The sequence below is a fragment of the Notamacropus eugenii genome, chromosome 5 (genome assembly GCF_028372415.1).
Source record: "Notamacropus eugenii isolate mMacEug1 chromosome 5, mMacEug1.pri_v2, whole genome shotgun sequence".
Lineage (NCBI taxonomy): Eukaryota > Metazoa > Chordata > Mammalia > Diprotodontia > Macropodidae > Notamacropus > Notamacropus eugenii.
In genome coordinates this window covers 8,466,398-8,582,827 of record NC_092876.1, presented here as the reverse complement: position 1 = coordinate 8,582,827, position 116,430 = coordinate 8,466,398, and the positions used below count along the sequence as shown (strand labels likewise).

At 41.7% G+C, this 116,430-nt stretch overlaps 3 protein-coding genes and 1 long non-coding RNA gene across 7 annotated transcripts; 1 reads left to right on the top strand and 3 right to left on the bottom strand.

Moving 5' to 3' along the window:
• The first annotated feature begins 14,875 nt into the window (after positions 1-14,875).
• LOC140503266 (uncharacterized) lies at positions 14,876-16,497 on the top strand. Its single transcript, XR_011966761.1, has 2 exons — positions 14,876-15,943; positions 16,429-16,497. It is a non-coding gene; the product is annotated as an uncharacterized lncRNA (long non-coding RNA).
• A 1,974-nt stretch (positions 16,498-18,471) lies between these two features.
• On the bottom strand, positions 18,472-38,020 carry LOC140503260 (uncharacterized). Its single transcript, XM_072607062.1, is given in 6 exon segments — positions 18,472-19,335; positions 19,338-21,734; positions 22,724-22,819; positions 23,596-23,722; positions 34,198-34,288; positions 37,913-38,020. Coding segments are annotated over 6 exon segments (2,859 nt in total). The 5' UTR covers position 38,020; the 3' UTR covers positions 18,472-19,294.
• A 38-nt stretch (positions 38,021-38,058) lies between these two features.
• Positions 38,059-72,095, bottom strand: LOC140503265 (zinc finger protein 558-like). 2 transcript variants are annotated; one of them, XM_072607072.1, is made up of 5 exons: positions 72,014-72,095; positions 70,053-70,109; positions 48,188-48,278; positions 42,583-42,709; positions 38,059-38,234 (listed from the first exon to the last, which is right to left on the bottom strand). In XM_072607072.1, coding segments are annotated over exons 1-5 (453 nt in total). In that variant the 5' UTR covers positions 72,016-72,095. The 2 variants fall into 2 exon arrangements, with proteins under 2 accessions (XP_072463173.1, XP_072463174.1); XM_072607073.1 differs by lacking the exon at positions 38,059-38,234 and adding an exon at positions 39,901-42,357.
• LOC140503261 (uncharacterized) lies at positions 72,020-108,333 on the bottom strand. 3 transcript variants are annotated; one of them, XM_072607065.1, is made up of 7 exons: positions 108,235-108,333; positions 101,669-102,087; positions 98,750-98,841; positions 82,155-82,281; positions 80,285-80,383; positions 74,864-77,329; positions 72,020-72,166 (listed from the first exon to the last, which is right to left on the bottom strand). In XM_072607065.1, coding segments are annotated over exons 2-7 (2,817 nt in total). In that variant the 5' UTR covers positions 101,700-102,087; positions 108,235-108,333; the 3' UTR covers positions 72,020-72,164. The 3 variants fall into 3 exon arrangements, with proteins under 3 accessions (XP_072463166.1, XP_072463164.1, XP_072463165.1); XM_072607063.1 differs by lacking the exon at positions 72,020-72,166 and having other exon boundaries at positions 73,301-77,329; XM_072607064.1 differs by lacking the exons at positions 72,020-72,166; positions 108,235-108,333 and adding an exon at positions 108,060-108,191 and having other exon boundaries at positions 73,301-77,329.
• Between the last annotated feature and the right edge of the window lie 8,097 nt (positions 108,334-116,430).

Below are 116,430 nucleotides of genomic sequence, written 5' to 3'. Positions count from 1 at the left end.
TAGGAATGTATTTAGGAATGTACGTAGGTAAAACTATAAATGTATGTGCTTTAGAGGAATAAAACGGAGTCTTCACCACCTTTGTCTCCCGCCCCATTTCATTACTCACGAGATCAAGGCCTCTTGCTGGCCAAGAGCCTTGGGTCAGGGTTAGGGGTTCCCGTAAGTGGTCTAGGGGACCCCAACAGAATGGGACCATTTGTGCATAAGGAAGGGTTTGCCTTGGCAAGGAGAATGGCCAACTCTTCATGTAAGACAGAGGAGGAAGAGATAATGGCAGAAGGCATCTAAATGATGTAATGTGAGGTGAGAAAAAATTCCTGATGAATGGCCTCTGTTTCTTCAATGAAATACGAGACAAAGTTCTCAGAGGAGAGCATGGAAGGCTTGAGCAGAGATAAAAATATTTGGAAAAGATGCTGTCATAAATGAGGTAATGAGTCAATTAAGGAGTATAAAAAGCTTGTATGAAAAGAGGACATTATGGAATTGAACTGGTTCACCAAGGGACCAAGATATTTAAGAGTGTAGTTAGTGCAGGGGTGATGGTCTAGGAAAGAACTGAAAAGAGAGGTTTGGAAGTTGTGGTGAGGATGATAATAGGGTTTGGGGGTGCAAGATAGAGTGAGAAGTGAAATGACAAAAAATTCTGATTGATGAAGAAACTTCAGAATTTACAAACATGGAAATGGTACATTTGTGGTTCATGGTAAGATTAGGGGTATGAATTTTTTGTACCTGTGGTCATGAGAAATGAGTACGTTGAAGAATTGGAAGATTGGGATATTTGAGAGAATATACAGATATATGTTGATGTCCCCAAATAAGATGGCAGGAGGAGCTAGGGAAACTGAGGCAGGCACTGAACTCATTGAAAAAGGAAGAGTGTTCTGGAGATTGGTGGAAAATAGCTCCCTAAATTTTGACTAGGTGATAAATGTGGATTGAGTGATCCGCAAAATGTTACTGAATGTGAGTGGCAGCAGGCGAGTCTAGAAGGGCATCAGGGAAGCAGTAAGGAGCAACTTCCTTGCAAGACCAGTGAGTCAGGGATTATGAGTTAAAGTGTCCTAGACAGGGGAGACCATGGAAGCCTGGGATAAAGCCAGGCCTCCCACTGAGTGTAAGAATATGGAAGGAAGAAGAAAGCTAAAGTTTTCAGATGAAAGCTCATTTGTTTCCTGTGGAACAGGCATTTCAGAAAGCATAGTGGAAAGTTTAGGGAGCCCTAGAGTGAGAGGTTGAGGAGGGCATGGGTTGAGGAGGGTTAGGGAGCAGGAGTGTGAAGGTCGAGGCCGAGGAGGGGCCAGAGCTGCCATGCTCTGGGAAACCGCTTCCCTGAAGCCTCAGCGGCACTGCTGAGAACTGAGCCCTTTGGGTGGTTTGAAATAGAAATGAACCCATGTGGAGACAACCATGAAATAGCGGCGTTTATTTTGTAGAGCTAAATGGGAGCTTCCAAGGACATGTGTGCATGTAGATAGAGAGACCATGGGTGTCCTAAGGCTTGTTTTCATGCAGATAACATGAGTAGTAACTTCTGTAGGTCTGTACAAATAACACCAATGGCAGCTGGGTTGCCCAGCAGATAAAGCACCAGGCCTGGAGTCAGGAGGATCTGTCCTTCCGTTGTGTCTTTGCCTTTGAGCCTGATGCCTGTCTGACAAGAACTGGGTGCCTTCTTCAGTACTCTCTTTCCCCCACTGGAAAAGAAAACTCCGAAGACTTTCAATAGTTCCCCAAACTCAGCCCTTTCCCTACATCCTCTCCAACAAGGGAAGTCCTAGGTCCTTCACAAAGGCTAATACACTAACAGCACAGAGGGTAGTCTTTTCTTTGACCTGGTCCAAACAGCTCTGCTACAGGTGTTTGAACATGTGAATGTGACCCAGAAGTCAACTTAACCTGATTTCTTGAGTTCTCATATTTTTCAGAAACACTGGACCAGAGTACTCAGGAGGCCAGGATCCCAAACCCCCAACCCCAGTTCCTAGTATTAATTCCTTTCAGCCCTCACTGCCCTCTCAGTTTGCCCTTGAGAGTCAAACTAGCTACAGGACAGGAGGGGTCATTGTGCACCAGACAGATACACTGTTGTTCAGGTGGGACCCTAGAGGAGAAGCTGAGGACCCTGTCTTCCAGGACTGGCAGGGAGAACTTGGTCAAAGAAGCAAAGGGGAGGGGAGCAGTTCTATGGATGGGGAGAGGGGTGCTAGGCGTGAATAAAGGGAGCAGGTCCCAAAAGGGCAGAGTTTTTCTCTTTTCCTTCAGGACAGGAGGCTGGGCTGGGACCTGCATGGTTCTCTTTGAAAAATGGAAGGACAAATACAAACAAATAACATGCACAATGCAACTCTTTCTCAGAGCTTATTTCAATGCAACTGTTTCTCAGAACTGTCATCCCTTTATTTCTTAGTTGCTAAGTTTCTTGTGACCTCAGTGCATCAATAACTTTGGCTTTACCAAATTTGGCATAGCAGTCTACTTAGGTTTGGTGCCTTTGTGTGCACTTGTCTCTTGTTGGGAATTACAGAAAACGACTCTTCATGACCCGATTTGGGGTTTTCTTGGCAGAGATACTAGAGTAGTTTGGCATTTCCTTCTCTAGCTCATTTTACAGATGAGGAAACTGAGGCAAACAAGTGGTCAAGTGACTTGACTGAAGTCACACAGCTAGTGTGAGGTAAAATTTGAACTCAGGTTTTCCTTACTCCAAGCCTAGCATGGTGCCACCTAGCTGGTCTCCCTTAACATTATACCATGTTACCATTTAGCTTTCTGAGACTCTGGTGTGTTGCATTTTAACCTTCACTTATCCTTACAGCTGTAGGCTCCAGGAGACAGAGGTAGAAACAGAAGGGCATGGAAGTGTGTGGGATGGCTCGGATCCCTACTTAAATTAATTACTCAAAGGCCTCTCAAAGTGATGACAGAAAGATCTATTTACTAGATTCTCGAGAATCAGGCAATTCCTGTACCAGTTCACCTGGAGCAGGAAAAAGCTGAAGACAAAGAAAAGGCAGTGATTTATATAGACCCTAATGCAAGTCCCTCCCCACCACTGACCATTATTCTCATTAGCTGAGAATATGATCTTACATTCTAGACATGAAATCTAACCAGTCCCTTTTGAAATGAAAACATTGAAGAATTATGTAAGTTTTATCCAATCACTGAGACCCTAATGTGCTACACAGTTTTATATCCTTATATGGAATTATTCCACTCTAAAAATATTGTAACCTTGAGCCTCTTGGTCTTACCTCACCCCTGGGAGAAGAATTACAATCTGAGAAGTCTTCACTAAACCTATTCCACTCAGAATGACTTAGGAAGGATGTGTTTGTCCTTCCTTTTCAAAGAGGATCATGCCATCAGGGAAATGATGACATGAGTTGCAGTTGACTTTGATTTGAGTGAGGGAGGGCTGTGCAAGGTCACTAGCCTCACTTTTTCCTCCTGAGTCATCTGGATCCAGTGACCAGATATTAATCAGGATGACTGGAGGTGGCCCACGATGCAATGGGAACCCTGGCCCTTTTAGGCTAAGGATAGGCCAGTCAGTCAGTCTCTGAAAGACATTTCTGATAGATGAGAGTGCCCAGGAAGCTCCCCACCCAAAGAATTTAATCTAGATGAATTCTAGCCCTAAAGCATTATGCTCATACCCTTGAAACCCCCCTATTGTAGTCTGGGTGGAGATAGATTCCTTTGTCCTGATGGCAGGAGGGAGGGGAGTCTCATCATCAGGTCATATTCTCAGCAATAGAAGCTGAAGACTTTTAGCCTACCTCCTCATTAATATGTCTGCCCCCTAATCACAGAACTGATTTTCACCTGTCAGGGGCACCTACTTTTCCAAAGGTATTTAAGCATTCAATGATCTCCATAGTTATGTCTTTGGTGAGAGAGAGAGAGACAGAGAGAGAGAGACAGACAGACAGACAGACAGAGACAGAGACAGAGAGACAGAGAGAGAGAAAGAGAGAGAGCACTGACTATCAATTTATTGACTATTTGCTAGCCTAATTAATTATTAATTACCCAGAAATTCTGTTTTACAGGCTTTTCATCATATATATATATATATATATATATATATAGTGTTTCATCCAATGGCATGTAAGCTCTTTGAGGACAGGGATTTCTGGCCAGCACTTAGTACAGTGCATAGTATAAATGCCTATAAATTGGCAGATGCATGGAAGAAGGAAAGGCAGTGCTTCATCCTACTGGGATGGGGCAAAAAGGAGAGCTATCCTCCTGGACCACCTGAATTAGACTGCTTGGTCATTATCCTGAGTCTCATACATACATACATACATACATACATACATAGCTGTACACACCTATCTATCTATATGCATCTAGACACATATGTGTGTGCACACGTGTATATAGTCAGCTATGAGTCACACTTTTGCACCTCTCTTAAAGGGTGGACTGTGGGAGGCTCACCCTTAAAGCAATCACTGGCCAGGACCCAGCTTGCAACTGTTCCGGTTCCGAAACTCCATTTCATCATTTAAGCCAGGAAAGAATCAGGCTTTCTAGAGCAGGCATTCTTAACCTGGGGTCTATGAACTTGTGATTTAAAACAAACCTATAACTATTTCAACATAATTGGTTTCCTTTGTAATTCTCTGAATTTATCTTATGCATTTAAAAACTTTGTCCTGCATAGTTCATTGGTCTCAGCAGACCACTGGAAAGATCCTTCTCATAAAAAAAAAGTTAAAAACACTTGCTTTTCAGAATGGATGGACACTAACCATATTTCAAGAGATAAGATTGTTAATTATGGTAGCTTTATATGGTCTAATCCAGGTCTGAATATCTGGATAGGGAAATCTGTCCTAGTAGGTAGGCTATGTGAGGACAATCCAAAAGAATGCTTAAGAAAATATCATTAGTTGAATTTTCAAGCTAGATTAGGCTGATTAATTACTTACTGACATATTTGTCAATCAATACTTAGACTCATTGAGCACCTATTATGTGCCATTCAGAGTGCACAAGTACATAGAAAGAAATGATTCCTACTTGCAATGAGCTTACATTCAAATCAAGGAGGAAACAAATACAGTATAAGCATAAGGTCAGTAAATACAAAGTAGATAAATACAAGATTGTTAGAGAGGGTATTAGAATTGGGCTGATCAGAAAAGATTTTGTGCTTGATGGTACTCGGTGCTTCTTAAAGGAAGAGACATTAGGACTCTCTGAAATGCAAGTACGGAAAGAATGCCCTGCTGGCATGAGGGGTATTCAGTTCAAAGAGTGATGGGATCTGGAGAGCTGTCACAAATAACATTAAGGTCGACTGGGGCACAAAGTTCTTGAGGCACAAAATTTGGAAGGTTAATGGATTCCTCATGGAGCCCAAAGACCTTGAAGAAGAGTGGCAGCCCCTTTTTTATAAGCATAGAACAAAGAACAAAAGTTGGTAGGTTGGGAAGACAATAAGATTGGTTAAGGGACTGACAGCATCATGGGGGCAGGGACAACATGATTAATTGAAAGTCTAGAATGTGAGCTGGTAACAACCCCTCTTTCCATCTAGACAATGTTGATTGATATTGTCCAGTAGATCTTGCTTAAATAACTAATGCTAGGTAACAAATTTCCTCTAATTGTACAAAACCAGCTAGACATGATGTATTTCCTGAAATGATATTATCCTGGCTGACAGTGTTAACAACAGATGTCCTGGAATTGAACCAGAATAGTTGATGGTATAGAAGACAACAAGTTTTCTTGAAATAAAATAATTTGTAGGTGGTACTGAATTAACAATTCCCTTTGAATCAAAGGGGCAGCCAGACAACTTAGTGACTAGTGCTCTAGGCCTTGAGTCAGGAAGACCAGAAGTCAGACCTAGCATCAGACATGTACTAGCTGTGTGACCCTGGGCAAGTCATTTAATCCTGTTTGCCTCAGTTTCCTCATCTATAAAATAAGTTAGAGAAGGAAAGAACAACCACTCCAGCATCTTTGCCAGAAAAACCTTAAATGGTGTTAGAGACACGCTTGACACTAATAAGTTATCAAAGAAAATTTATTGCATCAGAGTTCAGAGGATTTGAACAACTTTGACCAAAAGCGGACTCAACCCTGCCTTAGGAGGGAAGAGCATTGGATACAGAAGCAAGATGAGCTATATACCGTTAGTTCAGGACAGATCCTCTCACCAGGAGATGGATTGGTCTGTTCTCCATTAGGTCACTATCTTCTCTGCATGCCCATTCTGTAATCACCATTGGTGTGATTCCCCCCTCCCAAACATGTTTTAACAAAGGACCCATGATCAAAAAATTGAGGCATAATTTTATGTGGGGTGTATCTGCTTACATGCATGAGGTTCATTAAGCAAATGCAATTCTGAAGGAAAGCTTTCTCCAGGTTATTCTTGGTCATGTTTCCTGACTGGTTCAGACCAGTTTTGGGCCTGGACCTTCTTATAAAAAATTTTGAAAATTTCTGAAGGCCATTGTCTATCTCCTGATTGGTTGAGTTCACCTGCAGTCTGCTGGCTTTCTTATTTTCTGACTTATTCTCAATGACTTCATCAACTAATAATTTCTGTGGAAACTGAACTTTTTGTTGTCTCTCATAATGGGGACATAACAAGTTTGACAAGACTCACATGACTGAACAACCACAAAAAGCATTTTAGGAGAGCATCAAACTTTAAAATTAGCTCAGAGTTTTTCTTCCATTAAGTAATCAACTTTTTTTATTTACTAAGAGTTTTTCTTTCATTAAAAGTGATTGAACAGGAAAACTAAACTTTTGCATTTGAATGAGAGGAAGACTGAACTCTTGAGCTCATGAACTTCTTCAGAGACAGAAAAAGGGCTCAGGTTATAGAATAGAATCAGTTACAAAACAGAATCAATTGTAAAAATGATACAGAGCTAATTTGTTTTTTCTGTGTCCTGGTTGAGGAATAGAAAGGAAGCTAGTATGGCTGGATAACAGAATATGAGAATCAGTAATATACATTGGGGCTAGAAAGATAGGTTAGGCCAGGTTGTGTAGGGCTTCAAGAGTTGAACTTAAGAGTTTATATTTCACCCTAGAAGGCAATAGGAAGTGGAGTTAGATGAGATGGGGAATCACAAGGTAAGATTTATATTTAAAGAAAATTACTTTGTCTGTGGTGTGTCAGATGTACAAGAGGGATGAGAAACCTGAGGCAGGGAGACCAATTAAGAAGTTTTTGCAATAATCAAGGTGAGATATGGAGAATTTGAATTAAAGTGATAGTTGTATGAGTCAAGAGAAGGGATTCAGATGGAAGAGATGTTGTGAAGGTAGAAACAGCAAGTTTTGACAAGTTGGATATGTTGGGTTAGAGATAGGGGAGAGTCCAGGAGAGTACTTAGATTATGAACCTGGAAGATTGGAAGAATAGTGGTACATTCAGTTAAGATAAGATTTTAAATTTAAAATGTCTCCAGGACATCCATTTTGAAATGCCAAATAGGCAATTGATGATACAGACTGAAGCTCAGGGTAGAGACTGAGGCTGAATATATAAATCTGTGAGTTACTTGCAGAGACGTCATAGCTAAACCTATGGAAACTCATAAGTTCATCAGGAGAAAATTGTTATTGTTCACCCTTCATTCATGAAGAGGACCAATGACATCATGAGGGTAATGTCTTGATTTGCACATAAATTGGATTTGTGAGGCAGAGCTGCACAAAATCGTCAGCGTCACTCTCTCCTCCAGTGCCAAGACAAAAGTCAAAACAACTGGCCACAGTCCTGAAAGCAGTGTGTGAACTAGGCCTTTCTAAATAAACGTCTTTCCCAGGTCTCAGCTTCTCTGAGGTCATGCCTATTCAATGACTAACCGCTAGGTAAGAATTGAGACTAAAGATGTCCCCGTTTGCTGTCACAGAGATGTCAATCTGGGAGGGGAATCCCCTCAGAGTATTGTGTCAGAACAGAAAAGAATTGCTATTTACACTCATGCTAAGCCATAAAAACCTAAACAGTGAACCAAAGAAGTCATTCAATAAGAGTCAAAGTGATTTTAGTTTAAAGGTATAATTGAGTAACTCCATTTAAAACACAGCAGGCTGTTTTAAATCCTGTTTTTTCAGAGCTATATTGTAATAAATCATGAATAAAACCTGCACAGGACAAAAATCAAGTTATCAAAAATAAATTTTTGAGAAAAAAATAAAGAGGAAAAGGGGGGGGGGGGGAAAGGAGAAGAAGTAGAAAAAGATGATGGTGGTAATGATGATAATGATACAAAACATTCTCCTAAAAACCTGATTCACTCCTTTCTACAGATACATGCAGAATCCATGAAAAGAGTAAGCTTAAACCACTTAAATCTCACAAAAACCATGTAAAGTAGGTACTGCCGGAACTCACCCATTTAACAAATGAGCCAACTAAGAGTCATTAATGACAAGCCCATGATCACATGGCTCATGTGTTGGACATGAGACTTGAGCCCAGCTATTCCTCAATATAAGTCCAGTACCCTTTCTGCTATATAGAGAAAAGTGACATTAGGGAGTTTTTTAGGGAGCACTGTGGGGAAAGTTCTATATTTGGGATCATAACACCTAGGTTTGAACCTCAGTTCTTCCATTTAATACTTGTGTAACCACTGGCAAGTCATTTCACCTCCCTAGGACTCAGCTTCCTCAACTTAAAAAATTAGAAGTTTGGATTATAGGAAAATATGATCCTATATTTTATAGAGAAGAGGGATACCTAAGCACTAACAAGGGCTTTGCTCCAAAATCTGGAATTTGCATCTTCCATGACCTTGATATCTCTGGGTCATTAAGACCAATGCATTGAGAATTTAAAATCTCTCTGAGTCCATTAAGTATCAGAGCTGGTTGCCCTTTCATGTCAAAGTCTAGTAAGGCTATTTGCAATCATGTTGAAAGCCAATTGTATAATTAATCCTCTGATGGTTGTTGGTGAAGGATTCTACACACATACATTTATGACACAAACCATAAATCTATTTCTTTCAACCTATGTTTTATTTTTAAGAGTCAGCTCTCCCCAAAGTGTCTACACTTTATCTCTTCATGGGTTGATTTCTCCCAGGATTTCCCATGTGCCTTTGCATAAACAGAGAACTATTTAAATAGAATTCTATTCTTGCTCTCTTTACCCTGCCCTACACTCTTTACCACAAATAGTGCAGCAGGATTGGATTATTTTTAAGGGCCCTTCTACCAGTGACACTCTACTGTTCTGTCCCAGGCCAAAATAAAGAGTATGTACAAATTGGACCCATTCACATTTTAGGATCAACTAATACACATCTCAGAGAAACTTCCAGTTCAGAAGATTTCATACGCAATTTTGATATGTCAAGCAAAAAATCATCTAGGACAATTTCTCCAGTATCTTTCAGTTCTTTATTCTAAAGGGATTCAATTTTTTAAAATGTTCCTAAATAACATATTAATATTTTCATTAGAGAGATTGTTTTGGAATCTTTGTAGTTTAAGCATTAGTGTGGAATTCAGACCAACACACTTGCTGCACTAACACAGTTACCCCTACCCTGTTGGTAGTTAATGGGATAAGTGAAAAGAAAGTTATTTTGATTTCTTAAAGCCTGTGGTGACAAACTGAAATATTGACTTTTCAGTACTTGACAATGAGAAGTCTTCTTCATGCCTTTTCTATATCATTATGTCCCCTCAATTAATGCCCAACATGAAGTTTCTGATGTCTGAAGAGTTTTGAAGCACATGCCAACATTTTATTAGTCAGCTCAAATATAAAGATTTCTATTCAACTTTCATTTTCCAACAAATAATAACAAGCCTTTGATAAATATTTTAAGATTTAGAAAAATGTTTACAAGGATGTTTCCTAAGTGTTGACCTAGTAAACAAGGCTTCAGATAAAGGTCTTTCTAAAGTGTGTGTTCTCTTCTTATCCCTAAAAACTGAACTGCCCTTGAGTTGGTATGGGATTATAAAAATTACCTCATTTATTACAATACCATTCTCCTCCCAGTATGAATTCTCTGAAGTTCATTAAGATCCCTGTATTCCACTCTTTCACTCCTGTTTAAGGTTTTCCCACATTCATCTGTAGGGTTTCATTCAAGTATGAATTTTCTGGTGCTTCTTGAAGATTGAGATGTAAGTAACTGAAGACTTTTCCACATTCATTACAGATATAGGGTTTCCTCACCAGTATGAATTCTCATGTTCAGTAAGATGGCCCCTCAGGTTGAATGCTTTATTACGTTCATTAAAGTGACATGGCTTTCCTCTGTGAGTTCTCTGATGTTTCCTAAGGAGTGAGTTGTTGGTGAAGGATTTCCCATGTTCATTACATTTATATCATCCCTCTGCAATATAAATTACTGATGAAGAGTATGATGCTCCTTCTGTCAGAAAGTTTTCACATTCATTACACTTATATGGTCTTTCTCCAATATGATGCTTTGATGTAGAGCAAAGTACACCATATAACTAAAAGCTTTTCCACATTCAGGGTACACACAACAAGATTTTCTGTTGTATGTATTTTCTGATGTTGAATAAATTGTTTTGTCTAGCTGAAGGTTTTCCCACATTCACTGCATTTGTAGGGTTTCTCTTCAGTATGAATTCTTAATGTTTTCAATGTATTGAGGCATTGCTGAAGGCTTTCCCACATTCATGACAGATAGATTATTTCTAGACAGTTCAACAAGGATTGCTCTGAGGGCAAAGGCTTTTCCACATTGAGGATATTCAAAGGGCTTCTCTCCAGTATGAATTCTCTGGTGTACATTAAGATAGTGCCACTGCTTGAAGGCTTTGCCACATTCTTTACATTTTGAATCTTTTTTTAACAGTATTAATTTTCTGATGATGATCAGAAGAGCCCCTCAGGTTGAAAGCTTTGCCACGTTCCTTACACTCAAAGTTTTTTACTCCATACTCTAAATGTTTTTCTCTAGTATGGATTCTCTCATGATCCCTGAGTTGTAACTTATTCATGAAGCATTTTCCACATTCATTACATTTATAACATTTTTTTGAGGATGACTTCTTTAATATAAAGCAAGATGTTTTCTACAGCTGAAAACTTTCCCATATTCAGGACATTTATGTAATTTTTTTCCAGTATGAATTTTCTGATGTATAGTAAGCAAGGTCCTATGACTGAGAGCTTTCCCACAATTCAGCACATCTGAAGGGTTCTTTTTCCAATATGAAGGCTGTAATGTATATTAAAAGAGTTTCTCTGCTTGAAGGTTTTGCCACAGTATTTACATTCAAAGGGTTTTTCTCCAGTATGTATTCTCTCATGATCCCTGAGGCCTGAATTTCTTGTGAAGATTTTGCCACAGTCATTACATGGTTTCTCTTGAGCACCAACACTCTAATGATGAAAAAGAGAACCCCTTAGCTTATAGGTTTTACCACATTCCTTACACTCACAGGGTTTTTCTCCAGTATATATTCTTTGATGATCCCTGAACACTGAATTACTCAGTAATGTTTTTCCACATTCATTATACTTAAAGTGCTTCTTTTCACTATGAATTCTCTGATGTTGATGAAGAAAGACCCTCACTTTGAAGACTTTGCCACATTCCTCACTTTCAAAGGGTTTTTGTCTAGTATGTACTCTCTTAAGTTCCCTGAAGCACTGAGCTCTTTATGAAGGCCTTTCCAATTTCATTATATTCAAAGTAGTTTTGTCCAGGATGAATTCACTGATGTAGAGTAAGATATGGCTGAAAGTTTTCCTACATTCCATACATTTAAAAGGTTTTTCTCTAGTGTGAATTCTCTGATGCCCATTAAGATGGACCTTCTAGTTGAAAGTTTTCCCATATTCATTACATTTATAAGATTTTTCTTCAGTATGAATTGTCTGATGTTCATAAATATAGAGCTTCAACTTAAAGGCTTTACCATATTCATTATACTTATAAGATTTCTCTCTGATGTGGATTCTCAGGTGGTTTCTAAGGACTGTTGTTGATGAAGGATTTCCCACATTCATGACATTCATATGGTCTCTCTGCACTAGATATTCTATGAATATGAATAAGATCTGAGTGGGTAAGTGAATGGTTTCATGCATTTACTATACTTACAAAGAAGAGAGGGAATTCTAGTATCTTTATTTAGGTCTGAAAACTCTTTGAAGTTCTTATCAAGAGTATCATATTTCTGGAGAATTTTTCCTATTGGAAATCTCTGTGATGGAACAATGACTGACACTAGACTAAATCTCCTCCCTACTGTATTACATTCAACATCTCATTAGTTTTTCTGTGAATTCTTGTCACTTCCTTGGATTGTCTATTCAAGTTGCCCTTCTGCTTCTCTTATCTAACATCACATTCCCATGTTACATCTAATTTGGAAGCAAAAGGATCATTCTCGGTGATTATCTCCTTAGCAGACTCTCCCACAGAACTGATCTACTTTGGGAGGCCAATCCAAATTTTCACACTTTGTCTTCAGAAGAATGGAATGTGGGGAGGAAAGGCATCAAAATCCACTGTTCTCTGTGTTGTACGAAAATGCTTATATTAAATTCTTAATTTTGCCTCTTCATGAATAAAAATGATTATCAACCTGAAAAAAATAATAAACACTGCTAAGAGTGAACTGAACTCCAAGACATGTGAGGGGCTAGGAAAAGATTTGAGAATTTGTGGATGCATTTAGAGAACAACTGATAGTAATTTGGGGGAAATGTTTAAAAAGGAGAAATAAGCAGATTCTAGAAACTCTAGACTATTAAGCAAAATGCTAATCTATGCCAAAATTCAGGAATCTTTTATTAGTACTTTGGGAGATCTAAGAAAAAAGAGTTGATTGCTAAGACTCAATAAAAGTTGGATATGAGCAAATTTCTTAGGATATCAATTGGACAGGGACATGATCTGTGATTTGATTCATAGAGGGAGCTCCTGTGTGAAGGAATGGTTACTAATTCAAGTCAGCCCCGGCATTGTGAGGTTAACTGACTTGTCCAGAGTCACCCAATCAGTATGTTTGAAAGGTACACTGAGAGAGAGCAAATTTTATCATTTATTCATAAGATTCCTGGTTTAGTGAGGAATAAACATATCTAGCAGCTGACATTTATGGATATAACAACAATGAAATGAAAGATAATAATCTTGATTAACCCTCTATATTTCCTTTTCTCAGAAGTCCCATTTGCTTTCAAGGAATGCTTTGTTTTCCTCTCTTAAAATATTTCAGTGCAGTACATCTCTTCTCCTACTTTGGACACAGGGGAAAATGTTGCATTCTGGCTGCTAAAGGGAAAAAAATAGGTGTCATTGCTGTTTTGGGAGAAAAGGCATGGCTTTTAAGAATCACTTAATAAAGACTTAAAATATAGAGAAAACAAATAAAGAGTGAACTCAATGAGCAGATCTGATTTAGGGGTGTGTATTAAAGATAAAAAGAGAAGCCAGGAGAAATGTGATGGGAGAGTGTGATGGAGTAGAAAAGGAGAAATATTAGAGGATGAACAGGGATTAGTGAAAGCAATCTGGATTCAAGATCTACGCCTTCATCATTCCATTGTTGTGCAGTCATTTGTCATATCTAGTTCTTCATACAACCATTATGGGGTTTTCTTGGCAAAGATAGTAGAGAGGTTTGTCATTTCCTTCTCCAGCTTATTTTACATATGAGGAAACTGAAACAGGGTTAAGTGACTTGCCCATAGTCACACAGCTAGTAGGTGTCTGAGGCCAGATTTAAACTCATGAAGATGACTCCTCCTGATTCCAAGCTTAGTGCTCTATCCACTGTACCACCATACCAAATTACTAAAACAAGACCTCAGTGGTTAACCTTGCCCACATCTAGCACTCTGCACACAGTTTACTCTGCATACATTTCTATGACATTAATTTCATCATAGCATTCATTTTCCTGCTGGAAAATGACTTCTTCTCAATGGGCTCCAAACTACAGAATGCCAGAATTACTCTGGGAGTCATTCAAAAGTTCCCATAATCAGACCCTATTCTGGGGAATACTTTTTAATTTGCTGAAATAAAATAATGCAAGCATATGAGAGACTTTGCTTATGCATGGTAGCCTATACCCTTTCTTTCCCACCAACCTAGGGTCCTGTGGAGAAGAGATCCTGTCCCTTTCAAAGGTGCTCTACTCTGCAGCTCAATTGTTGTTTGGAATGACTCCCATCTGCCTGGTATTCACTTACACAGCTGAACAGATGACTTGTTGGACTTCTGTCTCTGATGTCCACAATCTTTCTCCTCACTCCAGCTGGGATATCACATCTGGTTTAAAAACTAGAAGCCCTGATCATGTGAAAAGACATGGAAATTGTTAGAAACACAGACGGGGTTTAGAATTCCGAGCGCCACAGACTCAGAGTTGGAAAGGACCAGAGAGACCATCTAAGCTAAATCATCCCCCAAATGCAGGATAACATAACATAACATAATGCTACTAAGTATCTGAGGGCAGATTTGAACCCAGGAAGTCCAGCCTTCATGATTCCAAGGTCAGGACTACACCACGATAGATTCAGATAGAGAAATCTATAAAGATACGTATATTCTTAGAGGTATGTACGGACATTGATACGGAGATGTCCAGCAGTCACACAGGGGTCATCTCCCCCCAGCCAGGGCTGACCTCTTCACCAAGGTGGACGCACTCTGCACGCCTTAAAGCGCTACAGAAAGGCTCGCTATTCTTCCCTAGAAAAGGAGGGGCTGGATCTCACTGGAAGCCCACCACAAAGCCCTGGGGGAGGCCAGGGGCGGGGGAGGCGGCTCCGCGAGTCGGGACCCAGCAAACGCTAGCTCCGACCCGGCACGTGACTTGGCCAGGACCGCGGACAGCGACAGTGCTCGAGTCAGAGCATGCGCACAGGCTCTCCACGCACGTTCCCAGGGTGGACACACCCCCTCGTAGGGAGAGACAGAGATTGGCGGGGCAGCTCAGACACCCGCCCTGCTGCTGCTGCGAGCGGAGGCTCCGTGAAAACCCACACTTCAACTTCCGCCTCTCCCCTGGGCAGCAGAGCGGGACACGAACCGAGGCGGGAAAGGGGAGAACTTCCGGCCTCCCCTTGAAACGCGCATGCGCACGGCGACGCCGAAACGACTCTAAGGCCATTGGAGCCTGAGTGCGGTCTCTGTGTATTCTGGGAAATGGAGTCTTCTCTATCGTTGCGCCCGACGGGGAGCAGGAGCCGCCCGCTCCCCAGACGCCATTTCCCAGAAGGCTCAGCGGCGCTGAGTGTTTAGAGCGGGCCATTCTCCCAGGAGCAGGGTGGCGGGTGTCCTTTAGGTTCCAGCCCGAAGAGTGTGAATTAGAATGTGACCGAGGGAAACAAGAGGAGGAAGACCCGAGATGTAGGGAAAGAGAGGCTCACTTTCCTCCTCCGCCTGGGGCCGGGGCACCCCACCGCCCCTGTGCCCCGAGGCCCGTGGGGACAGGCCCACGTTCCCCGGCGGTTCGTTCCCACGGCCGCCCCGAGGCCCGCTGTGGGGACGGGAGGGCAGGCGGGCCCCCGACGGCTCCGACCCCCGGGGGTGGGGGATGCAGTGAGGGAACGCCCGTCCAGCGCCGGGCAAACGCTGCCCACGGGCGGGATGAAGGCGGGCTCCCCGTCGGGCCCCTTCCCGCCCCTGCAGCCTCTACCTCGGTGTATGCTGGACCCACCTGAGCATGATTTTAGAAAGTAAAACCGCTTACGAATAGCTAAAAAGAGTAGCTACCTCATACAAAGGAGCGAGAGGAGCCGACAGCGGAGTCAGATGGGGGAGCAGCACTGGTAGTTCTGGAAACCTCCTTTCAAGAGGGAACAATACACATATGTCCAGAAGAATACAAGTCTTCTAAATTCAGAAAGAAAGAAAACGCTGAGAGGAGACGGAGCGGGGAGACAAGGAAGGGATCCTTAAAGGAGAGGGAGAAGGAATAGGTAAACGTGGGGTACAGGATGAATGGGAATGGGAGGATAAAGGGGGGAATCCTTGGAGGGGTAGGCTAGGTAATAGCGGGGCAAGGGAGCAGGTAGAAGGAAAGGAGTCAGAAGGGATAGAAAAGAACAGATACAGACAAAGATCAGGAGCAGAATTTGTTAGGGAAAAAGGAGCAGGGGTGGTAATCATGATTTCCAACAAAGTTAAGGCTAAAATAGATTTAATCAAAAGAGAAAAACAGGGAAACTGTTGCCAGCCATAATTAGCAACTTTGTTTTGAACTATTTAAAACTAGACATTATAAGGTGGGAATATTGCTGTGACGTAGGAAATGAATTGGTGGACTTGGAAAAATATGGAAAGACTTGGACTTACGAAGAGGCTATCCGCCCTCAGAGAATAACTGATGACGGTATGATCTTACATAGATGCATATGAATGTATGTTTATATGACTATGTGTGTATATCCATGTTTAATTGTAGCCCGGAGAAGGGGAAAGAAGTGGGTGAAAGAACAAAGCAGAAAGTGCACAGCAGAGGACACAAGAAAACTTAAAGGAAGCAAAGAAAAGATGGACATCTCTCAGCACAATAGAGTATCGTACAGGCTTTCTAGGAATGGAAATTTATTGCTGCATATTTTGAATCCTCTCTCCCGTCCTGCTGTGTATATGGCAATATTTTTCTTTCTTATTTAGCATTATTTTACTTTTAGTATTTTTTTCTTGTTTTGTATTTGTTTTTAAAAATACATGCAATATTACAGGGTGGGTTGATGTATCTTTTTCTCCAACCCCTCTAACCAGCCAATACAAGGTTAACAGAAAGAAAAGGAATGGTCCGATTTAAAAAAAAAAAAAAAAATAAGCTCCTCTTCAAAATACAAAGAGGTAAAAGCAATGGATGGGAACCAGAATTCCTATCTTGGATGGCTGCTCCATATATAATGCCTGCATTGCAAAGGAGAGGAGAAATGTTGAAGATGTGATCTCAGAGACTATCAGTGATATCTTGGAAAAACTTGGACATCTGGGATAGCTTTTTGAAGATTTGTGGAAGAAAGAAGGCAGGAGGTCAAGGCTTCCAGGCAGTAGTTGCAGTTTGCTATGGAGTACCAGTTGACACGGGGAGTACATCTTCCATCTTGGAACTATCAGGGTAGAAGTAGAAGCTAGCTGTCTCACTTGGTTCCCAGCTTTTCCCTCCTGAGTACCTGACACCATCAACTCTACTGCTGTCCCTGCCAGTGGGGGTATTGCTATGCTGGTTTAATAGAATGATGGGGGAAAAGAGGACAAAGACAAATGGGATATTAACAAGATTGGAGAACTCTTAATTAGTGAGGCATCCTAATTACCCTCTTGGAAAGAGGCTTCCCACCTTCTGTACCCTCAAATTAGGGAATGAAGCAACCCTCTCACTGCCCAACTTCTCCAAAGTGGCTTCTTCCTCATTCCAGGAATGAGAAAGGACTTTAAAGCAGAAGAGTACTTTCTACTCCTGAAGACAGTACTGTTGGCCAGGCTGTTTTATAACCAATGACCTGTACTCACTCCACTTTGGCATTTTGTTATCTAGCTGCTAATCATAGCAGAACTAGATAAAGCATTTCATGTTTACTATATTTCAGGAATTATGCCACAGACTGGGAGTACTAATACATTTTTTTAAAAAGCCATAGTCTTTGTCCTCTGGGGTCTTAAATTCGAATGTACAAAGACGATCGATAAGAGAGAGAAGGAAAGGGTGGGGTGGCTTCCAAGCACAAGGCAGACTAGTCAGAAGAATAAAAAGTAGAGAAGAGACTCTGTGACCATGCTATATCCTGGTCACCTCCCTAAATAATAGTTCTAGGCAGAACCTAACCAATCAGAAGGGGTAGTTTCAGGGATGGAGGCTTCTCACCAGTGTGAGAAGGCTTCTGGGTAGGAGAGAAACCTCCCTTTTCAGGCTGACATGTAGGGAAGGTGGAGGAGACAGTGGCTTCTAATGGAGGTCATGCAAGCATTGGAGGTACATTAAGAGAGTACTTCCAAGCCACTAAAAATTTATACAGAAAAGAGATTTTACACTGAGATTGGTAATACAAAATGAATTTTAAAATGTCTAGGCCCAGTATATGTAAGAAAAGGCCAAGAACCCAGAAAGGAATATTAAGATATCCTGCAGATCTGGTGGGTCTCCTCTGGGATTCTTTGTTACCGTTTCTATGTGCTTGTTAGCCAAGATACTTTCACCTGGCTCTTACCAACTTTTACTTGAGACTGGAGATTTCCCTGAGTGAGTCACCTGGACTTGAAGTATTAAAACTTGTTATAGCCTCATAGTCTTCAGCCAAGTAATCCTCTAAGTTTACCAATCACTCTCTAGTACCTGTGAATGGAATACATCTTTGGATGGCTATACTTTATTTTAAAAGTTAGAAAATGGGTAAAAGAGGGCTGGGAGGGCAGTATTACATATAAAAAGCTATGTCAATTCAGGAAGTTGTCCCCACCGTAATTTCACAAAAGGGTAAACAAAGGCCATTTTTCAAGCAATATGATTTATTAATAGGTTGCAGAACATATTAACAAAGGAGTCGCTGGCCTGATAGAATCGGTCTAACCCTAACCCTAAATACCTCCGATTCTAACCCTAACCCAAATTCTGATTAGGAAAACCAAGGACACAAGAGTCACCTCCTGAGGAGAGTCTTAGCTCAAGCTGGTTTCTGTTTAAGGGGTAAACAAAAGCAAGGGTCCCAGTCCAGGTTGGTTAATGAGCAGATGTCCTGGAAGCCAGGAATATTCTCCTTCAAACAAGCCTTTCAGAAACTGCCAGTCTTTGAAAAATGGGGTCTGTCAAAATCAGCCAAAGGATGGATCACGTAGATCACATTGTTATTCACAATATTAATTTCCCTCAAAGTAGAAGGGTAAAAATGGTGCTTATTTAGTTACAGTGCAGTGGAAGGTAAAACAATTTTTATCATCTGAATGTATGAGAGTCCACCTAGAAAGAAAAAGTAAAGCAATAAGATGGCACCTCCAACTGAAGGCTTTCCCACATTCATTTAGGAGGGATTCTCTCAATTATGAATTTTCTGATGCTTCTCAAAGACCAAAACAAAACTACGGATACTTTTACCATATCAATTACCATTACTGGGTTCCCCTCTCTGAATTAGCTGGTATTTCCTAAGGATTGAGCTGTTGGTGAAGGATTTCTCATGTTAATTACATTTAGATGGTTCCTCTGCAATATGAGCTCTGGAGAATGACATTACCTCTGACAGTTATTTTTTTTTACCATATTCATTACATTTATACAGTTTTGATGCAATATGAATCCTCTGAAATAGAGCAAATTACATCCCATGATTGAAAGCTTTCCCACACTCAGGACACAAAAAGTTTTTTCTACTTTGTGAATTTTCTGATGTTAAATTCTCCTATTTGAAGGTTTTCCACATTCAGTACATCTGAAGGGTTTCTTTTCAGTATGAACATTCTAATGTCTCCACCGTAGTAAGGTATTGCTAAAGGCATGTTCGTGACATATAAAGAGTTTCTATCCAGTATGAGTTTTCTGATGTACAGTAAGGTTTCCTTTGAGCGTATAGGCTTTCCCACACTGAGTACATTCAAAAGGCTTCTCTCCAGTATGAATTCTATGATGTATACTAAGAGACCTCCTTTGGCGGAATGCTTTCCCACAATGAATACATTTAAAAGGTTTCTCTCCACTATGAATTCCCTTATGTATAACAAGATTTGAACGGTGGCAGAAAGCTTTCCCACACTGAGTACATTCAAAAGGTTTCTCTCCAGTATGAATTCTCTGATGTACAACAAGGTATCTCCTGAGGGCAAAGGCCTTCCCACATTGAGTGCATTCGAAAGGTTTCTCTCCAGTATGAATTGTCTGATGTCGAATAAGAGATGAACTTAGACTGAAAGCTTTTGCGCATCCTGTACACTTAAAAGGTTTCTCACCAGTATGAGTTTTTTTATGCCGACTAAAAGCTGCCTTATGGCTGAAAAATTTCTTACACTGTGTACATTCTAAAGGTTTCTCTCCAGTGTGAATCATCTGGTGAACAGTAAGATGGCTGCTGTGCCTGAACAGTTTGCCACACTCCTTAGACTCTAAATCTTTTTCATCAGTATCATTTGTCTCATGTAGAGTAAGAAATTTATTATAGCAGAATGCTTCCCGACATTTAGGATGTTCTAAAGGCTTCTTTTTAATATGAATCTTCTCATGATTATTAAGACTGGACCTCTTAATAAAGCTTTTACCACATTCATTACAACTAAAGGGTTTTACACTACTATGAATTCTCTGGTGTTTGCTAAGTATCCCCCTACTGGCAAAAGCTTTACCACATTCAGGACATTTAAAAGGCTTCTCTCCACTATGAATTCTCTGATGTTCATTAAATGCTCCCCTGTAGAAAAAGGCTTTCCCACAGTCAGTACATTTGTATGGTTTTTCTCCAGTATGAATCTTCCGATGCATAATAAGTGAAGGCCTGAGACTGAAAGCTTTCCCACATTCAGTACATTTAAAAAGCTTCTCTCCAGTATGAATTCTCTGATGGTCAGTAAGATAGCCTTTCCGGCTAAAAGTTTTCCCACAGTCATTACATTTGTAAGGTTTCTCTGTAGTATGAATAATCTGATGCTCAGTAAATGTTCCCTTGTGGGCAAAGGCTTTCCCACATTTAGTACATTTGTATGGTTTTTCTCCTGTATGAATTTTCTGATGAACATTAAATGATGACCTACGGCTGAATGTTTTCCCACATTCAGTACATTTAAAAGGCTTCTCTCCAGTATGAATTCTCCGATGATCAATAAGTGTTGTCCGGTAGGCAAAGGCTCTCCCACAGTCAGTACATTTATATGGTTTTTCTCCAGCATGAATTTTTTGATGCAAAGATAGTGATGTCCTATGGGCGAACGCTTTCCCACAGTCAGTACAATTATAAGGCTTCTCTCCAGTATGAATTCTCAGATGTTCAGTAAGCAAGTACTTATGCTTGAAGGTTTTCCCACATTCATTACATTTGTAGGGTTTCTCTCTGCTATGAATTCTCTCATGAATCCAGAGTACAGACTTAAAACTGAAGGCTTTCCCACAGTCCCTACATATATAGGGTTTCTCTCTTCTCTGGGAATGGATTTCCTGATGCTCATAAAAAGAGTGCTTCAGCTTAAAGGCTTTGCCACATTCATTACAGTTATAGGGTTTCTCTCTTGTGTGGACTCTCAAGTGCTTTTTAAGGACTGAGTTGCTACTGAAGGATTTCCCACATTCATTACATTCATATGACCTCTGTGTAGGAGGTATTCCATGAACCTGAATAGGATCTGAGTGACAAGTGAAGGACTTCTTGCATTTACTATACTTACAAATAGAAGAGGGAAATTTAGTGTCTTGATTTAGATCTGAAAACTCTTTGAAGTTCTTATCAAGGGTATCATATTTCTGCAGAATTTTTCCTGTTGGAAGTTCCTGTGGTGGAACAATGAGTGACACTAGACTAAACCTCCTCCCTACCGTATTACATTCATAAACCTTCAACTCATTAGTTTTTCTGTGAATTCTTGTCACTTCCTTGGACTGTCTATTCCAGCTGCCCTTCTGCTTCTCTGACTTGACATCACATTCCCATGCTCTTTCCAATTTGGAAATAAAAGGATCATTCTTGGTGATTATCTCCTTAGCAGACTCTCCCAGAGAAACAACTGGATTTGGAGTCCAGTCCAAGTTTTCATACCTTGTCTTCAAAGTAATGGAATCTGGGGAGGGGAAAAAGCAATCAAAATTCACTCTTGTCTACGTTGTAAGAAAGGAAATTAATTTTATAACGTTCTTAATTCTGGCTTCTCATGAGCAAAAGTGAGGATCAAAGAATAAACATAAACATTGTTAAGAGGGACCTAAAGCCCAAGATATGTGTGAGGGACACAACATGAATAATGTGGAAATATGTTTAACATGGCTGCACATGTATAACCTATATCAGGAGCAGAAAGGTGACAAAGGCAGGGAGAAAAATTGGGAATTCAAAATTTTACACAAAATGAATGTTGAAAACTATCTTTACATGTAATTGGAAGGAATAAAATATTATTTACAAAAAGAAATGAGAGATGTCTCATAAAGCCTTCAAATACAGCTGAAACCAATAAGCACAGTTGATCCACAGGTGTCTATTAGAGAAGGAATGTAAAACCAAGATATATGTAAAGGGAGGGTATGGTGGAGTAGAAGAGGAGAAATATCATAGGATGAACAGAGGTTAGTAAAAGAAATTTGGGATCAGGCCTTCATCATCTCATACCTGAATAACTACAACAGTAATCTTCACCACTAGCCTTTTTTCCAGCTCACCCTACATACATTAACTTTTCTATGACATTAACATCATCATCTTATTCATTTCCCTGACTAAAGATGGTCAGTTTCTTCCCAACAGGCCCCAAACTACAAGATCTCAAAATTAGGTGGGGAAGCACTCAAAGGCTCCCACAATCAAGCCCCATGCTACCTGTTTTGCCTTATAAGAAACTTCTAGGCAATAAGCTTTACTTTCATGGGATTAAAAAAAAAAATGAAGGTACATAAAGGACATTCCTCCTAGTAGTCCTTTAGTAACCTAAGACTTTCCTTCTCAACCAACCCAGGTTTCCTTGAGAAGAGATTCTTTCCATTTCAAAAGTGTTCAACTGAGTAGCTCAATTACTGTTTGGAATGAATCTCATCAGCCTGGTCTTCACTTACACACCTGGACAAATGACATGTGGGACTTCTGTCTCTGATATCCAGGGTCCTTCCCCTTGCTCCAGCTGGGATATCACATGTGGTTTAAAAACTGTCAATCCTGATCATGTGAAAAGATATGGAAATCATTAGGAACTTAGGCCCAATTTAAAATTCTGAGCAACACAGATTCTCAGAGCTGGAAAGGACCAAAAAGGCCAGCTAATTTATATCATACTCAGTTCCATCTACAACATATCCAGTGAAAAGGGAGATCCTTTAAATCAGTCAGTACTATTTGGATTTATTTTTAGTTTGATTATAGGATTAAACTCCCTTCTTTAGGGAAAACTAGCCCTAACAGATACACCAAACTAACCACAGATATCACTTCTTTCAAGTAAATCCTCATCCTTATTTGTTCCATGAAAAGAGACAGTACTAGAAACTCCAAAGTAGAGTACAAAGCACTTCTGTCTTTTTATTCTTCACATTTTTGGGGGATGATCCACAGAGGTGATTTGGCTCACAAGGAAAAGGAATTCATTTGAAAAACTTTTTGCCAAAATTCTAGGAACATTTGATGCCTTCAACTTGTGTCATCTGAGAGCTTAGGATAGGATATTTCATGTGAGGGAAGAGGATGAGAAGGTGTACTTTCAGGGATGCCCAAAGCTGTTATTTAAAAAAAAAACAGCAATAGAACATTTTTTAGTTTTGAATGATTTGAATGACTGAGCAAATCCCCACATTACATCTAATTCTCTATATTCCTGAGCAGCAAGCCCAGCTATTAAACACCAAGTTCAGCTTTACAGACATTCCAAATCACAAACAAATGCTAATACAAAGACACCACAATAGACGGATTTTTGTACAGAGCAAAGTCATCCTTACGCAAAGAAGCCAGGTTCCTGTAATTCTCCAGCATCACTTCCCTGTACAGGCCCCTCTGTGCTGGGTTCAGTTGTCCCCATTCTTCTTGAGTAAAGTCCACAGCCACATCCTTGAATGTTATCAATTCCTGAAAGAGTAACACAGATGATTGCTTCTCCTAAATTTTTTTTTCAGCCAAAGTGAAATAAAGTTTATGAAATGTTCACCATGTTGGGATGACTCTTAAGGAGCCTAAGCATTTGTGATGCTTGTTTGACAAGCAGGCCAGATACAATCCCAGTTAGTCAGAGCTGGATTAAATCTGAGCACCTTAATGGAGGCAAGATGGAATTTACATATAGAAGGACAGTGGGAAAGATCTAGTAGTAGACCACTACTAGAGGTGGTCTAGTAGTCTGGGAGGAGTGTCTAAGGAGGATCTTGATGAGACTGGGGTAACTAGTGATGTAATCAAGGGTGGGAAACAGCTAGAGGTAACTGGGAGGTATCAGACACTGCAGGGCTTGGGTGGGGGCAATCCAGAGGTAACAGACAATAGAGGGCCAGGCTAGGCCAAGGGCAGCAGATATGAATATGAAAAGCCAGATTAAGCTGGAACATTCAGAGGGAGTTCAGGAAACTGAACTCCATCTGAACCCCATTATTTCCCCCTAAACATATGGGACCCAAATTTTTGGGGGGCTAAGGGCGAAGTTCTCAGCTTCTGAAACTGCTTCCTGCTGGGAAGGGGTGTAGAGCTGTCCCTGCCTCCATGGGTCCTGTTCAAGGGGTAGACAGCCTGAGTTGTCATCTGGAAGCTGATCGCTTGCACTCTGGAAAAGGCAAACCTAGCAAGGAGGTTAGGCAAACACAGACCAAACAGGCACAAAAGGAGTATAAAGAAAAGACAATTTCCCTGGCATAAAACACAACTTCCCTGGAGAAAATTAAAGATGACTATGGCAAGGTCAAAACATAGATGGGCAGGTTTGATGGGGAGTTTTTTGCTGTCAGATATCTCCTACGTGCCCTATGGGCACGTAGAACAAGAAAAACATATTTTGAGTAAATAAAAACATCAGGCTGGGGGCCCCACACTTGCCCTTGGACCACTGGTGGAGGGGGGCACTCGAGGGCACTGCTGCCCACCCTTGCTGTGAGGGGGGCAGGATGCATGCATCATGCATGATGTTCTGAAATCGGGGTCCCGGGGCCTTGAGGACACAGATCTTTGGTGTACAGTGGAGAACTTGATGAAACCTTTGCTTTGCCAGGTTACTCCTCGTGCGGTGCGAGGATGCACTTCCTGGGTCTTTGGGGAGCGCCTCTCAGGTGGGAGACAGAAGGCTTGGCTGCACTTGCATTACGTCCATGGAGCTTCAGCAGGAGTGGGGAGTCAGGTATCCTCTGGCTAGTGTTGCCATCGACTGAGGGCTTCTGTCGGGAAGTCTTTATTTGGAAAAACATTTTAGCTGCTCCACCAGAGTGTTTCAGACAGTTCATGATTCCACCTCCTGAGGATTTCAAAGTTGGCATGAAATTGGAAGCACATGACCCATGGAACGCCACTTCTATCTGTAATGCCACAATCACTGGAATTACTGGTACCAGATTATGATTGCGACTGGATGACAGTGACAATACAAATGACTTTTAGAGGCTTGCAGCTTCTTCAGACATACAGCCTATTGGAACATGTGAAAAGAAAGGAGGCATGCTTCAACGTCCTCTGGGATTTCAGACGAATGCCTCATGTTGGCCAATGTTCCTCTTAAGAACATTAAATGGAGATGAAATGGCACATGCAACATTCTTTAAGAAGATGAGCCAACCAGCCCATTACAGATCATGACACTGCACACATTCCTGCTTCTGCTGTCATTTTGGCATCTACCTCCCATGTACCCACTTTAGCAACGATTTCTCCCAGCCTTACAAATTTAGCTCTTTTGAGTCCATGTCAGCTATCATGCGATCTTGGATCTTTTGGGCCCATTATATATGGCCAGTGCAACTCAAAAAACTGAGAGGTCAAAATCATATGATGCAGGCCTGGAGGATTACAGACAACAAGCCAAACGTCTTTTAAGTATGTATCTATCTTGAAGGGAATCAAGGTCTTAGGCAGACAAAAATCTTCTGAAGACTCTGGGTCCAGAAAAAAATTCCTCTTCAGAGGTATTTACTGATGTTGCCAAGGAAGGATGGCTCCATTTCTGACTACTTGTCACTGATAAGGAGGATGCTGGAGTCACTAGCAGAGACTTCATCAGCAGGAGGATAAAGGAATATAGTAGTCTGATGAGATGACTCCAGTCCTCCAAAATACAAAGGTACATGGAGAAAACTCATTCCAAACATGAGGAAAACATTTGAGAAAAAGTCAACTGCTGTAGCCACCCTTGGTTTCAGACTGGAAGACTGCCCCCCAGCTCATACCAATTGGTATATTCCACTAATGGTTGACATATGCTGCAAATTAGTTGAAGAACGAGGACTTGAATATACAAGTATTTACAGAGTACCTGGAAATAATGTTGCTATCTCAAGTATTCACGAAGAACTCAACAAAGGAATGGCTGATATTGATATACAAGGATGATAAATGGCGAGACTTGAAGGGGATTACAAGCTTACTGAAATCATTCTTCAGAAAACTTCCCGTGCCTCTCCTAACAAGTGATAAATATGCAGACTTTATTGAAGTAGATCAAAAAGAAGATCCCCTAGAGTGTCTAAAAACATTAAAAAGACTAATTCGTGATTTGCCTGAACATCATTATGAAACCCTTAAGTTTCTCTCTGCACATCTGAAGACAGTAAAAGAAAGTTCAGAAAAAAACAAGATGGAACCAAGAAATCTAGCCATTGTTTTTAGTCCAACCCTTCTGAGAACATCAGAAGATAACATGATACATATGGTGGCTCATATGCCTGACCAGTGCAAAATTGTAGAAACCCTTATCCAACATCATGACTGGTTTTTCAGAGAAGAAGGTGCAGAACAGCCTCTTACAACAGTTCAGGAGGAAACCACTGTGGAATCTCAGCCAGTGCCAAACATAGATCATTTACTGACCAACACTGGAAGGATGGGCTATCTCCTGGATATGTGTAAGGCAAGAAATGGATAGTCTTCAGCAACAAGTGGAAGAACACAAGATCACAATACATGAACCAATGCCTTCGTGGACTCATAGATGGAAAATCACTTAATGTACATCTCAGTTACCTTCCCTTCTGCTACCTCTAGACATCTCAAAAACTCCAGGGTTAACCAAATGGAACACAACCACCCTGCCCACATCCATCCAGTATTGGAACAATGACCCAGTGTCTTTATAAGCTTTATTTTCCTGCAGAGAAGAAAACACTTATTTTGGACCTTTTCCTTTATTTTTCAAAAACATACACCCTATAGTTGGATGACTATAACCAGGAAAAATAAAACCATGTAATTGTTAAAAAGAAAAACAAAATCAACTGGCCTGGGGTCAGGTGCTAAGGAATGGGTTATGACTCCCAAAGCCTGTCCTCCCCTTTCATCAACATACCGAGTGAAAGGTTTTTCTAAATTGGATGGAGCTAATACTGGAGTGGTGGTCAATTTAGTTTTCAAAGTCTCAAAAGCTTTATCCTGCTTCGGGTCTCACTCTACAGGGAGTGAATCAGTGCTTTGTATAGCAATTAATGGTTGCAGTCCTTCTCAGGCCTTGGGCTTAATTGTACATTGACTGCAATGGGGGAACACTTTAGGGTCTGGGAGGCAAACAAGTCTGAGGTGGCAGAAGTAGCAAGCCTAGGAATTCCCAGATTCCAAACAATTGGCTGGTCTCCCACACTTTCAAGCAAACATGGGGAGATGTGGTAAACAGAAGGGAAAGGGAAATGGGAGGTTTAACTAGAGAAAACTGACTCCCCAATTTCACCATTGGGTCTCTTCCCAACAAGGGGGTAGGGCAAGATGAGATCATAAGGAAGGAGCATTTAAACAACAGATCCTCAACTAGGCTGGGGAGGAGGTATGTCTGGAGGCATCCCTTAATATCCCTTTCCATGATTATGACCCGATGAGTCAATGGGAGGGTAGCGCCCCAGGAACTGGTTAAAGCAGAGAACTTAGCCATGTTAAAGTGGGTAACCTTACCTTCAGCCTCAGGTTTTGCCCAGGGATTGGTGAGAGGTGGAGAAAGTGGGAGCGCTGTCAGCACCCAGGCTTTCTTGTCATTCCAAGTCTTGAGAAGACTGGAGGACAGGGTACTGGGGAGTGGCTCAACCACTTTTCCAACCTGAGGGACAATCCTTCCTCCAATGTCCCTCCTGGTCACATGGGCCTGGCTCCACAGGTGTCTGTTCCTGGGGCTCCCTCTGGGGGGCGCCCTGGAGGGGCACTCATTGGACCAGCGACCCTCCTTGTGGCATCAAAAACAGGTTCCCCACTGCCCAAGTAGCCAGGCTTCCTCCAAAGGAGTGCCCTGGAGAGGTACTCCCCGGATCTTTTCCTGGCCATGGCAACAGCCAAGAATTGAGCATGTTCTCTTTCCTTTGCTGCAATGAGGCCTCTGTTGTTAATGACTTCAAAGGCTATCTTCTGTAATTGGGCCTGAGGTGTCTGGGACCCCACTGTCAACTTCTGCAGTTTCCTCCTAATATCTGGAGCCAAATGATTAATAAAATACATGCTAAGAACTACTGCCCCTTCTATAGAGTCAGGATCCAAATTTGTACGTTTTTAATAGCTTCTACTAGCCGGTCTTGAAAAAGGGCAGGGTTTTCCTTTTCTCCCTGAGTAATCTCTCTAATTTTCTGAAAATTTACTTGCCTTTGAAATGCAGATCTCAGGCCTTCTAGCAGGCAAACTACCATGTGGTCTTGCTTTCCCCTACTCTCACTCTTCTGATAATTCCATACTGGGTCACTAGTGGGAACAGCAGCTGCTCCTGGGGGGTATTTTGTGGGGTTACTGCTAGCCAAACTATCTCCAAACTTCTGAGCTTATGCCCAGATCCTTCTTTTCTCCTCAGTGGTACAACAGATAGAGAAGAGGAGATGCAGATCACCCCAAGAAAGCTCGAATTGTAGGGATACATCCTTAAAACCCTCAGTAAACCTAGTGGGGTCATCCGAGTATCTCCCCAGTTTCTGTCTGACCTGAGTGAGGCCTGAGATGGAGAATGGGACATGCACTCTAACTGTCCCACTAGAGGCAGGCACTTCTCTTGGGGAAAAATTCTTGAAGGGGCCTGGGAAGAGATAGGAAGTCCCCCTTCCTGTGTGGGAGGGGCTGGGGAATGCTGCCTGAATTGGATTAGGCTACAAGGCTGGGGGATTTACCTGGCAATGGGAAAGAGCAGCTGCCGGGAGGACAGGAAGATGGGTCAGAGAGGGAGATGCCCCAGAGACTGCTGTGGGGATGGGGCCTGACACCTCAGTGGGAGTAACCTTGGAGAGGGGCTGAAGAGGGAGGCACCTCAGCAAGACCCATGGCTGAGGCCTGGGGAGTGGAGGGGGCCGAAGCCTCGGGGGCCATTAGAAGAGGGTCATCAAAAATGTCTGGTTGACCCTCATTACCACTTTTAGGGACAGTTCTAGCTACAAGCATTTCACAATCTTTCCTGAGAACAGGCTTCTGAGAGAGCTCAACAAAGGCCATTATGTAGGAAACTTCTATCCATTTTCCTTTTTGGTGGCAGTATAATTCAAACTGCAAAAGAATATAAATTTTTAAAGTCCCCAAGACAGGCCATGCTTTGCGGCCCTCTAGGCAATACTGAGGCCAAATATTGTTGCAAAAGAACACGAGCTTTTTCTTTTTAAGTTCTTTAGAGAAACTAAATTTTTCCCAATTTTGTAAAAGACAACCCAAAAGCAAACTTGGGAACTGCGAAGGAGTGAGTGAACCATTATAGGCATGGGGGCTGGAAGCCCTTTCCTCCGTAAAGGAAGATCTGGGAGTAAGGCTTGAAAAACAAATCAAACAAAACAAGACCAAAAAAAAAACCACCTAAACGTACCTGAAGCTTTCCCAAATCCCTATCTCGGAGAGAATTGAAAGAGTCTGGCATACACTTCCAAACAAGGCCTCTGTCCCTATCTTCTTGCTTCAGGAAGTACACCTAGGTCCATAGCCATAGGTCCACTTGACCAAGAACCTGGACCAGACAGCCTCTTAGCAATCTGATCTACTAGCTGTCAGGCCCGAAAAAAAATTGCTTCCAAGGTACTTGGAAAAGGAGAAGGGAATAAGGAGAGGGGGAGTCTTACATACCTTCTAGTCTTGACTGGAGAAGAACTTGAGATTAGCAGTGATTCCCGGTCTGGGAACCATACTGAGGTTTGGGGTGCTTGGGACCCCAAAATACAGACATGCCAGGTCCTGCTGAATGAATCGACTCAAGACTTCTTCCAGCCAAAGTAAAACAAAGTTTATTAAAGGTTTGCCATATTGGGTTGACTCTTAAAGAGCCTAAGCATTTATGATGTTTTTATTGACTAGTGTGCCAGATAGAATCTCAGCTAGACAGTCTCAGCTAGACAGAGTCTGAGCCGGATTCAATCTGAGCCTTCTTCTTCTACTTTTACAGACCAAGAAGACGGAAACGAAGGCAACAGAATGTAGAAGAACTGGTTCTCACAGTACTGAGGGTTTCAGTGTGTTTTATCACATATTTGTTGAGGAGCCATTTACTACATGCCTAACTTAAGATGGGAGAGCACACAGACAATTTCATGTTCTTCCTTAAGTTCACCTATAGCAAGAGTTTTCTTAATCTTTTGTTGTCATGGACACTTCAGGTTGGCTTAAGGTGAGAATTATGTCTTTAAATAATTGAAGGAAATGCTAACTTTGAGGTAGAGCTTAGTAAACATAAAGATATGGGGTTTTCTGATCCAAGTTCACAGATTCCTTGAAATCTATCCTTAAGCTCCTCAGGGAACTATTGACACCAAGTCAACAACCCCTCACTGACAGCATTCTAGCATCAGGTAGCATTTACTGGACAACCCACCCAGCAGTTGGAGAATGAGTTTGAGACAGTTCAAAGCTCAAAGTTCCAGAGAGACATAGATCAATGAGACAAGGTATGTAAAGTGCTTGCAAACCCAAAACTGCTACAGAAGTATTACCATTACTTATAACTAATATTGTTCATAATAATACAGGGAAGAAATTCTTTTTGGTATCATTATCCCAACTCTCCTCTCCTCAGATAAAAGCTCACCCATCTAACAAATAACTACACTAAAGCAAAACAGATCAACACGTTGGCCATACTCATTTATGTAAGCCTACACTGAACGGTTAGTTGAATGTTTTTTGAAGGTGAGTTAAAATTCACTTGCACATTTATCTGTTTCTGGGGAAATATTCTTTAGTTTGCTCAGTTTCTTTTTTTATTATATTGGTTTTTTAAAAATAGTGTTCTACAACTGGGAGATATATTTCTATAAATATTTATCTATTTCATTTAAGGTAGCATATTTTGCTTCCATATAATTTCTCAAATTTTATAATTTCTAAGGATTGTTTTTTAATTTTGGCAATTTGTTTTTTTTAAAAAGAGTGACTTTTTTTTGGTTGTTCCACATTTGTATTTTGAGTTGGATTTTTCTCCCACTTTTACTTGTCCTTGATTTTCAAAACTGGTCTTTTGATTAAGTTGTATTACATGAAAACAGTTTCAGTAACTGATGGAATTGTAATAAAGCTGCCCCCAGCCCTAATATTCTAAGTTCCTTACAGGCCTCCCTGATTGGCAGGCCTGTCCTGATCTGACCACACAGCCTGGCTTTAACCGCACCACAAGCCTGCAGGATCAATCACAGGCCTCACTGAATAACAGGCTCACTGTCCCTATCTAGCCACTGCCCTCCCACCCCCAATCAATACCCTAACTTGCTCATGTAGGTCTCACTGCCTAGCTAGAACAGCAGGCGTGTCCATGGACTCATACCCCACTATAATAGCAGGCATGTCCACGTCATAGAATCCCAGCCACTGCCCCCAACCCCATTCCTCATATTTCTTACAGAAACAGCACGTATGTCCATGCACTCAACCACAACCACACCCATCTAATCTCAGACAGGATCACAATTGCAAGCCAATCAGAAAGCAGCACCACCAGGATGCCAGAGCAAGATGTGGATCCCAAAATAATAGAACTGACTTTCCCTGAGTAGGAACCTTTGCAGTAATGGCAAAAGCTAGTCTTTAGGTGAACTTATGACAGACTTGTTATGATATCATAACCATACATACATGCCCCCTCCCCATGAGCTTTTCTGTATGCATTGTGGGTAATCTCATATACAGTTGCACCAAGGCTGGGACCCCTCCCCTATTACCTAATCCTTTAACAAATCCATCCTGTCATTTTATTTTTCCTAATCTGTTGTGTAATCAGCATCATTACACTATAAAATTAACTGTCTTTTCTTACTGAAGTTGCCAGTTCCACCTTGAAACTCTGCCTGCAGAGAGGTGTTACTCTCAAAAAATGCCTTTGCTTACACTGGAGATGGTCTGAGACAACCCCCACAACATACCATGAAACTACAACAACTGCATTTTGCCCTCATCCACCATTTTATGAAGTTAAGTTTAACTTCCTGTAAGTCATTCAAATTCAAGGAAATCACAAAGCTACTCTCCCTTCCTCCCAACAGTTCCCAGATTTGGGAAACGTCCTGATCCTCTCCACCAATATGAAACAAAATGATTCAATCCTACATCCTACTTTTGACACCTTTTAACTGTATCATAACTGCAAAAAGCAAAGCTCAGCGGTCCTGCTCCTGACCCAGAGCCTTGGTCCAGATTTCTTCTGTGATTTTTCTCTGTAACAGCTTTGGTTTGTTTTTTTAACCTGTTGTATTTCTAGCTGTTATTCTTTTTATATTTTTTGAAACTACATGAATTCATTAACCTGTTCTTTCTTTCTTTGATTAATGAAGAGTGCTTAACATATACAATTCCCCAAGGATACTTTATCAACGTCCTACTAGTTTTAGTAATCATTTTCTTAATTGTTTTGACAAAACCATCTATTGTTTCTACAATTCATTTTCTTACCCACCGATTCTTTAAGATTAAGTTATTTCATTTCCATTTAAGTTCTATCCTTTCTCCAAATCCAATTCACTGATATTTTCTATTGTGTTTTCATCAATAATTGATGTGTTTAATATTCCTGATTTTTTAAATGTTCATGAAGATACCCTCCATATGTATAGACATCATTCTCAGATTTGAAAGGGATGAGGAAAGTAGGCATACAGAATGCTGAAGAAGTGCTCTGTCCTCCATACACTCTATGATTCAGTCATATGGGCCTCACCCCCCTCCCCGCCCACACACACATTCCTCCATCTCTCACCTCTCTACCTTTGAACTGGCTGTGTCCTTCCCCTCTCCCAGACCTAGAAAGCCCGCCCTCCTCACCTCATAGCTTCCCTGGCCTCCTTCAAGACTCCACTCAAATCTCTTCTTCCAGCCAATAAGTGAGACACAACCCTCCCCACCCACCCCAGCTGTTCCTGTACTCCCTGGGAGAGTACATAGCAGGAAGTTTCCTTGTGGCACCCAGGTGTTATTATTCCCATTAGTGCGGGAGCTCCACTGTTTCTTTTGGCCGTGCTTTCTAAGCTTTGTTGTTACTTTTCAGAAGCACCTAAGGGTATTTGTTTTCAAGCAGCGGCCATATTCTCTTCCTCAATGGCCCAGTTATTTGTGACTTCAGATACCCTTCAATGAATCTAATTCTAGATATTGAAGATCTGTGCTAGTTTTCTTTTTACTCATGTAACCAACTGATCACCAGAAAATCAACCCAGTTCCAAAGTATTTATTTCTAAATGGTGGGAAAAATGGAGAGAAGATCCTGTTTACCTCTACTGTCTCCAACAATTCCTCGCATGAACCCTAAAATTTTCAGAAAGGAAATTCTGCTTACATTGTTTGACTTTTATACGTTTTTGTTTCAGTTAAATGTGTAAATAAATACTTTTGTATTCATTTTTATCAAGAATAAGAGCCTAGCTGGAATAAGAACCAAACATTTAATTAATAATCATCTTTTTTGGTATCTTAAAATGTTTAAGATTTTTATTAAGGGCTATAGAGATACCTTGACTTAATTAGAAAAAGTCAAGGAGAAACGGAATAAATGAAACATTATGGAATAATAATAATGAGGAAGAAGAAAAAAGGAAGAGGGGAAAAGGGAGAAGGATTTCCAACCACATATGGCTTAAAATAACTGTACAAATTAAACAGGCGCCACCACTTCAAGGGACTCATGATTCACACTAATCTGTGCAATCAATCATTTTTTTTTAAAGAAAAGACTTCTCTTTCTGAGAACAGGCAACAGAATTAATCTCTGGGGCTGTTTCTTCCTGCACCAAATATGAGGGTGGGGCAGGGCGATCTACTGTCCACTGCTGTTCTTTTCTCACCATTTATCAACCTGACATCCTCTGTCTGAAAAGGCTCATTTTCTAGGTGAGAAAATCTGGGGCTCTGGTGCTTCCACATGGTTGGGAAGAGACCAAAGGTAAGGGTCTACTCTACTCTAAGAAACAATGCAGCATTTAGGAGAGAGAAAAAATCCAACTCACCTGGGCTCTGTCTGGCAGGAGATCAGAGGTCATTCCTTCCTCCTTCTCTGTGCTCCTTTCTGGAAAATGGAAGGGGCTTGAGAAGGCAAAGCTGAGGGGAGAAAAGAGGCCATGAGGGAAATCAATTCTGATGTGTATTCCAGACTCAGCAACTTGGAAATCTCCAGACAACCAAGAAGGATGATCCCCATGATCTCTACACAAAGAGAGGTCAAAGGGCTCCCCTGAGCAACCATGGCACTGCACGGAAAGATTAAGGATATAGACTCTAGAGCCTGAGACCCTGACCCAGTCTCTGTGCTTGCATCAGAGCCCAAACAATAATACTGTGGCCCAGTAAATGGGGATTCATAGACTTGTTCCTCACTCGATAACCATCATATAATCATTAAAATACTCGTAATCAGAATTTATACACAACATTATAGTTAGGAAAGCACTTTACAATGATTTTGCTTCCATCTCACCACCACCGTGAGAGGCAGACACAATTATTATCCATCCTCATGTTACAGATGGGGAAACTAAGGCAATCAGAGGCCAAGTGATTTCCCCAGGGTCACAAAGCCAGGAAGTGAATGAGGCTGAAAATGAACCCAGAACACCCTGACTTCAAGCCCAGAGCTCTAATCACTGTCTAACTTAGCTTCCTCTTTAATTAATAATCACCTAACTGTGAAAACAAGCTTCTCAAAAATAATAGCCATAGGGACAGCTAGGTGGCACAAGTGGATGGAGCACAAGCCCTGGAGGCAGGAAAGTCAGCCTGGGACACTAACTGGGACTCAGGACAAGTCCCGTAAATCTATTACTTTAAAAAAAGTTATAACTAGTAATGGCTAGCAACTATGTAGCACCTAATGAAAAGTCTGAGAGACATAGTTTTGGGTAATTAATAATCAATTTATTAATTAGACTAGTCAAAAAAACCCACAATTTGAGGTCTGCGGTTTTCTTAGTAGTAACCGAAGACCCTACACGGAGGTCTCTACAGGTTTAAATACCTTTGGAAAAGGTGGTGTCCCTGAGGGTGAAAATCAACTCTGCTTGGTTAACAATTAATGAGAGAATGAATATTATAATGAGGTGGCTTTTTCTAAAGAGGGGCTAGGGGGACTCTGAACACAGATCACTTTGCCTCCAGCAACCTACACAAAAGAATCAATTCTCCACCCAGTCCTCCCAGAGTTGAATAATGAGCCCTACTTCATGTAGATTAAATTCTATTTCACCTTTAATCAGAGATAAATTCTCCCAGTGGGCGCAGTGCCAGCCAAGACAGAGGACAACAGCCTCATTATCAGCCCTGTCCCACACAAGCACTGGGCTTTGAATGAGGAATAAAAAGTTAAAATGCTATTAATAACTAACCTAATAATACCTGGCTACTAATAAAAAAAGAGGATCTTTAGGTCCTGTATACAAAGCTGGTTATTAACAGAAAAAGAAAAGTATCATTTTTCTCAGTACCATGCACTGTGCTAAGTGATTTATAAATATTGTCACACTTGGTCCTCTGAACAAACCTTGCAAGTTAAGTGCCTTTATTACTATTCCTTTCACTGTTAAGAAAACTAAGGCAAAGAGGCTAAGTGACTTGCACACAACGACTAAGTGTCTGTGGGTAGATCTTCCTTATTCCAAGTTCAGGGCTCTACTCACTGGAGCACCTGGCTAACATTGCTAACATTGGACTAACAAACTGTTAATCACTTGAAAAATTCTCAACAAAATGCCATGATGCAAGTGAAAAACATTTTTCCAAATACCACGCCAACTGCCACTGTCTTTTCAGAGTATGGCAAAAGCCTGCAAAGACAAGGACTGGTGAGGGGGTGCAATGAATGGGCTGTCCCTCCTTCCCCAATCTTGCCCAGGAATAGCCATTGGAAATTGGTCTCCCTACCCAGGCTTTGTAGAGTGCATTTTTCACAGCCACAAGAGAGAAAAGGAAAAAAGCTGGCTGCAAGACAGGGATGTTTCAGGGGCCCATCTCTGGTCTCCAAAATCCTCAATTTAATGAGGAGATGGGAGAGTGGATAGAGTGCTGACTCATCTTCCTGGGTTCAAATCTTGCCTCAGATACTAGCTATATGACCCTGGGCGAATCAGGTAAACCCTGTTTTGCCTCAGTTTCTCCATCTGTAATATGAGCAGGAGAAGGAAATGGCAAACCATTCCACTATCTTTGCCAAGAAAATCCCAAATAGAGCCACAAAGAGTACGACATGACTGAAAAATAACTGAACAACAACTACTTCCTGAGAACAATGTGACCTTCTCCCCTAGTCCTGGGGTACACAGATCACTCTAACTCTAATCTAACTGAAATTTTATGATTATTTCAATTATTAATTTCTGTATAATATTAAAAGAAAGAATTCCAAAAGTTTCACCTGACTACCAAAGGTCACAAAATAATTAGATTCCCTGCCCTAGTCTATACTTTTTGTGTACACAACAAAAGATAGAGGGAATTATATAAGCCCAAGAGATGGGAAAGGCAGGTGAGGCCTCACAGTCTAAGAAACATGTCCCCTGCAGCTGCACTCCACAAACATTTCTTTGTGATACGGACCCCTTTGGCAACTGCAGTGAAAGCTCTTCTCAGAATCTTGTTTTAAAATGCATAAAAGTGAGTATCTTGGTTTACAATAAAAACTATTACTGAAACACTGTCATCAAAATATTTTTAAAACTAAGTTCATTGACTCCAGTTTCGGATTCCCTAAACTACACCATTGAGAGTGGATTCAACCGGCAGGATTTAACTGAGATTTTTTGGGGGGATCAACATGCCTATATCAACAAGCATAAGTACCACCAGTTGGCTATTTATATGAAGCTCATAAGATAATGCATCGTAGTGAGCTCTTACCTTGTCATAAAGTTTGTACTTACTTTATATATTACATTCAACAGGTATATTTTACGTTTTACAGATATATATTTCTATACAGTATATATGTACACATAGGCATATATAATACTTTACACTCATCATGCCCTCAAAGGTTTACAAAGGGAAATACATATTTGATCCTCACAACCCCCTGCAAGGAAGCCCCTATTATGAGCCCCGCTTTAAAAATGGGAAAACCAAGGCAGACAAAGGACAAGAGACTTTCTCAGGGTCACACTGCTGAGAGATGTTCAAAGCCGGAGGCGAACCCGGACCGTCCTCGCTCCAGATGCAGAGCTCTATGTCTCCCCTAGAGCCTTCTTTCTCTGCCTACGCAGAATTAGAGATATGTACGGACACTGATACGGAGATGTCCAGCAGTCACACAGGGGTCGTCTCCCCCCAGCCAGGGCTGACCTCTTCACCAAGGTGGACGCACTCTGCAGGCCTCACAGCGCTACAGAAAGGCTCGCTATTCTTCCCTAGAAAAGGAGGGGCTGGATCTCACTGGAAGCCCACCACGTAGCCCTGGGGGAGGCCAGGAGCGCGGGAGGCGGCTCGCTGCGACGCGCACGTGACTTGGCCAGGACCACGGACAACGACACCGCTCGAGTCGGAGCATGCGCGCACTCTCTCCACGCACGTTCTGCGCCCCCTCAGGTCGCATTCAGCGACTCACGAAGTCCCCACGGGGAGGACACAGCCCCTCGCAGACAGCGTACCCACGCGGAGAAATTCGCAGGGCAGCCCGCACACCCGCGTTGGTACGCGCGGAGACTCCGCGAAAATCCACCCCCAACCTCCGCCTCTCACCTGGGCAGCAGAGCGGACCCACGAAGCGAGCCGGAAAAGAAGACAACTTCCGATCTCCCCTTGAAGCGCGTCTGCGCACAGCGACGCCTGAAATTCCGGAAGCTCATTGGAGCCTGGCGGGAAGGGCGGGGCGGGGTGGTCAGGGCTTAAAGGCGCAGGCCCAGTCTGCGATCCCGACGCCTTCTGGGAAATGGAGTCTTCTCTGCAGCTGCGCCCACGGAGAGCTTCAGCCTCTGGGTTCCCAGGACATCATTTCCCAGAGGGCGCAGCCGCGCCCGTGAGATCTCAATCTTGGCTGGGCTGGGGAAGGCGGGGTCCAGCCCTGAGAAAGAGAATTAGAGTGTGTGACTGAGGGAAACAGAGGAGGAAAGCAACAGATACAGGGAAAGAGGAGCACTTCACAAGGGCCCCTCCCAACCGCTCACCCCTCAGGTTCTGGGGTCCCAGCCCCGCCCCCCCCCCGGGAGGCACGTGCAGAGAGGTCCACGTTCTCTCCCAACCCCCGGTGTCCGGTCTAAACCATGCGGTTCGTTCCCTGGCCCCCAGCCGAAGGTCCAGCCGCCTCCCTGAGGCCTGGTGCCCGGAAGTGCGCCCAGTAGGCCCGCTGTGGTCTGATGTGCGCGCGGTGGGGCTGAGCCAAGCAGGCCGGCCCCTGCGGGTTTAGAGGCGTTGCCAGGGCGTAGGGTCAGCTCCCAATGGCACCGACCCCCTCCCCCCGAACCTCCAGGGTGGTGGAAGAGGATGGCGTGAGGGACCCTAACCCCGGACCGGAGGGAGGCGGGCTGCGGCTGCTAATTAGGAGCTCCGCTTTGTTCCCCGCCCGGCCCCTCCACCTGCAGCCTCGGTGCCTGGGTGTGGGCTGGACCCTTGCCCCAGGCCGGACCCTAACCCCGGCCCCTCCACCTGCAGCCTCGGTGCCTGGGTGTGGGCTGGACCCTCGCCCCGGGCTGGACCCCCGCCCCTGGCGGATCCTCGCCCCGGGCCCTCCCTCGGCCCAAGCTGCCCTCCCAGGGGAGGTCTTTCCCGATCCCCTTGGGGCTGGCGCATCTCCTGCCCGCTCCCAGACCCCCGTTCACTAGAACTGATCCTTCATGTCTTTGCTGTCCAGTGCTAGGTAAGTTCCATCCTGTAATTACCAGGCTTTACCTAATCAAGGCAAGAGATGGGGGACCTGAATTGGGAACCAGCCCGTGCCCTGCGGGTGGCAGGAGTCAAACACAAGGTAAAACAGGTTTTAAAACCAAGTGCCCCCGAGGAGGGCTTGGGGATTTAAGCAGAAATACCCCAGAGTGCCGGAGCCGTCAGTCAGTCTTAGGTCTTGGGTAAAGGCAAGCTTTTGGGGGCCGTTCCTGGGTCCATAAGTTATTAGAGTGGATGAGCCTGGTGATTGTCTGGACTTAGCAGCTTTTTGGGTCTCTTAGTAAACTCGGGGAATACCTCTTCCTTTGTCAGTCAGGCCAGACGGGGGTGACTTCAGAACATTCTTTTGGAGACCCTTACCTGAGACACTGTCTTGAATAATGAGACTTTTTCTTAGTATTTTATGGACACATTCTATGTTATGGCACGTTAATGGTGTAGAAAACACAGATATCCTGGGTCATGAGTGAAATAAGGACATTGTGAAGACTTGTCATAATAAAATAGGGGGTATATTGTATTTTTTTAAGTAAAATTTCTGTTCCATAAGGCCTTTCTGTTTGGATCCCTGATTTCCAGGACTCCAGGGCCTATGGGCAGTTAGAGCCCCTCCGCTCCCTTCTCTCTGCGATAGGGCTGTGGACTGGAACCAAAATTTGGAAGTTACTCAGATCTCCCCTTTGTTTGTTACACTGTTGCTACATCAACACTACAAGCTCCCCGCCCCCCCTCCCCCCCCCTTGTTACTTTAGCTATAGAATAGCCACATTAGCAGTTAGTTAGGTATTAAATAAGGAGGTGTGTTTGGAGAGGTAAATATTTCCCAGGCTTTGTCCAGTCCCCCCCCCCCCCCCACGCTTAGATTGTAAACCCGCCTCCCAGCCAATGGAGAGTTGGGATGGTGGGGGGAGGAGGGTGGAATTCTCTGCGTTAGGATATATGATGGTATTTTATCTTCTGTAAGTTGCCTCCTTCCATTAGCCCCGTTCTGGTGGAGGGATGCCCTTTTCTCGGGAGAATTGAATAAAACACTTTCTGTTCTTACCTCGAGAAGCCTCTTTATTTATTTAAAATTTTGGGTAAGGGTCTTTTCACCCACACAGTCATAATTTCAATTGGCATTTTGTCAACTGTCTTATTGTATTTACCACCTATTCAGTTAAGATATCACTTAGCCTATTTGCCTCTTTAGCTAAACTTTCCGGTGGAAACCAATTCAAATTTTCACACATTGTCCTCAGAGTAATGGAATTGGGGGGGAAGGGAGAGGAGAGATAAAAAGCAATAAAAAAAACCACTTTTGTCTGTGTTATAAGAAAGGAAATTGCCTTTAAGTTCTTAATTCTGACTCCTCATCAGCAAAATAAAATAGTGTTGAGAGACCTAAAGCCATGTGAGGAATTAGGAAAGCATTTGACAGTGCTCACTTACAGATACATTCAGAGAACAACTGTTAGTAATTTGGGGGAAAATGCTCCAATGTACAGAAACAGAAACAAGCAGATTCTGGAAACTCTAGATTATTCAACCTGATGCCAAAATTCAGGAATCTTAACGAATACTTTGGGAAATCCAAGGAAAGAAAAAAGGGTTCGTGGCAAAGACTCAGGGTTAAATATGAGCAAATTTCTTAAGTTATCAATTAGATAGGGATGCAACCTGTGATTTGATTGGCAAAGGGAGCCCCTGTTTAAAGGGATGGATAATAATATGGGTCAACCCCTTCTCTACCAGTTACACCCTAGAGAACCCAGAGCACTGAGAGATTAATTGCCCTGGGCACGTGGAAGTCTGAATCACATGGAGCTAGTGGTGGGAGGAGTTTACTGAATGGGTGGAACGGGAAGGGCAGAACAGGAAGAAGTGGAGCTAGAGAAGAGCTGAGAGGAAATTAAGGAGAGCAGTTAGAGCTAGGAAGGATGCAGGCAGCTGGCTAGTGTGCAGGAGAGAGCTTGTGGGAAGTAAAGTTCTGTTGTCCACATTCCTAGGTGATAGGAGTTGTGCCCTAGCATGTACAGGTTGGAGGTCAGGGACTGATGCGCAGGCCCAAGGAGCTGTGTGAGGAAGGGCCTATCAGAGAGGAGAACATGGAGTCACATGGCCAGGGGATGGTGTTGCAGGAGATCCAAAGTTCAGAAAACAGTATAAGAAGCCCCATCTTCCTGCATGTGTTGTAGTGTTCCTGTAACCTTACAGGGGGAGGGGGAAGGGAGACACCCCGTCCATTTGGCTGTAAAGATTAATAAAGGCTTTCCTGATTTCACAACAGATATTATTCTTTATTTAAGGTGAGCATGTTTCTCACTGTTGGGGGCTTGTTAAACTGGCTCACTTGTTTATGATTTTGTTTAATAGAGCTGGTTTGTGGGAAGCCTAGGGAAGGCTTGATGATGGTGTTGTCCTCTGCGTTGTTATTGTGTATAGATTTTGTTACTATGATGCATTTGGCTTTCTGGTGAATAAGTGTTGTGGTTCTGTCTTCCACTGGAGAGTCTTGTATTTCGCAATTCAGACTTGCACTGGGATATCCATGGCCACTGTGAATATTGCATTGGCACTATACCAGCCTAGGTTGCTTTCAGAAGAGATTCTTTCCCATTCAGTTGAGTAGCTCAATTACTGTTTGGGATGAATCTCATCAGCCTGGTCTTCACTTACACACCTGGACAAATGACTTGTGAGACTTCTGTCTCTGATATCCAGGGTCCTTCCCCTTGCTCCAGCTGGAATATCACATATGGTTTACAAACTGTCAATTCTGATCATAGAAAAGTTATGGAAATCATTAGGAATGTAGACCCAATTTAAAATTCTGAGCAACACTGAGTCTCAGTTGGAAAGACCAAAGAGGCCAGCTAATCTATATCAGACTCAGCTCCATCTACACCATACTCAGTGAAAAGGGAGATCTTTTAAATCAATACTGATTATTTGGATTTATTTTTAATTCGATTGTAGGATTAAACTCCCTTCTTTAGGAAAAACTAGCCCTAATAGATACACCAAACTAACAGATATCACTTCTTTCAAGTAAATCCTCATCCTTATTTGTTCCATGAAAAGAGACAGTACTAGAAACTCCAAAGTGGACTACAAAGCACCTCTGTCTTTTTATTCTTCACATCTTTGGGGGATGATTCACAGAGGTGATTTGGCTCATAAGGAAAAGGAGTTCATTTGAAAAACTTTTTGCCAAAATTCTGGGAACATTTGATGCCTTCAACTTGTGTCATCTGAGAGCTTAGGATAGGATATTTCATGTGAGGGAAGAGGATGAGAAGGTGTACTTTCAGGGATACACAAAGCTGTTATTTAAAAAAAAAAAACAGCAATAGAACATCTTTTAGTTTTGAATGATTTGAATGACTGAGCAAATCCCCACATTACATCTAATTCTCTATATTCCTGAGCAGCAAGCTCAGCTATTAAACACCAAGTTCAGCATTACAGACACTCCAAATCACAAACAAATGCTAATACAAAGACACCACAATAGACGGATTTTTAGTACAGAGCAAAGTCATCCTTACGCAAAGAAGCCAGGTTCCTATAATTCTCCAGCATCACTTCCCTATACAGGCCCCTCTGTGCTGGGTTCAGTTGTCCCCATTCTTCTTGAGTAAAGTCCACAGCCACATCCTTGAATGTTATCAATTCCTGAAAGAGTAACACAGATGACTGCTTCTCCTACCAAGAAGAGGAAAATGAAGGTAGCCGAATGTCAAAGAACTGGTTCTCACTGTTGAAGGTTTCCGTGTGTTTTATCACATATTTGTTGAGGAGCCATTTACTATATGCCTAACTTTAGATGGGAGAGTGTACTGACAGTTTCATGTTATTCCTTAAGTTCACCTATGGCAGGGATTTTCTTAGCCTCCTGTTGTCATGGTCCCTTCTGGTTGGCTTAAGCTGAGAATTATGTCTTTGAAATAATTGAAGGAAATGCTAACTTTCAGGTAGAGCTTAGTAAACATAAAGATATTGGGTTTTCTGATCCAAATTCACAGATTCCTTGAAATCTATCTACAGATTCCTTAGGGAACTATTGACACCAAGTCATCAATCCCTCACTGATGGCATTCTAGCATCGGGTAGTATTTACTGGATAACCCATCCAACAGTTGGAGAATGAGTTTGAGAGAGTTCAAAGCTCACTCAAAGTCCCAGAGAGACATAGGTCAATGAGACAAGGTAGGTAAAGTGCTTGCAAACCCAAAACTGCTAGAAAAATATTACCTATAACTAATTTTGTTAGTAATATTACAAAGAAGAAATTTTTTTTTTTGGTATCACTATCCCAGCTCTTCTCTCCTGAAATAAAAGCTCTCCCATGTAACAAATCAACACATTGGCCATACTCATTTATATAAGCCTACACTGAATGGTTAGGTGAATGTTTTTTGAAGGTCAGCTAAAATTCACTTGCACATTTTTCTGTTTCTGGGGAATATTCTTTAGTTTGTTCAATTTCTTTTTTATTATATTGACTTTTTAAAAATAGTGTTCTACACCTGGGAGATATATTTCTACAAATATTTATTTCATTTAAGGTAGCATATTTTGCTGCCATAAAATTTGTCAATTTTTCTAATTTATAAGGATTTTTTTTTATTTTGGTAATTTGTTTTTTTTTTCTTTTTCAACAGATTGACCTTTTTGTGCTTCTACATTTATATTTTAAGTAGGATTGTTCTCCCAATTTTACTTATCTTTAATATTATCAAAACTTATCTTTTGACTAGGTTGTATTACATGAACATGATATTGGTAACTCCATTTTGCCCTCATACACCATTTTGTGAGGTTATGTTTCAACTTCTTTTGAGCCACTCAAATTCTGTGAAAGGCTACTTCCTTCTCCCCTGCTCAAGTGTTCGCCTGATTTTGGAAAAGTTCTGATCCTCTCCACCAATAAGAAACAAAGTGATTCAATCGCTACATACTATTTTTGACACATTTTAACTGTATGATAACTGTAAAAACCAAAGTTAAAGAGCCTTGGATCTGATTTATTCTGGTGATCACAAGCCTTGCCAAATAAATCGATCTAAATTATTGTTTTTATATTTCTCTGTAGCAGCTTTGGTTTGGTTTTTTTTTTAACCTGTTGCTTTTCTAGTTTGTCTTTTTTGTTTTTGCATTTCTTAGAACTTCATCGACTAATTCATTAACCTGTTCTTTCCTCCTTGGATTAATGAAAAGTGCTTAGCATTGACATTTCTCCAGTGGATGCTTTATCAGCATCCTATAAGTTTTAGTCATCATCTTGCTCATTTTTTTGACAAAATTATCTATTGTTCCTATAATTCATTTTCTGACCTGCCAGTTCCTTAAGTTTATTTCATCTCTATTTAATTTCAGTCTTTTCTCTGAATCCACTTTACTGATTATGTTTGCTAGTATGCTGTCATCAGTAAATGACGTGCTTAATATGCCTGCTTTTTGGCATGGTCATGAATTTTTTACCTGTTTGAGATGAAATAGCATGCACAGCTGAGAAAAATAAGTATTCTTTTTTAATCCCATTCTGTAAATGCCAGAGATGAATGAACACCTATCTCATTTGGAACTTAACAAAAGGGTAAACTGAGGCAAATCTCAACACAAGGAAACATTTATTAAAAGTGCCATGCTGCCTGACAATAAATTGGTTACTGGCTTGTCTCCATTTATGTCAAAGACCCTGAGCAAAAGCATAGTTCCCATTATATAGATTTTGGGGAGTAATGAACGAAGAACAGAAGAAAAATATCACATCATTGGTTATGGGATTAGGAAGATAAAGAAAATGTGGGGGAAAGGTCTACCTCTTCTTGTCTCTAAGGAATGCTTTTGGGAATTTATAGGGTCTGGCTTCATCTTGAAGTAGTAGATACCAGACAGGAGCACCAGACTCAAAGGCACATGGGCATAAGATAAAGTCACTTAAAATTTATAAGGATGGGGCCTTAAGAGGGGCCAAGGTCAATTTAGTCTGGTTCTCATGAAAGGCACCCAGACTGTTAGGGGTGTAAGCTCAGTTTCACGTGGACAGTCTCGGGCAGGTAAAGGTGAGGACTTCTAAACCTCAGAGTTCTCATGAGGCCCCCCAGGGAACAGCTGGGAATTGAGGCGTGAAACACGGGCTATCTCATGCATTTCCACCTCTTCTCAGTGGGAAACTTGTTGGGGAGAGCATCCCACCCTTGAGATTGGCCCGTGGTCTGAGCACACCTGTTGTTGACTAGCTAGGGGCTGAGAGCAGGCACGGTATTCACGTGCAAACTATGCGTCAGGAGAGCTTAAGTAGGGACAGGAAAGCCTGAAGGCCCTCTTCTGGATGTGGAGTCCCCTCCAGGGGCTCTTTGCGCTGAGGGGCCCTTGGAGGGAAGAGGGTCCCCCCCTCTTCTGCTCCCATCCTCTTGCTGTACGATCCTTGCCCCTTGGGAGGAGGAGGATTCCTCTCTCCTGAGGAAGAATTCACCCTGCACATGTAACTAAGACCCTGAATAAAGCCTAACCCTTGTTCGACTCTGAAAAGTCTCTTCTCTCAACACGTTTATCCGGCTGATCTCCGAAGACCTGTGACAGGTAAGAAAGGCTCGGGTAGCCCTTCGGCCTCTAGGCCAAACACCAGACATTCAACTTCTGAGACTGAAGTTATGTGAAATAATATAACTTTGGTAGGCATGATTGGTAGGTGTTACTGAGATAACAATTTCCAAGCTCAGAGTTTCTCTTTAATTAGCAGTGATTATAAGAGAGTTATAGCATATACATCCAGCTTCAGAAAGGGAAGTTTACCTTTGAACTTATGGGCTGCTTTGTTAAGAGACAATGGGGAGGATTAGGCCTATTCCATGGGGTGCAGAATATGGTTATAGAACAGAATCCAGAGTTCAATAAAACATAAAATATGGGCCAGAACAACAGAACTGAATATAAAGTACCAAACCTGTATCAACGCCTTTCAATCCATGACAGGCCAGCTGAACCTCTGAACCAAGTTCACAGACAAAGGGCCACGACTTAAGCAGTTACATGACAAAATCAACTAATCGTAAAGAGGAACAATAAGATGCAGGACTGATCTTAATCTTCTCACATCTACTTTACAGAATTTTGTTCAAGAGCTCAGCTTCTTTCTTGGTTAGATTTTTGTTACTCTTCTAAGCCTGAGAGGGTCACAGTTTTCCTTCAACTCTTCAAGTTTTCCTTTCTACTTCTCTTAGTAATTTCAGTTGCTTCTCCTTTCAGTACTTAGATACTGATAGGCCAGGGTCAGAATCTGCCAGCTTTTGGGAGGGAGCCTTTAAGCCTAAATTTTTATCCAAAGCAAAGGCTGACTGACTACCTAGTCAATTCTGGAAGGCTTTCAGTGAAATGCTGTCAGTTCCCTTTTCATATTACCACCAAGTCTATCCTCAATTGTTCCCAGACAAGATTGGAAAGGGATGAGAAAGTAGGCATACAGAAGCCTGAACAAGCATTCTCTTCTCCTCCATGCACTCTATAATCCAGCTATACTCAACTCTCTGTCTTTGAATTAGCGATGTCCTTCCCCCCACTCCACCCCCCCACCCTAGACCTGGAAAGCCCACCCTCCTCACTTCATAGTTTCCCTGGCTTCCTTCAAGACTCATGTCAAATCTCTTCTTCTGCAGAAGGCTTCTTCTAGCTAGAAAGATAGCCACAACCCTACCTAGCTGTTCATGTCTTCTCTGGGAGAGTATGCTCCAGTGACTTTCCTTGTTGTACCTGGTTATTTATTCCTATTAGAATGGGAGCTCCTTCAGGGTAGGGACTGCATCATTTGGTCTTGTTTTTTAACCTTTGTTGTTGTTTTTCAGTCTGACCTGGCTCTTCCTGACTGAATTTGGGGTTTTCTGTTCAAAGATAATGGAGTGGTTTACCATTTCCTTCCCCAGCTCATTTTATAGATGAGGAAACTGAGGCAACAGGGTTAAGTGACTTGCTGTGGGACATACAATGAGTAAGTGTCTGAAGCCAGATTTGAACTCAGGAAGATGAGTCTTCCTGACTATAGGTCTGGCATTCTACTCATTGAACCTCTCAGCTGTTCCATTTGTAAGCTTTGCTGTAACTTTCAAGAAGCATAGAGGGGTATCTGTTTGCAAGCACCAATCATACTATTTCCCTCAACATCCATGGCATAGTTATTTGTGGCTTCAGATGCCTTCATTGGACCTAATTCTAGATATTTAAGATATATGCCATTGGCTAGCTTTCATTTTACTCTTGTGACCAATGGATCACCAGAAAATCAACCCATTTCCAAAGTATTTACTGCTAAATGGTGGGCAAAATGGAGAGAAGATCCTGATTACTTCTGCTGTCTCCAACAATTCCTTGCATGAACCCTAAAATTTTTAGAAAGAAAAGGAAATGTTGCTTGTGCTGCTTTTTATACCTTGTTTCAGCTAAATGTGTCAATAAATACTTTTGTACTCATTTTACTAAGAATAATGTATGAGGAGGAATAGGAACCAAATATTTAATTAATAATCATCCTTTTTGGTATCTTAGAATTTTTAAGAGTTGCATTAAATGTTGGAGCGATAGCTCAAGTTAATTAGAAAAACAATTAAGAATGAATTGAGACAAAAAAATGAAACATTATGATGTAATAATGAGGAACAAGAGGAGAGAAAAAGGGAGAAGACAGGACATGGAATTCCATTTCCATACGTGGCTTAGAAAAATTGTGCAAATTCCAATTGGCATGACCACTTCAAAGGACTCATGAGTCACACTACTCTGGAGCTCCCTGTATGTATTATGAAATGAAGATGATGTAGAAACAAAAGATAGTAATAATTATTTTAGGAGAAGAGACATGTCTAATTACAGTTCTTCCTCTTCTGAGAACGGGCAAGACATATCTTTGGGGCTCAGTTTCTTCTTGCACCAAATAAGGATGTGGGGCAGGGTGATCTACTGTCCACTGCTATTCTATTCTCACCATTTATCAACCTGATATCCTCTGCCTGAAAAGGCCCATTTTCTAGGTGAGAAAATCTGGGGCTCTGATGCCTCAATGGGACACGGTTGGAAAGAGACCAAAGAAAAGGAAAGGGGATCTATGTACTCTAAAACATGATGCAGTATTTGGGAGAGAGAAAAAGTCCAACTCACCTGGGCTCTGTCTGGCAGGAGATCAGAGATCGTTCGTTCCTCCTGCTCTGTGCTCCTTTCTGGAAAAGGGAAGAGGCTTGAGAAGGCAGAGCTGAGGGGAGAAAAGAGGCCATGAGGGTGACCAATCCAGACTCAGCAGCTTGGAAATCCCCAGACAACCAAGAAGCATGATCCCCATAATCTCTACACAAAGAGAGGTCAAAGGGCTCCCCTGAGCAAGCATGGCACTGCAGGGAAAGATTAAGGACATGGGCTCTAGGGCCTGAGACCTTGACTCAGTCTCTGTGCTTGCATCAGAGCCCAAACAATAATACTGAGACCCGAACTGGGGCCAAGTGGATGGGGATTCACAGACTTGTTCCCCACTTGCTCCATGATATAACCCTCCTCATTTAAGGAATAACCATCATATCATCATTAAAATACTCCTAATTAGAATTTATTCACAACATTATAGTTAGGAAAGCACTTTACAATATAATTTTGTTTCCACCTCACAATCACCCTGAGAAAGAGGTACAATTATTGTCCATCCCAGGGGAAGGGAACCTCTAGACCACATGTGACCTCAGTCCTTGGGAATGGCCTTTGGACAGAGTCCAAGTTTTACAGAACAAATCCTTTTATTAAGGGGATTGTACCGTGAAACTTGTATTCAGTTTAAGGGTCCCACTTAAGGACCTAGAGGGCCACATGTGGCCTTGAGGCCACAGGTTCCCCACCCCTTATTCATCCCCATGTTACAGATGAAGAAACTGAGGCAATCAGAGGGGAAGTAATTCCCCAGGATCACAAAGCTAGGAAGTGGTTGAGGCTGGAAATGAACTCAGACCACCTTGTCCTCAAGCCCAGAGCTCTAATCACTGTGTAAGTTAGTTTCCTTTTTAATTAATAATCACCTAACTGGGAAAACAGAGGCTTCTCAAAAATAACAGCAATATGGACAGCTAGGTGGCACAAGTGGATGGAGCAGAAGCCCTGGAGTCAGGAAACTGAGCCTCAGACACTAACTGTGTGACCTTAACTTAATTACCTCCCCAAATATAACAGTAATAATAGCTAGCAATTATATAGCACCCAATGAAAAGCCTAAAAGACATAATTTCTGAGTAGTTAATAATCAATTTATTAATTAGGCTAGTAAATAATAATTTGAGATCCAGTCCTCTCAGTAAAGAGACCCTGCATGCAGGTCTCTACAAGTTTAAATACCTTTGGAAAAATGGGTATCCCTGAAGGTGAAAATAAACCCTGATTGGTTAATAATGATAGAATGAATATTATAATGAGGTTGAATTTTTTAGGGGGTCCCCCATGGAACTTTGATCTTCTCAGTGGTTTCCCAGATCATTCTGCCTCAAACACTATCTATACATAAAGATTCTTTCTATTGTCTCTACCCAGTCCTACCTGAGTTGAATAATGGGCCCTAATTCACCTAGATTAGATTCTATTTTACCTTTAATCAGAGATAAATTCTCCCAATGGGGAGGGATGCAAGCCAAGATGAAGAATAGTCTCATTGTCAGCCCTGTTCTTCACAAGGACTAGGCTTTGATTGAGAAAGTAAAAAGAGAAGAAAGTCTACTAATAACTAACCTAATAATAACTGGCTACTAATATAAAAGAGGATCTTTGAGTCCTGTATATAAAGTTGGTTATTAACAGAAAAAGAAAAGTATCATTTTTCTCAGTACCATGCACTGTGCTAAGTGATTTATAAATATTTTCACACTTGGTCTTCACAACAACCCTTAGAAGTTAAGTGCCTTTATTATTATTCCTTTCACTGTTGAGAAACTAAGGCAAAGAGGCTAAGTAACTTGTACACAACGACTAAGTGTCTGCGGTTGGATCTTCCTTATTCCAAGTTCAGGGCTCTACTCACTGGACCACCTGGATGTCTGCTAACATTGGATTAACAAACTGTTAATCACTTGAAAAATCCTCAGTAAAATGCCATGATGCAAGTGAAAAACATTTTTCCAAATGCCATGCCAACTGCCAGTGACTTTTCAGAGTATGGCAAAAGCCTGTAAAGACAGGGACTGGTGAGGGGGGTGCAATGAATGGGCTGTCCCTCCTTCCCTACTCTTGCCCAGGAATAGCCATTGGAAATTGGTTTCCCTACCTTGGCTTTGTAGAGTGTATTTTTCACAGCCACAACAGAAAAAAGGAAAAAAGTTGGCTGTAAGACAGGGATGTTTCAGGGGCCCATCTCTGGTCTCCAAAATCCTCAATTTAATGAGGAGATGGGAGAGTGGATAGAATGCTGACTTATCTTCCTGAGTTCAAATCTCGCCTCAGATACTAGCTGTGTGACCCTGGACAAATCATGTAAACCCTGCTTTGCATCATCTGTAATATGAGGAGGAGAAGGAAATGGCAAACCATTTCAGTATCTTTGCCAAGAAAACCCTGTGGAAAACGAGGAAGTTCTGTTTCTATAGTTCCCAGTGATCAGGGTTGTGACCTAGTTCTTGTTATGTTTGTCCTTCGTTGCTGAAGACCTTGCTGTCAGAGAAATGATGACGTCTTCCGCTTGACATTGTTTTGAGTGAGGGAGGGCTGTGCAAGGTCACCAGCCTCATTTTTTCCTCCTGAGCCATCTGGATCCAGTGACCAGATATTCGTCAGGAAGACTGGAGATGACCCAGGATGCAATTGGAGATCTTGGCCTCTTTAGACCAAGGCCTATTCAGGTACTCACTGAGGGTGAGGTAAGACCCATACAATGAACAGACCTGTTTAAGAAATAGTCAGAAGATGGCCCCTTCAATGAGCCAAAGAAAAATAACTAAATCAAGCTGGAGGGAAACAGCAAACAAATCACCATTGATGTTGACCATGTGTAATAATATAAGTCTCTTTCTATGGTTCCCCCTCCTCCTGAGTCATCTACATCCGATATTCATCACGGCATGTATTGTGACCTACTACAGTCAGGTGAAGGCCAGAACTACTGTGCAGGCTCCATGACCTGTTTGAGGGAAAGCATATTAGAGAGAAGAACATGAAGTCACATGGCCAGGGGATGGTGACTCAGGAGATTCAAAGTCCAGAATTCTATAAGAAGTTTGCCATATCCTGAGTGTGTTGTAGTTTTCCTGTATCCAGACTGGAAATTACCTGTTACTTCAAAGGAAGGAATGTAGAAGGCTCTCCCTCCTCTGAACTCCATTTTTATAAATTTTCCTTGATACCTTTTTGCATGTCAAATGTGTCTCTCACAACCCCAAATGGCATCACAAAATAATGTGATTGACTAAAAAGTAATTGAACAGCTACACCCTGAAACCAATGACACCTTCCTCTAATCCTAGGGTCCATGGATCTCTAACTGAAATTTCGTATCTTTCAATTATGGATTTTTGAATCATATTCAGAGAAAGGATTCAAAAGCTTCCCCTGACTAGCAAAGGTCACCAAAAAAGGGAATAATCCCTGCCCTAGTTTATATTTTTTGTGAGTACACAACGAAAGATAGGGGGAATCATATGAACCCAAGAGATGAGAAGGTGCGCCCTCACAGTATAAGAAACGTGCCCTGGAGCTGCACTCCACAACCATTCTGTGTGACATGGAACGCTTTGACAACTGCAGTAAAAGCTCTTCTTGGAATCCTGTCTTCAAATGCATAAAACAGAATACCGAGATTTACAATGGAAACCATTTTACTGAAATATTGTCATCAAAATATTTTTAAAACCAAGTTCATTGACTGAGGCCAGATTAGGACCCATGAAGTCTTCCAGATTCCAAGGCCAGGTCTCCATTCACTACACCACGTAAGTGCCCCGACAGATACGTATAGAGAAATCCATGAACATACGTATATTCTTAGAGGTATGTACGGACATTGATAAGGAGATGTCCAGCAGTCACACAGGGGTCGTTTCCCCCCAGCCAGGGCTGACCTCTTCACCAAGGTGGACACACTTTGCAGGCCTTAAAGCGCTACAGAAAGGCTCGCTATTCTTCCCTAGAAGAGGAGGGGGCTGGATCTCACTGCAAGCCCACCACAAAGCCCTGGGGGAGGCCAGGGGTGCGGCTGGGGGCTCCGCGAGTTGGGACCCAGCAAACGCCAGCTCTGACGCGCACGTGACTTGGTCAGGACCGAGGACAGCGACAGTGCTCGAGTCAGAGCATGCGCACAGGCTCTCCACGCACGTTCTCCGCCCCCTCAGGTCACATTCCGGGACTCAGGAAGAACACACGGGGTGGACACAGCCCCTCGCAGAGAGCGTACCCACGGAGAGAAACTCGCAGGGCAGCCCGCACACGCCCGTTGCTGCGCGCGGAGGCTCCACGAAAACCCACTACCAAACCTCCGCCTGTGACTTGGGCAGCAGAGCCGACCCATGAATCGAGGGAGGAAAGGGGAGAGCTTCCGGTCTCCCCTAGAAACGCGCCTGCGCACGACGACGCCTAAACTTCCCCAAAGCCCATTGGAGCCTGGCGGGGACTGCGGGGAGGGGGGAAGCAGGGCCTGAAGGCGCAGGCCCGGTCTGCAACTTCGCGCCTTCTGGGAAATGGAGTCTTCTTTGCCTCTGCGCCCAATGAGGAGCAGGGGCCGGCGCTCTTCTGACTTCAGCCTTCCTCTCTGCCTTTGGAATCCTCTAACTTCCTTCAAAGCTCAGGTCTTGGGCTCTTTACTGCTCCCCTCAGCCTTTACCAGTCAATCTACAAACATTTATTAAACATCTACTGTGTATTAGGCACTGTGGAAGAGCCAGGAGGCAGTCGCTGCCGTGTATATATGTGTGTGTGTGTGTGTGTGTGTGTGTGTGTGTGTGTGTACATATATATATACACAGACACAGGATATATACGTTATGTATATACATATATGTGTGTTTGTATATACATACACATATATACATATATAAGATAATTGGGAAATAATGACTGGAGAGAAAAATGTTCGAATTAAGTAGGGTTGGGACATCTTTGGTCTGAAAGATGGGACTTTAGTTAGGATTTAAAGGAAGCCAGGGAAGCCAGCATACATGTGTTAGCAGGATTTGTCCTGAGCCAAGACCAGCCTGAGACTGCTCAGAACCACACAACTACAGTCCTAGAGAAGGGCGTGCCAATAATCAAGTAGTTTAATTAATCAGTTTCAGAGTGAGGAATGTTCTCTTAGCTGAAGAAAAAGCACCTGTCATATGCTTAAATCACAACTGGAGGAAGTGGATAGAAGGAGGTGGATGATGAACAATAGTGTTTCCCATGAGAAATCCATGAATCCCACAGTACAACAATTCTGGTGTCCAGTCTTTGGGGTCTGTGACCACTTCCCCTAGAATACAGAGACAGGGTTCTGTAACAGGAACTGGTTCTACAGTCTGTGATTCACTTCACTTGACAGAGGCAGGCAGAAGGATGCCAGTGGTCCTGAGCTTTGTCAAGGTTTGATTGATCAGTTCAAGCTGTATTGTGAGACTGATTCACAAGCTAGAAAAGACAATTCGGCAAAATCTAATCTATTAGTATATTCATTACACATATATTGATTATTATAAAAATCACACCTGTATATAGCTTGCTTTCCCTCTGCATTCCCTCCTTTTGGCTAAAAAGGTTGGAACAAAGAGGGATATTCATTTGAAACATGATTTTGAAAATTTTCCTGGTTATAGAAATTTACTGCAAAAGGAACAAAAGGGGACAAAAACTCCCTTAACTCTGATTGCAGACATGAGTCACATTTGATAGCCAATCATGTAGCCGTGGGGTATTAACACAAGGTACAGAATTAACTGCATGGGAATTTTCCTTTTCCAGAAAGGAAATAACACAGTGGATAAATAAAGTCAGGAGTTTCCTACCTAGGCTGTGTCCTAAGTTGTCCTCACAACCTTTCCCAGGCACAGACTGGGAGTCCTTAGCAGTCCTCAGACTGCCGCACATGGCATGTTCTAGTTTTGGTTTTATTCCTGAAATCAAAGCTCAAAACAAATTTCAGTCCCAGGAATTTTTACTTTAAATAGTGAAATTTTCATTAAGCCCAACTAAAATCACAACTTAAGGAGATAAGTACAACATAAAAGTGGAAGAAAAACCTGCCACTTCCATCAATATTAAGAGATTGAGGTGACAGTTGTGAGGAGAAAAAGGCTCAGTTCATAGAGGAAGAAACTGTAAACCTCAGCCATGTCCAGTTTCTTGGGTTGGTGATCTACTTCAGCCTTCATCGTCGTTGTCGTCGTCGTCGTTGTCTTCTTATCCTGGGGGTCATAGGAACAACTGTCCACCTCATGTGTCGGCTGCTTCACATCATGCCACCTGGGGGCTCAGAAGTCCAAGTGGGAGGTACTGCCCTTTTGAGACATGACAGGTGGATCCAGGACTCGACTCCCTGGGGTTGGGCTGCAGTGTCCTGCAGTGAGCAGGACTTCCAATGGGCCTTTCTGCCATGGCTCCAAAGAGTGTTTTCCATGATGGCATTTCCAGTAGACTCAGTCACTGGATTGAATCAGGAGCTCAGTTTTGGTTGGAGTTTCTAAAGAATGGGACTGTGAGACCTTGGTAAGTCTCTGATATCTTCTGAGCCAACCCAATGCGGTATTGTAGGAGGGAGCCTCCTTTGGCTGCTATGCTTCTCACCCATGTGTACAGTGGCATTGGTGTTCTGTTATTATCTCATAGGGACTGAGCTTATGGGGACCAAACGGTCTAGACCTAAGGCTTAGCAGGGCTAAAGGAAGGGCTTTGGGCCAGGGAATACTTGGCTCTTCAGAGAGTTTAGCAAGGGATGTTTTAAGTATCCCATTAACTCTTTCAACCATTTCTGATGAGTGGGGGTGATATGCACAACGGAGGTGCTGAGTAAGTGGCCAGGATGAAAGTATTGTCTAATGAAGCTCCTGTGAAATGGGTACCTCTATCACTACATATCTCTTTAGGAACCCCCCATAATGGAATGCTTTCTTCTAAGAGGATTTTTGCTACCTCAGAGACTGTGGCAGTACAACAGGGGAACACTTTCACCTGCTAAGAAAACATACAGACCATAACCAAAACATATTTGTATCCACGGGCAGGTATCAGTTGAATAAAGTCCATCTGCCAGGTTTCAAAGGGCACATCTGTGAGAGGAAACTGCCCACAATCAGGCTTCAGAGGCATGGATGCATTGTGCTTGGGACAGATGGGACACATTTTATGGGTGGTGACAGAGGTTCTGTGAAAACCCTCCACCAGTATTTTAGAGCTAGCTCCACTAACTTGTCAGACTTCAAAGCTGAATGAATGAAGATGTTTCAACATAAGGAGGGATAAGTTTTTAGGTAATGGAGTGTTCAAAGGCGTCACCCTACATCTACCCCTTAAAAACTTCTGACACCAAGTTAACAGGGCTTTTACTGAGCCACCTCTCTAACCTGAGAATGCTCAGAGTCACACAAAGCAGGCCTAGAGAAGGGAGTTTTAGGTATATTTGGGTCAACTCATAGTCCCATAGTTTCATCAGATTTATATCCCTCCTTTTGCAGCTTATCTTTCTTTGTAAAAAGCATTCTTTTCTGGGCCCTGGCTAGCTCTTCTTTTGTTAGGCTAGGAGTCTTAGGCAGGTCTTCAGAGCAAGATGGATTTACTAAGGCCACACTTATGGGGAATTTGAGGAATTAAAGCTTCAGTTTTAGCTGCTTCGTTGTCTAAGTCACATCCATGGTGATAATGTTTAATATAAAATTTTGGAATAATCTCTTTGTTCTCTCTGAAACAAACTCAGAGAATGCCTCTTCCTATGTCAGCAAAAGCCAGCCAAAGCTGACTCTGCATTCCTTGGAGACCTTTAACCTATGACATATCTTGAATAATGGGACTTTCCTTTGTATCTTATTATCTATAGACACATACTATGTTATGACATATCTTGAATAATGGTAAAGAAAATATAGACATCTTAGGTCATAATTTCTATTGAACATTGTTTGCCCTTTCCTGCATCAGTTATCTGTTTAGGGCAGGAAGCCTGCCACTCACTAGTGGTGGGATTTCCTTCCTTGTCACCGAGACATGTGTTTGCCCAGCTTGGAATCCCAACATTTGATTGACATTGCTTTGTTGGTTATCTTATCTTGCTGAATTTGTGGTTTGCTTGGTTGGGAGGGTTTCCTCCTCATGGCAAAATGTACTTAAGACAGTCAATTTCTGTACTAAGGCAGCCAGAACATTTCTGGCTCCATAATGCATTATGTTACCGTTGTCTTTAATAGGGAATTGATCAATTAATTAATTAAATCATGAAATGTATGCAATTAGCCTGTTGCCTTTTCTTAACCAAGTTTTCAGGTCAACAATGGGGATGAATACCGTTTTGTAGATTGTATCCTGGAATTTTAGTTACTTCTACAGCTTGGGCAAGCAGTAAAGAGGCTAATAGATGGGAAATCTGCTTCTGATTTTTAATGGGCTGTCCTAAGGAGGTGAGGAAGCCCTGTCTCCATAGCATCCCAAAGTCATATTCCTAAGTCTCATTCTCACTTTCCATCTCAGGTGGGTAGATGGCAGGATTGAATGTGCTTATACCAACTACATTCCCTCCTTTCTCAGAGCTGAATAAATCAGATGGGAGAGCTAACTGTACAACAATAGTTGGGGTACTGATAACTGACCCAATATCAGTTATGGCTGAAGTCCACAAGCTGGAAGGAACTTGGTTGAGAGCTGGATGGTCAGAAGAGGTTAAGGAAGGTGTTGGGGATAGAGGACAAAAGGACAAGGTTCCTCCTGGGTCAAATGCAATAGTGGCCTGTTCTAGCAAGTGGCTAGGGCCTCAGGGACCAGGACAAAAGGATTAAAGGCACTGATCTCTCCAACAAAAAGGGAGAGTTGCTCTAAGATATGGACTACAATGGTCTTATTAGCAATCCCCACAACTGAGATACACTCAGGTCTGGGGGAAGGGAATGGGGAAGGTAGAGGGGGTTTAGAACTGCTCAACATATCGCCTGTACATCCCCCTCCTTTTGCCATGGCTCCTGCCAGCCCTCCCCTAAGCCTAGTCATGCTCAGTGATTGGGATTGCAAGGAGCATTGCTCAGTGCTTTCTGGGGTGCTTTCTGGAACCAAATCCTAGTATCTCCTTTCTCGACTGAGACTAACATGAGTTGATACAGATCCAGATACCTGGGTCTGTACGAATACAGGGTTAGTCAGAATTGCTTAGCAAAGCCTGGGGGATCCTCTCTGGGGTTGGGATACTCCTTGGCAATAGACTGGAGTCTTCTGAGTTGCCATAGGTCCTCATCAAACCAGGCTCCTCAGGGTTTTTTCCTTGGAGAACTTTTGCTTGCACTTTGAAAGGGGACATAGAAACTGGGGGAGCTGGTGTAGTCTTTTGGTAGAGGTGGGTATATTTTAGATAACTGGGTACTTTAGGGATTGTTAAGGAGAAGATTTTCAAATGGTTAACCCTTTATTTCACCAATTCTAATTCAAATCTATACTCTCCTTTGCCTCTGAGTACCATTTATCATAACTGTCCCGCTCAAAAGGCTGAGTTTCCTTGTTCATTAATTTCCACCTTAAATACTCTAACCTGGCCTTATCAAAGCTTCCTCCACCAGGCCAACAAAGTTTACGGTCATCACTAGTTAAATCAACTCAATCCTGGCAATATGAAGGACAGTCAAGGCCATATTTCTTATACATTTGAAAGCACATGTTCATTCTGGGGGTTTGCTAATAGGAACTGCTGTATCTTCTCCCATGCCTTTACTACACATCTGTCCCATTTTAAAGGTGAACACTCAAAGATAATAACACGACTTATCAAGTACACGCAATATACAAATACACTATAAGGGAATATAACAATACAGATACACAAAATACAAGTACACAATTACAAGTATTTCACGCTGTGCTAGCAATACACTTGAAATATAGAAAGAGACATTCCACAATTCTAACCAACCATACAAGATGTTAATTTCAACCAATTTAACTACTCACAAAGCCAACCAGGCAAGCAACTCTTATGCAAAAAATTTTTACCACGTTCAGAAACAAAAAAATCCATAGCTCATACTGCATTTATAAAAGAAAGAAGAGAAAAACCACAGGTCACAGCTCGCCCTGTGTTATAAGAGAAAAGATGCATGCAAAGTCAAATCCATGTGCAATAGGCCTTACTAGAGTAAACTGGGCCAAGAAAAGGTTCCAAGAATATTCCTCAAAATGAAAGATAGTCTTGATCAAAAATCTGAACCCACAGTGGATAGAGAGTGGGAGCTTTGAACCTACCATGCCAGGCATGAGTTGGGACTCTGGAAAAAGATCCAGCAGTGCCAGTCCCTTTTCCCCAGTAATGGAGTGCTCAAAGGCTTCACCCTACCGTCTACCCCTTAGAAACATCTGACACCAAGTTAACAGGATTTTTACTGAGCCAAGTATCTAACCTGAGAATGCTCAGAACCACACAGCTGCAGGCCTAGAGAAGGGTGTGCCAATAATCAAGTAGTTTAATTAATTAGTTTCAGAGTGAGGAACGTTCTCTTATCTGAAGTACAAGCACAGCTTATATGCTTAAATCACAACTGGAGAAAAGAGGGGAGAAGAAAGTGAATTACAAACAATCATTTAGTGGTTTCCCACAAGAAACCCATAAGTCCCACAATACAACAATTCTGGAGTCAAGTCTTTGGGTACTGTGACCATCTCCCCTAGAGCAGAGAACTAGGGTTCTGTGATGTGAGCAACTTCTACAGTCTTTGATTCGCTTCACTTCAGGTAGGCAGGCAGGAGGTCAGTGATTGTGAACCTTATCAAGGTTTGATTGATCAGTTCAAGTCTGACTCACAAGCTGGAAAAGGCAATTCTGCAAAATCTAATTAGTATATTCATTACACAAACCATATTGATTATTACAAAAATCAGAATTCCTCCACACCTGTATATAGCTTGCTTTCCCTGCACAGGTAGAATTGTTGAGGTAAGGCTCTTCGAGCTTATTGGATAGCCAGAGAAAATGCCCAGTGTTTCATTCATGGAATAGCCAGTGATGGGGTGATGGGATCTGGACCCCTAAAGGAAAAGACCACATCTCTAGAAGCAACCCCGTCATACACAGGCCTGACCACAATTCCTCTAATAAAGGATATGAGTGTAGGGTGCTGGTAGAAGGACTGTCTCTGGGGCCTGGACCTTGGCTCTGGCAAAGCCTTCATGCAAATAGAAGTCTGGTCTCTTTAACAAAGCTATTTCTGTTGACTACATTTTCCTGTACATTCCAGACATGCACACCACTGACACCTACCTCTAAGGCACCTGGCCCACCCCAGACTACTTGCATATACTGACCACTCCTTAATTACAACTAGATTGTCTAATTAGCCTACCTGACATTCCTTTCACTGTACCCTTTGCAAATAAGCATCAGCATCACCCTTATTAGTTTGCAAGTTTTCGAAGGAACTTAACCTGCTTCTATTGGCCAGACAATAAACTTTGCCATTTGATTGGAGGGTGACACCGCCCTGTACCCTGACATTTTAGGGTTCCCATTACTCCTAAAACACATCAGACAGGATGCCAGGGCCATTGGATTGTGTAAGGAGAGTTAGATATAAGTAGATTGTAAAGATTGGGGGTTAGAGGAGAATTAGTTATTAGGGGCTGTGAATGCCAAATAGAGCATATTGTATTTGGTCCTAGAGGTAACACAGAGCTATTTGAGTTTATTGAGTAATTGGGTTAAGGTGATTAGGTTTGCATTTTAGGAAAATCAATTTAGTGACTGAATAGATGATGGATTTGACTGGGGAGAGACTTGAGGCAGACAGACTCACCATAAGACTATTGTGATCGGCATGACTTTGATAAGGAGTTAGGCTACCTCTTCATGTGAAACAGGAATGAAAGAGGACATAGGGCAGAAAGCATCTAATGGGGTCACAACTCACGGTTTAAGAAGCACTGAAGGGGTTGCAAATGGAAAAAGTTTAACAAGTCCTGATCTAAGTGATAAGGGATAAGGAAAGAAGAGGGGGGATCATAGCTAATGATGTCAACTTTTTCTATGAAATGAGGCAAGAATCTCAACTGAGGCTTGAGAAGGGATGAAAAAGTTTGGAAGACAGTAGGTTCCTGAGTTGAGGGAGATCTAGATAGTTGTTAAGGGAGATATTGACTGGCAGCAATGAGATTGAGGTAATGTCATAGATTTGTAGTAGGCTCTGTCAGATTTGTTGTGTGACTTTTCTCCACTTTCATTCAGCAGCATATGCCTGGCAGCAAAGGTGGCAAATGGTGGGAGTGATCCAAGTTGGAGGACTGGGACAGTGTAATTAGTAATATGATAAGGGGCTAATCAGTGATAAGATTGGTTGGTTGTTGTCCTTCATTCTCAAAGAGGACCAAAATGACATCACCATGATAAAGTGAAGTTTCATTGTGTCTGACTGTGACTGATCAAACCAATATGAGCTCGGAATGCTCTACCACAGGTTGGGCACAGATAGTCCCTGTGAACATTTGAGGTGGAACAAATATGCACATCCTATGTTTACTTTGTGCTGTTTCAATTCTGCCTTGCTCACCGAGCACAGGACCTTTTCTGTTGTGAACACACCATGCTGAACGGTCATATGCCAGTGTCTCCTATATCACACGATCAAATCCAAAGTTATTGAGGGAGACCTTGAGAGTGTCCTTGTATTGCTTCTTCTGATCATCATGTGATTGTCTGCCCCATGTGAGTTCTCCATAAATAGTCTTTTTGGCACGGTTACATTTTGCATTCGAACAATGTGGCCAGCCCATCAGAGTTTCACTCTCTGAAGCATAGTTTGAATGCTTGGCAGTTTAGTTCTATTAAGGACCTCAGTGTCCAGTACTTTATCCTGTAAGGTGAGCTTCAGAATCTTCCTAAGACAGTGCAAATGGAAGAGATTCAGTTTTCTGGCATGGCAATGGTAAACTGTCCATGTTTCATAGGCATACAACAATGAGGTCAGCACAACAGCTCTGTTGACCTTCAGTTTGGTAGTCAGTTGAATACCTCTTCTCTCCCAAACTTTTCTTCAGAGCTTCCCTAACACTGAACTAGCTCTGGCAATACATGCATCAACCTTGTTGTCAATGTGTACATCCCTGGAAAGTACTCTATCAAGGTAAGTGAACTTATCCACAGCATTCAAAACTTCTCCATTTGTTGTAACTGGTGGTTCCATGTATGGGTGGAGTGGTGGTGGCTGATGGAGCACCTGTGTTTTCTTGGTGTTAATTATTAGGCCAAAATTTGCACAGGTAGCAGAGAATTGATCTATACTTTGTTGCATCTCAACTTCAGAGGCTGCATTGAGTGCACAATCATCTGCAAACAGAAAATCATGCACCAACATTCCCTCCACTTTGGTCTTGGCTTGTAGCCTTTCCAAACTGAAGAATTTACCATCAGTATGGTAGTTGACCTTGATGCTGTGTTCATCCTCATTGAAAGCATTTGTTAACATGGCTGAAAGGCATGGGAGCAAGCACACAGCCCTGTTTCACTCTACTGGTGACTGGGAAAGCACGAGAGTGTTGTCCATTATCCAGAACCTGGGCAAACATGCCATCATGAAATTGATGTACTATATTGACGAACTTCTCTGGGCAATCAAATTTTGACATAATTTTCCATAAGCCCTCATGACTAACAGTGTCAAAAGCCTTGGTCAGATCTACAAATGTTGTGTACAGACCTCTGTTCTGTTCCTGGCATTTTTCCTGGAGTTGTCAGGCAGCAAGCACCATATTGACTGTTCCTCAGCCCTTTCTAAAGTGACACTGGCTCTCAGGTATATGATCATCTTCCAGGTGAAGGATCAGCCTATTAATGAGGACTCTAGCAAGAACTTTGCCAGCAGCGACTAAGAGAGAGATCCCCCTGGGATTGTTGCCCCCTTTACCTTTATAGAGATGGACAATGGAGGCATCCTTGAACTCCTGGGGAATATAACCTCCTCTTTCCATATAATCTGGAAAATTTCAGTCAGCTTTTGTGTAATGATCCCCCTACCTTGTAAATCTCAGCTGGGATAGAATCAGCACCAGGTGCTTTGCCACATGAAAGGAGCCTAATGACCCTCAAAACCTCTTCTTCAGTTGGAAATTCAGCTAAGGAGGGATTGACTTCAACCTGAGATAAATGGTCAGTGGCCTCAGCATTGATTGATGATGGTCTGTTGAGAACACTGTGGAAGTGTTCAGTCCATCTCTCATCACCACTGAGTAGTTGTGAGAGGTTTTTGGTCCATAAATAGCTTTCAGTGAATCATAAAAGTGCTTTCAGTTGTTACCGTCAGCATAAAACTAAATTTCATCTGCCTTCTTACTGAGCCAGGAATCCTGCATCTCTCTAAGCTTTGCTTGTAGTTTGCTTTTGATGGAATTAAATGCTGCCTTCTTAGAGGTGGAAGAACTATTCTGCTGGTACATCCTGTGGAGTTCTCATTTTTGATTTAGCAGCTTCTGAATTTCCCCATCATTTTCATCAAACCAGTCTTGGTGTTTGTGAGAGTTCTGACCTAGATGAGCAAATGCAGTGCTGTACATCAAATTTCTGAAAGCTACCCACTCCTTTTCTGTTCCACTGTTGCAAACTGTGTGTTGGCTCACCTTTCCCTCCAAGTCAGCACCAAACTGTTCATGCTCAGAGAAGACCTCTAATTTGTTGACATTAATTCTTCTGGTAGTCATTTTGCCTTCAATGCTTTTGATGAATGTGAATATTTAGCTTGGAAAGGCTAAGTCTATGATCAGTCCAGCACTCTGTACCACACATTGCCTTTGTCGCTCTCATGTCATGTTTGTCTATGCTCCTTACAATCACAGGTGGTTACGAGACAGTGAATGGGGAACCTTAGGGTTGAATGCACAAATGCTGTGTGTGCCTCAGCTGGCCCCCATTGAGGCTTGGGGGGAACCTGAGAGTTGAGCACACAAGCTGGAATGCTATGATGCCTTGATTGACCCCCATCAAGGCTTGGGGGGAATCTATGTTTGCCTCAACTGGCCCCCATTGAGGCTTGTGGGGACTTAGAGGAAACACAAGCTGTGCCTGTCTCGATTGACCCCTTCTAGATGGAGGGGTAGTTGCCCCCCTTTTTTGCCAGCCCTTGTGAGTAGGGTGATTAGGGAATGCTGAGGAGTTATACTCTGGTTATCAGTGAGTGGAACAGATATATTTAGTGAAGAGCCTTCAAGGAGTAGAATAGGTATATTTAGTGAAGACCCCTCAGGGGCCCCTTGTGTCAGCTCCATTTGTCTCACCTGATCCTGAGAAACCAAACAATAGAGACTGTTTCTCTTAAAATTTTTTTTTGTGTTAAGAGGTAGTCCTTGACAGAGACTGCCTTTGCTCACTCCCTTATCTCCTTTCCCAGACATTATCCTATGCTATGTGACAGTCCTTGACTCCCTTACCTCCCCCAACTTTGCCAAAAATGGCTCTTGTCCTTGTTGCTGGGGTAGATTTTTCCATGGATAGATTGTACCTTCAAGGCTCAGCCAATGGTCTAAGAGGAAGGGGGTTGGGGTCGGGGTATTATGGTCAGGGTTTATAAAAAACTGCTGTGCAGGGCACACCTTTGCCCTCCTAGAACATCACCATCTTGAGTGCAGGCAGGAGTGCCCTTTGTCAAGAAAGTTGAATAAATATCTTTCTTTTTCACTCCTTTGGTCAAGGCTCTAATTTTATTAAGGGGGGATTGTTCCACACATCAGCAATCCTCTTCTGAGAAAACTAAATTAAGATTATTAACCACTTTTTGGTGTCCTGCCTGTCTGACCAAAATCAAGAGGGAACCTGTGCTAGCAGCCCTCCAGCGTGCTGTGTTATCTGTGTTACAGGAACAAATGACCTAACACGTGGAAAGCCTTTCCGGATCTTCAAAGGGGCCCCTCGAGGGGAACTCTCGGTGTGGGTTGTACGCCCCCTCGGGGGACCCTGGACATGAGCCCCCCTGAGCTTGAAGCGGGGGATCCAGGGGCATCAGGGGCATCAGGGGCCAAAGAGCTTGGGGACAATAAACCCCTAACCCTCTCTTTGGGGAGACCAGGAATGGCTGTCAGCACAGGTAGGGGTGGGGCCGGGGACTGATCCAAGACCAACCAGGGCTCTTGGGCCCGCCCCCCGCCTAGGCCCCGCCCCCTCTACCTCCCTCACCCTGCTCCCCCAGGCCCCGCCCTCCCGTTCTGCGGTGAATGTCTGTTCAAGCTTTGAATGAAAGTCTGGACCCCACCTTGGGCGCAGCCTGTTGGAATCAGAGGCCAACGCTCCCTGGGGCTCGCCCCGCCCATTCACCCAGAACAGGGACCACGCCCCATGTCCGACTACATTTCCCAGAAGGCCTGTCGTCATAACTGGAAGAAGCCTTCTCTGAGAAGCCACGGAGTGACCCCTCCCCTTGGCTTGGTGCCAGGCCATGGGGGAGCCTCCAAGCTCTTGAGCATGCGCAGTCTCCCCTTGGGCCACTGGCCCTTGACATGGGGGTTGCGTTACGTGAACTCTGGGGGCGGGACGTGAGGGTGGGCATGAGCCCCTGTTCCGCCCAGCTGGTGGTCCAGGGGAATTGAGTCCGAGCATGTGGGCCTGGCTGGCGAGGCGGGCCGAGCCGGAACCCCTCAGGGTCTGCCCTGTGGGAGGGGGCTGTTTAGGGTTAGCAAAAGGGAAAAAACGAGAAGGAAAAAACGAGTGAAAATGGCCGGCTTCGGCCCGCGGGCTCCGCAGTTCCTTCTCTGGATGTGGACGGCGTGGTCCAGCCTGAGCTGTAGGAGCTGCGGCGGGGTCTCGTGACGTGGCTCGGCACCACGTCACCGTTACTGGGCAGGTTAGCACAACGTCACCGTTACTGCGCACGCACCTTAGCACAACGCTACCGTTACTGAGCCAGATGGCACCATGTTACCGTTACAGCCCCCGTTACCGTTACAGCCCACGCTGGCACATTGTTACCGTTACAGCCCCCGTTACCGTTACAGCCCACGTTACCGTTACAGCCCCCGTTACCGTTACAGCCCACGTTACCGGTACAGCCCCCGTTACCGTTACAGCCCACGTTACCGTTACAGCCCACGTTACCGTTATAGCCCACGTTACCGTTACAGCCCACGTTACCGTTACAGCCCCCGTTACCGTTACAGCCCATGTTACCGTTACAGCCCACGTTACCGTTACAGCCCATGTTACCGTTACAGCCCACGTTACCGGTACAGCCCACGTTACCGGTACAGCCCCCGTTACCGTTACAGCCCACGTTACCGTTACAGCCCACGTTGGCACATTGTTACCGTTACAGCCCACGTTGGCACATTGTTACCGTTACAGCCCACGTTACCGGTACAGCCCCCGTTACCGTTACAGCCCACGTTACCGTTACAGCCCACGTTACCGTTATAGCCCACGTTACCGTTACAGCCCCCGTTACCGTTATAGCCCCCGTTACCGTTACAGCCCATGTTACCGGTACAGCCCCCGTTACCGTTACAGCCCATGTTACCGGTACAGCCCCCGTTACCGTTACAGCCCACGTTGGCACACTGTTACCGTTACAGCCCATGTTACCGTTACAGCCCCCGTTACCGTTACAGCCCACGTTACTGTTACAGCCCACGTTACCGTTATAGCCCACGTTACCGTTACAGCCCATGTTACCGGTACAGCCCCCGTTACCGTTACAGCCCACGTTACCGTTACAGCCCACGCTGGCACACTGTTATCGTTATAGCCCACGTTACCGTTACAGTCCACGTTGGCACACTGTTACCGTTACAGCCCATGTTACCGTTATAGCCCACGCTACCATTACAGTCCACGTTACCGTTATAGCCCATGTTACCGTTACAGCCCCCGTTGGCACATTGTTACCGTTACAGCCCATGTTACCGTTACAGCGCACGTTGGCACATTGTTACCGTTACAGCCCACGTTACCGTTAGAGCGCACGTTGGCACGTTGTTACCGTTACAGCCCACGTTACCGTTAGAGCGCACGTTGGCACATTGTTACCGTTACAGCCCACGTTACCGTTAGAGCGCACGTTGGCACGTTGTTACCGTTACAGCCCACGTTACCGTTACAGCCCACGTTACCGTTACAGCCCACGCTGGCACACTGTTATCGTTATAGCCCACGTTACCGTTACAGTCCACGTTGGCACACTGTTACCGTTACAGCCCATGTTACCGTTATAGCCCACGCTACCATTACAGTCCACGTTACCGTTATAGCCCATGTTACCGTTACAGCCCCCGTTGGCACATTGTTACCGTTACAGCCCATGTTACCGTTACAGCGCACGTTGGCACATTGTTACCGTTACAGCCCACGTTACCGTTAGAGCGCACGTTGGCACATTGTTACCGTTACAGCCCACGTTACCGTTAGAGCGCACGTTGGCACGTTGTTACCGTTACAGCCCACGTTACCGTTAGAGCGCACGTTGGCACATTGTTACCGTTACAGCCCACGTTACCGTTAGAGCGCACGTTACCGTTACAGCCCACGGTGGCACACTGTTATCGTTATAGCCCACGTTACCGTTACAGTGCACGTTGGCACACTGTTACCGTTACAGCCCACGTTACCGTTAGAGCGCACGTTGGCACGTTGTTACCGTTACAGCCCACGTTACCGTTACAGCCCACGTTACCGTTACAGCCCACGCTGGCACACTGTTATCGTTATAGCCCACGTTACCGTTACAGTGCACGTTGGCACACTGTTACCGTTACAGCCCACGTTACCGTTAGAGCGCACGTTGGCACGTTGTTACCGTTACAGCCCACGTTACCGTTACAGCCCACGTTACCGTTACAGCCCACGCTGGCACACTGTTATCGTTATAGCCCACGTTACCGTTACAGTGCACGTTGGCACACTGTTATCGTTATAGCCCACGTTACCGTTACAGTGCACGTTGGCACACTGTTACCGTTACTGCACACGCACCTTAGCACGACGCTACCGTTTCTGAGCAAGATAGCACCACGTTACCGTTAAAGCCCATGTTACCGTTACCGCGCACGTGAGCACGAAGCTGCCGTTACCGCGCACGTGAGCACAACGAGAGCACGACGCTGCCGTTACCGCGCTCCTTAGCACGACGCTGCCGTTCTGCCTCTGCCATTTCCCCTGGAGCTGTCGGGTAGCAAACGCTGTTCCTGGGCCCTTCTGAAGCCGCGCTGGCTCTCAGGTAGGTGACCGTCTTCCAGGTGGGGGATCAGCCCCTTAAGGAGGACTCCAGCCAGAACTTTGCCGGCAGTGACTAAGAGAGCGCTCCCCCTGTGGTCCTTGCTCCCTTTACCTTTCTAGAGGGGGTGTGACGTGATAAGGGGCTAATCAGGGATAAGAGGGCCTGCCAGGGAGGAGAGGACCTAGGAGAGAACTGAGGAACTCTTGGTGTTGTGTTTTGCTCTGAGGCAACACTTGGGGTGATTTTGGAGTCTCGAGTTCCCTGCCATCATGATAACTTTTTACAGTGGAATTCCTATTTTTTGTTCGCTTGCTTATTTTTCCAGCCTACTTTTTGACTTCTGATTTGATGTTGGGGCTCGGCTGTGCCACGCTTCTGGAGGGGAAGTCTGGGCTGCTCGTCTTGCGGCTTTCTTGGGGTACTGAGTATGTTGTTATCCCAGGATTCCAGGGACCTCCTGGGGACTTGCTAGTTTTTAAATGCTCTATTTCAGGACAAAGTCTGGATTATACTCTGCTAGTTCCTGACCAAGTTTGGGACCAAGCCACAGAAGAGTGCTGCTGGCTCAGCTCCGTTGGTTCAGTGGCACTATTGCAGGCTGGGCTGAATCCTGGCATTAAGACTCTTTTATGCTTCTGTGTTCTGAGCTATATCCCTGCTTCCTGTTTCTAAATTTAGTCCCTTTTCAATACACAGGCTCTCCCTATCTGGGAATGTCATCTTGAGTGCAGATGCCCTTCTCCGTCCTCCCCACATCTTTGATTCAAAACTAGGTAGGAGGCAACAAAGCTGCCAGCTGTAAACTGTCCCCATTGTGCTCCCTGCTTTGGTTCTGGGGTTGTCCAAGTAAGGAATGAGACTTTCTCTTGCCACAATGCACAGGCTCAGACCGTTTATGTATTATTGGAATTAATTGTTCTTCGATTATTTTGTATAACTTACAAACTTTGGGTTTTGTTGTCTTTTTCTTTAGGAGTTCACTTATGGCTTGTTCATTTCTTTTAATATTCTGCCTCTATTTCTTCTTCTCTTGTGGCTTTTTATATTTTTGTAAATATTCTTATATTTCATTTAGATTGTCAGTTTTCTTTGCATATAATTGGGCAAAATAGCTTCTAATAAATTCTTTTGTTTCTTCTTCAGTGATTGTGAGTTCACCTTTTCCATTTTTGAAACTGCTAATTTAGTTTTATTTTTCAAAAACTTAAACTAGCCAGTGGTTTATCTATTCATTGTTTTTAATAGTTGCTGGTTTTATAGATTTTTAATTTTGATTTTGTTAATCTTGATTTTTATGATTTCTATTTTGGTGTTTGAGTGTTTTAAATGTATTGTGTTTTTTAATTGTCTGCTCAATTGTTTATCTGCTGTTTCTTTTTTATTTCTGAAAGTGTTTAGAGATATAAACTTTCCCTTTAGGACTGCTTTGACTGCATCGCCAAAAGTTTGGTATAGTTCATTGTTACTATTGTCTTTGATAAAACTGATTGTTCTTATGACTTGTTTTTTGCCCCATCTATTCTTTAACATTTTCTCTACCAGGGCTTAGAAACCTCTTTATTCTGGAAACTCACTCCACTGCTGGACTACCTCTTATGGAGTTAGTTATTAGGCCAAAGTTAGCACAGACAGCAGAGAATTGATCCATACTTTGTTGCATCTCAACTTCAGAAGCTGCATTGAGTGCACAATCATCTGCAAACAGAAAATCATGCACCAACACTCCCTCCACTTTGGTCTTGGCTTGTAGCCTTTTCAGACTGAAGAATTTACCATCAGTACGGTAGTTGACCTTGACACCTTCTTCTTCCTCATTGAAAGCATTTGACAACATGGCTGAAAACATCATGCTAAAAAGCACGAGAGCAAGCACAACAGCCCTGTTTCACTCCATTGGTAAGTGTAAATGCATAAGAGAACATCATCCACTATCCAGAACTTGGACAAACATGCCATCATGAAGTTGACATACAATATTGATGAACTTCTCTGGGCAACCATCTTCCAGGTGAAGGATCAATTTATTAAAGAGGACTCTAGTAAGAAAACACAAGTGCTCCATCAGCCACCACCACACTATCCATACGTGGAACCAGCGGTTAAAACAAATGGAGAAGTTTTGAATGCTGTGGATAAGTTCATTTACCATGGTAGTGTACTTTCCAGAGGTTGACACACACATTGCCAGAGCTAGCTCAGTGATTGGAAGGCTCCGAAGAAAAGTTTGAGAGAGAAAAGGTATTCAACTCACAACCAAACTGAAGGTCTACTATCTATGCCCAACCTGTGGTAGAGCATTCCAAGCTCGTATTGGTCTGATCAGAAACAGACACACACACTGAAATTTCACCTTATCACAGTGATGTCATTTTGGTCCACTTTGAGATCAAAGGACAACAACCCACCAACCAACTTCTTAGGGAAATAATTACCTTCCTGCCCTTTCAGACTCTCTCTGATTGGCTGGTTCCTCTCAAAATCTCCATTTTAATTAGGATGCACAGGATAACCATATCTTCATTCCTCTCCAGGGTACACTACTGACCCATCTCCATAGGACTTTCATTACCATGCCCTGGTGCTGGGTACCTTCATTTCCCTTGTTTCTTCCCCTTCCTTTCATGTTTTTTAATTCTTTTAGTGTGTGGCCTTTCCCCATGAGAATGTAAGCTGCTTACCTTGAAGGCAGGAACTGTCTTTCCACTTCTGTTTCTATCCCCAGCTTAGCACAGTGCCTGAAACATAGTAATTATATATACCATTTTAGTGCCCTCTGCCCTGGAAGGCCCTTCCTCTCTCTGACTAAAAAGAATGGGGAGGGGAGAAGGTGGATATCAGAGAGATCCTTCCAGATCCTCCATTTAAAGAGGGTACCAGCACAACCATTTCAACATTTCCTATCCAGCCTCAGGACTTCATCGTGCCTTCACACCACCATTGTGCCAGTCACACAGGCTTACAACCTCTCATTCTTGACTCCTTATTCTTTCAGACCCCACAGCCTCTATGTCCAGTCAGTTGCTAATTCCTGTCCATGAGTTGTCCCATGATCTAGGATCAGTCATATTATTTTTGATTATGTAATTCTGACATTCTTTATGCATTTATTCCAGGACAATTCCTTGTATGTATGTTGCAGCAGTCTATGCACTGATGATGAACCTTTTGGTTACCTTTTTGTTGACTTGAAACTTTAAATCTTTGGGGAAGATGTTGTTCCATGATTCAAGGCCCTGTACACCATCCCCAGAAGGATCTTGTTGTTAAAAAGAAGGGGGAGGGAGCAGGGGAAAAGTTTAGGGTCGTTAAAAAAATTATGCAACTTTACATAGATAATCCAGCCCACTTTGTGTTCCTACTATTCAATTGTGAACACAGACCATTGTCTGTTTGCAGTTCCTAAGATGGATGGATGAATGGATGGATGAGTTCACTGTCCATACAAATGCATACCATGGTCTGGACAATATCCCTACTCCATTCACTTTTTTCCTCTTATTTATTACCACACCATACTCTCAGTGACTCTACAGAATTTCAGGACTTGATAAAATACAATAAAAATGTCATCCTCAAATAGGATCATCCAGACGGCATGCCTTTTTGGTGTGGGGTGTAAATGTTATGTGTAATCATTTTTAAAAATATATTATAAAGCTAGTGTGCTAAAAAGACAGGGAATAATCAGGCTAGCCAAAATCCAAGGTTTCATGGGACACAAAACTTTTGCAAAAAAGAGCTTGCAAACCTTATGAATAGATGTAAAAAGGGAAAGAAAATGAAGAGGGTAGTGAGATAGTCCAGTGGCATGAAGATAAAAATGCATAGGTAGAGGTAAGGAAGGATATGAGTACCCAATCAGAAAGAATAGAATGAGGCATATTGGAGACAAAGAATTTAAAGATGAAAGAAGAGGAAGAAAATATGGTATGAAAGAAGGAATAGGGTTTGTAGTAAATTGTCAAAAGCAGATTTTTTTTTCTTCTAAGTTACCATTTGCTATGTATAATCATAATGTATACTGACTTTTCTTTAAAAAAAAACAAGACGTAAACTGCAGGACTGGTTTACAGCAGCTGACATCCAGCCTGTAATTGATTCAAGGATTTCAGTAGCTTCAAGTAATTTCCACTCCATCTCATGTCACAAGTGATACATATCTTCATGTGTTTTAACAAGCACTTTTTTCCTCCTCCTAGTCTGTGAGATACATTCCCTTTAACAAATACACCTTCATGTAACCAGCATGTAGCATGTTACTTGTAGCATGTGCCCATGTCTCATGTGAAGAATGGTATATAGCTCCTTTGTAAAAGACACAAACTGAAGGTCTACAGAGCCATTGTGCTAACCTCATTGTTGTATGCCTGTGAAATATGAACAGTCTACCAGTGCCATGCCAGGAAACTGAATCGCTTCCATTTGAACTTTCTTAGGAAGATTCTGAGACTCAAGTCCAGCTTATTCCTTGCTCCAAGTCCAGCACTCTAATGAAGGTACCAGACACTGAAGTCCGTGCTTGAGCTGAACTGTCAAGCATTCAAACTATGCTTCAAAGAGCGCAACTCCAATGGGCTGGCCAGGTTGTTTGAATGCAAAATGTACGCTTGCCGAAAAGACTATTTTCTGGAGAACTCACATGGGGCAGGTGATCACATGGTGGTCAGAAGAAACGATGCAAGGACACTCTGAAGGTCTCTCTCAAGAACTTTGGATTTGACTGTGCAACATAGAAGACACTGGCACAGAATCGCTCATCATAATGTGCCCAAATCAGAAAAGGTGCTGTGTTCTATGAGCAAAACAGAATTGAGACAGCACAAAGTAAATGTAGGATGCACAAATTTCAGGTTTCCACCCCAAATGTTCACAGGGACTATCTGTGCTCAACCTGTGGTAGAGCATTCTGAGCTCCTATTGATCTGATCCGCCCCAGTCAGACACTGAAATTTCACTTTATCACAGTGATGTCATTTTGGTCCTCTTTGAGAATGAAGGACAACAACCAACCAACCCAAATTCACATATTCCAATTCACTTGCTGTTGGTGTGACTCACTCTGAGTAAGTAAAGTTGCAATGCCCCTGCTGCTGTAGCAGCTGGTCAACTGGCAGTGGCTCATGAACAAATTCAACAGAAAGAAACTGATGATAATGAGATTACAACACAAGCATCCAAAGAAGACAGAAAAGGTGTGATAATAAGAACCAGGATGGGAACAAACTATTAAAGGCATAATTGAGTGTTTGTAGAGAAAAGTTTGGGGTGAAGAAGAAAAATGGTGGCAAAGAAATGATGCTGAGGATAGAAAGATGAAATTAAAAGTCCATGGCCTCAAGGAGCTTTCATTCCTCTGGACCTTGTGGATTCCTATGTGGTGCAAAGACACTGGAGCTGACTGAAGAATGCCACAAAGAAATGCAGAAGCCTCATGCCTCTATGCCCAGGTGCAAGACAAAAAAAAAAAATCTGTGAGAAAAGACTTTCCTCTCTCCACACCTTTAGGTAGAAAACCTTAAAAGGATAAGAGGCTACCTTCTGAGGCCCCATTTCTGGTCAGTCTGGGGACAGTGATTAGCAGTGTGCTCGATTAGCTTAATAAAAGCACTTGGTTCCCACTATGTCCATGGACTTATACGAGTGGTACAGAAGTGGACTGCAGGGATGGTCACTTCTATTCATTCTTATTAGCCTTATGTTGGATTCTATAGGATCCTTGCTATAGATTCAAACTAATTTAACAAATTTCCCATCAGTTTTGCCAGATATAGATAGTGGAAGTAGGCATACCACAAAATCTGTCAGTCACATTCACACGGAGAGATATCAGATCTTATCTTGGGCCAGTAATTATTGATTACTTTCAGGGGTAGGAGGGCATCTGTGATTAGGTGGAATTTTGGCATCATAATAAAAGACAAAGAAAACCGGACCAAAAGGTTTATTTGTGTATCTGGAGTGTATATAAGTAGAGCAAGCGATTATGGTTTATAACAATAACTGACATACCTTATTTTGCAAAGCATCTTACATAATATGATATCATTTAAACCCCACAACCACCCTAGGAAATAGGCATTGCAGGTATTCTCTCACTTTATAGATAAGCAAACAGGGTCAGAAAGATTGAATGACATGCCCATGGTCAAAGAGCTAATAAACACTGGAGGTGAGACTCAAGCCCAGCTTATTCCTTGCTCCAAGTCCAGCACTCTAATGATTCTATACAAAGCAAAGGAGGAGTGGCAGTGAGGAGGAATTTTCAGGGAGTACAGTAGGGAAAAGCACAAGATCTGGAGTCATAAAATTTGGGTCTGAACCTGACCTCATCCACTTACTAATTGTATTATCTTTAACAAGTCATTTTCCCTCTCTAGGCTTAAGCTTCCTCAACTATAAAGTGAGAGGTTTGAATATAAGGTCTCCAGGTATTTTTCCAGCTCTAATTAATATGATCTTATGATTTAGAGAGAAATAAGAGGGGCACCTAAGGGCTAATAATTACCTTTATCACCTTGATGTGCCTAGGTCAATGCTGATAACCTGATATAGCTCAGGGCCCATGAAGAATCTAACCTGGTATTCCTTTTATGCCATAGTCTAATAAGGCTAGTCACAACCATGTGAAAAGGCAGCTACCCAAGTTGTGACATTGGCCCTTTCCATCCATACTTTATTCTTAGAGTGAGCTCTCCCCACAGGTTGAAGTCTCCTAGAATTTCTCATGTTCTTTTGCAATAGGAAACAAATTTTTAAAAATAGAATTTCATCCTTTATCTCCTTTTGCTGACTAATATTATTCCCTTCCACAAAATAGGAAAGTAAGATTAAATGATTTTGGAGGGCCTTTCAGCTATGACATTCTATAGTTCTACCCAAGACCAAAATACAAAATAGTAGGAACTATAAATTGGACCCATTCACATCCAAGGTAAATCAATATAAATCTTAAAGAAACTTCCAGGATGAGATGCTTCATGTTATTTTCATATCTCAGGCAAAAAGTTATCTTGGGCAATTTTCCCACTATCTTTCAATCCTTTATTCCAAAGGTATTCAAATTAATTTGTTTTTCTTAAATAACACCTTAGTGCTTTCATTAAAGAGATTCTTTTGGAAATCTTGTAATTTAAGCATTGGTTGAAACTAGCACAAGTTGCTGTACTGACTAACACTATGTTACTGCTGCCTGATGGCAGTTAACATGTATTACTGGATGCATAAAAAAAGTTATTTTGATCTATTAAAGCACCAAGCAACTTTGTACCTAGTGACAAACTGACATACTGATTCTCTAGTACTTAGGAATGAGAAGTCAACATATTTTTCCTACATCATTACATCCCTAGTTAAACATCCAGCATAAAGTTTCTGATGTCTGATAAATTTTGAAGCACATGCCAACATTATCTCTTAGCCTAATTACAGGCTTCAATATTCATTTTTAAATAAGTCATGATTAATGCTTAAAGTTTAGAAAGATGCTTACAAAGATGTTTCCTAAGTGTTGAGCTGGTGCTAAATGCTTTCCCACATTCCTTACATTCAAAGGGTTTCTTTCCAGTATGGATTCTCCTATGTTCAGCAAGGTGGCCCCTCTGACGGAAAGCTTTTCCACATTCATTACACTCAAAGGGTTTTTCTCCAGTGTGTATTCTTTCATGATCCCTGAGGACTGAATTACTTCTGAAGGTTTTTCCACATTCATTGCATTCATAGGGTTTCTCTCCAGTATGAATTCTGTGATGATTGATAAAGGATGTTTTATGGCTGAAGTGTTTACCACATTCATTACACTCAAAGGGTTTCTCCCCAGTATGAATTTTCTGATGTTCTGTAAGGTGTCCCCTCTGGCTGAAGGCTTTCCCACATTCATTGCATTCAAAGGGTTTCTCTCCAGTATGAATTCTGTGATGATTCCAAAGGCTTGAGTTATTGCTGAAAGCTTTTCCACATTCATTGCATTCATAGGGTTTCTCTCCTGAATGAATCTTCTGATGATTAATAAAGGATGTCCTATGACTAAAACTCTTCCTACACACACTGCATTCAAAGAACTTCTCTCCAGTATGAATTCTCTTATGTTCAGTAAGGTGACCCTTCTGGCTGAAATCTTTCCCACATATATTACACTGAAAGGATTTCTCTCCACTATGAATTCTCTGATGTTCAATCAAATGGAGGCTTTTGCTGAAATTTTTACCACACTCATTACACTCAAAGAGTTTCTCTCCAGTATGGCTCTTCTGATGTTCAATAAGGTGTCCCTTCTGAAATAACACTTTTCCAGATTCATTATGCTCAAAGGGTTTCTCCCCAGTATCAATTATTGGATGTAGAGTAAGATTTGAATTCTGGATAACAGTGTTTCCACATTGGTTAAATTCAAAGGGTTCCTGACCAGCATGAATTCTCTGTAGAGCAAGCCTGGCCTTATGGCTTAAAGTTTTCCCTCTTTCTAAACGTTTTAAAAATTTTTCTCCAGTATGAACTCTCTGATGGTCAGTAAGGTGTCTCTTCTGTTTGAATGCTTTCTCACAGTGATTACAGTTATAGGGTTTTTCTCCAGTATGAATTCTCTGATGATTCTTAAGAATTGAGTTATTGCTGAAGGCTTTCCCACATTCATTACAGATGTAGGGTTTCTCTCCAGTATGGACTCTCTGGTGCTCAGTATGATGCCCCCTCTGGCTGAAAGTTTTCCCACATTCATTACACTTATAGGGTTTCTCTCCAGTATGAGTTCTCTGATGTAGAGTAAGGTATACCCTATGACTAAAAGCTTTTCCACATTCAGTACATGCAAAAGGTTTCTCACCAGTATGAATTCTCTGATGTTGAATAAGATGTCTTGTCTGGTTGAAGGTTTTTCCACATTCATTACATTTATAGGGTCTTTCACCAGAATGAATTCTTTGATGATTCCTAAGAATTGAATTGTTGCTAAAGGCTTTCCCACATTCATTACAGATATAGGGCTTCTCTCCAGTATGAATTCTCTGATGTTCAGTAAGGTGTCCCCTCTGGCTGAAAGCTTTCCCACATTCATTACATTTATATGGTTTTTCTCCAGTATGAATTCTCTGATGTAGAGTAAGATACACTCTGTGACTAAAAGCTTTCCCACATTCAGCACATTCAAAAGGCTTTTCTCCAGTATGGATTCTCTGGTGTTCATTAAGGTGGCCCCTCTGGTTGAAGGTTTTCCCACATTCATTACATTTGTAAGGTTTCTCTCCAGTATGAATTCTCTGGTGACTCCTAAGTATTGAGTTGTTACTGAAGGCTTTCCCACATTCATTGCAGATGTAGGGTTTCTCTCCAGTATGAATTCTCAGATGTTCAGTAAGGTGACCTCTCTGGTTGAAGGCTTTACCACATTCATTACAGTTATAAGGTTTCTCTCCAGTGTGAATTCTCTGGTGGTTTCTAAGGATTGAATTATTGGTAAAGGATTTTCCACATTCATTACATTCATATGGTCTTTCTACAGTATGTATTCTATGATACTGAATAAGGTCTGAGTGGTAAGTGAAGGGCTTCCTGCACTTACCATATTTACAAATAGAATAGGATATTCTATTATGTTTATTTAGTTCTGAAAACTGTTTGAAGTTCTTAGTAAGTGTATCATATTTATGGAGAATTTTTCCTATTGGAACCCTCTGTGGTGGAACAATGATTGATGCTAGACTAAACCTTCTTCCAAATGTATTACATTCATTAATATTCAATTCATCATTAGTTTTTGTGTGAAATATTGTAACTTCCTTGGATTGTCTATTCCAGGTGCCCTTCAGCTTTTCTTGCCCAATATCACATTCCCATGCTCCTCCCAACTTGCAGGACCAGGGATAATTCTTCCTTATTATCTCCTTAGATGACTCTCCCAGAGAAATATCCTGCTTTTGAATCCAGTCCAAGTTCCCACATCTTGTCTTTTGAATAATAGAATCTGAAAGAAACAAACAAAAAAGCATCAAAATCCATGGTTGTCTTTACTGTAATTAAGGTAACTGCTTATATTAAGTCCTTGATTTGACTCCTAAATGAGCAAAAATGATTACCAATTTGGAAAAAGGAAAGTACTCTAAAGAGAGAAGTAAAGTCCAAGACATGTAAAGAACTAGGAAAAGAGCTTTCAGAGACTAAATGACTTAGATTCAAGAGTAATAAAAGCATTTGTAGATGCATTCAGAGAACAACTGCTAGGATTTTGAGAGAAAATGCTTCAAATGCTCAGAAAAGAGAAACAAGTTGATTCTGGAAATTCTGAACTGTTAAGCCTGATACCAACCTCTGCAAAATTCAGGAAACTATTAAATAATACCTGGAGTGACGTTTAAAAATAAAAAGAACTACTCAGGGTTGATTATGAACAAATCACTTAGGCTAAGAATGAGTCAGGAATCTGATCTGTTATTTCATTGTTACACGGAATTTTTGAGTGAAAGAACAAATTATAGTCCTAGGGATTCTAGAGGTAAACTGACTTGCCCAGGGGTGCATAACCAATGTGTGTGAAAAGCACATTGAGAGACTAAACTTAATCATTTGTTCATAAGATTTCTAGACTGAATGAAGAATAAACATATAATAACAGCTGTAACTCTACAGGATGTACCAAAGGTTTTAGTACAGTTTTATGCTTTAGCAGCTTAAAGTTTGTCAAGTGCTTTACTTATATTCTCTCATTTGAGCCTTGCAGCAACTAATATATTAGGTGGATGCTACAGGTGTCATTACCCTATTTTAGGATGGGAAAACTGACACAGAGGTAGGAAGTAGCTTGGTAATAATCCAACAAGACAAAACTTTTGAAAAACATATGTAACTGTTCAATACGTCAATGGAACAGGATTGGAGAGCTTGTTGGATAGAAGAGCTTGTTTGAAAGGTCTGGAGATTTCAGCTGACTACAAAATAAATGCATTGTAGCCACTAAAAAATCTACCACTTTTTTGAGCTCCATTTCTAGATGGAAAGTCACCAGATTAAAGAAAATTATGCTTACACTATACAACACACCATTCAGAACACATTATGAGTCTGACGTTAGATTCCAGGCACATTTTGAGGGGGACATTAATAAAGAACAGTGTAACCACGGGAAGACGACTGGAATGGTAAGAAGTGTCTGGAAATAACATCTATATGCAACGGGTGAAAAAACTTGGGAGGTTAGCATAAGGAAGAAAAATATTCAGAAGAAATAAGATGGCTACCTTAAACTACTTGAAGGGCTATCACATGGGGGAGATAGGACTTATTGAAGAGAAATCTAGGACCAACAAGTACAAGTAACAGGAAAGTAGGTTCTAGCTCAATATAAAAGAACATTCTAATAATCAGACCTATCTCCAAATAGAACTGACTTTCATCAAATAATGACTTTGTCACCTCTGGAATAATTCCAACTGAGATTTAGATGAGGATATAGAAGATATTATTCTTTTTGGATATGAGGTTGCATCCAATGATCTCCAAGGTCCCTGAGATTCTATAATTCTCTATAATGAGAGACAATGAATTCAATTAACTGTCTCTCTTTCCTTCCCTCACAGGATCTATAGACTCTTAGGCAATGGACTTTTCTCTCCTTTACTCTCTGAAACATACCAGTACAATACATCTCTTCTTTTATTTTGGTGACAGTGATAATTTTGTACTCCCTGGTCGCTAACATGTCAAAGAATAGCTGCTATTCCTATGCAGAGAGCGAAAGGTGAGGCTTTTAGAGTCATTTAATAAAGACTTAAAATGTAGGGGAAACACATAAAGGATGAACACAGGCAATGAGTAGAATAGTTCCAGGAATGTGTGTTAGAGATAAAAAGGGAAACCATAAGAGAGGTGATGGGAGGGGATGGTAGAGTAGAAAAGAAGCATCAGGGATTAATGAAAGTTATTTGGGGTTAGAATCAAGGCCTTCATCACTTCACATCTGAATTATTAAACCAGGATCCTAACAGTCAGTCTTATCTACAATGCACACTGCATGTTTATACTTTTATTTGACATTATTTTCATCATAGTGGTCATTTGCCTGACCAGATGGTCAATTTCTTCCCAACATGAAGCAAACTAGTGCATGTCAAAATTATTCTGGGAAGCATTGTAATGTTAATTATGTTTATGAGAATTAAAGGTCTTCCTAGTCCATTAATGGGCCTACCCATTAGGGGAAACTTAATTAGAGGAGACTTGTAGTATAGGAAGGCTAATGCCTTTTGTTAATTTCTAACTGGTTCACAAGAGTTGTGGTATCCTCCAGCTCTTAAAAGTGTATATATATATTCTGAGGTGAGGTTTTTCTTTGGGTCTTAGTTTTTGGAAGAAGGTTTGTGTGCCAGATGAGACTCTGGACAGCTGTTTTAAGAAGCCCCCGGGCTTTGAAAATCCAGATATTGGTGCTTCTCTCTCTGGTAATGATGTATGCATTGCCTGTGGTCAGACAGTTGGAAGCCCTGTCTATTGGTCCTGCTTGTATTTTCTCTGTTGGTATATGTTTGATCAAAGTGATTGCTGGCCTCTCAAAGTTGCTTTCCTTTTAGAAAAGTAGATCTAAGAACCTGTGCATCAGGCCCTCCTGTGTGTGCTATAGTCTAGTGCTATATTCCTACTACAAGATGATAAAATAATGGTAAATGACCAGCTAATCAATCAATAAACATTTAAAAGGTAACTACTATATCCCAAGTAGGATTTGCGGTGCTAAAATGACTTTTGGTTAATGAATTTTAACTTGTTAAAATTAAACAACCAAGGCATATGAGGAACCTTCCTTATGCTTAGTAGCCTTAGCCCATTTTTCTCCACCAAAGTGGTGCCTTTGAGGAGAGATCTAGTTCATTTCAAAGGTGCTCTACTGAGCAGTTCTAGCTGTTGTTTGGAATGACCCTATATGTACCTGAACAAATGACTTGTGGTGGGACTTCTGTATCTGATGTCCATGGTCCTTCCCCTCGCTCCAGCTGGGATATCACATCTGGTTTAAAAACTGGAAACCCTGATCAGGTGAAAAGACATGAAAATCTTTAGGAACACATTCTCACTTTAAAATTCTAAGTATCACAGACTCTTAGAGTTAGAAAGGACCACAGAGATTGTCTAGTCTATCATCTGCTCTAAGCAAATCCCACCTACAACATATCTAATAAGTGGTCATTCAACATTGTGTGAAGACATCTAGTGAGGGAAAATATGTTAACTCCACTGAATTTCTTGGAAGCTTTCATTGTTCGGAAACATTTCATTGTTATTTCCTTTATCTCGAGCCAAACTCTGATTCTGCAGTTTCCACCCACTGCTTCTAGTTTTGCCCTACACATCAAGCAAAAAGTTCTAATCTTTCTCTACAAATGTCATTCAAATATTAGAAGATGACCATCATGTCCCACTCTCCCATTTCCCAATCCCAAGTCTCCTCTTCTTCACAGTATACATACCTTGTCCTATTACCCCATCCCTTAGGTGACATGAAGCTTTTTACTATCCAGATGGATGCTCAATCTTAGAGATTTGTTTCTTAAACTTAAACTTAAAACAATACTCCAGACAGGGTTTGACTAGAGCAGAGAACCACAGAGCTACCATCTCGTAGACTATACACACTAAGCTTCCGTCAATGCAGCCAGACAGATTTTGCATCATGGGACTGCCATGTCACACTGTTGATTTATAATAAGCTTTTTTTTCAGAAAAACAGCCATCTGTATTGTCTTCTCCCACCGTGTTCATGTGAAGCTGACATTTTTGAACCCAGGCATTAGATTTTAAATTTATCCTTCTTATATTGATTAGCCTTTGCCCACATTCTGGCCTGATGAGAGCTTTTTGAATCTGCACTCTGTCATATACCATGCACCCCTTCTCCCTGACTGCGTTTTGTGTTATTGGAAAGTTTGATAAGCATAACATTTGAGCCTTTATGCAAATCATCAACATAATGTTGAACATCAGAGGTGCCTGGGGCATTTCACTAGAGACCTCTTGCCAAGATGATACCAAACCATTAATGACTGACTATCCTTTGGATCCAGATATTCAAAATCTAGTTATCTATTTGTCCATGAGGAGAGTAAGAAAGAATTTTATTAAAATCTAGGTAAACTCTACTCAGCATTTCCCTAATGTACTAGTCTTGTAGTCTTGCCAAAAAAAAAAAAGGTCAAGTTAATCTAGAATTCTCCATTACTGATCAAACCATACTAATACTTTGCAATCACCACTTACTTTTTTAGATGTTTACCAATCGTTTATTTAAAAATATATTCTGGGCTCAGATTCAATTTAGCTGAGATTCAGTTTGGCCTGTTTGTTAATACAAGTGTTACAAATGCTTAGGCTCCTTAACAGTCTACCCAATATGGCAAATCTTGAACAAACTTGTACTTTGGTTGAAATGAAATATATATATATATATATATATATATATATAGAGAGAGAGAGAGAGAGAGAGAGAGAGAGAGAGAGAGAGAGAAAGAGAGAGAGAGAGAGAGACAGAGACAGACAGACAGACAGACAGATACAGACAGACAGACAGACAGACAGACAGATAGATAGATATAGATATAGTTTTACATGTAGACATCCTGGAATCTTTCCAGGAATTGACATCAATCTCACTGATGAAAAGCTTGGACTTTTCCTTCTCTGTCTTTTAAAAACCAGAACAATAAAAATGACTAAGCACTCCAAATACTCCATAATCTTTAACAAATGACAATTCACAGATACCCCAATAAATAGACTGGAGTTACAAGGAACACCATTCTTACCCAAGGAGACAAAGTTTTTATAGTTCTCCAGCATCACATCTCTGTACAGGTCTCTCTGAGATGGATCCAAATGTCTCCATTCTTCCTGAGTAAAGTCCACAGCCACATCCTTGAATGTTACTGATCCCTGAAATATTAAAACAGATTACTGCTCCTCTTTATGAACCAACAGGAGAGATGTGAAGGTAGAAGAACAGAAAAGAACTGGTTCTCAATGTTGAGGCTTTCAGTGTGTTGTACAAAATATCTGTTGAGTATCTATTTATTATGTGCTGGATTTTGTACTAGATGTGGGAGCATACAGTTTTATGTTATAACTCAAGTTCATCTATTCTTAACTTCTTATATAATTTGGCAGTCTGTTGAAACTGAAGGGCCCCTTCTCAAAAATATATCTTTAAGTAAGTGAAAGAAATGCTTAATTTTTGAGATAAGTGAAAAAAATGTGGATTTTATTTCTGACTCAAGTACACAGACTCCTTGAAATCTATCCATTTAATCCTGAGGAAGTGGTAGACCCCGGGTTAAGAATCTCTTACTGATGGCATCTTGCATCAGAGCTGCTCACCCAGAAAGAGACAACCCATCTAACAGTCAGGCAATCATTTTAGAAGAGGTCAAGGCATGTTGAAGTGCCACAGACACTTATTCCAGAAAGACAGATCAAATGAGACAACACATATGAAGTGCTTTACAAACCTCAAAATCTTAGATAATTACTAGTTACTGTTAGCATAACCACCATCATCATTATTATTTTAACAGAGAAGACACTCTAAAAATTTTTTAAGGAGTGGGAACTTTAGCAACTGAAAGGAGACAGTTATTCAATCAAAAGAGAGCTGATACTAGTAATTGATTAGTTCCAAAGAGCAACAGACCCCAGGAACCCAGGCAAACAACCTACCCAGAAATGATGCTGTATCTGAGGAGCTCGGTGAAGACTCCAATAGGAGAGAACAGTTATTGAGGTTCTTCATTTCCAGTTATGAGTTGGCTTGGTCACATGTGTTCCCCACATGTGTGACTCACTACCACTGTACTCAAATTTAAGCTCACTCTTTTCACAGACATGATGTGTATTGGTGGTAATACACAATCTCTACTTATCCTAATGTGCCATCATAGTAAATGTCTATGGGTTATGTGTGTTCTACTAACTAATCTTTAATGGGAAAAACAGCAGCTGGGGCTCTAGAACCCAAAGAAGGTACTAGTTGTTTTCTGGCAGAGTGTCCTAGAGGGAGTAGTACAAAAGTATATTTAACAGTCCAGTAATGTCTGTTCCCTTCTGAACAGCCTTCTGTTCTCTTCTGTGTATTAATACTTTTTTCCTTATTTTTTTCTGGGATGGGGGGGTAACCATTTCCTCCCTCTCAAAATTCATAATTCTTCTCCCCCCAAATAAGAGCTCTTCTTTGTAACAAATCCATATAGAAAAGCAATCCTCCCATTGGCCATGTATTAAAATTATTTCATTCTGATTCTCTATTTTAGCACCTCTCTGCTGAGACATGGGAAGCATGATTCATCATCAGTCATCTGGACTTATGAATGGTCCTTATGTTTATATAGTGCTTAAGTTTTTCACAGTTGTCTTCCTTGATAGTGTTTTAATCATGGTACAAGTTGTGCTTCTAGGCTGTTCCTTCAGTCTGCATAAGTTCATGCAAGCCTTCCCAGGTTTCGCTGCATCTATCCCTTTTATCATTTCTTACAGCCCAACAGCATTCCAATACATTCATATTGTAATTTCATTCATTCAATAAACATTTATTAAGCACTGACTATATGCTTAATATATCCTAATTGTTCAGTCGTTTCCCATTGGATGATCATCCACTTTATTCTAGTTCTTTGCTATAACAAGAAGTGTTGCTATAAATATTTTTGTACATTTCAGATCTTTCCCTCTTTCTTGGAATTCTAAGGGGGATATATATATATCAATAGTGGTATAACTAGGTCAAAGTAAAGGAACAGGCTAGTGACTTTTGGGGTGCAGCTCAAAATTACTTTCTAAAATGGTTGGATCAAATCACAGTTCCAACATTAATTTTGCGCATTAATGTACGATTAGTGCATTAATGTGTTTGTTCTCCTGTAGTCCTTCCAACAGTAGTTGGCATGTCATAGTGCATACAGAATTGGCTGCAAAGCCAGGAAGGCCTGGGTTTAAGTCCCACCTAGCATATACTGGCTATGTAATACTGAGCAAATCACTTAATCCCTCAGTGCCCTAGGTAACTGTCAAAGATGAAGTGTAATTTTTTTTCAATGAACAAGAATGAATTTTTTTCTCCCTCATACCTCCCAGTTCATCTCCACTGGGAAAAAAACAAAACAAAACACCTGTCACAAATATGAATAGTCAAGCAAAAAGAATTCTCTAATTGGCTACATCCAAAAAATACGTCTCATTCTGCCAGGATGAACAAAGAGTCCAACACTTTTCTGTGAAGAGGTGGATAGCACAGTTCATCATAGGTTCCCAGGAATTATTAGTCATCGTATTTATCAAAGCTCTTAAGCCTAAGATTATTAGTTATAGACAAACTGCCTATCTACATTGGTAGCATTTCCTTATCTCAGAGTTCCCCACACCAATGAAATTACAAGTCCAGTTCCTATCCCCTTCCCATATTATTGGTGATTTGGAACATTTTCCCCCATACAATTTTTATCTGGGTTTTCTTATCTTGAAAACTATCTGTTACTACTTTCTAACCATTTATCTATTGAGGAATGGCTCCTATTTTATATACCTTTACCAATTCCCCATATATCTTGGACGGTAGACCTTTTCCAGAAAAAAAAAAAAGCCTTCTGTGAAGATATTTTGCCCAATTGATCCTAAGTGTAATGATTTGGTTTATTAAAAAACTTTCTATTTTGGGTCATCAAAACCATCCATTTTGCTTCTCTGATCCTTTCTTTCCCTTAATTGGCCAAGATTTATTCCCTTCATATCTACAGTTCTAAAGGATATCTCCTAGCTTGTTCCTCTAACCTGTTTATGACCTTTTAGATCTAGGTCACGTATCCATTTAGAGCTTATAAAGGTATCTAATGTGAGATGCTAGTCTAAATTTCAGGAACTTCTCTACCATGCCACAGAAGTCTCTTCACTGGACACTCATTCTACCTCTGGACCACTTCTCACATTGTTAGTACCCTTGCTCTCCCTTTCTGATTGGCTAGCTCTTCCCAGGATCTCTATTTTTAGAAGGTCCAGGTTATTCCTCTCCAGATTGTACCCTTGAATCATCTCTGCCATGCCCTACTTCCATTACTTTCCTTCTCCACCTTCTATGTTTTAGTTCCATCCTTGAACACAGGGATTTTTCTTTCTACTTGTATTCTTTGTGCTTAGCACAGTGCCTCCCACATAGCGAGAGTTTAAGAAATACTTGCTGACTTGACTGGCCAGATGGCTTTGGCTTCCCTGCATCCCCAAGCAGATTTGTCAAATCCTTGGGTTTACTGAATACTGTGTTCAGTACCACATTGGATCCCTCTGCATTCTTCTTTGAGGTTTTGCCCATAGATGTTTTCAAGTCATGGTCTTCTGGGTTTGTCGTGAGCTTCCCTGTTACCATATCGGCTCTTCATGTTTGGATTCTTTTTCTGTTGGCTCATTCTCCCAGTGTAATCCTTGATTTGGGGCTTTATGTTAGCATTGGCCTTTAATCTCCTCTGGGGTGGTGGGGAGAGGCAAGGGAGGGCAGAGAGGTGTCAGATCTGAGCTTCTGCAGCTTTTACAGCTCAGTCTGGAGGTTTGTAAGTTTTCAAAGTTTCCAAAGTGGTGTAACTCAGGGAGAGATCTGTTTGCTGCCCTACTGGTTTGAGTTCTGCAGTGCCTGACACAAGGCTGGACTTCTGTAGTTGTTTCAGTAAACTGTTGCTGGATTTGTCACTGTTAACCTACTGGGAGTTTATGCAAGTTCAGAGCAACTGACCTGTTTGCTCCCCTTGGGTCTTGGTTTCCTGTCCTGGTTTCTTTACTACAGGCTTATGTGCTGGACTAAAGGATAGAACTGAAACTTCATTCTGTTCCTGTACTCAGAGCCACATAACTAAATTTATGGAATTTGTTTTGTGCTCAGTACTCAGCTAGGGCTCTGTGCTCATTCACAGCCACTCCTCTGTTCCCTGGATCTGTGACCTGGAATGGAGTAATGGGTGACAAGACTGCCAGATGGCACCCATTCCAGATACTAGTGCTAATTCCTAAGTCCCCTGTGATTTCTTTCTTCCCTGGTGCTCTTGATTCTCTTTCCATCCTGGGCGCTGCAATGTTCTCAATCTTGCCATTGCTGCCAGTGCCACCATGCTTTGTTCTTGCCCAGCCCCCACTCCAGTGTCTGCAGACCTGTCTTTCTAAGCTGTTCTGGACTGGAAAAATGACTCAGTGACTTCTTCTTGGCTTTTCTGATCAGAAATTGGTCTAACACATTTTCTATGTTGTGGTGGAGGAGGTGTGTTAGAAGAGCTAGACACAAAATGCTTACTTGTGCTCCACCATCTTGATTCCACCTCCAGGTTTGGTACCTCATGTGCTAAGCTATTAAAGCTCTTTCCGTTTCCTCCTTCCATAGCTCTCTTTTCTAGTTTTTTTCCTCAAGCCCTCTCTTTCTACTTATGAAAATATTTCTTAAAAAAAAAAACTTGTTTCATCTCTTGTAGGAATTCTAGTTGAGTTTGGATCCAGTCTGTTTATCTTCGAGGCTTTGCTTGTGGATGTTTTGGAGTTATTCTCTTCCGTAGTATTCTAGCCAACTTCCTGATATCTCTTGAGGTTAGGGCTGGATTCTGTGGCATTCTGGAAGGAGGTCTGGGTTGGTCCTGTTGTTGCCATATTGATTGTTGTGTAATTCCTGGATTTCACAGACACAGGCTTGGGACCTACTAGCTTTTAATTCTCCCTAAATGGTCTGATCTAGGGCAAAGTGTGATTGTTGTCCCCTGATCTGAACTCTACAAATTCCTGATCTGGGTTTGGGTCTAAGCAAAAGTAGACGCTGCTGGATTCACTTCCTATTAGCCAGATGGAAAGCTCTCTTTGCTCAAAGTGGCACAATTGTAGGCTCCCCTTTGGCCTGGGATTCCTGCCCTGGTCATTCTTTTGCAGGGTGTGTTAGAATCTGGATCTAAGACACTGCTTTCCTCCTGGAGTCTGAGCCATACCTTTGCTACTTGCTTCTGAAGTTTCTCCTTTCTAGATACATAGTCCAGGGCCTAATTAACTGGGAAAAGTACCCCAAGCACATATTCCCTTCTCAATTTATCCTTGATCTTTGACTGGAACTGAGTAGTGGGCAGTAAAGCTGCCAGTGGGCACCTGTGCCCCAGTGTGGTGCTCTGGTGTGGGCCTGGAGCATATCCCAGTATGAGTCTGGGGCCTCTCCATGCGCTAGTGCATTGCCTTTCTAGAATGCTCCTGCCTAAATGCCACTGGCCTAACCAGTGTCTGAAGAGCTCTCTGTCTCCCTATGTTGATCTGGGCTGTACAAATTACTTGTTCTACTTTTTTTTTTTACTTTGTCATTAGGATAAAATCTGATTCATTTTTTAGATCTGTTCAGAGAAGTTAATTTGGAAGAGAGCTTGCTACACTGCTCCTGACTACTATGCCATCTTGGCTCCAAATTCTATTATTTTGATAAACTTGGTATATCTTTGTAAATATTCAGCTGTTTCATTAAAGTTACCTTTTTTTGTTGGAACACAAATACATTGCTGGTGGAGTTGTGAACTGATCTAACCATTCTGGAGAGCAATTTGGAACTATGCCCAAAGGGTGTAATGTTAATGGAAGGTTAATGGTGGGTTGGGGAAAGAGTTAAAGATTTTCCCTGTCCATTAATAGGCCTCAATACCTTTTGTTAATTTCTGTTGAGGTGCTGGGTCAGGGGATGGTGGTGCCCTCTGACTCTGAAGACCCAGATGTTAGTGCTTCTTTCTCTGGTAACTATGTATGTATGTAAGGGTAAGACAACTGGTTCTGTCTCTTGATCTGTGATGTATGTATTGCTTACGGTCAGACAGTTGGAAGCCCGGTCTGTTCATCTTTATTTCTCTGCTTGTGTTTTCTCTGGTGGTATATGTGTCTGATTTAAGTGACTGTTGACCCCTCAAATGCTGCTTTCCTTTTAGTAAAGCAGATCTAAGAACCTGTGCACCAGGCCCTCCTGTGTATGGCAGGGTCCTTGCTGTAACAAAGGGCTATAAAAATGTTCATACCCTTTGATCCAGCAATACAGCTTGTAGGACTGTATCCCAAAGAGATCATAAAAATGGGAAAAGGGCCCAAATGTACAAAAATATTTATAGCAGCTCTTTTTGTGGTGGCCAGGAACTGGAAACTGAGGGGGTGCCCATCCTTTGGGGAATGGCCGAAACAAGACATGTTATATGAATGTAATGGCATAATACTATCGTGCTTTAAGAAATGATGAGCAGGCAGATTTCAGAAAAACCTGGACTTCTATGAATTCATGCCAAGTGAAAAGAGCAGAGAGAAGAGAACACTGGACACAGGAAAAGCCACATTGTGAGGTAGCTAATTTTTACAGACTTGGCTCTTCTCAGCAATGCAATCTAAGACAACTCCAAAAGAATCATGACGGAAAATGCTCCCCACATCCAGAGAAAGAACTATGGAGTCCGAATGAGATCAAAGCAGACTATTTGCTCTCTTTTTTGTTTTGTTTCTTCTTTCTCCAGGTTCCTCCTATTGGTTCTAATTCTTCTTTACAGTATGACTAATGTGAAAATGTTTGATAAGAATGTGTATGTAGAGCCTTTATCAGACTGCATGCCATCATGGGGAGAGGAGAGGGAGGAGAAGAAAACTCAAAAGCTTATGGAAGTGAATGTTGAAACTAAAATTAATTTTTAAAAAAATTACATTTTGCTGCCATATGATTAGGGGAAAGTTCCTATTTTATCAGACATTCTTTTTCATTTTGGCAACTTAGTTTTCTCTTTAAAATCAGATTAGTTAAGGTTTTATCTAATTTATTATTTTAATGGTTTTAGTTTTGTCAAGTCACTGGGATTTTTTGGTCTCAATTTTGCTTATTTTTTTTAATATTCAGAATTTCTACATGGGTGTTTTTTATTTGTTCCTTTTCTACCTTTTTTTTAAAGCTGTTTGCCCAATTCACTAACCTATTCTTTCTTTAACTGATGAAAAAATGTTTAGATATATGCATTTTCTCCTAAGGAATGCTCTGGCAGCATCCTACAAGTTCTGGTATGAATCATCATTATTTTTAAAAATGAAATCTGTCTATTGTCTCTATAATTTATTTTCTGACCAATCAGTTCTTCAAAATGAAATTTAGTTGCCATTTAAGTTTGAATTATTTCTCCAAATGCTCTCTATTGATTATATTTTTAATTGTGTTGTCATCAGTAAGTGATACCTATAATATCTCTGCTTTTTTGAAGGCTTATGAATTTTTTACTACCCTGGTAGACCAATTTTTAAAAAATGTGTCATACACAGCTCTGAGAAAGACAGATATTCCTTTTTAATCTCATTCAGTAACTGCCAGAGATGAATTAACATCTAACATCTAAAATTCTGTTCTGCTCCCTAACTTTTTTCTTAGTTATCTTTTTATTGGTCTGAAAGGGACACAAGAAATTCCTCAACTATAAAAAGTTTTTCTTTCTATTTCTCCCAGTAATTCGAATAGTTTTTCCTGTGAGTATTTAGATGCTGACAAGCCAGGGTCAGCACCTGTCACCTTGTTAGAAACTAGCCTTTAAGACTGAATTCTGGTATACCAAAACAAAGAGTAACTGTGATCTATGCTGGAATACTGTCAGCGCAATTCTGCTAGTTCCCTTTTCGTGGTGCCATCAAGGATACCCTCAATACGTACACACATCATTCTCAGACAGATTTGGAAGGAATGAGAAAGAAGGCATGTTGCTGACAAATACTCTTCTCTCCTCCATGCACTGGATGATTCAGCTATACTAGTCTACACACACTCTCACATACAGTATTCCATCTCTCAACTCTCTGGCTTTGAACTGGCTGCCCCCCATGCCCAGAAAGCTTGCCCTCCTCAGCTCAGAGCTTTCCTGGCTTCCTTCAAGCTTCAATTCAAGCTCCATGTTCTGCAGAAGACTATCCACAGTCAAAGACTTCCACCTGCCACCCTTCTAAGAGGACATTCTCTATTCTGCAAGTATCTTCTGGGTACCTAGTTATTTATGAATTGCCTTGCCCATTAAAATGTGAGCTCCCTGAGGAGTTCCTGCACTCACTTTTTTTTTTTTAACCCTTCTTTGTAAACTATTTCTTGCTAAATTTTCATGGCCTGTCTTGCTTTGAAGAAGGAGAGAATTCTTTAAAAAAATCTTCTATCAGCTCAAAACAAGTACATGAGGTATCAGTGTGCTAATATGTGTGCATATATCTACACAGTCTATGTTCCCAAGTAATTCACCTAATTGTAAGCATAGTATTATTAGAGAAGGAGCACTTCAAGCCCCTTTTCTCAAAGTCTCTATCTCTTGCTGCTTTTCCCCTTTCCTTATGAGAAAGTGTTGGCAGCCTTTTAATATAAGGTGGTTTTAGGGGAGTGGGAGGAATTCTTGCCTGTAAAAAGGATCAGGATTGTATTTCTTTATTTGCAAGCAGTAGCCGTATTCTTATTCTCTGTGATTTCAGATACTCTTCAATAAATCCTGTTTTAGCATTTTTTACTTAAGTTTTAAACCTAGTTTTTTTTTTACTTACCTAAGTTTTTTACTTATTTAAACTTTATACCTAGACTTTTATTTTTCTGATGTGACCGACAGATAATCACAAAAAAGTATTTGCTTTGTGGGTAAAATGCAGAGAAGATTCCAATTATCTCTACTGTCTCCAATAATTCTCTGCACAAACCCTAAAATTTTTTATTTTTTTACACATAAAATTTTAAATGTTTCAATCTGTTGGGATTGGAAGCTCAAATCCGTGTGGATGGTCTCGGGCGGGTAAAGGTGGGAGCTTCTAAATCTTAGAGCTCTCACGAGACCCTCCCAGGAAACGGCAGGGGATCGAGGTGAACCGAGCTAGCTCGGGTATTTCCGCCTCTCCCCGGAAGATACGTGATGGGTGGAGTCTCCCTGCCCTCGAGGTCGTCCCGGATCTGGGCACACTATTGTTATCTAACAGCACAGTATTTAGATGCAAACTATGCTGCTGGAAGGTTAAGTAGGATTGAGGAAGCCTGAAAGCTCTTAGCACGTGAGGAGCCAAGAGGACAGTAGGCTCCGTTCTCTTCTTTCCTCTCTCCCCTCCCCCTCTCTCCCCGCTTGTACTTCTACTTCCAATCCCTTAAGATCTTAGCCTCCTTAGGAAATCTCCCCCTCTTCCTCCTAAGGAAGACCCCCCTGCACTTGTAACTAGACCCTGAAATAAAGCTCAACCCTTGTTCGACTCTGGAACGTCCTTTCTCTCATATGTGCATCCGGCGTGGCCAGCCGAAGACCTCGGAGGTGAGGTAAGAAAGACTCGGGTAGCCCACACAGGCCTCTAGGCCTGGCACAATCAAATAAAATTAAGTTGACATACAGATATAGAAATATGGTACTTTCTTAGGTGTTGTTGGTTTGGAACAAACAAAACAGTCAAAATAGCATCCTTTACCTTGGTTTGTCTGCAAATACAGCATCTGTTGAGCATCAGTTTTTAGGTAAGTTAACATTAGAGTGTACCTAGGAAATCCCATAGACAACAGCAGATTTTCAGTTGGTTTGGACATTTTGTATGAAGAAATTTAACAAAACTGAAAATCCATTTATTTGCTATCTCTGATCTTATAAACATTGTGGGTCTGACAAGAAATTGTACAGTATAACTGCAAATTATTCAGAAGCACTGATGAACAACTATATTTTGACACAGCAATAATCATTTTAGTGGGGAAGAAAATCTGATAACTGTACCACCAGTAATCTAAGATATTAATTCTTAAATTTCTTTGGAACTTTTTACACCAATTGTAAAAAGTGAAATAATGTATATGTTATTTTATCAGAAACAAGATCTTTAGTAGTATACTTGTTTACTACTGTGCAAAAAACATCTTGGTAATAATCTCAGTGAATCAGTATGTAATCACTTATTGAGGGAAAAGCAGGATTCTTCTACTTTTATAGCTATTACTGTTTCATGTGATTATCTGTACTTATAACAGATACTGTTTTAATTAGATTAAGGATATAGCTTTAATCACCAAATTTAAACTCTGGTGTTTGGTTTGTTGGGAGCTGGAAAACAGTATTAACAGTGTGGTGCTGCTATAATGTAGTAACTAATGGAATCACTTCAGAAGCACTAGCAGTTTTAGTAGTGCATCTGGATGTATTTCAGAATTGGCATTTCAGATTTTAAGTTTCAACTGTCAGGGGTTTTTTTTCTATATATAAAATCTCCTTTTCCTTGGTTACAATTTTCTTGTCTTCTGTTCTGGAAGATATGTACAGAAAATGGAAGCAAAAAGCTGGTAACAAAGGATGCATATGAAAGTGAGGCACAGTTCTACACAAACAAGGTCAGGAATGTTAAAGCTCAGAATGATACAGATATGGATATAGATATACAGATCCGTGCGTTTATATGTGTGTCTGGCAAAAACAGCTAATCTGACAAGAAGGGTCTTATTGGGGGGAGAGAGAGGCAGCACAGCAGAGCACACAGACAACTGGCCTTGAAGCCAAAAGACCTTACATCAAGTCTAACCTTTGACACATACTGGCATGTCACTGAACCTCTCAGTAGTCTAGGTCTTTAAGTTGTAGGAAGTATGCTGACCAGCACTTGTAAAAGGAATTTCCGTACCCAATGGTTCCCCATGCCAAAGAAAAGGGGAAAAGGGGAGGGGAAAGAAAGCTTAAGGGCTAGATCACTGTTTGACATGAAGAGGACCGGGATAACAAGTGCTAGAGAGAAAAGAGAGCTGTTCAATCCTTATTTCACTATTTTTTCGTCTTGTTTTGGCCGAGGAGAATGATCTTTCACTAGCTTCACATTAACTGCAATGACAAATTTCAATCCTTGGGCACAAAAGATGAAATATTCCTGCTCTCAGGGCATAGGCTCATACACTAGGAGTGTAACTTACACAACCATCACAATAATGCAGATGAAACAGGCTTAGAAAGAGGTGACCTCCTCATATCTCACAGGAAGATGGAGAAACAGACCCCTCACTAGAGAGGTAATGGAGAACAGGGATAGGGTGAGAAAACCATCTTCAGATACGCCCAGTGTGCTGATAAGTGCTGACAACTATTGTTGGTTATGAGGGTAAGATGTCTTTGGGGAAGGAGAGGAGGGTTAGTAGAAAGCAACTGTAATGAAGAGAACATGAATAAAACAAAACAAAAACATTCAGAAGAGAAGCTGGCTACCTGTTGCTAATTTGTTAAATTCCATGTATTTTTTTCATGTATACTTTAAAAAACACTAACAGAAGTTCACAGTTTCATACGTAACCCTTTTTCTTCTTCATATGTTCAAACATTTGTGTTTGTTGAAGAATATTAACAATACAAAATAGAAGAAAAAACCAATAGGTTAGAAAAATAGTGATGGTAAATAATACCAAAAAAATGGTTTTGACATTTAAAATATGTCCATTTAGATTATTGGGTTAACTAGTCAGTCAATTTAAATGTAAAAGTTACAAAATGTAAAAAGTTCACAAAGGTGACTCCCAGTCTGTAAGGGACAAATACAGGCTAAGGATATGATCAAACAATTTTCAAAAGAGAATACAAATTTTTTAGAAGTAGACTTAACAAGTATTTATTCAATACCTACTATGTGCCAAACACTAAGCTAAGCACTTTACAGATATGATCTCATATGGTCCTCACAACAAACCTGGGAACAAAGGTGCTATAATTATCCCAATTTTAAAGATGAGGAAACTGGGGCAAAGAGAGGATTTGCTCAGGGTGACAGAGCCACACTTGAACTTGAATTCGGTTCCAAGTTCAGGTCTCTATCCACTGTGTCATTGAACTGCCAGATTGTTCACCATCACTTGAAAAGTCCTCAACCTCATTAAAAATCAAAGAAATCAATGAGGCACTACCTCAGATGCATCAAACTGACAGCAGTAATTAAAAGCAGCAAAGCTTCATGTGGCAGAAGGGGGACAAACAGGTCAACTCCTTCACCGCTGGTACAACCACAAGCTGGTTGATTCTTTTGCAAAGTAATCCATGTGCTGAAGAAACTACAAATCAATCACAGTCTTTGAGGCAGCACTTAGCACGAGGCCTGAAACACTGTCAGCTCCTACATCAGCGGACCGACTGACCCACTAATTCTACTTCCAGGAGCATGTTCTCCAACTGTTATCGGGGGTTGTGAGGAAGCAAACTCTTCAGAGATTTTCCTAGCAGTATTTTTTTTAATTGAAAAACAAAGAAACAAAATCCCACAGACAACTTAAATACCAAGAGTAGAGGGGCATCTAGGTGGTGCAGTGGATAGAGCACCAGGGTAGGAGTCAGGAGGACCTGAGTTCAGATCTCACCTCAGACACTTGACACTCACTAGCTGTGTGAACTTGGGCAAGTCACTTAACCCCAACTGCCTCATCCTGGGTAATCTCTGGTCATTGTGATGAATATCTGGTCACTGGATTCAGATGGATGTGAAGGAGAAGTGAGGGTGGTGACCTGCACAGCCCTCCCTCACTCAAAACAAAGTCAAGGGCAAATCACGTCATTATTTCTCTGATGGCGTGGTCTTCTTCGGCAACGAAGGACGAGCACACACCAACAGTAGAAAAATGGTTAAATAAGCTGTGGAACAGTAATGTAATGAAATCTAATGTAATGAAATACTATAATAAGGAACAAATATTAAAACTAGAAAGGAATCTGCAAAGATCTTTAGTAAAAAAAACAAACACAGACATGGCAGACCAGAAGATAAATAACGGGGATCACAAAGGAGGAAAAGTCAGTGACAATGAAGAGACAAAGCACAATGAAGGAAATTTAATAGGGAGGAAGTGAAAAGTAACACTACTAAGGAAAAAGTACATGGGCAGTAATAATTCTACTTAGTTTGTACTGATGTTCAGTATCACTTGTAAGTGATTTAATTTAAAGAGAGAAGAACAAGATGAATATTTTAAAAGGTTCATGTTTCCAAGAAAAACTCTTGTAGCAAGTCTGTCAATAGTACCAAGCACTTATTAAGCACCTACTATGTGCCACTGACCACACTAAACCCTGGGGATACAAAGCAAGGCAAAAACCAGGCCCTGCTCTCAAGGAGCTCACATTCCCATGGAGGTGACAACATGAAAGCAGTAACATACAAAAAAGATCCATGCAGGGTAAATGAGGGGCTGTCTGATAAGGAAGACACACTAAGGTAAAGGACTGGAAGACAGAGATGCTCCCAAGGCGAGGGCCTTTAAACAACTGATCTCTTCGTATGTATACAAAATATATTTGTATTGAGGGAGAGGGGGAGAGGAGGGGGGGGGGGAGAGGGAGAGAGGGAGGGAGGGAGGGAGGAAGGGAGGGAGGAAGGGAGAGAGAGAGAGAGAGAGAGAGAGAGAGAGAGAGAGAGAGAGAGAGAACCGAGACAAGAAAGAGAAGGCAAAGAATGGGGCAGCAAATGATTGTTAGTATGTAATAGATGAGCACGAGATTCCTATTAGAATCTATATGCAGGTGACAGTTTTCCAATGGATAACTGGCCAAAGGATATGAACAGCTCACATATACCCTGGAAACAAACACTAAAAAGTGTTCAATAGTTGATTATTTTTTTTCTGCTGCTTTTCCTGTTTTTTGAGAAAAATTTTTTGTTATGGGATGATTCTCTGGGAAGAGAAAGGAAACATGATACAATGGGAAATCTAAGCAAAAATCCAAATCCATTTTTAAAAAACAAAAATGATCCACATCACCAAAATGAAACAAAGTCCAAGTAAAATACTCATATGGCAATATCTCATGTCCATCAAAGTAGCAAAACTTCTCCAAATGTAGGCAGGATGTGGGGAAGCAAACGTATCTCGAGAGATACATGTATTGGTAATCTCAGGCTTAGCACAGTACCTGGCAGGTAGAATTCAAGTAATAAAGTGCTTGTTAACTGATGCATTCCTTTGGGCTCAAAAAAGACCAATGGCTCCCTATTGCCCACAGGATCCAGTTTAATATTTGGTATTTTTAAAAATCTATTTATTTATTTTTAGTTTTCAACAGACACTTCCACAAGATTTTGAGTTACAAATTTTCTCCCCATCTCTCCTTTCTGCCCACCCCAAGGCAGCACACATTCTGGCATTTAAAGTCCTTCACACCCTGGCAGTAAGCAGCCTGCCTCTCCAGTCTTCTTATGTTACTTTTCCTGGATACTGCATAGAGTCCTGTAAAACTGACCTCCCTCCCCTTCCTCACGGACAGCACTGCCCTGTCCATCTCTCTGTCCTGGCTATTTCTCATGCCTAGAATGTACTCTCTCCCAACCCACCACTTCTGCTTAGCGTCCCTAATTTCCTTTAAAACTCACCTCCATGTCTCCATGAGACCTTTCCTGACACACCCCAGATGTTAGTTCCTTTTTGAAATGTACTTTATGTTAACATTCTTTTTTTTAATTTTGAAAATTTTTCTTTAAAATGAGAAAAATTTGAAAATTCAATTTCTCCTTCCAGAACTTTCATCAGTTGTTTCTCTAGAGATGGATAGCATTTTTCATCATGAGTTTTTTGGAATTGTGTTGGATTGTTGTATTAATTAGAGCAGCTAAGTCTTTTGCAGTTGATCATTCTTATAATACTGCACTCACTATGTACAATATTCTCCTGGTTCTGCTTACTTCACTTTGCATTAGTTTATATAAGTCTTTCCAGGTCCTTCTAAAACCACCACCCTTCTCGTTTCTTATCACACAATAGTATACCATCATAGTCACAAACCACAACTTGTTCAACTATTTCCCAACTGATAGGCAGTCTCTCAGTTTCCAATTCTTTACCACCACAAAAAGAGCTGCTATAAATATTTTTGTATATATAGAGCCTTTTCCCTTTTCTTCAATCTCTTTGGGATACAAACCTAGTAGTGGTATTGCTGGGTCAATGGTTATGAAGTGTTACAACCCTTTGGGCATAGATCCAAATTGTTCTCCAGGATGGCAGGACCATGCACAACTCCAAAAGTGCATTAGTGTCCCTATTTTTCCGTATCCCCTCCAGCATTTTTCTTTTTCCTTTTCTGTTATGTCAGCCAATTTGGTAGGTGTGGGACAGCATCTCAGGGTTGTTTTAATTTGCAATTCTCTAATCAGTACTGATTTAGAGCATTTTTTTCATGTGACTTGAAAACTTTGATTTCTTCTTCTGAAAACTGCCTGTTCATATTCTTTTACCATTTCTCAACCAGGGAATCTGACTCTTGTTTTCAAAAGTTTGGCTCTTGAAATATGAGGTCTTTATCAGAGAAATTAGCTGTCAAAATTTTCTCCCAGTTTCTTGCTTTCTTTCTAATTTTGGCTATATTGGTTTTATTTGTGCAAAACTTTTTTAATTTCATGAAATCAAAAGATTTATAGCAGAGTTTTTTGTATTGCAAATCACTGTGAACAAAACACGGCTAAACAAATTGTGGCACAGGAATGTAATGGAAAAAATCACTGTGCTATGAGGAATGGTGACTACCAAGAACACGGGCAGACAAGTGGAGATTTTTAGGAAAAGAGGTCAAGGGCCATCTGGGAAATCACGAAATCAACATATACAATTACAACTGTGTAAACAACAACCACCATAAGAAAAACCAAGACTGATAATGACAAGGACACCAAGCTTGATTCCCTAAGAAAAGGCACAAAAACAAAATTCTTTCCCTTCTTCCAAGGGGAACTGTGAACGTAGAAGACAGTACATCCTGTCAAAGTTGAATGACATGCTGATTAGTTTTGCTGAGCTGTTTCTATTTTAATTATCTGTTATAGAGATGACACTCTGAATATGAAATAGGGGAGATTAAGCTAGGTCTTGACTAGTGTGAATCAAGAACCCCCCAAGGTGATCACATTATTTGAATTTGCATTGCATATTTCCATTAGATTTAGGGCAGTTACTATATTTTATGTAATTACAATTTCAAGTAGTGCAAATCCAAATACTTCAGGGGATTCATTATTCACCCTAACCAGGACCTCCCTGTAAATATTAGGAAATAAAGATGATATAAAAACAAAGGATGTCATTATTTTAAAAAAAGAAGACACATTAGGTCTAATTCCAGTTTTTCCTCTCCTGAGATCAGGCAAGACATTTCCTCTCCTGAGCCCAGTTTCTTCAAGCCCCAAATGAGAAGGTTAGGTCAGGTGATCTACTGCCCACTTCCATTTTGTTCTCATAATTTATCAACCTGATATCCTCTGTCAAAAAAGCCTCATTTTTTAGGTCAGAAAAACTGGGGTTCTGATGCTTCAAAAGGACATGGTTGGGTAGAGACCAAAGGGAAGGGAAGGTGACCTATCTGCCCTAAGAAACAATCCAGCATTTGGGAGAGAGAAAAAAAATCCAACTCACCTGGGCTCTGACTGACAGGAGATCACAGGTCATTCCTTCCTCTTGCTCTGTGCTCCTTTCTTGGGGAAGGGAAGGGTCTTGAGAAGGTAGATCTAAGGGGAGAAAAGGTGCCATGAGGGAGACCAATCCTGAGATGGAGCTTTCAAATTCATCACAGTAGAAATCCCCAGATAACCAAGAGGGGTGACCACCATGGTCCCTACATAAAGACAGGTCGAAGGGCCCTCCAGAGCAATCATGGCCCTGCAGGGAGAGATTAAAGAGATGGGTTTTAGGGTCTGAGACCCTGTCCCAATATCTGGAGTCACAGGAGGCCTCAAGGGTTAGTACTACGATCTGAACTGGGGTCAAATGAATGGGGATTCACAGCTGTGTACTACAAACCATCATCCTCCTCACATAGGGAATAGTCATCATTGTCATCACAGTACTCATAGTATGCTCATTTATAGATAGCATTAAAGTTTGAAAAGTACTTTATAAATATGATCTCATTTCATCCTCACAAACACCCTGGAAGGTAGCTATAATTATTATCTGTGTTACAGATGAGGAAACTGAGGCAATCAGAAGGGAAGTCATAAAGCTAGTTAGTGACTGAGGCTGGATATGACCCCAACGCTCTGTACACCGGGCCACCTAACTTCCTTGGGAATAAGATATCCCAGTAATCCTCCATGGCTCATAGGGAGCATCAGAATCCATCTTCAGGCTTCTCTGGATAAAGGCATTCTCTACCCATAAAGCTTTACTCTGAGGGAGACCTGGTGGATATAGCACAAAACCAAGAGTAAGAAAACAGAATTCTGACCTCAGCTCTGACAGCTTCTCACTACGATTTCTAAGATCTCAACTTACAAATATGAGGAAAAAGTGACACCTGACCAACCCACATCACAGATTTGTATAAGCACAAAGTGATGTATGTGTAAACATTTGAACAAATCACGTGCTCACTGCCAGTGACTTCTGAAAGCCTGGAAGAATTCTTTAAAGGGAAGAGCTTAGGAGGGGGTTTGGTGAGTGGGCTGTTCGCTCCCACCTACGCCTGCTCCGGGAACAACCAATGGGAAATTGTTTTCCTACCTTGATTTCTTAGGGTGCATGTTTCACACCTAGCAGAGGGAGGGAGAAGGCTGGCAGATGGGATGTTTCTGGGACTCACCATAGGCTTCAAATATTCTCATGTAATGAGTACTTTCTACCCAAAGGCCAGGGAGCCCTTGCTGTAGTCCAGAGGTCTTCATTTGGGGTCTACAGAATCCCATAGGTGCAGCTAGGTGGTGCAGTGGATAGAGCACCAGGGCAGGAGTCAAGAGGACCTGAGTTCAAATCTCACCTCAGACACTTCCCACTCACTAGCTGTGTCACGTTGGGCAAGTCACTTAACCCCAACTGCCTCATCCTGGGTCATCTCCAGTCATCCTGATGAATGTCTGGTCATTGGATTCATATTGCTCTGGAGGAGAAGTGAGGCTGGTGACCTGCACAGCCCTCCCTCACTCAAAGTCATGTCATCATTTCTCTGATGGTGTGGTCTTCTTCGACAATGAAGGACGAACACACACAGAATCCCATGGTGTCTATCAATAGATTTCAGGGAGTCCACGAACTTGGATGAGTCAACAAATTATATCTTTGTTTTCACTAACCTCTAAATGAAATTTAGATTTTCCTTCCATGTTTAAAAAGAAATAGCATTCTGAGAAGGGGTCTGTGGGCTCCACCAGAATGTCAGAGAGCACACGAAACAAAAAAGAGGAGGAACCTCTGCTCTAATATTTGGCTGGACAGTGGGATCCTACTGGGCCAAGAGACGAGAAAAGCAGGGGGGCTTTCACAGCATGAGAAGTGAGGAACTTTTCTGTGTGAATTGGGCCCTCTGTCACTGGCAGAAATTCTTCTCAGCAACATGTTTTTAAATGAATAAAACAGAATACCCAAAATTACAAAGAAAACCATTATATTGATAGCTATTAAAATATTTATGGACCCCAGGTTAGGTTTGAACTCTGACCTAGAGCACTGAGAGGAAACTGACAGTAAGGATGTAATTGGTGTATCAACAATCAATCAGTAAGTTTTTTTTCTGGAGGTGGGGAGGCAAGGCAATTGGGGGTAAGTGACTTGCCCAAGGTCACACAGCTAGTAAGTGTCAAGTGTCTGAAGGCCACATTTGAACTCAAGTCCTCCTGACTCCAGGGCCAGTGGTCTATCCACTGTGCCACTTAGCTGCACCATAATAAGTATTTATTAAGGCCTTAGCAGGGACCCCAAGGAAGGTAAGAATCTGTAAGGATAAAAAAGATCACTTTGGATTACCTACCAGCAGCCTGCCTACTTATGTCATGACTAATGTGACAGTGTGTCCTACATACAGATGCATATATAGATAGATGGATATAGATATATAATATATAGATACAGATATATGATATATAGAGGTATATTAGATATAGATATATAATATATAGATATAAACATATGATAAATAAATATGTAATACATAATAAAAATGAAATATTTTAGGGTTTGCCAAGTGCTATTACATGTATTATTTCATTTGCTCCTCACAACCACCTTGGGAAGGTCGGTGCTGTCACAAGGAATAGATCCAGTAAAATCCCATCTGGACAACACTGCAAACCTTAAAGCAGGACAGAAAATGAGGGGATTGGCTTCCCGATGTGCCAGGTCCTTAAAGACCTGAGAAATGACTGAGACCTCATGCATGTGGACAGCTGAGCTTTACAGATCATTAAGATTTGCAGAGAACTTCAGTGACTGGACTTCACCACAAACACCAGGGTGAGGCCTGGAGTACCAGGATGCTTCTCCTGGAGTCCTGAGACAAGCAGAGGGACTTGCCCAGGGCCATAGGTGGAACACTAGCCCAGCCACCAACCTTTGTAATCTCACCTCTCTCAAACATTTGGGCCAAATTCTCCATGATCACCTCTGCCTTGCTGTTCCTGGATGCTCTGGCTTTACTGCAAAGGCAAGATGGTGAAAAGAGCTTCCTGATTCAACATGAGCCACTCCAAGAGAATCCTTTCCCATCAGCCTGTCCTGAAGTTGCTACCAAAGGTCCCTGGGCAGCTGTAGGTCCTCCTATCAGGGATGCCTGAGTCCCAACGATACTTCCTTTCATGTAGGTCACTGTTTAGGCTGCTTGGCCTTCACTTTCCTACAGAAGAGAAGCAGATCGCTTTGGCTGGGATCATCACCACATGAGTCTCTGTCTCCCCTGGAGATAACCCTTCTGCTGGCACTTCTGGAAGGGCTCAGTCGCCTCAGTCACAGATCTCATCCCAAGTTCCTGAAGAGAGCCAAAGGCCCTGGATAAACAAAGGAGGACATGATGAGCTTCATTCATTCCAAACACTCAACAATCACCATGCATTTTCAGAGAAGCAATGGAAGACCTAGGTTTAAGTCTGGTCACTGACACATACTAGTGACTCCTAGCAAGTCAACCCAAAGACTATGAGTTACATATAAATGGCCACTCTGTCATGGTAGACAGAGCTTCTACATGGGCCCAAATAAAGGCACTCCTACGGTATGTAAGGGCTTGTGGAAAACTATGGAGGAGATAAGCATGAATAGTGGAAAGTAGACTCCTTGAGGGCAGGGACCCTCAAAAATATCAACAATTCCATTTTTGCTTTTGTTTCCCTAGCTCCCATCTCTCCTTTAGAATATACGCTCCTAGAGGGAGGGACCCAATTTGTGCCTTTCTTTGAATTCCCAGTTTTAGCAAAAGCACTTTAAAAATGCTTGCTGACTTGACATGGCAGGTCCTTGGCATTCAAGGGCAGCTTAAGAAACTGCAGTGGACAAAGGCTGAGACAGGGAAAACTGCAGCTGGCTCTCAGACTAAGCACCGTTGTTCTCCCTGAAAGTCATGTCGTGAATGTGTCTGAGCCAGAGTTTGCTCCTCTCAGAACTCCAGGAGGAGCATCCCAGCGCTCCTAGCCTCACCCCAGTGTTTGCTGTGAGATTCCAATGAGATCATGTCTGTAAAGCCCTAGGAAACCTTAATGCTTAATGGAGGGAGAAGAGAGGGAGAGAGGAAGAGGGGAGAGACAGAGGGAGAGGGGCACAGAGAGAGACAGACAGAGAGAAAGACAGAGATGGGGAATAGAGGAGGAAGGGGGAGAGACAGAGAGGCACAGAGAGGGAGGGAGGATGGGATCTCAAGGTAGTTTTTCTAGGATTATAAGATTCAAAGCTAGAAATCTTTGTTGTAGAATCATTTCAGCTGTGTCTGACTCTTTGTGATACCATTTAGGTTTCGTGTTTTGTGTTTTGTCTTGTTTTGTTTTTGGCAAAGATACTGGAGTGATTTGCCATTTCTCTCATTTACAGATGAGAACTGAGGGCAGACAAGGTTAAGTGACTTTCCCAAGGTCACGCAGCTAGGTAAGTATCTGGGGGTGCCCTTTAAATAAATGTATTGGCTTTCTTATAATAAACAATATCAGTCAGGATTTACTATACTATATAGAGAATCTTTGAGATGAATTTCAGGAATTTAAAAGAGTCAGCCAGATGACATTTATTAAGTACCTATTATGTATGCTAAGCACTTAAGAAAGAAAAAGTTAAAAAAGTCCACCAGAAAATTTAAGAAAAAAGTGGTGGTCCTTGAACTGAAGAAAGTGACCCCAGAGGATGGACAGTCAGAAATAAGATGGGGAAGAAAAGAGATGAGGAAGGGGTTTTTATGCAATGACAGTAAAGAAGAGATCCCCTAGGAAAACAACATGGTAATAGAATACACCCATCCACTTTGGACAGGAGCAGCAATGCCTAAGGAGAGTGAGGAGTGGGCTAGGGGCAGCTGCTTTTTACTAGACTCCCTGCTGCATCCTTCCCTAGAGCTCCTCCCCTCTTCTCTCCCTTCAGACACAGCAAGCCTTCCTCTTCAGTCCTCTCACCTGATCTTTGACTTTCTCATCCCCACTCCAGCACCCTTGAGCTCCCCAGGTCTGTCTCCTTCCCAGGTCTTATCTTTTCCCTGCCTACCAGTGTCCTGGACTCCCCTCACCTGACCCATCCCCTTTAGCCTTTGCTCCTAATCTCCCAGAACTATCATCGGTTCTCTGATACCAACGCGCCTCCCCTCTCCATTCTACCACAACATCAGCTGGAAGAGCCTGGTCTCACAGCCCCTACCCTTCTGACGTTCCAGTTTTGTGTAACTAAAGAAACTGCCTAATAGAACAGAAAAGGCGAATGACAAATGTCGGCGAGAACATGGGAAAAATGAATCAATAATGCCCTACATTCTGTAGAGTGACTTGGAACTATGCGCAAAGGGCTATAAAACCATGCATTACCTTTGACCCAGAAACATCACTACTAGGTCTGTATCCCAAAAGAGAGAAAAAAGGAAAAGGAAAAGGATCTATATGTACAAAAATATTTGGAACAGCTCATTTCTGGGGGCACAGAACTGAGGGGATGCCCATCAATTGGGCAATGGCTGAACAAGGTGTGGTATGTGATGATGACAGAATTCACTCTTCTACTATAAGAAATGGTGAGAAGCATGCTCTCGGAAAACCTGGATAGACTCATAGGGGCTGACAGAAAGTGAAATGTGCTAGGTACAAAGTAACAGTAGTATTGTAAGATGATCAACTGTGAATGACTTGGCTACTCTTATCAATACGATGAAGACAGCTCTGAAGGATCTATGATGAAAAATCTATCCACCCCCAGAGAAAGAATTGATAGTGTCTACACATTTTTTTACTTTCTTTACTTTTCTTGAGGTTTTTTTTTTTTTGGTCTATGTTTTCTTTCACAACATGACTATTATGGATATGTTTTACAAGACTACACATATGTAACCTAGAACTGCTTGCCTTCTCAATGGAGGGGGGAGGAATGGAAAGGGAGGGAGAAAATTTGGTATGTTAAAAATTGTTTTCACATGTAACCTGGGAAAACTAAAAGAAAATACTAAAAAAAAAAAAATAAGATCAATAAGAAAAAAATTTTTAAGTGTTTCACGGGAGCCAGAGCCAAGATGGTGGCGTAGAAGGACAGACCTGCTCTAGCTTTCCCTCCCATAAAACACCTGTAAAAATGACTAAACAAATTCTAGAGCAGCAGAAGCCACAAAAAGACAGAGTGAAAGAGATTTCCAGCCCATGACAGCCTGGAAGACCAACAGGAAAGGTCTACACACCAGGCTCAGAGCACAGCACAGCACAGCACAGCCTTGGCCATGGGGCACAGCACAGACAGGACTGGAGCAGGTTTCAGGACCCGAAATCTCAGGTAGCAGCTGCAGTTCCCAGATGTCTCAACCCATAAACACCAAAAACAGCTTCAAAGGTCAGTAAGAAAGCTCTTTCACTTGAGTGAGAGGGGAGTGCCATCTGGCCCCAGCCCTGGCCTCAGTGGGGCAGCAGCCACAAAGGCAGCAACAGCATCCACTTTTGGAACCCTGAGTGGGGGTCCTGGGGTGAGGAAGAGCGCTGGCATGGTGGAGCTGGTGGTGACTGTGGAGAGGGAATCCTACTTGTAGATCCAGGGCAGAAAGGAGTGCTTGTGGTTGCTCACAGACCAGAGCGCAGGTTGATTGTGCCATCTTGGAGGAACTGAGAACTTACAGGTCCTCAGACTATACATTCACAAAGGACTCAAAAGTCAAGTCACTGGCTGGGAAAATGCCCAAAAAAGGGAAAAAAAATGAGACTATAGAAGACTTTCTTGGTCAACAGGTATTTTCTTCCATCCTTTCAGGTGAGGAAGAACAAAGTATACCATCAGAGGAAGGCATAAAAGTCAAGGCCTGTACATCCAAAACCTCCAAAAAAAAATATGCAGTGGTCTCAGGCCATGGAAAAGGTCAAAAAGGATTTTGAAAATCAAGAGAGGTGGAGGAAAAATTGGGAAGAGAAATGAAAGCAATGTAAGAAAATCATGAAAAGTGAGTCAAGAGCTTGCTAAAGGACACCCCAAAAAATGCTGAATAAAATAACACACCTTTAAAAATAGACTACCCCAAGTGGCAAAAGAGATCCAAAAAGCCAATAAGGAGAAGAATGCTTTAAAAAGCAGAATTGGCCAAATGGAAAATGAGGTTCAAAAGCTCACTGAAGAAAATAGTTATTTAAAAATTAGAATGGAGCAGATGGAAGATAATGACTTTATGAGAAACCAGGACATTATAAAGCAAAACCAAAAGAATGAAAAACTAGAAGACTGTGAAATATCTCACTGGAAAAACAACTGACCTGGAAAATAGATCTAGGAGAGACAATTTAAAAATTATTGGTCTACTTGAAAACCATGATCAAAAAAAGAGCCTACACATCATTTTCCAAGAAATTATCAAGGAAAACTACCCAGATATTCTAGACACAGAGAATAAAATAGAAATGGAAAGAACTCACCAATTACCTCCTGAAAGAGACCCAAAAAGGAAAACTCCTAGGGATATTGTAGCCAAATTAGAGAGTTCCCAGGTCAAGAAGAAAATATTACAAGCAACCAGAAAGAAACAATTCAAATATTGTGGAAATACAATCAGACAACACAGGATTTAACAGCTTCTACACTAAGGGACTGAAGGGCTTGGAATATGATATTCCAGAGGTCAAAGGAGATAGGATTAAAACCTAGAATCACCTACCGAGCAAAACTGAGTATATACTTCAGGGGGAAAAAATGGAATTTCAATGAAATAGAGGATTTCCAAGCACTCTTGCTGAAAAGACCAGAACTGAATAGAAAGTTTAACTTTCAAATATAAGAATCAAGAGAAGCATGAGAAGGTAAAAAGGAAAGAGAAGCCCTAAGGATCTCATTAAAGTTGAACTGTTTACATTCCTACATGGAAAGAGGTTATTTGTAAATCATGAGACCTTTTTCAGTATTAGGGTAGTTAAAGGGAATATATATATGTGTGTGTGTGTGTGTACATGCATGCATGCATACATATATATGTAAGTGTGTATGGATATGTATGTGTATATTATATATGTGTAATATGTGGGTGTATATGTGTGTGTATATGTATATATATACATATACACACACACACATAGATAGAGGGCAGAGGGTGAGCTGAGTATGAAGGGAGATTACCTAAAAAAAATAAAATTTACTGTTGAATGGAATGTACTAGGAATAAGAGAAAAGGAGAGGCAGAATGTGGCAAATCATCTCCCATAAAAGAAGGAAGAAAGAGCTTTTACAATGGAGGTGAAGAGGGGGGAGGTGAAAGGAAACAATTGAGCCTTACTCTCATGGGGTTTGGCTTAAGAAGGGAATAATACACACTCCATTGGATACGGAATTGTATTTTACCCTGCAGGAAGGCAGAGGGAGGGGGACAGGAGAGAGAAGATAATAGAAGGGACAGCAAATTGGGGAAAGGGATAATCAGAAGCAAACACTACTGTAGGAGGACGGGTCAAGAGAGAGATTGGAATAAATGGAGGACAGGATGGGACAGAGGGAAATGTGGTCAGTGTTTCACAACATAACTATCATGGAAGTGCTTTGCATTGCTACACGTGTGTGACCCATACTGAATTGCTTGTTTTCTCAATGAGGGTGGGTGGGGAGGGAGGGGAGAGAGCATGGAACTCAAAGCTTTAAGAATGAACGTTAAAAACTTAGCATGCGACTAGAAATGAAGCTACACAGGCAATGGAGTACAGAAATCTATTCTGCTCTACGGGGAAAACAGAGGCGCAGGGGGATGGACGAAGGGTGGGGAAAGAAGGGGGGACAGACGGGAGGAAGGGGGGATGGGGTGCAGGTGCCCTGGGGTGGGGGTGGGGAGAGACGGGGAGAAAATTTTGTATTCAAATTCTCGTGGAAGTGAATGTTAAGAACTGAAAAATCAATTATGTTTATTTTTAAAAGTGCTTTGCAAATTTTAAATAAAAGAAAAGAAACATTAGTGCTGCTGGGGACTGTACTAAACCGCTGGAAGAAATATGGGGGTGTCCTAAGAGCCGCTGTCTCCCATGACAGTACAGGAATCCTTTATTCCTCCCCCTCCCCCACGAAGACTGCGCAGAGCTCGGGACACAGACGCGCACACACGGCTGTCCTCCTGGGGCACACCTGCGGAGGCGGTCCGGGAGGCGCGGCGGGGTGGGGGGCATGCTCAGGGGTGGGCATCCTCTTGTGACACACGGGAGGGGCTGCAGGGCAGTGAGGGGGGCACAGACGGGGAGCCCTGGCCTCACCCCCCCCCCCGGTGTGCACGCGCGCTCACGTACGTACACACACACGCACACACCCCCAACTCCCCCCACCCCACGGGAGTACTTACACGCACACTGACACCCGCACAGTGCCTAGCACCCGGAACCGGGCGACCCCAAGCTGCCCTCGGCCCACCGGCGCCTCCCCAGCCGGCCACAGCCCTCGCGCAAGCGCACGCCCGCCCGCAGACTCGCGCATCCACCCTCAGACCCCTCCGGGACCTTCCTCCCCCTTTTCCTCACCTGCGCTGCACGGCAGATCCATGAACAAAGGCTCGAAGGAACGTCAGGCCCCACGGAGAATTGCGCCTGCGCGGCCCGAACCCCGAAACTACAACTCCCCGAATTCCAAGGGGGGGGGGGGGGGGGGCCGGCGGTCAGGCCTAAGACGCAGGCCCAGTCTGCGATCCCTATGTCTTCTGGGAAATGGAGTCTTCTCTACCCCTGCGCCCAGCGAGGAGCAGGAGTCGCCGAGCTCCCCGGACGCCATTTCCCAGAGGGCTCAGCGGCGCTCCTCTCACGAGCGTCTTTAGAGAGGTCCAGCTCCAAGGAGGAGGGAGGGGAGGTAGCAGGTGGCCGGTGGCGTCCAGCTCCAAGAATCAGAGAGTGTGACAGAACGATGGAAAGCAAGGGACAGAGAGAGAGGCCGCGCACTTTCCACTGGGGCTCCCCTCATCCTTCCCCTCCCCAGGGGCCGGGCACCCCACCTGTCCCTATGCCCGGAGGGCCAGTCGCTGGGGAGGCCCATGCAGACAGGTCCACGTTCCCTGGCCCCCAGTGAAGGTCCAGCCGCCTCCCTGAGGCCCGGTGCCTGGAAGTGCGCCCAGTAGGCCCACTGTGGTCTGATGTGCGCGCGGTGGGGACGGCAGGGGGGCCGGTCAGCTCCTGATGGGTTACTGTTACCTGCTCGTTGCCATGGCTACAGCTCACTGCCTGTTTCATTGTATCCAGGCTCAGCCGCTCTCCTCGGTGCTAGAGCAGGTCCTGGCACGCATGTCCAGTGTCCCTCCTCCAAAGGAAGAGAGAAAGTTGTGTTCGTTGGTTTTGTTTGGGTTCCATTTTTATTTTATTGTTCATAGTTTAACAGTTGGTATAAGGAGTTCTTTCCTAGGTAATGTGTTTTCCACTTCATCAAACACTTCCATCGTTTCTGATTTTCCTTTGTCTAGTCTGGCTACCAGACCCTCTACTTGTAACCAAAAATAAATAAAATATTCTAAGCATGTATGCATCTTCTGTTTCATGTTTCTTGTCATATTTGTAGATTCTGGTTTCTAATCCATCCTGCTCCACTCTTCTGTTTTATGGGTGAGACCATCTCATTCATTTTCAGTTTGACAATGACAATGATTGTCATTGTTTAATACCTACCCATTTCCTTCTATTTCCTGCCCCCTCTTGGGGAGTTTGCTTGGTTTATGACTCATCCCTCCCTTAATCTGTCATCTTATTCCACTTTTTTCCCTTCTCCTTTCCCCCTCTTGTTTCTTTGTCAAGCAAAATGTATTTCTCTACCCAAACATGAATGTTTTCTTTTCTCCTTGGACCAGCTCAGAATGTGAGATTCCAGGGAAACCCATTGAATTGTAGAATTATAGTTTATAGAGACTTCTTTTTATAGAATTATAGTTTATAGAGACTTATTTTTACAGAATTATAGGTTATAGAGACTTTTTTAATAGAATTATAGTTTATAGAGACTTCTTTTTAAGTGTGCTGATTTACCCCATCTTTGCTTTCCCCTTTAATTCTCTAGTGTGTACCTCTTGCCCTACTTTTCCATTCTTGTAAGATCTTCAGAACTTAACAGAACCTCTCCTAAACCCCCTATGGCCCCTGATGATAGATTTCTGAAGGGTTTCATGTATAGTCTCCTTATTTTTGAATGTAATTACTTTGTCTTTGTTTAATCCCTTATGATTACTCCCTCATGTTTACCTTTTTTGTTTTGTTTTGTTTTTCTTGACTTGTGTTTGTATCTCAAAGTTCTACTTAGCTTTTTCATCAGGAATAATTGAAAGGCCTTCTTTAAAGATTCATTCCCCCATCCCTTCCCCATAGGATTAAACTAAATTTTGTTGGATAGGTAATTACTAATTATAAGCTTATAGGCTTATATTCCAAGCTTGTTACTTCTTTATGGTAATAGCTACTAAATCATGTGTGAGATTGTCTCTTGCTCCTCAGGACTTGAATTCTTTCTGTTTATAGTATTTTTTTATTCTTTGACCTAGGACTTGGTTATAATATTTTCTACTTATACTTTTCTCTTTGGTTCTGAGATATCTGGACAGTTTTCTTTTTATGATTTCTCGAAATATGGGTAGACTTTTTTAAACCATGGCTTTTCAGGAAGACCAGTTAATCTTAAATTATCATTTCCTAATTTGTTTTCTAGATCATTTGTTTTTGTTATGAATTGCTTTACATTTTCAATGTTTTTTTCAGTCTTTTTACTTTTTAAAAAATATTTCTTGTTGTCTCATGGAGTCATTTCTAATTTTTAGGGAGATTTTTTTCCCCTTTGGGAAGTTTTGTGCCTCTTGTTTCAAGATTTTTTCTTTCTGAAGCTTTCTCCCTTAGTTCTCATTTCTTCCCCTCCCCACTTTTTTTCTTTTAGTACATTAATGTGGATTCATTTTTGGTCTTTTGTAAATGCTTGCTTTCTCTTTTCTAGGAATTCTGATTAGACTTGTGCCCCCATGGTATTTTAATCTGAAGCTTTGCCTGAGATATTTTAGGATTCTTTCTTCTGTGTTCATATCTTGAGCTTCTCTGTCAATATCGTGAACTCTCTTGTTTTCTTATTCTTATTTCCTGACTTTGAATTTTATGCTATAGCTGGACTCTGTACATTTTTGGAAAGAATGCTTTGACTTTTTTCATCTGATGCTTTCTTGGTATATTGCATGTTGTATTGTTTTAGAATCTGGGAGCCATCTCAGGCAGGGGACCAGACAGCTTTTAGTGCCTCCAAAGTGATCTGATCACTGGCATCTTAGTCTGAGCTCTCTTTGGAGGGCAGCTAGGTGGTACAATAGTTAGAGTGCCTGGCCTGGACTCAGGAAGATGAGTTTAAATCCAGCCTTACTAGTTGTGTGACCCTGGGCAACCTCCATCTGCCTGAATTTTCTCATCTATAAAATGGGGATAATGAGAGTACCTACCTCCCAGGGTTTTTATGAGAATCATATAAGACAAAATTTGTAATAAAAAAAAATCACTTAGCACAGTCTTTGAGACACAATAGGTACTATATAAATATGTAAATAAAAATGTATTAATATTACTATTTTTAGTATTTAATAATTTATTATCTCTCCAAATTCCTGACCTTGGTTTGGGTCTGTGTAATACTCCCGTTGTCTTTCCCATGGCTGGAAGTGCCAGTAGACTGTTGTTGGACTCTGCCATTATCAGTCAGCTGTAAGTATCTGCAGAGTTAGAGTGAAAGAACTACAGACTCCTCTTTGGTCTGCAATTCTTGTTTAGGTTGTTCCACTGTAGGCTTCCAACTGGTCTGGAAGCTGTAGCTGAGACCCTGCTTCATTCCAAGGATTAGAGCCACTCACCTCTTCTTTGCTTCTGAACTTGTTCCTAGCTTAGTACACAGTCTAGGGCCTGTAACTGTTTCTCAGCCTGGAATATCTCTCCTAGGCACAAGCCCATTCCAAATGCCTTCCCTCAGACCCTGATGGAGACAGCCCAGGACCCTGAACCCAAAAGCTGTTGAAAAAGCAGTATTTTCCAAACCACTAGATCTACTTCCAGGCCAGTTATTGCAGGCATCACTGATGGCAAAAATCACTGTGGAAAGAGACCCACCACCAACAGCAGCAATTGTTGACCAAACGCCATTAGTAAACATATCAACAGTGGAGCCCTAGAAGTGGTAGCATATACCTGACCACCAGTCTCGTTTCCTGACCAGCCCTTACAGCCATTATCAGGAGAGACAACTCCTGTGGGTAAAGGGTCAACCATGCCCACCAACTACCAACAAACTATCACTCATAGGGCAGGCAAGCCAGCTTAACAAGCCCCCCTTCCACTCCTATTTATCTGTTGGGTGAGATAGATTTCAATACTCAAGTGTGTGTGTGTGTGTGTGTGTGTGTGTGTGTGTGTGTGTGTGTGTGTGTGTGTGATGAACTTACCCATAAAACAGAAGTGGACAGCAGAATGGATTAGATTAGAAACTAGAATCCAACAATATGTTGTTTACGAGAAGCACACTTGAAAAAGAGAAAGACACATAGAATTAAAATAAGGTGTTGGAGCAGAATCTATTATGCTTCAGCTGAGGTTAAAAAAAAGGCTGGGGTAGCAATCACGATCTCAGACAAAGCAAAAGCAAAAATGGACCTAATTAAAAGAGATAAGGAAGGAAACTACATCTTGCACAAAGGTATTATAGATAGTGAAGTATTATCAATACTAAACACATATGCATCAAATGGCATAGCAACCAAATTCTTAAATGAAAAGTTAAATGAGTTACAGAAAGAAACAGGAAAACTGTGCTAGTGGGGGGAACTCAACTTTCTCTTAGAACTAGATCAGTCTAGCCATAGAACAAATAAGAAAGAAGTTAAGGAGATGAATAGAATTTTAGAAAAGTTAGATCTGATATATCTGGATTAAAATGAATGGGAATTGGAAGGAATATACCTTTTTCTCAACTTTTTCACATTCACAAAAACTGACCATGAATTTGGGCAGAGAAACCTTACAGCCAAATGCAGAAAAGCAGAAATATTAAATGCCTCTTTTACAGACCATAAAGCAATAAAATTACATTCAATTAAGAGCCCTAAAAATAATTAAAATTAATTGAAAAAATCTAATCTAATAATCTAATCCTAAAGAATGAATGAGTCAAAGGAAAAATCATAGAAATGATAATTTTGTTAAAGATGACAAGAAGACTAAAATGTGTGCAATGCAGCCAAAGCAGCACTTAGGGGAAATTTTATATCTCTCAATGCTTGCCTCAGTTAAAAAAGGGTAAGAGCAGATCAATGGACTGGGTATGCAATTAAAACCACAAAAAAAGAAGAAATTAAAAGCCCCTGATTAAACAGCAAAATGAAAATCCTGAAAATCAGAGATTAATAAAATTGAAAGCATATTGAGCTAATAAAACTAAAAACTGTTTTATGGGAAAAATAAAATCATTGGTTAATTTGATTTAAAAAAATATGAGTGAAGTTTTAACATGAAAAGATGGGATACTGTAGAAAAGGTCTAGGGTACAGTCTGTGGATGAATATTGAAGAAGAAAATTAGTAAACAAGTGTCAAATGTTGTAAAGAAATAAAAAAGAAGGTATTGAGAAAAGAATTCAGCTATGAAAAGATCGTTGGTAACTACAGAGAGAGCAATTTCAGTTGAGTAAAGAGGCTGGAAGTCAGATAAAAAAGGGTTGAGAACTGTGAATGGCTTAGCTATACCCAGCAATATAATAATCTGAGGCGATTCCAAAAGATTCAGATTGCAGATGGAAACGTACTGTTTTTCACTTTATTTTTTTATTTTTTTTTCTTTTGGTCTATTTCTTCTTTCACAACATGACTAATATGGAAATATTTTACGTGACTGCACATATATAACTTATGTCAAACTCCTTACCATCATAGGGAGGGGGAGTAAAAGAAAGCACTTGGAACTAAAAAAACTTTTAAAAATTAATGTTAAATGACAGAACAAGAAAATTATAAATGCTGGAGAGGATGTGGGAGAGTTGGAACACTAATTCATTGTTGGTGGAGCTGTGAGCGCATCCAACCATTCTGGAGAGCAATTTGGAACTATGCCCAAAGGGCTACAAAAATGTGCATACCCTTTGACCCAGCAATATCGCTACTAGGACTATATCCCCAAGAGATCATAAAAATGGGAAAGGGTCCCACATGTACAAAAATATTTATAGCAGCACTCTATGTAGTTGCCAAAAACTGGAAGTCAAGGGGATGTCCATCAATTGGGGAATGGCTGAATAAATTATGGTATATGAATGTAATGGAGTACTATTGTGCCATAAGAAATGATGAACAAGAAGACTTCAGAGAGGCCTGGAAGGACTTATATGACCTGATGCTGAGTGAAAGGAGCAGAACCAGGAGAACTTTATGCACAGCAACAACCACAGTGTGTGAGAGTTTTTTCTGGTAGACTTAGATTTTTGTAATAACACAAGAACTTCTGAAAAAAAAAAAATCCCAATGGTGGACCTCAAGGCAAAATGCCTTCCACACTCAGAGAGAGAAATATGGAAGTCACTCACATAATGTAGCAGATCATGTTTGTGTATGTGTATCTGTTTGTGTATCATGTTCTGATTTGTTATACGGATTCTTTCATTTATCTTAGTCTGACTACATAGCATGACTATAGTGAAAATATACTCAATAGGAAAGTATATGTAGAATCTATACAGAATTGTATGCAGTCGTGGGGAGGGAGGGAGGTAGTGGGGGGTGGGTGGGGAGGGATAAAATCGCAATTGTATGGCAGTGATTGTTAAACATTAAAAAAATTTAAAAATTAAAAAAAAAAAAAAGAAAAAAAATTAATGTTAAAAGTTGCCTTTACATATAATTGGGAAAAAATAAAATACTGGTTTTAAAAGCTGAAGTGAAAGGACAGGAAATGAAGGCACTGAGTGTGAACAGTTTTGTCTAGTAGTTTAGCTGAGAACAGGAGGAGATATAGGGTTATAGTTTGAAAGGACAGTAGAGTGTGGAAAGTTTTTTTAAAGGATGTGATAGACAGGAGCATTTGCAGCACAGAAAGAAAGTTTGAAGATTAAGTTATGATTGTGGGAATGGAGCAGTGTTTCTTTGCAGTATAAATATCTTAATATCTACCAAATTTACCAAGATACCTAGAGGGTATCTCACTTTTAATACATACAGCAGTTCTTTTATCAATATAAATTATCTGGCAGAGCAAGAGGTAGTTTAAAATAGTAGATACAGAGCTGGCCTCAAAGCCCAGAAGACATGAGGTCAAACCTGGTGGTGACTGTAGTAGGCAAGTAATGTAACCTCCCTGCTTCAGGCCTCTACTCAGGACATAGCTTGCACACACATCTTATGCAGGGAGGTCTTTCTCATTTCCTCCTCCTCTTTCATCCAATTAGTGCAGTTAGGTGGTACTGTGGATAGAGCACCAGTGCAGGAGTCAGAAGGACTTGAGTTCAAATCTCACCTCAGATGCTTGACACTCACTACCTGTGTGATCTTGGGCAAGTCACTTAAACCCAATTGCCTCATCCTGGGTCATCTCCAGTCATCCTGATGAATATCTGGTTACTGGATTCAGATGGCTGTGGAGGAAAAGTGAGGCTGGTGACCTGCACAGCCCTCCCTCACTCAAAACAAAGTCAAGTGCAAGTCATGTCATCATTTCTCTGATGGCGTGGTCTTCTTCGGCAACGAAGGACGAACACACACACATCTTCCATCTGTGATTACTTTCCATTTACATTGTACATATTTTGCATTTACATTTTTTGCATATTATCTCCCTCATGAGTGTGAACTCCATAAGGCAGGAATTAATTTTGCCTTTCTTTGTATCCCAGTAGGTAGCACAGTGCCTAGAATGTAGAAAGGGCTTAATAAGTGCTTGTTGACTAATACAGTTTTACACATTGTCTCCTTTGGAAGAATGTGTACTCCTTGGGGAAAGGGACAGTGTTTTTTCATTTCTTTGTATTCTTTTTAGCACTGCACATGGCACATAGTAAGCATTAATAAATGCTTGTTAACTGACTAAGCAATTCCCCAAGATTATATGTTGAAGAAAAGGTGCCAAGATGCATTGATAGAAGCTTCTTTAACTAAAAGTTCCCTATACTAGTGAAATCACAAATCTAGTCCCTATCCCTATGAATCATCTTATTGTAGTAACTGTTTTATCAAAAAGATACTCTCCCCTTTAAAAAAAAGTGTTGAAGCTTTTATTTTTTTATTATCATCCTTCCCAGTGACCAGTGACTTTTCCATTCTCCCTGCAAAAACCTCCTGTAACTATGAGTATAGTCAAACAAAACAAAACACTGGCTGTGTCTGAAAACATATGCCTCATTCTAGAACTTTCAGGCCAGGGGAGGGGATAAGGTATGCTTCACCTTTGGTCTTCTGAAGTGGTGATAGATCACTATGTCAATTAGAGTTCAGAAGTCTTTCAGTCCTTCCCCCTCTTTAATTACTGTGGTCATGGTGTAAAAAAATTCTCCTAGTTTTGCTTCTTCACTATGCATCAGTTCATAAAAATCTTCTGATGCTTCTAGGAGTTCTGCACATTGGTCATTTATGGTGCAGTAATATTGTTAGAGTTCATATTTTACAGTTATTCCCCAAACACTTTGTTTTTAGTTCTTTGCTGTTAGAGAAAAAGTCCTACTATAAGAATGTTCATAAAAATGGGATC

Bases quoted from the DNA above. Each gene is read 5' to 3' on its own strand.
- LOC140503265 (XM_072607072.1), bottom strand. The intron at 48,279-70,052 runs GTAAGCAGCTTA...TTCTCCCCTCAG, and splicing joins AGACAGTTCCTGCCTTCAAG to CTCTGCCTTCTCAAGCCTCT. The intron at 42,710-48,187 runs GTGAGTTGGACT...TTACTCTTTCAG, and splicing joins TCCTGCCAGACAGAGCCCAG to GAATTGATAACATTCAAGGA.
- LOC140503261 (XM_072607063.1), bottom strand. From the start codon at position 101,699: ATGGAGAATTTGGCCCAAATGTTTGAGAGAG. The intron at 98,842-101,668 runs GTGAGATTACAA...TTCTCCCCTTAG, and splicing joins GGCCCAAATGTTTGAGAGAG to ATCTACCTTCTCAAGACCCT. The intron at 77,330-80,284 runs GTACATATAGGG...TGTTTCTTTCAG, and splicing joins ACCACAAGTCATTTGTTCAG to ATTCTATTATTCAAAAGACA.